At 52.8% G+C, this 137,689-nt stretch overlaps 7 protein-coding genes and 2 long non-coding RNA genes across 11 annotated transcripts; 5 read left to right on the forward strand and 4 right to left on the reverse strand.

Annotated features, from left to right (window-relative positions):
* Positions 1–1,192: 1,192 nt before the first annotated feature.
* Positions 1,193–11,426, reverse strand: RBM42 (RNA binding motif protein 42). Its single transcript, XM_039512266.1, has 11 exons — positions 11,200–11,426; positions 10,340–10,493; positions 9,051–9,138; positions 8,888–8,962; positions 7,403–7,468; positions 5,377–5,540; positions 4,536–4,679; positions 3,537–3,743; positions 2,884–3,004; positions 2,382–2,576; positions 1,193–1,981 (listed from the first exon to the last, which is right to left on the reverse strand). Exons 1-11 carry the CDS (start codon positions 11,340–11,342, stop codon positions 1,869–1,871), a joined length of 1,470 nt encoding a protein of 489 aa, XP_039368200.1. The 5' UTR covers positions 11,343–11,426; the 3' UTR covers positions 1,193–1,868.
* An 11,951-nt stretch (positions 11,427–23,377) lies between these two features.
* LOC120390016 (CD276 antigen-like) lies at positions 23,378–44,609 on the forward strand. Its single transcript, XM_039512220.1, has 6 exons — positions 23,378–23,422; positions 34,322–34,392; positions 37,285–37,632; positions 37,762–38,046; positions 39,571–39,708; positions 44,509–44,609. The coding sequence occupies exons 2-5, from the start codon at positions 34,326–34,328 to the stop codon at positions 39,696–39,698; spliced, it is 828 nt and encodes a 275-aa protein (XP_039368154.1). The 5' UTR covers positions 23,378–23,422; positions 34,322–34,325; the 3' UTR covers positions 39,699–39,708; positions 44,509–44,609.
* Positions 44,570–58,642, reverse strand: LOC120390017. Its single transcript, XR_005591015.1, has 3 exons — positions 58,523–58,642; positions 46,118–46,188; positions 44,570–44,813 (listed from the first exon to the last, which is right to left on the reverse strand). It is a non-coding gene; the product is annotated as an uncharacterized LOC120390017 (long non-coding RNA).
* Positions 58,643–59,030: 388 nt separating this feature from the next.
* Positions 59,031–75,079, forward strand: LOC120389952 (CD276 antigen-like). The gene is made up of 7 exons (XM_039512095.1): positions 59,031–59,046; positions 61,050–61,118; positions 62,162–62,288; positions 69,228–69,423; positions 69,687–70,034; positions 71,984–72,277; positions 72,562–75,079. The coding sequence occupies exons 4-7, from the start codon at positions 69,228–69,230 to the stop codon at positions 72,795–72,797; spliced, it is 1,074 nt and encodes a 357-aa protein (XP_039368029.1). The 5' UTR covers positions 59,031–59,046; positions 61,050–61,118; positions 62,162–62,288; the 3' UTR covers positions 72,798–75,079.
* Positions 75,080–84,740: 9,661 nt separating this feature from the next.
* Positions 84,741–86,355, forward strand: LOC120390580. The gene is made up of 3 exons (XR_005591090.1): positions 84,741–84,914; positions 85,335–85,470; positions 85,718–86,355. It is a non-coding gene; the product is annotated as an uncharacterized LOC120390580 (long non-coding RNA).
* Positions 86,356–95,941: 9,586 nt separating this feature from the next.
* On the forward strand, positions 95,942–103,451 carry LOC120390695 (cytochrome c oxidase subunit 6B1). The gene is made up of 4 exons (XM_039513495.1): positions 95,942–96,097; positions 96,980–97,095; positions 102,287–102,387; positions 103,194–103,451. Exons 2-4 carry the CDS (start codon positions 96,990–96,992, stop codon positions 103,245–103,247), a joined length of 261 nt encoding a protein of 86 aa, XP_039369429.1. The 5' UTR covers positions 95,942–96,097; positions 96,980–96,989; the 3' UTR covers positions 103,248–103,451.
* Positions 103,452–105,706: 2,255 nt separating this feature from the next.
* LOC120390694 (CD276 antigen-like) lies at positions 105,707–107,744 on the forward strand. The gene is made up of 4 exons (XM_039513494.1): positions 105,707–105,787; positions 105,915–105,996; positions 106,712–107,116; positions 107,431–107,744. The coding sequence occupies exons 2-4, from the start codon at positions 105,939–105,941 to the stop codon at positions 107,496–107,498; spliced, it is 531 nt and encodes a 176-aa protein (XP_039369428.1). The 5' UTR covers positions 105,707–105,787; positions 105,915–105,938; the 3' UTR covers positions 107,499–107,744.
* A 2,637-nt stretch (positions 107,745–110,381) lies between these two features.
* LOC120390543 (maestro heat-like repeat family member 5) lies at positions 110,382–112,626 on the reverse strand. 3 transcript variants are annotated; one of them, XM_039513272.1, is made up of 5 exons: positions 112,397–112,626; positions 111,585–111,689; positions 111,056–111,191; positions 110,715–110,808; positions 110,382–110,576 (listed from the first exon to the last, which is right to left on the reverse strand). In XM_039513272.1, the coding sequence occupies exons 1-5, from the start codon at positions 112,601–112,603 to the stop codon at positions 110,507–110,509; spliced, it is 612 nt and encodes a 203-aa protein (XP_039369206.1). In that variant the 5' UTR covers positions 112,604–112,626; the 3' UTR covers positions 110,382–110,506. The 3 variants fall into 3 exon arrangements, 2 of the variants coding, with proteins under 2 accessions (XP_039369206.1, XP_039369207.1); XR_005591089.1 differs by having other exon boundaries at positions 110,715–111,191; XM_039513273.1 differs by lacking the exon at positions 110,715–110,808.
* Positions 112,627–122,963: 10,337 nt separating this feature from the next.
* Positions 122,964–126,007, reverse strand: LOC120390542 (CD276 antigen-like). Its single transcript, XM_039513271.1, has 4 exons — positions 125,953–126,007; positions 125,342–125,689; positions 123,391–123,754; positions 122,964–123,177 (listed from the first exon to the last, which is right to left on the reverse strand). Exons 1-4 carry the CDS (start codon positions 126,005–126,007, stop codon positions 122,964–122,966), a joined length of 981 nt encoding a protein of 326 aa, XP_039369205.1.
* Positions 126,008–137,689: the final 11,682 nt, after the last annotated feature.

Genomic DNA, 137,689 nt, shown 5'->3' on the forward strand with positions numbered 1-137,689 from the left:
CCTCAGCCGATGCAGCCTCAGGGCTTGGAGCGCCGCCAGGCTGGCTCTCTCCAGCAGGGGGCGCTGGCTGCTCCCAGGGGAAGAGGTTACGGCTGGAAAAAAGGGGGGGAGGGGCTAAGTGGGGACACAGACCTCCTCTCCCCCCTACCCTTTCCCCCAAAGGATACAGCTGCCCCTGCGCTGTCTGACCAATCCTGCCCCCCCATGCGTGGGGAGAGGGGGTATCAGCCCTTGCAGCTTCCTGCCCCCCCCAGACCAGGGCCTCCATGCCTGCCGAGGCTGGGTAGGGAGCATGTGCAGGCAGGGTGAATGGGGGCTGAGGCCAGGCCAGGGAGCCAGGACACCTGGGTTCTATCCCCGGCCCTGGGAGGGGAGTGGGGTCGAGTTGTTAGAGCAAGGGAGGGGGGCGGAGATTGGCTCCAGGGAAGAACACAGACAAGCTCCCACGTACAGGGGCCCCCGGCCAGTATCCGCCAGCAGGAGGCGCTACAGCCTGCTGCCACACCAATCTGCACCTACCTTCCAGCTGCACAGTGCTACTGCCCCCTGGTGGGGACACTGCAGAGCTCCCTGCCCGAGGGGTTACACCAGGGATAGGCAAATTGTATGGCAGGCCATGAATGCTCATGAAATTGGGGGCTGGGGTGGGGCCAGAAAAGAGTTCAGGGTGCAGAAGGGGGCTCTGGGCTGGAGGTTGAGATGGGGGGGGGGGGGAAATGGGGGATTTGGGCTGACGGGTTCAGCTTCCAGGGTGGGGCCAGAAATGAGGGGGTCAGGAGGGGGCTCCAGGCTAGGGCTGAGGGGTTGGGAGTGTGGGAAGAACAGAGGGGTTCAGGCAGAGGCAGGGGTTGTGGTGTGGGAGGGGGGACAGGCTGGGGGTGGAGCAGAGGGGTTGGAGTATGGGAGGTGGAGGTGGCGCCGTCCATTGGTTGCAGTTCCCAGCCAATGGGAACTGCAGAGCCAGTGCGGACCCCCCTGGCTGCCCCTACACATAGGAGCCAGAGTGGGGATGTGCCGCTGGCTGGGTGGAGCGGGACAAGCTGCCGACCCCAGTCCCCGGTAGAAGCTCGAGGGCCGGATTAAAGGGTTTGCTAAAACATAGTTTGCCCACCTTTGGACTACACATACCTGGGCTGCCTTACCAGGTCAGAGCCTGAGATCCAGCGCTCAGCCAGCCCCTCACTGGACTCTGGGGTTGGGAGTAGCCCAGGGCTGGCCCAGCAGGGGGCTATTGGGCCAGGCTTAAGGGACACTGGCAGGGCTGGGTTAGCAGGGGCTGTGGCTCAGGCTTATGGGGCACGGGCACAACTTGGGCAGGGAGAGCCCAGGGGGCTGCAGGGGAGGATTGATGGGCACGGACCAGAATTATTCAGCTCCACAGGGGAACAGCTTGGTGCCCGCAGTAACCCCGCCCCCCTCTGCCCCCCAGCCAGAGCACCATCCCGGCCCTGGGCTGGAGGGAAGAGAAGGAGGCTCCAGCCCTGAGCTCCACCCCTCCAGCAGGAGGCAGTAGGGACCTGGGGAGTCCCAGGGAGGAACAGCCAGGAAACCCCAGCCCTTGAGCTTGTAAGTACGAAAGGAAAATGAACATTTATTAGAGTGGAGCCAGCGGCCCTGTGGGGAGCGTTACACATATGCCTGCCCCCCCGGGCACCGGTGCCCCCGGCAGCACGCGAGGGGGCACTGGAGAGTCCACGGAGGAATCTGCCCTGGGTCAGGAGCTATCATACAAGACAGATGGAAGGGGAGCACAGTGGCTGGCCACCCAGCACCGCAGCCCCCAGGGCAGGCAGGGGCCGAGTCTGCCTGGCGTCGGCTGGGGCCCTGGGATGGGGACCCGGGCTGGAAGGAGGCAGCCCCCCCCCCGGCTATCTCAGTCCAAGTTTCTTCTTCTCTTTCTGCTTCTTGCGCACCACGTCGATGTTGCGATCCTTCCACATGCTCTTGCGCAGCTTGATGGGGCGGCTGCCCACGTATTTACCTGCCGGGGGGCACAGACGGGGGCAGGGGGGTCAGTAGATGGGGGGCGGCAGGGGGTCCCAGAACAGGGGGGGAGGGGACACATCTGGCTGCACCTGGCTCCGCAGAGGGGCTCTTCACACACCCTCACGTCCCTCCTCTCACCAGGCCGGGCACTGCCCCCAGGCCAATCCCCAGGGCTCTATGTGGGGCTGAGCTTGCATCGCCCGCCAGGCCCTGCCCCCGCAAGCTGCCTTCGGGCCACCCCCCACCCCCTCCAAGACACACGCTGGGGGCGGCAGCAGGGTCAAAGGGCAGCCAAGCCAATTGGAGCACGACGGGGTAACCTGCCCCCCCGCCCGTCTGTGGCGCGACGGCCAAACCCCTCCCCCCAGGGGGAACCTGTCCCCACCTCCCCTCACCGTTCATCTCGCGCATGGCGCGGACGTAGTCGTTGGGGTCCTTGAAGCTGACGAACCCGTAGCCCTTGGTCTTGCCGGTGCGCTTGTCCCGGATCACCTTGGCCTTGAGGAAGGATGGGTAGCGGCTGAAGGCCCGGGCCAGGATGTCGTCATTCACCTCGTTGCCCAGGTCCCCGCAGAAGATCCGGAAATCATCTGGGATGGGAGGGGTGGGGGGAGGGTGAGAGTGGGGCAGGGCCATAGGAACCAGCTGACTTCCGCCTGTGATCATGGCAATCCTCCGCCACAGAGCTCAGCATCTGCTCCATGGAATGAGCCTGCCTGGTCAACCCCCAGCAATATCCAGTGGCAGGGAGTCCCAGAGGTCAACTCTCAACGTCAGCCCCCTGCAGCAGGGAGTCCCACAAATTAACTCCAATAATATCCTGGGGTTTGCCTGTGCCCTGCTCCGGTTCAATCCCTCCCCTCCCTACCCCAGCCACCTGGGATTCCCCCCACTCACCTGAGTCCCACTCCAGCAGGCTGGAGTCCTCCCAGCAGCTCCCGGCCGCCGTGCGGATGCAGCGCTTCAGCTTTTCCTGCCTTGTTTTCTTCTTGTCCTCGACCACGGGCTCCACCACGGGCTGGGGAGGCCATGGGTCAGCAACATCCCTCAGGGCAGAACCCGGAGCCGCCGTCCCTGTGCTCTCCACTCCCTCCAGGGCGGATCAGTAACACCCCCAACCTTCACAGCCCTCCAGCCCAGGGCTGGCTCCAGACCCCCCCTGCCCCGGTGAGATCCTGACTGAGCCATGGGGAGCCCCCCATCCTCCTTGGGGTCCCCCCCAGCCTGCGGCCTATTGGCAGAGGAGAGACTGTTACACGGTGCAGATCAGGCCCCAGCCATGCAACACCCTCACGGTACAGACCCCCTGTAGGAGCAGCCCCCCACCTTGGCACAGGACCCTCCTTATCACTGGCACCCCTGGTGTCTCTGGAGAGACCCCACCCTCAGCCCTCCCATGGTTCCCCCCACTCCAGCCCAGACTCCCTCCCCATTGGTGTCCCCCCACAACCATCTCATGACATCCCCCACCCCAGGCCTCCTGTTGTCTCCCCATTCCTGCATATACCCCTCCCCCGATCCCCTCCGGCCAGAGAAAGACGTCCCCTTACCTCCATTGGTGCAAATCCAGGTTCGGGGCCCCGGGGCCGCCGCCCCCGTATGGGCCCCAGTTCAGGCCCACGCAGCACAGGCAGCACCCTGGCCTCTGGCATCACAGGCTCCACCTCAGGCATGCTGGGGCCGATCACAGCCTCCTCCAGCCCCCCTGGCTCCTTCTCCTCCACCACGACTGGTGGGGGCTGCTCCCGCAGCTCCTCCTGCAGCAACAGGGAGACTAGCACCAGGGGCCATGCGACTGCAGAGGGATTAGCCTGGGGAACCCCCCACCTCATTAATCCAGCCCAAGGGGAGTGATTGTGTTTTAGCCCATGGGAGGTCAGCCTGAAGCCCTGAGTGAACTGAATATCCAGGCAGGACAGGGTATTATACAGGAATTAACCAATAGGACACCGGAGCTAGCCCATGGGACTTCCTGCCACTGGGTAGTTAATGGGGTTAACACAAAATCACTGGTGTTAACCTGCGGAACTTCCTGCTGTGGGACATGTACTGGGATTTTGCCATGTCCCCCACACTAATCCTCCAAACATCGATGCAGTGGGTGAAATCCGAAGGGTACTATAAGGATGGAATCCTGGGGAACATGGAAGTCCATCCCGCAGGACCCCTCCACCCCTACTGCAGGGGTGTGGCTGGCACCTGCCCCCTCCAAACTCCCTGCATTCCCCCCGAACCTGGCCAGCATCAGAGCCCTTCCAGGATGTCTCCCAGCCACGGGGACATTGCAGCAAGCAGCTTGGTATGTTTTAAAGGGGCAACAGACATTTAACAACCCCATACAAGACTGGGAAGGATCAGAGCTCTTGACCCTCATGCTTCAGGGCAGGAGCAGAGCCACAAACTGGGGGAAGGAAAGAAGGAAGCCCCCCTCCTCCCCCCGGTGGGATGGCCCAGCGAGGTGTGTTGGGGGGGAGGGGGGATTTAATGCCTTCCTTTCAAGCACCAATGGAGGTTGAGTGGCAGAGAGCTCTGCCCCCGCCCCCCCATACCTCCTGCTTTTTCACTGGCGGCGCGGAGTACACCGTGGGGGCTGCCTGGATCACCATGGGGTTTATCTTCGGAGCTGGCACGACGGGGGGGCGGGGAACCGACATCAGAGGAGTGATCGGGCCGATGGGGACCCCAGGTCCCACCTAGACAGCAGCAACAGCGGAGCCATTAAAGGGGCTAATGCAGACAATGGCTCCCCGGCCGGTCTCTGTCCAGCTGCTGGACAGAGCTCAGAATACAGCCCCCCCCCCCCCCCAAGCTCGCGACACCCCCAGTACTGAAATGCAGCTGCCTCTGGGGGACACAGCTGCTGGTGAGGAGCCACACAACAAATGCAGAGTGTCCTGTAACAGGGTCTGCCAGCACTGACTGTGAGGGGAGAGCGCCCCCTCTACTGAGCCCTCCACCCTGCTCCCTGCAGCACAGCACCCTCTAGTGCCATGCTAAGGCATCAGGACCAGCCCTGACTGCCAGGGGAGAGCGTCCCCACCCCACTCCCTGCAGCACAATGACCCCTAGCGCTGCACTCGGGCCAGCCTTGACTGCCAGGGGTGTGCCCCCACCTGGGTCCCTGCAGCACAGCGCCCCCTAGTGCCACGCTGGGACCAGCACCGACTGCAAAAGGAGAGCACCCCACCACAAACACAGCTTCCTGCAGCACCTACCGTTCCCATTTGCCTCTTCTCCAAGTGCTGACCAGCCTCAACCCTGCTTCGCTCCAGATCTGATCCCACGGTACAGCCACAGACGCCCTCCACCCTGGCAGGGGAGAGCCAACCGCCACTCCCCATTGGCTCCTGTCCCTCCCTCACACTCCATTGCTGAAGGAAATGCACTCACCGGTGGGCCAGTTCTCATCGGCCCTATGGGCCCCATGAGCGGGCCAGGAGGCCTCTGCATGGGGGGCCCCATCATCATCTGTGGGCCCTGGGGACCGGGCATGGGGGGCCCCACCATGGCTGGGTGGTGCGGCGGACGCATCGCCAGGGGCCTGGGAGCACCAGCTAAGAGAAAGACAGACAGAAACGGGGTTTCCATTTCTATGTCAACAGGATTTCCCCCATGGCTTCGATTCTGGGACTAGCCCCTGATTCAAGGACGGAGGGAAGTCCAGGAAGTGAAACTTACCCAACAGGAAGTAAAACCGACCACCCCACCCCCAGGCTTTAGGAAGTGCAAAGAAAGGAGCAAGCAAACAGCAAAAGTCACCAAGAAAACTGGCTTCCCCCCAGCTCGGGTTTTAGCATTTCCCCTGGGCGGGGGAGAATCCAGGAAGTGAAACTGGTCTCCCCGTCCCTTGGCAAAGAATAGAGCAAACAAACTGCCAACCTCAGGATTTATAAAAAGGCCTGGTTTATTTCTGCAAGAATCTCACTTATCAGGAAAACTCGGGAGGGAATTTTTATTGAAATACGATTTCAGACTCAGTGTCTCCTGATTGAAAGGGAGAGCAGTCCCTCACCCCAGTCCCTGGAAAAATCATGGAACAGGTCCTCAAGGAATCAATCCTGAACCACTTAAAGGAGGGGAAAGTGATCAGGAACAGTCAGCATGGATTCACCAAAGGCAAGTCATGCCTGACTAACCTAATTGCCTTCTATGATGAGATAACCGGCTCTGTGGATGAGGGGAAAGCAGTGGATGTGCTATTTCTGGACTTTAGCAAAGCTTTTGATACAGTCTCCCACAGTATGCTTGCCAGCAAGTTAAAGAAGTATGGGCTGGATGAATGGACGGTAAGGTGGATAGAAAACTGGCTAGATGGTCGGGCTCAACGGGTAGTGATCAATGGTTCCATGTCTAGTTGGCAGCCGGTATCAAGTGGAGTGCCCCAAGGGTCGGTGCTGCGGCCGGTTTTGTTCAATATCTTCATTAACGATCTGGAGGATGGTGTGGACTGCACCCTTAGCACGTTTGCAGATGACACTAAGCTGGGAGGAGTGGTTGATACGCTGGAGGGTAGCGATAGGATACAGAGGGACCTAGACAAATTAGAGGATTGGGCCAAAAGAAACCTGATGAGGTTCAACAAGGACAAGTGCAGAGTCCTGCACTTAGGATGGAAGAATCCCATGCACTGCTACAGACTAAGGACCGAATGGCTGGGCAGCAGTTCTGCAGAAAAGGACCTAGGGGTTACGGTGGATGAAAAGCTGAATATGAGTCAACAGTGTGCCCTTGTTGCCAAGAAGGCTAATGGCATTTTGGGTTGTATAAGTAGGGGCATTTCCAGCAGATCGAGGGATGTGATCATTCCCCTCTATTCAGCACTGGTGAGGCCTCATTTGAAGTACTGTGTCCAGTTTTGGGCCCCACACTACAAGAAGGATGTGGATAAATTGGAGAGAGTCCAGCGGAGGGCAACAAAAATGATTAGGGGGCTGGAGCACATGACTTATGAGGAGAGGCTGAGGGAACTGAGATTGTTTAGCCTGCAGAAGAGAAGAATGAGGGGGGATTTGATAGCTGCTTTCAACTACCTGAAAGGGGGTTCCAAAGAGGATGGATCTAGACTGTTCTCAGTGGTAGAAGATGACAGAACAAGGAGTAATGGTCTCAAGTTGCAGAGGGGGAGGTTTAGGTTGGACATTAGGAAAAACTTTTTCACTAGTAGGGTGGTGAAGAACTGGAATGAGTTACCTAGGGAGGTGGTGGAATCTCCTTCCTTAGAGGTTTTTAAGGTCAGGCTTGACAAAGCCCTGTCTGGGATGATTTAGTTGGGTTTGGTCCTGCTTTGAGCAGGGGGTTGGACTAGATGACCTCCTGAGGTCCCTTCCAACCCTGAGATTCTATGATTCTATGAGCACTGGTAGGATCCAGGCATGTTAGACTAGGGTAAAGACGGTGCTGGCAGGGGGAAGCTTACCAGATCTCTGCAGGACGTGAGGCACAAAGGCTGGTCGAAGGATCGGAGGCCTCTGTGGAGGGACAACTGCAAAGGGCGAGAAGGACAATTTTATGTTAAGGAGCCAAGCTGGGTCTTACAAGTGCTGGGTTCAATTCCCAGAACTGCCGCATGCGCCCTGCGTGATGGCGGACAAGTTACTTTGACTCTCCGTGTCTCAGTTTCCTCACCTGAAAAACCAGAATGGTCCTTCCTTTGCCTTGTCTAATTATATCAAGAGCTTTTCGGGGCAGGGACTGTCTCTCACTGTGTCTGGGCAGCACCTGGCACAACAGGGCCCTGATCTCAGCTGGGGCAGAGACTGTCTCTTGCTGTGTGTCTGGGCAGCGCCTGGCACATCTCAGCTGGGGGTGCTACTGTATTACAAACAGACCAAGTGTTCTAGCTCTGGGATTGATCATTAGGGGAAAATCCCTTCTGGACTCCAGGCTGTAGGGCAGCAATGCACAGGAATCCCATTACGCTGAGGAAATTGCATCCTGGCTGATTAGACAGCTGCCTGTGGAGGAGGGGCCTTGTTAATATCCATCCACACCCATCCTGATTCTGTACAGCGATCACATGAGTTACGTCAGGCATCTGGGGTGAAGGAAGATGGGAGCCGGAGTCTGCTCCCCCAACCACGACTGGAGAGCAGGTGTCCACACACGTTTCAACATGAGGCAAACTGAGTCACAGCCGACTCCTGGCTCAGCTGGATTCATTCCCACCCCGTCTTGTGATGTCAGCACAGACAACAGAACAAATACAACATCTTCTCTACACCTTTGCAGCTGAAGGATCCCAAAGCCCTTTAGAGGCTGCATATACAGTAATCATTCATTCAGTGATAAGATGCAGCTGCCTCTAGGGTGGGACACAGCAGCTGTATACAGACAGCTGCATCTCACCACTGAGTGAATGATTACTGTGTATGCAGCCTCTAGAGAGCTTTGGGATCCTATATAGCGCAGGGCTAAGATGCAGCTGCCTCTTGCGGTGGCGTACATGCCGTACAGCATTTATAAAGCATGTTAGGAACAAACTTTGCCTGAGAAATTATTCTGTAACTGTCCACTAGGGGGTGTAACTTGCACCATCCTCTTAGCAGCTGTTGTAGGCCACTTGTCAGAGACAGGATACCTCACTAGAAGGACCTGCTGGTTTGATCCAGACAGCAGGGAGGATGCCACATTAGACGAAGCCACGGTTCTGATCCAGGGTGGCAGGATACCGAGTTAGATGGGCCTATTACTATATATGATAAAGCTGCTCCCCAGAAGACGACTCCATGTATGAAATGGAGTTACTTGGTCTCCTGTCAGTTCCTAGCTATGTCAACACCTGCAAACAAACCCAGCAGGCACAAATAGCTCATCGGCAGCCACGGCAGAGGAGCCGAGCCCCCTCCAGGTGGTGAGGTATGGGTGGGTGGGTGGGTGGGGACCTCTTGTCCTATCGCTGTACCTGCCCTGCGGATGAAGAGGGGGCTTCGGTTCTCGGGGCTGTCGATCCGGCACCTCTCGCCAGCGCTGAAGTTCACTCAAAGAGAAAGAACAGACACATTGCTTTGGAATCTCAGACGCACCATGTGCAGTCAGACACTAGGCCACCAAGACACACTACGTACCTGGTCCCACGAATGGTACCGGGGGGGCCACGATAGGGGCCACAACAGTGGCTGCAGCAGCCGCTCGGGCTTCTAAGCTCTGCTGGACCTGGAGCAGAACCGAAACATGAATCAAGAACAGCAGCTGTTAATGCAGACCTCTATAATACCCCTGAGGGAGAGGCACATGGGCCTGTGCAGAAGGAACACCACCCCTCCTCACACCTCCTGCCCTGAAACATCTGTCCAGAAGCAAACAGGCCTCAGGTTAACACAGCCCCCAGGAAACATCTATGCAGCTGCAGAAAGGACCAGCTGGTTAAGGGCATGGCAGGACCAGGAAAGAGGCTGAGCACTGGGATTTGACAGGGCAGCTGAGGGAGTGAGACTCGCAAGCCTGGCATGGGAGTGGAGGGTTAATTTAGCTTTAGTTCAGTCACACCACCGGCCTCTACCACCACCACAGCCATCAGCACAGAGAGGCAGGGGAGACAGAGGATCCCGCACGGAAATTAGAACAAACGGAGAGCCAGAGACCCACTCCAGGAACAGCCCATTAAGGGACTGGGTCCCGGCTACATTCCGTCTGTGACCCGCCAAGTCCCTGCCAACCTGCGATTTAGACCACAGAAGGCCTGGGGAAGGACACGGTAACTGAGGCTCCTGCTTTTCATGCAGAGCAGTTTTCACAGATTCCAAGGCCAGAAGGGAGCACTAGATCATCAAGTCTGACCTCCTGTATAACACAGGTCAGAAAATTTCAGCCAGATCCCACTGCACTGAGCCCAATCACGTGTGTTTGACTAAAGGTTCCTCCAGTAAGGCATCCGGTCTGGACTTGGAGACATCAAGAGATGTACAACCTGCCACTGCCCTGGTGAGTTCATTCCAATGGTTTGTTTGGGTTAAGCTGAACAGGAACAAGACACCCTTAATCTGAATTAACTTCTCAGTGTAGACAAGCCTAGAATAAGGTAGGGCAGTGGCAGTAACCGGAAGGGATGGACAACTCACTCCCTAGTGATGGGTGCCAACACTGTCCCCTAATGACACAGGCAGATGGACACACAGCAAAGATGGCAGGGTGTGTGTGTGTGTGGGGGGGGGAGACGGACACGGAGGAGCACTGTCACAGGAACCCAAGTCAGGGCTGTGGCCAGCACGTGCCCAGGACATCTCTGGTTTTAACCTCCAAGCTGCCAGCAACCTACATTCCTGCATCGCGTTTCCGGGACAACGAACTGCAGCGGCACCCAGCATCACCCCCACATTGCTCGTGCCCCATGGTGAGGGATAAGCCGGTGCCTCACCTGCTGGTAGGTGTTGGTGGCAATGATGGGCCGGATCACTGGGACTGGGGCCACCGTGGGCACAGCCGGCACTGCCAGAGCTACCGGGACGGTCTCCACCACCGGGGCCCCAGAGGACAGGGAGACAGGGGCCCCCAGCACCTCCTGCTCAAACCTATACAGGTTGAGGGATGACAAATGGAACCACATTGAGGTCTCCCCGCTACCATCCAGAGTTTTCCATGCTCTTGCCCTGAGGGCCCCCCCATCCTGCCACAAGGCCCACCCCTTCTTTGATACACTGCTTTGCCCTGGTATCTGCCGAGCCCTGGCTCTCTTCCACCCAGCACCCCATTCCCATCACCTTCAGACACCCCAAGGATTCCAGTTGCTCCCCGCTCCCTCTGAAGGGTTCACATCCCTTTGCCCTTCAATCTCCCTCCAGGACACACCCCTTCCCCGCGTACAGCCCCTTTCTGCTCCAGATCTCCCATCCCTCTGTCCTGGGCTCTGCTCATCACAGGCCCGCCGCGGCCAGCACTAATTCCTCAGCGGAACCCTCCTGCTCCCTCCCCCTGTCACCCTCCCAGATACCCCATCCGCTTCCTGCCGACTCCTTTATCCTCCTCCCACTCACTCCCGGTTACCCACCGCCTCCCGCCGGATTCCGAACCCCCTGCCCGGGGTCTCCCGGGCTTTTGTCCCAGCCCAGCTCCCCATCCCCCAAGTCTCCCCACCCACCGGCCTCGCCCCCTTGTACCCTGGTCTCCCCACAAATCCGCCCCTCCCCACTCGAGCGCACCCCCCAAACCTCCGCCCCACGGTCACCCCAGGGCCCCGAGCTCCCCCACGAACCCGGGGGGCCCCTCCCCCGCGCTCACAGCGCCATCTCCGCCTCCATCTCTTTCAGTCGCTCCTCCCCGCTCTTCGGCCCCCCCGCAGCCGCGGCGCCCCCCGCGGGGCCGGGGCCGGGTCCCGGGGCTGGGGCCCCCCCGGCGGGGGGCGGGGCGGGCGGAGCCGCCATGGCGGGGTCCGGGCTCAGCCTCCGCCGCAGCGCGCTACGGCCCGACACACCCGCTTCCGGCGGGACGCCAATGACGAAAGGCACCTTCCGGCGCGGGCCGCTGAGGGATTAGCCGCGCGCCGCTTCCAGCGCGCTTTTATGACGTAACGGAAGGGCGCGCGGGAACAGTGGGGGGCCGGAGCTGTCTAGGCAGGAAGGGGGCGTGGCTTGAAGGTCCCTCATGGGGCGGGACCAGGAGGCTGGAGCTCCCATTGGCCTTTGCGCGGAGCACGTGATTCCTGTTCCTTGTCAGTCTCCTACGCGGGAGTGGGGCGGAGATTTTCTCGGAGCTCAGGCAGGGCCCAGACCCGACTGTTCCAAGCTGTGCCCCGCCCCTTTCTGGCCCCGCCCACGCAACGTGCCCCGCCCCTCGGCTGGTTAGTTTGCAGGACGCCAAGTAGCGTCTCCTCCAGGCTGGAGCGTGATCCGCGGGTGGGCGGGGCTCGCCCTGACTCCTCCCCAGGGGCCGGGCGCTGGGCGGAGCCAACTTCTCCCCTCGCAGGGGCCCGGCTGGGCGAGCCCCGCGGGGCGTCCCCTAGGCGGGCGCGTGGTAGCGGGGCGCGGAGCTCCCGCCACGTGCTGCAGGGCCGGTGGGATCGCGCCCCTGCCCGGCTCACAGCTGCCCCCTGACCCCAGTGCACGGCAGGCTCCTGCCTCCAGCCCTTGGGGGCCAGCAGCTGTTCCCACCCGCCCTGCACAGCTGGCTCCAGCTTCTTGGTTTGGGTATTAATATAATTAGGGCCCTGCCAAATTCACAGTCCATTTTGGTCAATGTCACGGTAACGGGATTTTTAAAATCGTCAATTTCATGAGTGCCGCTATTTAAATCTGAAATGTCACGGTGTTGTAATTGTAGGAGCCTGACCCAAAAAAGAGTTGTGGCTGGGGGGGTCGGAAGGTTATTGTGTGGGAAGGGGTTTGCAGTACTGCCACCCTTACTTCTGCGCAGCTGCTGGCGGCGGTGCTGCTTTCAGGACTGGGCAGCTGGAGAGAGGTGGCCGCTGGCCAGGAGCACAACTCTGAAAAGCAGAGTTGCTGCCAGCAGCACCGCAGAAGTAAGGATGACATTTCCAGACTACACTGCTTTGAACATCTGAAATGTCTCCGGTTTTGCTGTTGGGAAACACTGGCCCTTCCACTGGAAGGACAGAGGGGCTGACAAAAATGAAAGCGGGGCTGAGGAAGGTGCCGATATAACAACCAACAAACAGTTGTGTGTGGTTCTGAGGTACTTTTGACACAGAAGCGAATTTTATCAGTGTTTGGTGACATGATCACTTTGCCGGGTGGAGGAGACGAATGAATCAGACGTTTGCTGACGTTTCTTAAAACTACTTTGGGACTATTTTTAACGTTGTCATTTGCTGTTTTTTGTTTGAAACATCTGCCACCCCGCGACTGGGATACAAGTACCAGTCAATTTGATAGTCATCTCATAGCTTTGTTGCTAATCTGGATGAACTCTTGCTGTGGCTTGTAGCTTTTTTTTTTTTTATTTTAAATCAAATCTGTGCTAGGTATCTAAGGGAAGCTTTCATTTGTTGTTTGATGTAGAGACCAATGTGTTAATAAGAAAACTTTGTCTCAGTAAATAGATTGGGCTACTTTGGGGCTGTTTTTTAAGTGACTTTGGGCTATTAATGCAGTAGAAATGCTGTGTCAAACCAACCTAATAGCTATCTTTGACAGGATAACAAGCCTTGTGGATAGGGGCATATATTGTATATATTGACTTTAGTAAGGCTTTTGATACAGTCTTGCATGACCAACTCATAAACAAACTAGGACAACGCCTACACTGGCAACTGAACGACAAAACTTTTGTCTTCTAGATGTGTTAAACCCTCCACTCCCGAAAGACAGCGATAAGCACCAGCGTGAACAATGCTTGTTGGCAGGAGCGCTCTCCTGCTGACAGCGCAAACGCTGCTTGTTGGGGGTGCAAGTCTTTTGTCAGCAGGACAGCTGACAGACAGCTGCTACACTGCGTGACTTGTAGCAGCACGGCTGTAGCAACACAGTCATGTTGCTAAAAGATGTATAGCCTAGGGAAATACAACCTAGATGGAACTACTGTAAGGTGGGTGTATAACTGGTTGGAAAGCCATTCCCAGAGAGTAGTTATCAGTGGCTTATAGTCGTGCTGGAAGGACATAACGAGTGGGGTCCTGCAGAAATCAGTTCTGGGTCTGGTTCTTTTCAATATATTCATCAGTGATTTAGATCATGGCATAGAGAGTACACTTATAAAGTTTGCGGACAGTACTAAGATGGGAGGGGTTGCAAGTGCTTTGGAGGATAGAATTAAAATTAAAAATGGTCCAAAGTAAATAGGGTGAAATTAAATAAGGACAAATGCAAAGTACTCCACTTGGGAAGGAACAATCAACTGCACACATACAAAATGGGAAATGACTGCCTAGGAATGAGTACTGCGGAAAGGGATCTGGAGCTCATAATGGATCACAAGCTAAATATGTGTCGTCAATGTAAAAACTCAAACCTGAACATAATTCTGGGATGTATTCGCAGGAGTGTTGTAAGCAAGGCACAAGAAGTAATTCTTCCGCTCTACTCTGCGCTTGTACAGCCTCAACTGGAGTATTGTGTCCAGTTCTGGATGCCACAGAATGTTGGGAATCATCAAGAAAGGGATAGATAATAAGACAGAAAAAATCATATTGCCTCTATATAAATCCTTGGTACACCCACATCTTGAATACTGTGTGCAGATGTGGTCGCCCCATCTCGAAAAAGATATATTGGGATTGGAAAAGGTTCAGAAAAGGGCAACAAAAATGATTATGCATATGGAACAGCTTCCATATGAGGAGAGATTAAAAAGACTGGGACTTTTCAGCTTGGATAAGAAATGACTAAGGGGGGGATATGATTTGTTGATTTGTTTCCTTATTTCCTTGTGCGGGTATCATAGTTTTGAGAATGCTTGGTGAAGATCTTGTAGGTGTCGGTCTCTGTCTGCGGGGTTGGAGCAAATGTCGTTGTACCTCAGCACTTGGCTGTAGATGATGGAACATGTGGTGTGTCTGGGATGGAAGCTGGAGGCATGAAGGTAGGCATAGCGGTCGGTGATTTTCAGTATAGGCTGGTGTTAACGTGACTGTCATTTGTTTGTACCGTGGTGTCTAGGAAGTGGACCTCCTGTGTAGATTGGTCCAGGCTGAGGTTGATGGTGGGGTGGAAGCTGTTGAAATCGTGGTGGAATTCTTCCAGAGTCTCCTTCCCATGGGTCCAGATGATGAAGATGTCATCAATGTAGCATAGGTAGAGAAGGGGCGTGAGTGGATGAGAGCTGAGGAAGTGTTGTTCCAGGTCAGCAATAAAAATGTTGGCATATTGTGGGGCCATGCAGGTGCCCATAGTGGTGCCACTGGTCTGGAGATATATATGTTTTGCTGTTGTCATCATGAACAGGTCTGAATACCAAAAGGAGGCTGTCAGACAGCTCTCCAATACCAAATTCTACAGGCCACTTTCCTCAGCTCCCACTGAGGAATATAGTAAGTAACTGCACCATCTACTCAGGACACTCCCTACACTAACACAGGAACAAATCAACATACACTTAGAGCCCCGACCGGGGTTATTCTATCTATTCTATCGGGGGAGGGATAGCTCAGTGGTTTGAGCATTGGCCTGCTAAATCCAGGGTTGTGAGTTCAATCCTTGAGGGGGCCACTTAGGGATCTGGGGCAAAAATCAGCCAATTACCCCAGCCAAAATCTATCACTTGGGCAACACAGCTGTGTTTGCTGGATACCTAAGTAGATTAGGTATTGTGATGGGGCAAGGCCAGATGGCTACAGGAAAGTAGTAAGGAACAGCTATGTTAGCCCCAGGCTAACCAAATCCCTGGTACCATGGTAACCAAATGGCAGTTGCTCCAGGTTAATCAAGACACCTGGGGCCAATTAAGATCTTTCTAGAAGGCAGTGGAGATAGCTACATTGATTGAGCCACCTGAAGCCGATCAAGGGCTGGCTGGAACTAGTTAAAAGCCTCCCAGCTAGTGAGATTCGGGTGTGAGGAGCTGGGAGCAAGAGGCGCAAGGAGCTGAGATGGAGATGGAGAGGGTGAGGCTATGCTGCTGGAGGACTAAGGTGTACAAGCGTTATAAGACACCAGGAGGAAGGTCCTGTGGTGAGGACAAAGGTGTTTAGAGGAGGCCATGGGGAAGTAGCTCAGGGAGTTGTAGCTGTCATGCAGCTGTTACAGGAGGCACTATAGGCAGCTGCAATCCACAGGGCCCTGGGCTGGAACCCGGAGTAGAGGGTGGGTCCCGGTTCCCCCCAAACCTCCCAACTCAGACACAGGAGGAGTTGACCCAGACTGTGGGGAAGATCACTGAGGTGAGCAAATCTGCCAATAAGCGCAGGACCCACCAAGGTAGAGGAGGAACTTTGTCACAGTATGAATGTAAATACAATCTGGTCCTGAAGCCTTTCCCCCCAGCTCATCACTAGATGTCAGGGAGAGCTCATTTAGACTTTGCTTACGAATCATAATTTGGCCAACATCACCGAAATGAATGCACTGACATCGTCATAAAAACAAAAGCTTTATAAGGCAGCTAGTCTATGTTCATACTTTTCAAATCTATTATACTTTTTCAGATACACGTATTTTATCATACACTTTATATGCTTTTAAAGTGTGTATTAATGTTTCAATTTCAATTCAAATTTCCAATCAATCACTAAACACTGCATGTAACTAATTCACAAAACTAGGGGAGGGGGTGTTGGGGAAATTCAGGGGGGCATAGAGGGGTGTAGGGCAATCCCTGCTCCCACACTCTGCCCCCGCCATCCTCTCTGGATCCCCACCAGCTTCTCCCCACCCTCTTCTTCCTCTCCCCCACCCAGCTCCCTCGCTGGGATTGTAAACCCCATTCCTAGGGTCTCCCGGCCTTTTGCCCCAGCCCAGCTCCCCACAGTCCACCCCCAAGTCTCCCCTTCCACCTCTCCGCACCCACAGGCCTCCCACCTTTTACCTTGGTCTCCGCTCTCCCCTCACCAGCCTATCCCCTCCTGGATCTTCCCAGCCCTGCTTCAACTCACCCCCCCCCACCGCCTTCTCACACCCCTCCCTACAGTCACCCCTCAGGCCCTGCTCGCTGGTCCCCACAACAAACCAGTACTGGGTATGATGTTGCAGTCTATATGATTTTATAAACATTTGATAATGAGTGACTATAATGTAACTGGAATATGCTTCATGCAAAAGGTCTCTTGTAAGGTATCATTACAAAGCTTATAACCTACTGAGTGTGATCATCCTATTTGTATACATGTACCACTCTTGTATCTGAAACTAGAAATATGAAATATAACTCTGAGGGCCGATTGTCATTATGCAAAGTTTGGGCCATTAATGGTGTCCCGATATTTTCTTCCTCTTATCTGGTCACCCTAAGATGGGTGTGTTTTACCTGTAAGTCTTCCTGTATAGGTGTGTGCTGGCAAGTGGGTAATGAAATCTTACAGTGACTTGTGATCATGTCACCTGAACTGGAATCCATCTTTAACCTGGTGTCTTTCCATTGAGAAGGAGGGGGTGGGAACCCAGAGAGGGACAAAGGATTCCCGCCTTATGCAAAAGATATATAAAGGGGTGGAACAGAACAAAGCAGGAGGAGCCATCATGAAGAATCCCCTAGCTACCACCTGAGCTGGAACAAGAGCTGTACCAGGGGAAAGAATTGTGCCCAGGCCTGGAAGGTGTCCAGTCTGAGGAAAAAACTTACTGAAGCATCTCTGAGGGTGAGATTATCTGTATTCAGTTTGATTAGACATAGATTTGCATATTTTCTTTTCTTTTGCTTGGTGACTTACTTTGTTCTGTCTGTTACTACTTGGAACCATTTAAATCCTACTTTCTGTATTTAATAAAATCACTTTTTACTTATTAGTTAACTCAGAGTATGTATTAATACCTGTGGGAGCAAACAGCTGTGCATCTCTCTCTATCAGTGTTATAGAGGGCGAACAATCTATGAGTTTACCCTGTATAAGCTTTATACAGGGTAAAATGGATTTATTGGGGTTTAGACCCCATTGGGAGTTGGGCATCTGAGTGTTAAAGACAAGCACACTTCTGTGAGCTGCTTTCAGGTAAACCTGCAGCTTTGGGGCAAGTAATTCAGACCCTGGGTCTTTGTTGGAGCAGACGGGAGTGTCTGGCTCAGCAAGACAGGGTGCTGGGGTCCTGAGCTGGCAGGGAAAACAGGGGGCAGAAGTAGTCTTGGCACATCAGGTGGCAGCTCCCAAGGAGGGTTCTGTGATCTAACCCGTCACACTGGGACCAGACTCCCATCTCAGGGCCCTCCCTTCCCAGGGTGCCAAAATAAATTAACAGCACTTGCAGCACATTTTGCATGCACCGTAGCACACTGAAAGGCAGGTTCTATACACCTGCTTTTCAGTTGTTAGTGTTGCGGAGGCAGTGAAAAGCCAGGGTTCGTGTGGCATGCTTTGCCCTACACTGAAGTTGTGGTGCATATTGTAACAGATGACAGCTGTGTGACCTTCATCCAAACATCGTGTTTATCAAGCGTGTGTGTCATTCTTTGCAGCTTTGTTTATCAAAATCAATTATGTGACTTCCTCAAAATACTGATTTTAGGATTTCACAAGCATACAATTGGTTTTCTCGCAGCACTCAGCGTCAGATATGGTACGATGAACTCTACCCTGCTATTAATGTCAGCAAAGCACCACTGAAGATACAGCAGCTTTCTGACAGAAGGTGGTTTTCCATTAGTCCCTGTGTGAACAGGGTTCTTGATCAGTTTCAGGTAGCCAAAGATAAAGGAAGAAATGCAATGTTGAACTTCCTTATCCTATGTACAGTGATCCAGTGAACAACATTTTCCTGATTTTCCTACGTCCATCCCTTCAGGAAGCCGGGAGGATAAACCAAATGTTTCAGCTGGAAAGTGCTAATACAGGAAAGCTGCTGCAGGAATTGATGACGTTCTCCCACAGCCTGCTGGTGAGAGCTGAGGAACCGTAACTGGGTGTTTTGGGGAACGGGACTGCTTTGATAAACTACGACATCACCTGGGAGTCAAATTACTTACCGCTTTGTGCAGCCGCTTTGCAGCTGGAACTTTCCAAACCCGCACTAGCTGTTCCCGTTGTCCAAGACATCAGAAGAAGGTGCCGAGATTTCATGTTGGAGTCTGTGAAACAGATGGGACAGAGATTTCCCCCAACTGTCCAGGTGAGTGAGTCACTGGCAGTACTAAGTCCTTCTACAGCCCTGCACACCTAGACTGGCAAAAATGAGTGGACACCTCGGACAGTTGGAGCATCATACTCAGGACAACCAAGTAGAGTAGTTTGGGGCTGAATTTCTTGAACACACGGCTGCCGCTGGGGACAAAGACTTTAGTGAACTTGATGTGTTTGCTCTTTCATTTCTATCGCTGCCTTTTAGCAACGCTGCAGTTGAAAGATTGTTTTCTCAGATAACGATAAAAACCAAACTGTGAAACAAGATGCAAGAGGAACGGTTAGAAATCAGGGCCAGGGCGTATCTGTAACGACACAAAATGTGTTGTGAAAAGTTTGTACAAAGAATTGCTTGCACAGGTCACTGCTGAGATGTCTGACCAGCCACAGGAGCATTCGGCTTCCTATGGACTAATTCAACACAAACTATGGACATTGACTCCCATCGCTGAATGCAGCTAGAAATACATAGATACCAATGGGATTGGTTAGGGTTTTTATTATTGCTTTTAAAACCATCAGTTCTGTACTAGGTATCTAAGGCCTGGTCTACACTAGGACTTTAAATCGAATTTAGCAGCGTTAATTCGAATTAACCGCTCAACCGTCCACACCAGGAAGCCGTTTAATTCGACCTAGAGGGCTCTTTAGTTCGAATTCGGTACTCCACCCCGACGAGGGGAGTAGCGCTAAATTCGACATGGCTATCTCGAATTAGGCTAGGTGTGGATGCAAATCGAACTTAGTAGCTCCGTGAGCTATCCCACACTGCACCACTCTGTTGACGCTCTGGACAGCAGTCCGAGCTTGGATTCTCTGACCAGCCACACAGGAAACAACCCGGGAAAATTTGAATTCCTTTTCCTGTCTGGGCACTTTGAATCTGATGTCCTGGTTGGACATCGGGGCGAGCTCAGCAGCACCTGCAACGATGCAGAGCTCTCCAGCAGAGGAGTCCATGCAATCCCAGAATAGAAAGAGGTCCCCAGCATGGACAGACCGGGAAGTCCTGGATCTGATCGCTGTGTGGGGCGATGAGTCTGTGCTCTCGGAGCTGCGCTCCAACAAACGGAATGCAAAGACCTACGAGAAGGTCTCCAAAGCCGTGGCACTCAGAGGATACAGCCGGGATACAACGCAGTGCCGCGTGAAAATCAAGGACCTGAGACAAGGCTACCAAAAAGTCAGAGCGGCAAACAGACGCTCCGGAGCCCAGCCCCAGACATGCCGCTTCTACGAGGCACTGCATGCCATTCTAGGTGGGTCTGCCACCACTGCCCCACCAGTGACCGTGGACTCTGAGGATGGCATAGTGTCGACGGGCAGTTCCTCGGCGGTGTTCGCCGATGGGGAAGATGAGGAAATCACTTCCTTTTTCCCATCACACAGCTGCGGCTCTTTCATGAACTGCCCCGGCATCCCCCTCACAGAGGCTGGCGCAGATTAGGCGGCGAAAGAAAAAGACTAGGGACGAGATGTTCTCGGAACTGATGGCCTGCTCCAGAGCCGAGGCGGCCGAGCAGAGACAGTGGAGGGAGACCCTATGTCAGCACCAGCGCTCACACAGCGAACGGGAGGACAGGTGGCGGCAGGAAGACCAGCAGGCGACTCAAACGCTGCTTGGGCTAATGAGGGAGCAAACGGACACGCTCCGGCGCCTTGTAGATGTTCTGCAGGACCGCAGGCAGGAGGAGAGAGCCCCCCTGCACTGTATCTGCAACCACCATCCCCCGCCACAAAGTCCTGTCCCCCCCTCACCCAAAATAACAAGAAGGAGGGGCGCTAGGGGCCGTGAAAACTGTCACTGCACCCCAGCAGAGCGCTCATGTACCACACAGCTCTCATGCCATAAATTTTGAGAAGTGCTTCCCTTCCTGGATCACCCAGTCCCAAATCCAAGTTTCATCCCCCCACTGTGTAGTTGAGTATTAAAAGTAGTTTGTTGTTATTCACTGTTTCCGTCACGTTTTTCTTGTCAGAAGACTGTGTGAAGGGGGGGGAGGGGGTTTTTAATTGCATAGGACAGCCTCCATTACCAGGGTACAGACTTGGGGGCAGGATCAACAGCAGGACACACACAGACTGCAGTCACTAGGCACCAGGGTCACTGTGGGAGGTGTATGCTGCCCCGGGTCAGTCTGTGAGGTGTATGCTGCCCCAGGGTCCTAGCGCCTGCCATACACAAATGGCAAGGCAGGCTGCCCTTACCATGCCCTTCCACCCTAGCCACGAGCCTCTCCGATGCCCTGAGCCCCAGCAAGAGCCCTCATCCACGGACACATACTCACCCTTCCCACACACCCCTCACCCCTTCCTACGCCCCAACCCCCAGCCCAGAGCCTGCATCCAAACTCCGTCCCAAAGACGGCACCCCTCACCCCTTCCTGCAAACCCACCCCTTCCTGCACACCCACCCGCAACCGTCCTCCCCCTGTAGGACCACTGTAGGAGCAGGAGCCTGTCATTCCTCTAGTGTAGAAGCGGTCTGTACATCAGTGCACACCGTACCCACCACAGTCTGCATCCATGTTTCAACCCTAGAACAGGAATTCATAATTAAAGAAAACTTTGTTAATAATCAGTGTTCCATTAACTTTATTTTAAAACGTGTGTTGGAAGGGGGGAAACCTGGAGAACGGGGTATGTAACCGCAGATCGAAGTCAACAGTCACTGAAACAGGCTCAGGTTCAGCTTCTCTGTAAATCAAGTGGACAGTCATAGGTTACCCTGCTCTCCGAGGAACCTAGCTTTCAAAGCCTCCCGGATGCACAGCGCTTCCCGCTGGGATCTTCTATCGGCACGGCTGTCTGGCTGAGCGTAATCAGCAGCCAGGCGATTTGCCTCAACCTCCCATCCCGCCATAAAGGTCTCCCCCTTGCTCTCACAGAGATTGTGGAGCATACAGCAAGCAGCAATAACAACGGGGATATTTTTTTCGCTGAGGTCCGAGCAAGTCAGTAAGCTCCGCCATCTCCCCTTGAGACGTCCGAAAGCACACTCCACCACCATTCTGCACTTGCTCAGCCGGTAGTTGAAGAGTTCCTTCTCACTGTCCAAGGCGCCTGTATAGGGCTTCATGAGCCAGGGCATTAGCGGGTAGGCTGGGTCCCCAAGGATCACTGTAGGCATCTGCACATCCCCAACCGTTATTTTGTGTCCGGGAAGAAACTACCTGCCTGGAGGCGTTTAAACAGACCAGAGTTCCTGAACACACGCGCGTCATGAACCTTGCCCACCCACCCGACGTAGATGTTGGTAAAACGTCCCCTGTGGTCCACCAGTGCTTGCAGCACCATAGAAAAGTAGCCCTTTCGGTTAATGTACTGGCTGGCCTGGTGGGCTGGTCCCAGGATAGGGATGTGAGTCCCATCTATAGCCCCACCACAGTTTGGGAATCCCATCGTGGCGAAGCCATCTCTGACGACCTGGACGTTTCCTAGAGTCACTACCTTTGAGAGCAGTTGCTCAACGATTGCGTGGGCTACTTGAATCACAGCAAGCCCTACGGTAGATTTGCCCACGCCAAAGTGGTTCGCTACTGACCGGTAGCTGTCTGGCGTTGCAAGTTTCCAGAGGGCTATGGCCACTCGCTTCTGCACAGTCAGGGCTGCTCGCATCCGGGTGTCCTGGCGCTTCAGGGCAGGGGCCAGCAAGTCACAGAGTTCAAGGAAAGTGCCCTTACGCATCCTGAAGTTTCGCAGCCACTGTGATTCATCCCAGACCTGCGGCACTGTGCGGTCCCACCAGTCCGTGCTTGTTTCCCGGGCCCAGAATCGCCGTTCCACACCATGAACTTGACCCATTGCCACCATGATCTCCACTGCGCGGCGTACCCTGGTTTCTGAGAGGTCTGCGCCACTCTGTGACTTCCTGTCCTCACCGCGCTGACGGATCCTCCTCGCCCAATTTCTCAGCAGCTGACTGTGGAAGAGGTGGACGATAAGGTGCGAGGAGTTGACAACGGCCATAAGTGCAGCGATGATCGCAGTGGGCTCCATGCTCGCAGTGCTGTGGCGTCCGCGCTGTAACCGACCAGAGAAGGGCGCAAACAGATTTCCCGCTGGCGCTTTCAGGGAGGGAGGGCGTGATTGACGGTTCAATGATGACAGTTACCCAAAACCACCCTCGACAAATTTTCCCCCCCAGCAGGCATTGGGGGCTCTACCCAGCATTCCAATGGGCAGCGGGGACTGCGGGAACTGTGGGATAGCTTCCCACAGTGCACCGCTTCCAAAGTCGACGCTGGCCCCGTTACTGTGGACTCAGACAGTCGAATTAGTGTATTTAGTGTGGATACACAAATTCGACTTCATAAGGTCGATTCCACAAGTTCGAGTTAAGTAGATTCAAAATAGTCTTGTAGTGTAGACGTACCCTAAGGGAAGCTTTCATTGGTTACGTGATGTATAAACCAATGTGTTAATATCAATACTTCGCTTCAATAAATTGGTGCGACTACTTTTGGGCTAGTTTTGAAGTGACTTTGGGCTATTAATACAGTACAAATCTGGCAACCCGCCCCTGGCTGGGCAATTGTGGGGCTGGGGGTGCAGAATTCACTGGAATTTGGGGAGCTGAGGGGAGAGCTGGACCCCAAGTGCCCCCTGGCAGCCGGCAGGGCACCCGCAGGACCGGAGTCACCTCGCTCCGATTGGGAGAGAGGCATGATTGCAGCTGCCTGCAGGCTGGGGTGGGGGATGGGGTATAAATAGACTTCACCCACTTTCTGTTTCCTTTCTGTAAGTGGCTCCATGCTGGGGACACGTGTGATTGCGGCTAAGGAGGTACAGTCAGAATCCTTCCTTCCTTGCTTCCTTCTGCTTCTGCTCTGCCCCGACTGCCCCAGGCTGTAACCGCTCCCCTGCTTCCTACCCCGGGGTGAAGTCCAGAGCTGGGGCTTTCCCGGGCTCCCAGGACTGGGGTCACAGCACCCAGGTTGGAGAGGGGCCCAGTGCTGGGCACTAGGGGCTGAGCTGAGGCTCTAAGCAGTGCTGGGGGGGTGGGGGGGTCAGTGGGTTTGGGGGGGGAGTTCAAGCCCCTCTGAGAAGCAGGCGGGGGAGGTTTGGATTTTCATCAGTGAATGTCTGATTTCACCATCCCCGTGTGTGAACTGAGGACAAAATATTTCCGATTCCAGTGATAACCATCAACCTTTACAGAGGGACCAAGTAAGGAAAATGCTGCTTGAGAACTTGCTGCTGGGGTTCCCCTGTCCGGTGTATGAAACACATCGCGGGTGTTAGTGGAGCTAGAGCAAAGGGGCGTTTGTTCCGATCGCTTTAACTCTGAATCGTATGGCTACACTTGCAGCTGTGCAGCGCTGGGAGTTAAAGCTGTCTTCGTACAGCTGAGTGGGGAAAGCGCTGCAGTCTGTCCAAAGGGAGCCCCCCTCCTCTGCTCATTCACAGCAAACAGGGGCTGTGTTTGGTTTTTTGATAAGCGGCTCCAGAGCCCGGAGTTCATAACAAAACAAAGAACAGAACCTTCACTTAAAAGGATTATGGGAAGTTTCCGGAGGTCAGTCACAGCGTACTAAGATTATTCCCCGTTTACACTGGTGCCCCAGCGCTGCAGCACCAGCGCGATTCTCTTTATTCCTCTCGGGGAGGTGGAGTACAAGCAGGGCTGTAGCCACGGAGATACAGCGCTGTATGTGCCTTGCCCGTGTGAACGGGGAGTGAGTTACAGCGCTGTAACTCTCAAGTGTAGCCAAGGCCTCAGCGTCTGCTGTCATGACATGATTCTTGTCGGGCCCCCTCCCCTCAATTTCACACAGCTGTGAGCATCTCCATGGATACAAATCTAAAAAAACTGCTTAAAAATACACCATTATTACTCGTCAAAATTATAAAAACTGCTCCTGCCAAGCCTAGTGAAAAGTAAAACACAAGCAAGCGTGTGTGTGTGTGTGCGCACGTGTAACGCTACATCCACACCGGTGTGCATTTCCCTAGACAATTTCTTTTTATCGTAGCACCTTCCTCTTCTATTCCCCATCAGAACATGCTCCTGGCTGCAGACAGGTCCCCTCTAGCCAGGAAAGGTCACTTCTCTTGTTGAATGAATGAACCAATGATGGTGCTTCCACCTGTATAAACTTCTTACCCTCTGTCACACAGCTCACTCCCACATGGCCAACCATAGTGCAACAGGAGAGTCCTGCCTCAGTTTCCTCTGCTGTTCCCAGGGCTGACTGAGGTGCCCATCCTTTCTACAGCGGCTCAGACCGATGGTCCACTCTGCCCAGAAGAGGACTGTTGTCTCATTCAAGCCTCTTCTGGGCATAATTTACAAATACAATTCCAGGCTTTGGCTGATCCCTTGAAATCAGGCAATTCACAATCCCCAAAGTAAGATGGATGAAAAGGCAGCAGTTCTCCATCCCCGCTCTGGGGACTGTCACACAGGCATTCGACAAGGGTCTTCCCACAGTGCTGCCCTCCCCAGTCACCGGTGAGCCCTACCCCTGTGGAGTGTGGTGTATTTAAAACTGGGATCTATCACTTTAAATTCAATGGCGGTGTTCTTGGCCCTACTGGCAGGCTGGGGGCTCTGTTGGGAAGGGTCTGCTCAGAGTCTGCAGCGAGCCAGCCTAGAACAAGGGGGTGAATTGAGCTCCTGGGGTGGGGGTGCAGCCTGTTTTGTCTGTTGAGAAACAGTCAAATGAAAAAGACCCATTCAATTACAGCACGTAATCGCAGACAGCTAAAAAGGGACAATTTTAAAGTGCTTATATACAAATGCTAGAAATCTAAATAATAGGACAGGTGAATTTGAGTGCCTCTCATTAAATGAGGCTATTGATGTAATAGGCACCACAGAAACTTGGTGGAATGAGGATAATCAATGGGACAGTAATACCAGGGTACAAAATATATTGGAAGGACAGAACAGGTCGTGCTGGTGGGGGAGTGTCACTGTATGTGAAAGAAAGCGTAGAGTGAAATAAAGTAAAAATCTTAAATGAACCAAACTGCACCATAAAATCTCTATGGATAGAAATTCCATGCTTGAATGATAAGGATATAGCAGTAGGGATATACTACCCACCACCTGACCAGGATGGAGACAGTGACTGTGAAATGCTCGGGGAGATTAGAGAGGCTATAAAAATAAAAAATTCAATTATAATGGGGGATTTCAAGTATCCCCATAGTGACTGGGTACATGTCACCTCACGATGGAGTGAAGAGATGAAGTTTCTTGACACCTTAAATGAAGCTTCTTGGAGTAGCTAGTTTGGATCCCACAAGGGTGGTGGCAATTCTTGATTTAGTCCTAAGTGGAGCACAGGATCTGCTCCAAGAGGTGAATAGAGCTGAACTACTTGATAATAATGACAATAACATAATAAAATTCAACATCCAGGTGGGTGGGAGGGGAGGACACAAACCACAGCAGCCCACCATGGTAGCATTTCATTTCAGAAAGTGGAGCTACTCAGAAATGAGGAAGTTAGTTAGAAATTAAAAGGCAAACTGCAGGGAAACGGTTTAAAAACATCATAATACAGGCTCAATTTAAAGGTGTGCCCCAAATAAAAAACATAGTAAGAGGACCAAACAAGTGCCACCGTGGCTAGACAACAAAGTAAAAGAGGGAGTTAGAGGAAAAAAGGCCTTTAAAAAGTGGAAGTTAAATCCTATTGAGGAAAATAGAAAGGAGCATAAACTCTGGCAAGTGAAGTGTAAAAATATCATTAGGAAGGCCAAAAAAGAATTAGGAAGGCCAAAGACTCAAAAAGTAATAGCAAAAAAATTTAGCAGGACGCCTGCTAAACAACCAGTGGAGCCACTGGACCGTCGAGATGATAAGGGAGCACTCAAGGACAGGGGCGGCTCTAGCAATTTCGCCACCCCAAGCACAGCGGCAAGCCGCGGGGGGCGCTCTGCCGGTCGCCGGTCCACCGGAGCCGCCTGCCGCCCTCCCGGCAACCAGCAGAGCACCCCCCGTGGCATGCCGCCCCAAGCACGCACTTGGCGTGCTGGGGCCAGGAGCCGCCCCTGCTCAAGGACGATAAGGCCATTGCGGAGAAACTCAATGAATTCTTTGCATTGGTCTTCATGGCTGAGGATAGGAGGGAAATTCCTAAACCTGAGCCTTTCTTTTTAGGTGACAAATCTGAGGATGTCCCAGATTATCATTAGAAGAGAATTGATAAATTAAACAGTAACAAGTCACCAGGACCAGATGGTATCACCCAAGAGTTCTGAGGGAACACAAATGTGAAATTGCAAAACTACTAACTGCAGTCTGTAACCTATTATTTAAATCAGCTCCTGTACAAGATGACTGGATAATGTGACACCATTTTTTTAAAAGGGCTCCAGAGGTGATCCTGGCAATTACAGGCCGTTAAGCCTGACTTCAGTACTGGACAAATTGGTTGAAACTAACAGAATGATCAAACACATAGATGAACACGATTTATTGGGGCAGAGTCAAAATGGTTTTTCTAAAAAGAAATCATGCCTCACCAATCTACTAGAATTTTTTGAGGGGGGGTCAACAAGCATGTGGACAAGAGTGATCCAGTGGATATAGTGTACTTAGATTTTCAGAAAGCCTTTGACAAGTTCTCTCACCAAAGGCTATTACGCAAAGTAAGCTGTCATGGGATACGAGGGAAGGTCCTCTCATGGACTGGTAACTGGTTAAAAGATAGGAAATGAAGGGTAGGAAAAAATGCTCAGTTTTCAGAATGGAGAGGGGTAAAAAGTGGTGTTCTCCAGAGGTCTGTACTGGATCAGTGCTGTTCAACATAGTAATAAATGATCTGGAAAAAGGGGTAAACAGTGAGGTGGCAAAATTTGCAGATGATACAAAACTACTCAGGATAGTTAAGTCCAAAGCAGAACTACGAAGAGCTACAAAGGGATCTCACAAAACTGGGTAACAGGGCAACAAAATGGCAGATGAAATTCAAAATGGCAGATACAATTAAATGTTGATTAATGCAAAGTCATGCACATTGGAAAACATAATCCCAACTGTACATATAAAATGATGGGGTCTAAATTAGCTGTTACTGCTCAAGAAAGAGATTTTGGCGTTGTGGATAGTTCTCTGAAAATGTCCACTCAATGTGCAACGGCAGCCAAAAAAGCAAACAGAATGGTGGGAATCATAAGGCAGAAAATATCATATTGCCTCTGTAAATCCATAGTACTGCGTGCAGATGTGGTTGCCCATCTCAAAAAAGATCTACTGGAATTGGAAAAGGTTCAGAGAAGGGCAACAAAAATGATTAGGGGTATGGAACAACTTCCATATGAGGAGATTAAAAAGACTGGGACTTTTCAGCTTGGAAAAGACAACCAAGGAGGGATATGATAGAGGTCTATAAGATCATGACTGGTGTGGAGAAAGTAAATCAGGAGGTGTTATTTACTCCTTCCCATAACACAAAAACTAGGGGGCATTAAATGAAATTAATAGGGAGCAGATTTATAATAAAGGGAAGGATTTCTTCCCACAACACACAGTCAACCTATGGAACCCATTGCCAGGGGATGTGCTGAAGGCCAAGACTATAATATGGTTTAAAAAAGAACTAGATAAGTCCATTAGCCAGGCTGGGCAGGGATGGTTCCCTAGCCTCTGTTTGCCAGAAGCTGGGAATGGGCGACAGGACGGATTCCTCAGTAATTGGTCTGTTCTGTTCCTTCCCTCTGGGGCATCTGGTATTGGCCACTGTCGGAAGACAGGATACTGGGCTAGATGGACCCTTTGGTCTGATCCAGTCTGGCCGTTCTTATGTTCTCTCTCCTTGGCTTTGGTTCTTGCATGTTAAAGTTCTGGAGTCTAAGAATTAAACACTGGGATGTTGCAGTCTCCCAGTGAGATCTGACCGGTCTGTGCGTATGCCAGGAATGTAACACTGAGCTCCTGGGGTTTGGCCTGCCCCTGGGCTGAGCCGATTCTTCCCCTTTACCTAGGGCCCCGGCCTGAGTCTTTCCCCGGCGGGGTTCCCTGCCTCTGGCCAGCCCCATCCCATCAACTCTCGCCACTTCGTTCTCTGCCTCTGCTCTTCTCCAAGCAGCTCCCAATTCCTGCCCTTTCTGCAGCCTCATGTGACACCCCCAGGAATGCCCTGGTCCTGCTTCCCATTCCTCGTCCTTCCCAGCTGCTGCCTGGCTCTTGGCAGAGCCCAGGGGCCCGCTCTCAGGCCCCACTGGAGGCAGCTAATGAGTCACAGGGGATCTGGACCCATTCCCCCTTAGTGGGGGCCCCCTGTGACATCCTCCCTCGTGGGAGGCGCTCCCTGTAAAAATCCGCAAGCCTACCTGTACAGGTGTCCACTCACCACAGCAGCGCTTCCTTGCGGCTGGGTCTGGGAACTGGCTTTTGGCCGGCCTCCCTTGTCCATCGATTGCTTGTGCAAGGGCTCCTCTCTCTTCATCACTTTGCCAGCGGCCAGACGGGGAACCCAGGCCCTCCCTCTACACTGCTAGAAGCCCAGGGACCCTGTACCCAGCAGCCAAGGTCAGCACATTTACACCCCTTGCTGCTGTTTCCCTGGGCTACTTCCTACCTACCTAGCAGGCTCTCTTGGGCTTTCTTCTCCATAACGTCTCTGGGCTGACTCTTCTTTCAGGGCTCGGATCCCAGGGCTCATTCTCCCTGGGTTCCCTCCACACGACCTCTCTGCTCCCAGAGCATGGCTGCCCTGCAGCCCTCCTGTTTTTTGATGCAGCAGCCTAATCCCACAAGCTATGACCACCCCTTTCTTCATTCATTTTAGCCAGGAGCTTGGGCGGGGGGGCACGGGGGGGGGTTATATCCTTTCACTCAGCCTAGTAATTTCCCTGACTTTCTTGCCAGTCCTTTTAAGAAAAACCTTCAGCTCTCCGGTGTGACACTCAAGGTAGTATCCTGGCGGGCGGGTTTGAGGGCTCAGTGGTCCCACAGTCCAGGTTGCACCCCAGGAACCCTGTCACACTTGGCCAACTCAATTTTTCACAAAGCCACTTTCTTTCCATCGAATAGGGCCCCCCAATGCCATAGAACGAGATCAGCTGTTTCTTTGGTTCCAGGCACATTACTCAGCCTGTTTTTCTGTCGTTTTCATAAGTTTAGCTTCTCATTTAAGGCACAATGGCCTGTTGATGCCCTAAAAATGGCAACTTCACTTTTTCTGTCAAGACTGCGGTGTGCAGCATTGTCTGCCATTTTTCCTGTGCACCCATCGTAGATCCTGTGGGGCACATTTTCAGGCCTTTCTCCATGACGCTGAGGGCTACAAACTTCCTTTGATTTTTAAACCAAAGCCGAGATTCTCCCATACTCACTTGTTTCTAGGAGCTGGGACTCTGCATAAAACGTCACATATCATCAGAGTTAGTGCTCTGGTGTGCAGGCCATCTGAGGATCAGCTCCTCCCCCGCCCCAGCACCTCCCATCTGCCTGTGATCAGCTGTTTAGCGGTATGCAGAGGGTGCTGGGGGGAGGGGGAGGACGGGGCAAGCTCTGGGGAGGGCCAGATTGGGAAGAGGCGGGCTCTGGGGCAGAGCAGGGGTCGCGCCCCCCCCCCCCCCCCGGGAAATCAGAAAGTCGATGCCTCAGTTAAAGAGACACTCGGTCCAGCTCTGGCAGACTGAGCTTTGCGCTCAGGACTGGGAGGTTAACAGAGAACTGAGTTGTCAGAAGCAGGGTGGCTTTGGGGGTGGAGCACATGACTCAAAGGGTTGCCAGCTAATATTGTATCAATAGCCCAAAGTTACTAGCCCAATCTATTTATGGAACCAGGGTGTTTTTTAGCAACACTTTGGTCTATTTAACGACACCCAGGCTGTTTTGGTTGCCAGTGCTCGTCTCTTTCTTGTTTCCGACAAGTAATATAGGACGGACTAGGAACTGTGCTACAGAGAAAGGAGAGGTGAGTGTAATTGTATGAATTAAGCGGCAAAGCCCAAGGAGATGGTGGAGAGCAGGGCTGGCTCTATGCACCAGCGTTCCAAACGGCACTTTTCAAGGGGTGACATTCCTCTGAGCTCAAGGATGGAGGACTGGGTGCATAGCAGGCCTGGATCCCCTCCACTTGCCACTGGGGAAGTGGATGGACAGTTGGCCATACTACACCCTGAAAGGGGGTGGAACAGGGTGACACAGCCAGAGGGCCGTGACATGAAGAGGACACCACGGTCCCTGGAGTGATGCGGGTCTGGGAGCAGACGTGATGGTGGGTGAAGCACCATTGGGAGAGGGTGCACTGACCTGCGGAGCTAATCCCCAAGATGAATCATAGATTATTAGGGTTGGAAGGGACCTCAAGAGATCATCTAGTCCAACCCCCTGCTCAAAGCAGGACCAATCCCCAAATGGCCCCCTCAAGGATTGAACTTACAACCCCGGGTTTAGCAGGCCAATGCTCAAACCACTGAGCTATCCCTCCCCCCAGCAGGAGGTGCCAGTGGTGAGTCACACCCTGTCACAGACCCTTTGTCCTTTTCTTTCCTTAGTCCATAGTTCTTGCATTTCCTTCACAAGTGCCCTCATGAGCACTTAAGACAGGGGTGGGCAAACTTTTTGGCCTGAGGGCTGTGCCTGGCCCCTGCCCCCTATCTGCGCTCTCTCACTTCCCGCCCCCTGACTGCCCCCCTCAGAACTCCCAACCTATCCAACCCCCCTGCTCCTCATCCCCTGACCGCCCCCTCCTGGGACCCCCCACCCCTAACTGCCCCCCGGGATCCCACCCCCTTATCGAACCCTCCCTATCCCCTGACTTCCCTCCCAACCCCTAGCCACATCCCCGTCCCCTGACAGGCCCCCGATAGGCCCCCTGGGACTCCCACTCCCAACCCTCCCTGTTCCCCATCCCCTCACCACCCCCCAGAACCTCCGCCCCATCCAACCTCCCTCTCCTCCCTGACTGCCCCCCAGGACCTCCTGTTCCCTTACCCAATCCCCCCCAGCTCCGTGCCGCCTTACCAGCAGCAGGAGCTCACAGCCGTGACACCCGGCCAGAGCCAGCTGCGCTTCCCATGCTGCCCAGTGGGAGCGACGTGCCAGAGCTCGGCCCACACGGCGGAGTAGCTGCGGAGGAGGGGCCGGGGACTAGGCTCCCTGGCCAGAGGTGCAGAGGCCAGATGTGGCCCACGGGCCATAGTTTGCCCACATCTGATTTAAGAATATCTTAATATCCCCCTCCTTTGTTTTTTTAGAGCACGTTTTGCTGCTTTGTCACTTCCAGCTATTCAGGGATGCGGGAACGTTATTTCACTTATGTCATTTCTGCTTTCCAGAGTCCCTGTTTCGTTTGTCCTTCTGCCTGACAAGGAATCAGAGCAAATTACAGCTGTAGCCAGCTGCACATTTCTAATCCAGGTTATGCCAACATTATCCCCAGTAGTGCAGCCGCCAGGATGGTCACATGAGTCAATTGCCTTTTAGATTTCTGGACACCAAGGCTAGGAACACAGACGACTGTTCCCGCTCTACCCGTCCTGTTATCTCTGCATCCATCTCTTCAGACGTCAGCCCCTTTCTGCTACAAACTTCCTTTCTTTATACCACCAGCCTGCTCCAGCCCAGCTGGGCTTCAGGATGAATTAAGACAGGGTCTCTTTCCAGGGGCAGCCAGGTGACATAATTAGCCTCCCAGGCCCACATTAACCACTCCAGGGCCTGTGTGGAGCACTCACCCCATCACACCCCCTCATTCTCTTCCTGGAGATCCCCCCGCAGACCTCCCTTTTGCTGTGATACCTGCGGTTTGGCTGCCAGTGCACTGAGCCTGCTGCCGATCACGCTGCCCAATAGTGTCTCCTTATCTGCTATCTCTTGTCTTAGACGTAGGTTGTCAGCTCAGAGTCAGGACGGTCGTTTTGTTCAGTGGGATCCTGGTCCATGACTTCAGCTCCTGAGCACTACTGTAATACACCTAATAGATAATAATTATTATAATGAATAATAATGTAAGCAGAGTCAGAATGAGTTCTACCCCAACATTTGGTGGTGAGCTGTGGAAAAGGACTTCAGGGGCTGATCTTGGTTGCATGCACACTCCAAAATGGTCACTCTGGCTGCTGTGGGACCGTCAGTCTCTTTGTTTTCAGGGCAGGAGTAATAAAGTGTTGTTATCCTGGTTATGTGAATCAAGGACAGTAGAACTGTACTTGGCATTTTATGACAGAGGGACTCACCCTCAACTAAGTAGCTCTCGGTAGGCAAGGGACATGGGTTCCAAGAGCTAGTGAATGGGGAGAGGTATTATGAGTAGTGTTGGTTGGCCATGAAGGTTCTAAATATCACTTTGATCTTTCTTTTCTCAACTGTATAATAGCGGAGCTAATTTTGACTCTCTGTTAGGAGTCTTATTATATGTTGCAGAGCTCAAATCACTGATTATGAGGTGTAAGCATTAGATTTACTTTGGGTGAGTGGTTCTGAGTGCACCAACATTAGGCCCCCCTGCTAACAGCTGAAATCACTAAAGAGCTGACCTTACTAAGAGCTGAAATCACTGAGAGCTGTGTTAAGTGGTGGTGGGGGGGGGCTTGAGACACATTCGTGAGCAGCTAGCAGGACGGCTAGCGGAGAGGCAAGGCTAGCAGGACGGCTGGTGGTGAAGACTGCAGCAGGACCCCGTGGAGAGGCGTGGCAATTGGCTGCTGCCCCCATAAAACTGTAAACTGCCCCCATACCTCCCCCTACTTCTACCCAGGCTAGGAGGTAAACTCTGCAGATGAACTTCTGAACTCTGAGGCTGCACTGACCAAGGACAAACTGTGGGTGGGGGTGACTGTTGGGTTGCTGGACTTGAGACCCTGAGGGGAAAAGGACAATGCCAAACTTTCTTGGGGGTGGGTCTTTCGCTCATGGTTTGTGTTATGAATCCTGTTTGTGGTGTTTCCCCAACATGCCGCATTGTTATTAAAAGGCTTTGTCTATACTCAGACTCTGTGCTTGCGAGAGGGGAAGTATTGCCTCCAGAGGTGCCTGTGGGGGGGTGGGGGGTATGTAATTGTCCCAGGTCACTGTTTGGGGGCTCGAGCCGGTTTTGCATTGTGTTACTGAAATGGAACCCCTGGATACTGCACCCGGCCCTTGTTGCTGCCAACTCTGTCGGGCAGAAGGGTTACAATAATATGCACTCTGCTGTCATGGACACATTGCTGCTGCTCCACCTCAGACAATGAGCCCCAGCAGCCTGAATCGTATCTCTGCACATGCAGTTTTGTTAACAAAGCTTCAGTGCTCTGGTCAGATCCCAGAGGGGGTCAATTGGCCGTAGCTCCAATGGAGTCAATGGAGCCAGATCCCAGCTGGGGTCAATGGGCCGTAGCTCCATTGGGGTCAATGGGGCCAGATCCTAGCTGGGGTCAATTGGCCGTAGCTCCATTGGGGTCAGTGGGGCCAGACCCAGCTGGGGTCAATGGGCCGTAGCTCCATTGGGGGTCAATGGGGAGCTTCCAATCTGAAAGTCAGGAAACAGGTTTCACAGCTTTTAATCTGGCCAGACAACAAGGGGACCCCCAAGGGACATGAATCCTACTGCAGGGCTCACCCCAGGCACAGCAGAGCACCCCACCCACCAGGGAAATCGGGGGGAGATGCGGGAGCCCATCTTCCACCCGCAGATGTTGGGAGTCCTCGGAACGGTTAGGCCAGCTGGTGTCGGTGCACTGGCTAGTTTCATTCATGCCCGGGTCTCGCCCATGAGTCTGGTGTCTGTCTTGCAGATGAATGTCGGTTCGCTCCTCTCCCCAGTCCATGCTGCTTCCCTTCTTGATTCTCCACTTTGCCGTGGCGGGTGAGTGATGTCGGGGCCCCAGTAATGGGGGGGAAGAGTGGGAGTGTTTATACAGAGAGAGATTGTGGAGCTTGGGGAATGGGATGCTCTAGGGGCAGGGACTGGTTCTTGCTGTGTGTCTATGCAGCACCTGGCGCGACGGGGCCCTGATCTCAGCTGGGGCAGGGACTCTCACTCACTGTGTCTGTGCAGTCCCTGGTACGATGGGGCCCTGATGTCACTTGGACTCAAGTTGCTCCTGTGACATAAATAATAAATTACATCCATAATCCTACATTGTTACGTTTGCAAAGTCGCACTCAAGAGGTATGAAATGCCAGCGTTATAGTCACCCCGTGCAGCCGTATCTCTGCCCCTTTGTGCATCTGAATCATGACACAGCCTTTAATGGCAGGAGAAAGCACTGCCACTGGCCCCCTGCCTCATTCCATGCACACGGTGACATGCTCACTTAATGGGCAGCTATTCAATACTTGGTTTAATCTTCCCTGGGCCAGGTGTGGCCCCAGGCGTGTTCCACTGCTGGCTAGTCAAACCCTGCTCTGGAGACAGGATTGTTTACTTCCTCGTGGGCTTTTCTGTGGCATTTCCTCACTGTAGCATCTCATTCCTTCGTTCACTGCATCTTCCCAACACCCCAGCAAGGTGCAGGGGGGGTGGTGGTGGTGGTGTTATCCGCATTATACGGCTGAGGCCCTGGGAGATCAAGGTGCACCACTTTGCGGGCCCTCATGTGAGACGCCTGGGAGCTGAGTTTGCAGAGTACTTAACATTGCCATTTTGGCCTGAGTGTCTCGCCAAGCTCCAGGGCCTGGCAGGGTCGTTCCTGTCAAGGGGAAGTGATAGTGTGAGTGAGCTTTGTTCTCAGTGGACTCTCATTCCTTCCCAGGTTGTGTCCCCCCCCCCCCCCGCCCTGTTTCCCAGAGCACAGAAGGAACAAACAGCAGGAGGCTGTTCCCTGGCTCCGAAATCCCCACACCTGCCCCTCCAGTGAGCCCTGTGCTCACACAGCTCTGTCTCTCTGCTTCCTCCCACGGTCCTGCTGGCAACTCCTGGCTTCTTGCCTGCCATGCACATGGCCATGCACCCAATCTCCTCACCCCTGTGCAGTGATGAGCTGCCAAAATCTTAACAACCGGTTCCCTATAAAAAGTTCTGATTTAAGGGGGGGAGCGAGGGAGGGGCCAGGGGAGAGATCCTCGTGGGGCCGGGGGCCCCTGCAGGGCCTGGGACAATTGCCCCACTTGCCCCTTCCCCTCCCCTCTGGCCAGTCCTGGAGCTTGCAGCAGCCCCCTCTCCCCCCCACACACACCTTGCTGGCCCATTCAAAAAGTGGCAGCAGGACGACTACAGAGCTCAGCTGAGCTGTCCAGCTGGTGCCGGTGGCTGGCCACGCTGCAGCTGGGGGGAAGCGGGGGAAGGGACAGGGGATCCTCAGCCTCCCCAGCTGGGAATCCTGGGAGCAACAGGATGGTCCGGCCCACGGACCAGAGTTCTTTGCCCACCCCCTGGCCCTTTAACAACCGGTTCTCCATGGAGGTCTAATTTTAACAACCGGTTCTTGAGAACCTGTGGGAACCTGCTCCAGCTCACCACTGCCCCTGTGTTTGCACCTAGGGAAACGTCTCAGCCCACACCACTTCGCTCTGAGCCTCCAAGGGCCTTGTGCAGTAACGTCCTTTGCATGCAACTCTCTCTGCATGAAATACTCCTGGAGGAATTCTGCGCCACTGTGCACACGCAGAATTCATGTCTGGCGCAGAATATTTTTTTCATCCAGAAAATACTGGTACATTCTGCTTGAGAAGTGCTGCAGTTCCACCTTTCACCCACCAGAAGCCACTGTGGTGCCAGAACAGCCGGCAGCATGAACGCAGATGGCTGCTCTGGTGCCACAGCAGCTTCTGGTGGGCAAAAGGCAGAACTGCAGCACTTCTCAAGCAGAAGATACTTTGTGTGTGTGTGTGTGGGGGGGGATTCTGTTCATGTGCAGAATTCTCCCAGGAGTAACCATAACAGGGTTTGATTGCTCCCTCAATAGAGCCTGAAGTAGGGAGCTTGGGGCAGCCACTGGCTTTAACCAGTGATTATCTTTGGATCAAATACTCCACTGAGAGCAGCTGTCAGCACGTTCCACATAACAATATGTTCAAAGTACAGGTCCTGTTGACTTCAATTGTCGCTGTGAGCTCTCAGACCTTCTACAGATCAGGCCCCAGGCTCTCAAGCCAGGCACACAGAAAATCAGGAACATGCAGTTACTGTCCAGCTGTGAAAAGTTTGCTATAAGTGACATGCCCAGCATCACAGAGGAAATCAGTGGCAGAGGAGAGCGACACCAGCCTGCGGAGAGACCCCAGCAGGCTCTGTGATGTGAGCAGACGAATCCTCCTGCCCAGGACAGGGAGCAACAACTCCACCTGTGGCCCAGCATGTGATTAAAGATTATCTAATAAAAGGACAGAGTTAAGGTTACACAGGCAACCTTAATACAGGCATTTCCTAAATTCTGAGTGCTGAACTTTGCATCTGTAACATCTTTGAACGTAGCTGTTTTGTGTGTAATAATAGTCACTGGTGAAAAAAGCTCAAGGAGGTTTGGAAGGGGTCTAGTGCTTCAGCTTCACGGCATCTCACCAGCTACTCACAGATTGGGGTCAGAAAGGAAATTCCTCCTCTGAGCAAGTAATAAATTGTCCACTGCAGGGTCTTATGCCTTCCTCTGAAGCATGGGGATGGGATGCCAGTCTATATGGCCCGTGGGTCTTCACCAATCCAGCTTTCTCATAATGCAGCGCCCCCTGCTGGAAGAGGCTAGGATTGGAGTAGCTTGTATTCCTCATACACACACACAAGGAACCCACTGACTCCTGTGCTTTTTGCTCTGCACAGCAACCTCGGCACCAGACGTTGTAGCTCAGTTTGAGGGGGACGTCACTCTGAGCTGCCTCTTCCCATCCCAGCCCGGGATGAACCTCCAGCGTCTGACCCTCACCTGGCAGAAGGAGCGGGCAGGGGCAGAGGCCCTAGTGCTTCATAGTTACTATTACGGGAAGGAGCAGCTGGAGAGACAAGACCAGATTTATAGGAACCGGACCCAGCTGGATCCAGAGGGGCTGGCCCGGGGGAATGCGTCCCTGACACTGAGGGGTGTCCGCACCCAGGACGAGGGCATCTATCTCTGCCACGTCACCTCGGAGCAGGGCAAGATTTCAGTGAGGAGGCAGGTTGCAGTGATGGGTAAGCAGACACCTCCTGGAGAGTGTGAGGCGCCAACCTGGCCCCATTGAAATCAGTGGCCAAACTGCCTGCGATTTCTCTGGGCCCTGGCAGCCAGCACCGCAGACCTTCCATTGCTTTGTGTTCCAGCCCCGTACTCGGAGGTCCGACTGGAGGTTAGCGTGAGCAGCCAGGTGACCCTGACCTGCCGTGCGGAGGGCGGGTACCCCGAGGCCTGCGTGCTGTGGCTGGACGGAGCCGGGAACAACGTGACGGCGGAGAGCGACAGCAGCCTGCAGAGAGACCCCAGCGGGCTCTGTGATGTGAGCAGCCGAATCCTCCTGCCCAGGACAGGGTGTGGCAACTACACCTGCCTCCTGGAGAGCCCCGGACAGCCCCACGTCGTCCGACACCTGAGTGTCTCCTGCAGCCCAGGTACCCGGGCTGGAGAGGGCCCCAGCGCACGCGCTGGCAGCCGACTTAGAGGCTCGCTCAGACCTGCCGACCGCCCGGCCTGTGCTTGTCGCGTGTGGCTTTTTGGCCCCTCCTCCAGGGGATCCTCTCTCCCCTGTGCTCTGTGGTGTCATGGAAAAAGTCACCCACGTATCAATTTTGGTTCAGAGACTCAAGCCTGAGGCTCGTTTATTGAACACACACCAACGCGTTGGGGCTGGCAGCCATTAGGAACTGCCCCCCTGAAGCAGAGTATACCAGAAGCTTTTAAAGTTTAAAACCGCAAACAAATTACACATCGTTAAGTAACGATGGAACATATTAGGAATTAAATTGCACACACTTGAGTAGCAGTAACCTTATTAGGAAAAAGGGAGTCAGGGTCTTTTGGTACTTTTCATTATTCTTTTGCAACTTTGCCCCGGATGGGGGCAATTTGAGTTAAGGGCTTTTTGGTGGTTTCCAACGGTGTTACAATTTTGCCTTTTATGGGGTGCTTGTTACACAATTGCCCCTTACAGGGTACAGTTCCTCAATGGGGGTAGTCATACAAATGGGGTAGGGGGAGGCCTGGTTACACAAATGGGGTAGGGGGAGGCCTGGTTACACAAATGGGGTAGGGGGATTTTAGGTGATTGCTTTACACAAGTCGTTACTATATTTCACAAGCAGTAGGCACATATTGCAAATTATTCTTGTTGCTGGGGCTTTTTCACCCTCCTCCTCTTTAGCCTCCCTTCCTTCCCTGTGTCTCGACCTGTGGCCGCCACTGTCAGGGAGCACAACACTTAGCTTGGTTCAGCTTGTGGCCTGTTAGCCGCAGGGCGGGCCGAGGCCAAGCAGAAAAGCTGCTTAATTTTCCCCCACAGTGGCGAAATCCCCATCTGATTGGTCGCCTTCCTCACTCCTCCCTCCTCTTGGGGGGGAAGGGCAGCCAATCGGAGCTGCCTGATCCCTCCACATATTCTTAGGCCAGAAGGGATCCTGTGAGCACCTAGTGCGACCTCTGCAGTCCCCCAGCAGGAGCAGCGCCAGGGTTTCTGGCGCCCTAGGCAGAATTTGGGGGGGCGGCATTTTGTGCGCTCCCCACGGGGCGCGCGGGAGCTTCCAGTTCCGCTCCCATCGCGCCCCCAAAGAAGGACCCTCCGCCAAAATGCTGCAGGCGACAGCGGCAGTCATTGAGCTGCTCAATTGCCTGCCGCTATTTTCCGCAGCACGTCGGCAGAAGGTCCTTGTTCGGCAGCGTGACTGGAGTGGAACCGGCAGTTCCCGTGCACCCCGTGGGGAGCACACAAAATGCCACTCCCCAAATCCTGGCGACCTAGGCGACTGCCTAGGGTCCCCTAATGGAAGTGCCGGCCCTGGCCATGGGACTGCCCTGAATTAATTCCTGTTTGAACCAGGGCAGCAGGCAGAGGTGGGGAGCAGTGGGTGGGCCCAAGGCAGAGGTGTGGGGGAGCACAACCCACAGATCTCCCAGCTCATCCCCATGTTCTCTTTCTACAGATAACTGTACTAACAACCTGTGCCTGCCTATCACCCTGCCCCTGATGGTGCTGCTGGGTGTTCTTGGAATCGTCTTGTGCTTCCTGAGGCGTCGGTTCTCGTGGTGTTCGGCTGCAAGAGGACTGTGACCCACGTAACGTGAGCTGCTTCTCTGTGTCTCTGTCCCGCCTCTGTCCGGGTGTACGTCCTTGGACTCTTCTGCCCAGTCGCAGCCCTCTCTGTCAGGGTTACAATCCCGCTCCACGTCCGTCCTGCAAGGTCCCTTGGCTGGGGGCATCTCCCTGTGCTGGGCCCCCTGCCCAGGGTCCCGCTCGCTCTCCCCAGCTGCTCACCGCAGCCGGCTCTGGACGGCTCCAGCCCCAGCCCCACTCTGCCTCAGTGCTGCTGCTGCTGCTCTGCCTCCAGCCTGGGTGGCTGGGCTGATCCTCTGCCCCTCTGGCTGCTGCTCTCCTTAGCTCTGCCCCTCTTGTCAGGCACCTCAGGCTGGCCTGGAGCATTGGCTTCTCCCCATTGGCCCCGGGGACTGTCAGTCTCAGGGTCCTCATTTCTCAAAAGAAAGAGTCCCATTCTTTTGGTGCTGGGAGAGGGCCAACCAACCCCGCCCCGAGGGTCCGTGAGGAGCCAGCAGCCCCCTGGCACCTGCAGGATTCTTCAGTTAAAAGCCTCCCAGAATGAACAGGAAACCCGGTGACAGAACCCACCCGCCAGCTAACGAGCTCCCTACATCACCCCCTCCCCCCAGGGGCTGCTTTGGGGTTCATCCCAGCAGCAGCTCAGAACCAGCCCCAGCCTGATGGGACCCCATCCTTCCCCCTCCCCAGGGAGCAGGGCACTCTGTGGGGCAGTGGCTGGGGGTAAAGGAGCAAGTGGGGACGGTGCCTTGGGGGAAGATTTGGAGCAGGGGGCAGGGCCTTGGGAGTCCAGTTGTCAGGAATTACCAAGTTGGCAACCCTAATTCAAACTGGCCCAGGAGGCCAAGGATAAGTTGGTTTTGTTCTCTTTATCCGCTCCCTCTCCACTTGCAGTGCGGCCTCTGCTTAAATGAATCCCACTTTGCCTAGAACACGTTGTGTCTCTGGCTGCTTTCACCAGCTCCCTCCCCGCTTCTGGAGAGGACCCTGGAGCAGGCGCCGAATCCAGCTAGACTTGCTGGAAGTCAATGTGGTAGGGAATGGGGGTGTGCTGTGACCTGGTGATCCGGTCTGCAAGGAGGGTGAACTCCCCTCTGAGAGAAGGGCGGGATTTGCCTATGTTCCAACTCCAGCTGAGCCTGCTCTCCTCCAGGCACGCACTCGCACACACACACATGGAGAAGTTAGATCAAATTTTAAATATGCAGCTGGAAAGTTGCAACATTATATAGCTTGATTTCTTAGACTGCAGAACCTTAGAACATAAGAACAGCCATACTGGGTCAGCCCAATGTCAGGTGTCCCAGAGGGAATGAACAGAACAGGTAATCGTCAAATGATCCATCCCTGTCATCCAGTCCCAGCTTCTGGCAAAGGGAGGCTAGGGACACTCAGATTATGGGGTTGCATCCTTGCCCATCTTGGCTAATAGCCATTGATGAGCTTATCTTCCAGCAACTGATCTAGTTCTCTAGTTCTTTTTTGAACCCAGTTATACATTTGGCCTTCACAACATCACCTGGCAAGGAGTTCCACAGGTTCCACAGTTCCACAAGGATTCCTCCTTGTTTTTGCTGATACAGACTAACATGGCTACCACTCTGAAACAGGTTGACTATGTATTGTTTGAAGAAGTTATTTCCTTTAGTTTGTTTTAAACTTGCTGTCTGTTCATTTCATTGGGTAACCCCTGGTTATTGTGTTATGTGAAGGAGTAAATAACACTTCCTTTTTCACTTTCTCCACTAGTCAAGATTTTATAGACCTCTATCATATCCTTCCTTAGTTGTCTTTTCCAAGCTGAAAAGTCCCAGTCTTTTTAATCTCCTCATATAGAAGCTGTTCCATTCCCCTAATCATTTTTGTTGCCCTTCTCCATACCTTTTCCAATTCTAATATCACTTTTTTGAGATGGGGGCGACCAGGTCTACACACAGTATTCAAGGTGTGGATTTATATAGTAGCATTATGATCTTTTCTGTCTTATTGTCTATCTCTCTCCAAATGGTTCCTAACATTCTGTTGGCTTTTTTGACTGCCGCTGCAAATTGAGAGGATGTTTTTCAGAGACCTATCCACAATGATTCCAAGATCTCTTTCTTGAGTGGTAACAGCTAATTTAGACCCCATCATTTTGTATATATAGTTGGGATTATGTTTTCCAATGTGCATTTCATCTGTCACTTTGTTGCCCAGTCATCCAGTTTTGTGAGATCCCTTTGTAGCTCTTTGCAGTCTGCTTTGGATTTAATTATCTTGAGTAATTTTGTATCATCTGCAAATTTTGCCATCTCACTGTTTACCCCTTTATCTAAATCATTCATGAATATCTTGAACAGCAGTGATCCTAGTACAGATCCCAGGGCGACTCTGCTAATTGCCTCTCTCCATTCTGAAAACTGATAATTTATTCCTACCCTGTCTTTGCATATACGCACAGACTAATGTATAATTGCAATACATCTCTCATGCAATTGTATTTTCCTAATTAAAACAAGTTATTTTTTTATATATTTGAATGATACAAAAGTAGGGTGAAAATCAGAAAAAAAATGAATAATGCTTTTTGTAAAACCTGGGAATTTTTTGGTAAAAATCGGTTTAAACTGAATACAAAGGGGCTTAACTATAGTTTTAACCAATTTGCCCGATACTGAAGTTAGGCTTACTGGCCTGTAATTGCCAGTATCCCCTTTGGAGCCTTTTTTAAAAATAGGTGCCTTATTAGCGCTCCTCCAATCATCTGGTACAGAAGTTGATTTAAATGATAGGTTACAAACCACACTTTGTAGTTCTGCAATTTCACATTTGAGTTCCTTCAGAACTTGGGTGAATACTTCCCCATCTGGTGCTGGTGACTTATTACTGTTTAATTTATCAGTTTGTTCCAGAACCTCTTTTACTGACACCTCAATCTGGGACATTTCCTTTGGTTTGACTCTTAAACAGAATGGCTCAGGTGTGGGAATCTCCCTCACATCCTCTGCAGTGAAGACCGATGCAAAGAATTCATTTAGTTTCTCCTTAATGGCCTTGTCTTTCTTGAGTGCTCCTTTAGCACCTCGATTGTCTGGTGCCCAACTGATGGGTTGACAGGCTTCCTGCTTCTGAGATAGTTGACCAAAAGCTGGGGAGACTCACCTCATCCTTTAGCAGCATCACCAAGGGGTCTCCGACCTCCCCCCCACCTCCATCGTGAGAATCTGGCTCCTTCTGTGGCCCGTTACGTTCCCAGTGAGCGCACACAGATGTTAGATCAAAACAGGAAATCCTCCTGCTGGGAGGCTGCCACATCCCATGACTTTATTGCTTAGACTCCAGGACCCTGACACACAAGAACCCAGCCCAGCGAGAGACAAAGCAGGCTGCTCCCTAATGGAGTGAGGTACAAATCCCCCCACCTTGCTTTAAGCTGACTCAAACTGACTGCAGCAGGACAGGAAACCCCCCTTCCCAGACTGGAATGTGCCAGGTGAGGCCTGCATTTGCCCCACCCCCCCATGTGTCTATGCCACCCGTGACCTGGAACCAGGCCTGCTGGCTCCTGGGCTGCCACTGTATCCACACTCCTACCACTGGTGAAGAAGGGAGCAGCAGCCTGGGAGCCCTGTCTCTTCAAGCACCACTGCACGTCCTGCCCACGGATGTCCTGATTGGTGGAGCCTACTGCCCTCCCCAATGAGCCTTAAATAGCGGCCTAGGCCAAGGTGGAGACTGGCTGTGCCCCTAGGGCCTACGTGATCAACTGGCTTGCTGCTGCAAACAGCCCCTGCTGCCCTATCCTGAGACTGGCGTGCAAGTTAGTTCAAACAGGAAAAAAAAGTGTGGTAAAAAAAGAAGAATTTAGTACCAAATTTTAGATGAGAAGAGCTTTCTTGAGATAAAGCACACTTTCAGAAAGAACACAGACAACACACAGAACATAGAGACACACAGAGGGTGAGCATGCATAGCAGACAGACACATGAAAATGAGATGAGCAGAGTAGAGGAAAAAAAAAAACTTTTTTTTTAATTAAAACTTTTTTTTTTTTTTTCCTAAAAAATTTTTTTTCTAAAAGTTTTTTTAGAGACTCTCTGTTGGTGGTCACTTTTCACCTTTTCATGTTCTCTCTGTATAAATATCTTCTGTCTGTGTGTGTTCCATTCTAATCTCTGTCAAGTGTGTGTTAGCTGCAGCAAAAGCCATGCTGCTAAAAATAATGTTAGTATTGTGGTGTTACAAGTACTCCTGTTTTTTTTTTTTATCCTGAGACTCTCACCCAGCCTTTCTCCGAGTTCCTCCTGGTCCCCTGCGCATTTCCTGAGGCCTCACCCTGCCCCTGCTCCACGGGTCCCCTTCGGCTGCCTCACCTGGCTCTGACCCGGCCCATCAGCGTCAGCTCTGTGCTCCCCCTCTGGCATGACGCTGGTACCGACGGCTGCTCTTGGCCTTGTCCTTCTGCACTGAACTCAACCCCCCTCCAGCCCAGGCACCGGCCTCAACCCACGCCCTGTAGCTTGGGTCCTGATAGGGGGTGCTGAGTGGTCAGGATCCCTTGCAGCTGCCTCTGACCCCATCTCTGTCTCTCACTCTGAGGGTCATTCAAACAGATTGGGCGGGGGGGAAGAGGGGGAGACTTTGGTCGAGGGCTGACATCCCAATGCCTTCAATTCAAGTGTTAGATGCCAATACACGACCCAGAGAGCCCCTGGCAGGACTCCATCAAAACCCGTTCTAACATCTCAGGGAGGGGTGGGTGATCCATTTGCAGGCCTTTCCACATCAGATGGAAGCAAAAAAGATAATTAAAGCAATTAATTTGCAGGTCGTCCTGAGCTGTGCATGAAGCAGGATCACCGTGCTGAGGATCAAAAATACCATTGTTTTAAAATAAATTTATTTTAAATAAATGTATTTTTCATTTAACACAGAATCTTATATTTCTTTGTGTGCAAAAAAACACCCCGAGCCCTAAGGTGAAGGATCCTCCTCATCCTGGAGAAGCGACTCTCTGAGCAGCGTTTGAAGTCCCACAGCTGGGAGGACGAAGGATCCCCGCAGCCACTATCACAGACAGGGTCACGGCGCCCAGACAGGCCACCAGCAGCCAGACGTGGCTGCGTCTCTGCCCTGCAAGAGAGAGCCCAGAGCTTCCTGTGAACAGGGCCTGAGAGCCGGAGTGAACTCCCCAGGCACAGTGTGTCGCCCTCCCACCTGGGCCAATGCGGCGAAGCCCAAACCCGGGGCTGCTGAACAGCAATACCCCACTCTGCCACTGGGGGGTGACAGTGAGTTAAATAATTGTGCTCAGCCACTAATCCCCTCCCCACATCCCGCTGTGGGGCAGAGCCCTGCACCGGCTGGACAATTCCCGTCCCCCTTCCCCACTCAGCGGGCCCTGCTGCCACTGTGATGTGCTGCACGGGGGGGGGAGGGGGTCTCCCGCCCGGGCGCTGTCACCAGGAGCATGGTGAGGTTGGTGCCAGCTCACTGTGCAGGGTGTAAAGGCCCCAAGTGTCCACAGACTCTGACATATTGCTGAGCTCTGTCATGCTTGTCCCTCTCCCATCTTCCCATCCCACGCTCGCCCTGGGGTACCTGTCCACAGAACTGCAGGGTAAGAGGCTGCGGCCCACCAGGGATGAATGGCTGACGGTCAGATGCGGGTTACAGCATGGAGCTGAGCAGCATGAAATTAGTATATATAGTTACATAGCCCAGAGGAATTTCCCACCCCTGTTATTCCCAAAAAGCTCTGCCAATGCCCGTCAGTTCCCACCTGCAGATCTCTGACTAACCCAGCACTGTGCTCCTCAGACACCCCTGCCTCGGCCCAGGCCCCTCATTCTGACTCATAGCTCCTGTTATGCCAGCCGCGGGCTCCCCTTTCCCTCAAACTTGCTGATACACCTTAATGCCCAGAATCCCCTGCCACCTGGACCTGGATCTGGCTGGTTTGATTCACTCTAAGTTGTCTCTTCTGCAAAGTCCTGCCCAGCCCCGAGGTGACGTGGCAGCGATAGACACCCTCATCCTGCATGTGGATGCCCCTCAGAGTCAGGGATGCTGTAACCTGGGTCCCAGTGGGGTCCAGCTGTGGTCACTCAATTAGGGTGAACTGCAAATAATGAGGCAGACAATCCCCCAAAAGCTGGTGGATATTCCAAGACTTAGATTTACCAGGTCAACATAAAACAGCTTCTTTATTACAGCAGCAAAGAATCCTGTGGCACCTTATAGACTAACAGACATTTTGCAGCATGAGCTTTCGTGGGCGAATACCCACTTCTTCTTCTTGCATCTGAAGAAGTGGGTATTCACCCACGAAAGCTCATGCTGCAAAATGTCTGTTAGTCTATAAGGTGCCACAGGATTCTTTGCTGCTTCTACAGAACCAGACTAACACGGCTACCCCTCTGATACTTCTTTATTACCTCACTGGTTATTCCAAAGTCCAAACACAGTTCCCTTGAAGTGACCCAACCTCAGGCCTCCATCCAGGTACCTAAGTCAAATATGGTGATTTCTGAAAATCTTATTTCATCATTTTCATAAACAGACAGTTAAGGGTTAATGTCTCTTTTACCTGTAAAGGGTTAAGAAGCTCAGTAAACCTGGCTGACACCTGACCAGAGGACCAATAGGGGGACAAGATACTTTCAAATCTTGGTGGAGGGAGTTCTTTGTTTGTGTTCTTTGTTTTGTGGGTTGTTCGTTCTCAGGACTGAGAGGGACCAGACATCAATCCAGGCTCTCCAAATGTTTCTGAATCAGTCTTATGTTTCAAACTTGTAAGTAGCACAGGCAAGGCGTGTTAGTCCTATGTTTGTTTTCTCAACCTGTAAATGTTTCTTTTGCTGGAAGGATTTTTACCTCTGTTTGCTGTAACTTTGAACCTGAGGCTAGAAGGGGTTTCCTCTGGGCTATATAAATCTAAGTACCCTGTAAGCATTTTCCATCCTGATTTTACAGAGATGATTTTTACCTCTCTTTTTCTTTAATTAAAAGTTTTATTTTTAAGAACCTGATTGATTTTTCTTTGTTTTAAGATCCAGGGAATTGGGTCTGAACTCACCAGGAGTTGGTGGGGGAAAGGAGGGGGGAATGGTTAATTTCTCCTTGTTTTAAGATCCAAGGGGTTTGGTTCTGTGTTCCCCAGGGAAGGTTTTTGGGGGGACAGAAAGTGTGCCAGACACTGATTTCTGGCTGGTGGCAGTGTTACCAGATCTAAGCTAGGAATTAAGCTTAGAAGGGTCCATGCAGGTCCCCACATCTGTACCCTAAAGTTCAGAGTGGGGGAGGAACCTTGACAATCATATAAAAGAAAAGGTTCTACCAACCCCAAAGGATCGGACACATCACCTCCCAGGTTATTGAATATTCCAGATCTTACCCAAATTCACGCTACAGCCAATTCTTCATAACTAAAGTTTATTAAAAAACAAAAGTGAGAGGGTACAGTTAAAAGATCAGTATACCTACAGACATGAGTTGAATTCATTGAGGTTCAGATTCATAGCAGAGATGCTGAGCTTTGTAGTTTCAAAGAGTTCCTTCAGAAATAGTTCATAGGTTATAGTCCAATGTCACTGCAGGGTGTTCCATTTTAGGACTGGGATTTCAGTCCTTATGGCCTAAGCTTCCCCTGTATGAAGCCTCAAGCACATCTGAGATGAACGGGATCAGGACCCAAGGATCTTTTATACAATTTCCTGTTAGTTGGAGTTCCTCGGGGAACAAAAGGTAATTAGGATGACTTTGAAGGAGGTCCTTGTATTTAGCTATACAAATTAACACAGATGATTTGCTATACATTTCAAAGAGAGATGAATACAGAGGTATCCCGTGTTTACAATTCATTTAAATGCTAGGATGTTCTTTTCATCTCTGAATTATCAGAATAGACAGGGACTGTTGATTACATTGTTGACCATTACCTATATACATGCAAAACCCAAAACCACAACCATTCCCTCCCCACATGTCTTAAAGGGTCAAAATTGAGTCATTTATGTTGCAGGATGTTTAACCCTTTCTAGCCATGCATCACACCCCCAACGTGAGGCTAGCGTGGAAAGGCGAAATTAGAGCTCCTGGAAACACCTTAAGGACCTTCCAACATTGATATGAGCTGTGTTTACACTGAATTCTTTGTAAGACCAAATTACTGATGCATGCTTTGGCCCACGTTATAATCATTGTACACGCTAACAGTTTTTGGTATCAGCAACAAGTTAGTTACAATTCTTAGCAATAACATGAACATCAGTTCTATCACGTGTACATTTACAGTCTGTGTGTCCTGCCAAGCCTTCTGTTCAGACAAACCCTTTGGTAGGTCGGCTTGTTCAATGTCCCTTTTGAACCTTTGTACCTTTTCCTTGACCCCAGGGTCTTCCTTAACGTAGGTTTTTAGTTTAACCTCTTCCTTGGTGGTTTGGTATTTTAGGGTTAACCTGTGGCGGCCATTAGCATAATAATGTTTTCCCCTTTCTCCCTGTTCCGGAGGGTCACACTCTGAGCTCTTTTGCTTAACAGAATCCATTGGCTGGGTGGGTGTGTCCTTTTTGCAAACAGCTGCAGGCAAGTCTTTCTCCCCCCAGTCAGTCAGGTAATTTGCATTAACACAGATACTAGCCCATCAGATCCTCAGCCTTTACCAATTCCAAGGCTGGACTCTGTCACGAAAGAGATACCGTCCTGTAAACGGGTCGGGACTCACCCCTGCGGCGCCTCCTGCTGGTGACTTTGGGAATTAGCTCTGTCCAGTGGAGCGCCCCCTCTTGGTGGTGTCCCGTCTGTCATTCTGTCCTCTGTCATTGTCTCTGGACCCGCGTTGCTGCGTGCTCGATGGCGTCCTCTTCAAAGCCACTGCCCTCCAGCAGTGCCCCTTAGTCCATCTGCGCCCCCTTCCGGGGGTTGGTGATCAGCAGTCCCACACCCCAGTCACTATGTCCAACCGCCCTCTGAGTCCAATCCCTCTTGTCAGGGATCTGGCGTAGCAATATGGCCGCTCCCTAGGGCCAATGGCTGGGTGCACTGCAAGGAGTGAAGGGGGGGGACCCAGGCCCGCCCTCTACTCTGGGTCCCGGCCCAGGGACCCTCTGGCATCAGCCTCGCTGTCCTTCTCTCCCCTTCCGCTGTCTGTTTCGCTAGGCCCTTCCCTTCAGGGCCTGCAGCCTGGCAGGCTACGGGCTCAAGCTCCCTAGCCTCCCTGAGCCTGACCAGCACTGCGCTGTCCATGGTGCTAGTCTCCCTTGGAGACTGACCTTCCCCTGTCGAAGGCCTCGGACAGACTGACTGCTCCAGCTCTGGGCAGGCTTTATATACCTCTGAGCCTAGCCCTGATTGGCTGTCTCTAAACTGGGCCCTAATTGGAGAGATTAACTGCACAAGTGTCCTCCTGCTCTGCAGATTCAGCTGTCCGGTCGTCCCTCTGAATCTGAGATACAGACTGTTTACTCAATCAGCATGGAGACATTCGTGTTCCAACAGCACTGTCTCCCCAACAAGCTGGTCAAGTTTATAGGGCTGTTTAAACTCCCTAATAATTTTTATTCCATCTGAAATCTCCTCAAAAGCTCTCCACACTGGGTCTTTCTGAAGCAAGGCCAGTGGATCCATACACATCTGAAAGACTTTGGCCATTAGGCACCAACATACTTTCCTCAGAAGAGAGACTGTTTACTATCAACAGTGGCCCAGTGGAAACAACTCCCTTCTGCCCCTACTCGGCACAGCTATTGACTTTTTACAGACTTCAAAGGCTTCACGCAGATATCCCTTCCCTTCTGCAACATCATACACTGCAACCGATTCTTTCTGAGCTTTATTCATGTCCAGAACCGACTTTGGCACAACGGACAAATCACCAAACTCCTTCTGAGTTTCACTTACATCCATAATTACCTCTGGCCCGTCAGGAGGATTTTTACACAAGCCCCTTTCAGGTAAACTGCTAGACTTCATAGTCAAATGATTAGAAGCTCTCTTCCTGGTTACGTTTCCACACTGTCAGTGGGTAACAGTCAAATTACCTTTATGCTTTCCGTGTGTCCTGGCTATGATATTACGCTGACCAGACATAGCAGCAAAGAATCCTGTGGCACCTTATAGACTAACAGACATTTTGCAGCATGAGCTTTCATGGGTGAATACCCACTTCGTCGGATGCAAGACCAGACATAGTTGTCATATCTTTACCCAGCAACACACTAGCAACAGAAAAAATTGAACCAGACTCGCTTGGTCCCTGGGATTTATTTATGACATTAACTGGATGCAACCTAGTTACAATGTCATTGTTCCCAGCAGACACCAATTTAGGACCACTTCCTTCCTGGGCTTTAGTTGTATCCAGAATCAACGCTGGGTGACACAGACAAATGATGGGACATATCCTTTCCTTTGTCCCAGCACCCATGGCCGATTTCAGACACATACCTGCAAAGTGAGACAGCTTCTTTAACAGGCAAGTTGCCACTCCCGACAGATAAACTGCAATTCTCCACAGATAGAGTCTCATTACACTGCGCTGCTTTAAACCAATCATTTCCCCCTTACTTTCCCAAACTTCACTTGCTAACAGTCCATCACTTACCAAGACTGAACCCTTTCCTTCCTCGGCTTTAACCGGACCCTCAGCTTTAATCTGCTCTAGTGAAACATTCTCCTGAGCCTTCTCTAATGCCAGATTCACTGCTGAGATACCAGACAGACACTTAGAAATTACATCACGGGAAGAGGCAGCTCAGGGTGATGCCCGCCCCCCAAACCGATTGGTGACGGGCAAGTCAGCTGTGATGAGCCGTGAAAGGAAAACAGAGTTGGGGTACAGATCCTGGCTGCTGCCCAGGCTCTCATCCCTGGCTACCCAGTGACCCCAGAGATCCCAGCTGCAGCCCCAGCCCCTGCTCCTGGCTGCAGACCCCCTTCCCCCGGGACCCCAGAGATCCTAGCTGCGGTTATAAACAAGCATCACAATTTATTTTACAGATGGAAAAAAGGAGGCACAAAAGCTGTGAACTGAGTGACTCAAAGTCACCCCAACAGTCAGTGGCAAAAGGCAGGAAGAGAACCCAGGAGTCCTGGCTTTCAGCCCCACCAGCTCTAACCACTAGACCCCACTCCCGTCCCAGAGCTGGGGATTGAACCCAGGAGTCCTGGCTTTCAGCCCCACCAGCTCTAACCACTAGTATTATCTATGGAGAGACCAACGTCACCTTCTGCACAACCTGCCCCAGTGTGGGGGCTCGAGCTGGCTCTGCCCTGTGCTGTTAAGAGGGACCCCTGGATATGGAACCCGGCCCTTGTTGCTGCTGACTCCATGTGGAGGAAGGGTTCCGTTAACACAGGATATGCTGTGGTCAGGCCGTTTAACCACCATCTTTACCATTGATGGTGTGACAGCTCCATAGGGAGAAGCCAGCAGTTCCCTCACAGGCTGCCTGTGCGTGTGGGTCAAAAGGAGCAACTGATATTCAGAGCAGGCTTCAGGAGGCCACACTGCCTGTGCCGGTCCCCCATTTCCTGACTGTGACTCTCGCTGGGCTCTGTCTGCTGGGTTCTGCTGGGCTGCTCCAGTGAGTATGTCAGTGACTCGGGTTGCTTGTCTCTGACAGCGTCTGCCTGTCTCCACGGTTGGAATGGCCAGGGCCAGCCTTAGGGGGAAAAAGGTGTCCTGGGCGAACTTGTATTTTGGTGCCTTTTCTTTGAGTTTAAGTATTCTGACATTCTGAACCTCGTGGGAACACCCTACCCCCGTGTTCATCATTGTAATATGATTATGTGGTATCTAATGCAAAGTTTGTCAGGTCGGGTGTCTTCAGAAGGCTCATGATGCACTGAGCATTGTTATAGTAATGTTACAGGTTGTAATTTCATGTATATAGTTATGAGGCTGAAAATCATAGATGGAAGGGACCTCAGGAGGTCATCTAGTCCAACCCCCTGCTCAAAGCAGGACCAATCCCCACGCAGATTTTTGCCCCAGATCCCTAAATGGCCCCCTCAAGGGTTGAACTCCTAGGCCTGGGTTTAACAGGCCAATGTTCAAACCACTGAGCTATCCCTCCCCCCATGTGTCCTCATGGCTTAGAGCAAGCCCAGGCAAAAACTCCCTAAGAGCAGAGAGGCAGTTCACACCTCATCAGGGCAGGTATGGGACAAACCCAGCCCAGCCTCACAGGAACAAAGGACACTGGCCTAGGCAGCAACAAAAGAATCTGTTGGACTCTGGCGTGAGTCACCCCCCTTCCTTGGGGCAGTTTGGGACGGCGATGAGGTGATGCTCACCTGACTCTGAGGCGGGGGCAATGCCAAGAGGGGAGAAAGGACATGATAAAAGGGAGAGACGTTTGCCAGGCTCTTCCTCTCTCTTCCACCTCCACCTTACAGACAGCACCACCAAGTGACTGAAGTGCTGATTAAAGGGGAGAGCCTGGCTGCAGAGCAACCAGCCAGCCTGTGGGGAGAAGCATCTAAGTTTGCAAGGGCACTGGAAGTGTTAACATCAGCTTAGAGTGCGTTTTACTTTTATTTCATTTGACCAAATCCAACTTGTTATGCTTTGACTTATAATCATTTTAAAAAAATCTTTTATAGTTATAAATGTGTTTGTTTATTCTACCTGAAGCAGTGCGTTTGGTTTGAAGCATGTCAGAGGCTCCCCTTGGGATAACATACCTGGGACATATCAATTTCTTTGTTAAATTGACAAACTCGTATAAGCTTCCAGTGTCCAGCGGGCATAACTGGATACTGCAAGATGGAGGTTCCTAGGGTTGTGTCTGGGACCGGAGATATTGGCTAGTGTCATTTGGTTGCACACTCCAAGGAGCAGCTGACATGGCAGAGGCTGTGTGTGAACAGCCCAGGTGTGGGGGTTCTCACAGCAGAGCAGGGTAAGGCCGGCTCCCAGAGGCAAGGATTGGAGTGACCTAGCAGATCACCAGTCCAGCTAACACCAGGGGAACGTTACAGGGTGTATGTGCAGCTTGTGTTACTCCAAGTGGAGTTCACGCTTTAAGCACTGATATTTGGGATTTTAAGTGAGTCTTAAGTGCAGCGGCTAAGAACAGGCAGGAGTGGGGGGTCACAGTTTGTTGTTTTCTGTTTGCTTATTTCGGGAAAGGGAAGTAAGAACAGGAAAGCAGGAAAATGAGTGACAGCAGGGAAGAGATTGCGAAGTTGGAGCTTTTTAGGCTGCAGGTTGCAGAAAAGGAGAGAGAGCACCAGAGATCATTGCAACTGAAAGAACTGGAGATAAAGGGAAAAGAGAGAGAAGAGAAAGAGGCAGCCAGAGAGGAGGCTGCACACAGAAGGGCCATGGAAGAAAAAGAGAGAGTGAAAACACCAACTGGACCTGCTAGAAAAGCAGAACCAGAAGCCCCCCACCCCACCCCACCCCAATGACTCCCGTCACTCCAAAACTCCCCAAGTGGGAACACTTATGTCCTGCATACAGTGAGCCTGATGATATTGCTGAATATCTGAAGACCTTCGAAAGGCTGCATGAAATCCCTGATAAGAGAGTTCCTACCCTGATTGTGAAATTAACTGGTAAAGCTCGAAATGTATTCAGTGGAATGCATATTAGACTATTGTAAATTTAAAGATACTGTTTTGCAAAGTTTTCAGATTACCCCTGAAACATACAGAGTGAAATTTAGGACTCTTAAGCGGGATATTGGGAGGAGTAATGGGGAATATGCAAACAAAATGAAAGATTTGTTGGGAAAATGGGTGAGGGGCAAAGAGGTGGCAAGTTTTGAGGGAATGTTGGATCTTGTTGCTCAAGAGCATTTCCTAAGCATGTGTAAGGCTGATGTGAAGCAGTGGCTGTGGGACAAAGATGTAAAGGCTGTTGAGGAGGTGGCTTTTTTAGCTGATGCCTTTGAACAGAATCAGGCGTCTACTGAGGGCAGGCCACAGAAAGAGGGGTTTAAAGGAAAGGGAGGGTCCCATTTTGCCCATGGGAAGAGAGAAGGGGGTTGGGAGCCTAAACAGTCTCTTACCCAAAAACATTCCTCTACTGGTAACTCATCGCAAATCTCCTGTAAAAGCAGAAGAGCCCAAAAGGTGCTACCAGTGTAATTCCACTGATCACCTGAGGCCAGAGGTGAAAGTGAGCCAGTACGCCCCGGTTCAGCGTACCGGCAAGAGCCGGTGTGCTGTACCAGGGTAGCCCGGCTTCCCCAGGGGGCAATTTAAAGCCCCAGGCCCTTTAAATTGCCACCAGAGCCCCACTACTGGAGCCCTGGGGTAGGGCTGCAGGGCTCTGGGGGCTATTTAAAAAGTCCAGGGCTCCTGCTGCTTCTACTGCCCCGGCCCTTTAAATAGCCGCCGGAGCCCCACCACCACTACTTCAGGGCTCCAGCGGCTATTTACAGAGCCGGGGCAATAGAAGCAGGGGAGCCCTGGGCCTTTTAAATAGCCCCCAGAGTCCTGGGGTAGCAGTGGGCTCCAGGGACTATTTAAAGGGCCTGGGGCTCCAGCTGCCTCTGCCATCCCGGTCCTTTAAATAGCCCCCGGAGCCCCAGGCTGCTGCTGCTACCCCGGGGAGTGGGGGCACTTACCTTACCGGGTGGGCTAGAGCTGGCTCTGACTCCCTCATCCACGCCTCTTCCATCCTAGGCCCCGCCCCTTCCGGGGGCCAGAGCTGGCCCCAGCGTACCGGTAAGTCACTGGACTTACTTTCACCTCTGCCTGAGGCATAAATGCCCTGTGCTAGGAGGAAGCAGGCAACCAATTGCTCATGTTAGTTCTGCCGTCCTCAACACACAACCCCCCTCCCCCAACAATTGAAACCTATCACATTGGTTCTGTGAGGCTGTCCTCTGCAGAACCTGACATGGAGCCTGTTACAGCTGTCCAAACTGATGGCAGGGAATGCTTGGGGCAGGGGGATACAGGGGCCCAGATCTCTCTGGTTAAGCAGAGTGTGGTCCCAAAGGCCAGTAGGTTGCTTGGCCAAATGGCAGAGATTGTGGGGGTGGGCGAAAGCAGGTTCCTTGTACCACTAGCTAAGATCCATGTGGTGTGGGAAGGTTTGGAAAGTGATTTAACTGGGGGTGGAGGGATAATGGAGCACCTCCTAGTCAACCTGCTCCTTGGGAATGATTTTTCCCGTGTAGCTCAGGTTAAAGTATTTGCCTACAGCAGGAGGGAGTTTTATGCTGGGACCCCCGAGGGAAAGCAGTGTACTTAGAGAGGGCTCAGCGTACTTAAAGGGGCAATGCGTGTCTCTCTCTCACACACATGGTGTGTGTCTCTGTCTCTCTCTGCCATGCTGTCTCCCCTCCCTCTGTTCCTGCTGCCTTGTAGACTGTGAGGCTACATTAACAAGGTGTTAACCCTTGAGGGCTCAGCTGAGTGCTAGTTCATCAATTAGCACCCTCTGACTCCACCACCTCAACCAAGCTTCATGACCATCATTGCTGTGTACAGTATTAAATTGTTTGTTTAAAACTTACTGTGTGGGGGTGTGGGGGTGTGTGTATATATATATATATATATACACATACACACACATATATATATATATATATATATATATATATATAAACATTAATTCTTATGGGGAAATTGGATTCACTTAACATTGTTTCTCTTAAAGTAGCATTTTTCAGGAACATAACTACAAAGTTAAGCAAGAAGTTACTGTATTTTCTGTCTTATTTTCTATCCCTTTCTTAATGGTTCCTAACATGCTGTTTGCTTTTTTGATGGCCGCTGCACATTGATTGGATGTTTTTCAGAGACCTATCCACAATGACTCCAAGATCTTTCTTGAGTGGCAACAGCTAATTTAGACCTGATCACTCTGTATCTATAGTTGGGATTATGTTTCCAGTGTGCATTACTTTGCATTTATCCAGGGCCGGTTCAAGCTTTTTTGCCACCCCAATCGGCGAAGAAACAAAAAGAAAGAAAAACCCCATTGAGCTGCTGCCAAAGTGCTGCCGAAGAGGAAGAGAGGGAGTGAAGGACCCGCCGCCAAATTGCCGCCGAAGATCCGGATGTGCCGCCCCAATAACGGAGGGAGTGCCCCTTTCTATTGGCTGCCCCAGGCACCTGCTTCCTTTGCTGGTGCCTGGAGCCGGCTCTGCATTTATCAACAAATGAATTTCATCTGTCACTTTGTTGCCGAGTCACCCAGTTATGTGAGATCCCTTTGTAGCTCTTTGCAGTCTGGTTTGAATTTAATTATCTTGAGTAATTTTGTATCATCTGCAAATTTTGCCACCTCACCCTTTTTCCAGATCATTTATGACTACGTTGAATAGCACTGATCCCTACCCTTTGTTTCCTGTCTTTTGACCAGTTACTGATCTTTGAGAGGACCTTCTCTCTTATTCCATGACAGCTATGTTGCATAAGAGCCTTTAGTGAGGGACCTTGTCAAAGTCTTTCTGAAACTCCACGTACATTCTATCAACAGGATCACCCTTGTCCACATGTTTGTTGACCCCCTCAAAGAATTCTAATAGATTGGTGAGGCATGATTTCCTTTTAGAAAAACTATTTTGACTCTTCCCCAATAAATTGTGCCCATCTATGTGTCTGATAATTCTGTTCTTTACTATAGTTAGGGCCCTTCGTTTTCAGTTTTTATTTTATTTATTTTTTCCTGGGAATTTATCAGTGTTTATTACCACAACAGTAAAAGCAGGTGAAAATCAGTGCAAAAATTATTAATAATAGTTAAGCACTGGAATAAATTGCCTAGGGAGGTTGTGGAATCTCCATCACTGGAGATTTTTAAGAACAAGGAAACATCTGTCAGGGATGGTCTAGATAATCCTTAGTCCTGCTAGGAGTGCAGGGGACTGGACTAGATGATCTCTCGAGGTCCCTTCCAGCACTACAAAATCCTCTGAACCAGCAGGGAGGCCTTGTCTGGGTGTGGGACTGAACTAGATGACCTCTCAAGGTCCCTTCTAGTCCTATGATTCTATGATTTTTTGGGGTAAATATTGGGGTTTATTTTGGTGGATGGAAAGACAAGGGGAAAAAGTATTCAGTAAATTAATGCTTTGAATTTAGGGTGACCAGACGTCCCAATAAAATTGAGGAGTTTGTCCTGCATCCTGACTGAAGTACGGCCAGGACGCCATTTGTCCTGATATTTTGTTTCGGGCCTTTTTTTTTTTCACTCACTTGTCCTGGTCTTTGGCGGCATTCAGCAGAGAGTCCTTCAGTTGTTGATGGTCTTTGGCGTCATTTCGGCGGCAGGTGCTTCTGCCTTTGGTGGCAAGGTTTATTACCCGCCGCTGAAATACTGCCGAAGACCGTCAGCAACTGAAAGACTCTGCCGCAGACCTGGACAGGTGAGTGTAAAAAAAAAAACGTCCCCGCCACGGCAGTCCTGATATTTTCCCCTTACCATCTCGTCACTGCAGAATTAGAACAGAACTCCAAACACAAGGCCGCCTCTGAGTTTAAGAAAACAATGCATCTCTAATCCCCAAATAAAACTTTTCATTGGAATAAGCAGTTTACTGTTGTAGACTTAGAACTATGACCCTATAAATATTTACATTTAATAACTGGGCCCCACCATTTGCAGTGCATACGCCTTACTTCATCCTTTTGTCCTGTTTTTGTTTTTTTAAAACTTTTGAATATTTCTTTGTGTTCTGAACCATATTCTGATACAGATTTTCATTTTCTTCCCATTTTGGTGTGTCAGCTCTTTAAACCATTATCTGCTAACAACTTGAAATGTGTACAGTACGTGGTGAGTGTGAGATTCATCGGTACGTTCAGATGCTCATGCACTTCAGAGCTTGTGAATGGCTTTGTCTTTCTTGAATGCTCCTTTAGCACCTCGACTGTCCGGTGCCCAATGGTGGCCGAAGCATGAAGGGGCATACGAATGTTTAGCATATCTGGCATGTAAATACATTGCAACACTGGCTACAAAAGTGCCATGCAAACATCTGTTCTCACTTTCAGGTGACATTTTAAATAAGAAGCAGGCAGCAGTATCTCCCATCAATGTAAACAAACTTGTTTGTCTTAGCGATTGGCAGAATAAGAAGTAGGACTGAGTGGACTTGTAAGCTGTAAAATTTTACACTGTTTTGCTTTTGAGTGCAGTTATGTAACCAAAAAAAAAAAGCTGTATTTGTACGTTACACTTTCACAATAAGCGATTGCACTTCAGTACCTGTAAGAGGTGAATTGAAAAATACTATTTCTTTTGTTTACCATTTTTACAGTGCGTATATTTGTAATAAATAATAATATAAAGTGAGCACTGTGCACTTTGTATTCTGTGTTGTAATTGAAATCAATATTGAAAATATAGAAAAACACCCCAAAATATTTAATAAATTTCCATTGGTATTCGATTGTTATAAGTGCAATTAATCATGATTAATTTTTGTAATCAATATTAATTTTTTTAGTGAATTGCGTGAGTTAACTGCAATTAACTGACAGCCATAATTCTTATTATTCAAGCACTGGATTACTATCCATAGAGATTCTGTGGATAGTTTGGTTCATTTAAGATTTTTACTATATTTGTCTCTGTGCTTTCTTTCACATATAGTGCCACACCCCCACCTGTACAACCTACTTGGTCATTTCTATATATCTTGTACCCTGGTATTACCATTTTGATTATCATCATTCCACCAAGTGTCTGTGATACCTATTGTATCAATAGCCTCTTGTAATACCAGGCACTCAGGTTCACCCATTTCAGTATTTAGACATCTAGCATTTGTATTTAAGCATTTATCAAATGTGTCTCTTTTTAGCTGTCTGCCATTATGTGACGTAACTGAATGGGACTCTTTATCATTTGATTGTTTCTCATCAGATCCTACCTGTATGTTATCCTAGTAAGGAGGAGAGGATGGAAGATGATATAGCGAATCCCCACGAATAGATCCTCCCTTAAGGGATGTCGCTGTCCAAATCGTGTGGTTCTCAGCACCTGTCGGCTTCTCCAGCTCTGAAGCTGTGGCTACACTGCACATCTTAAAACTCCTCTTTTTCACCTGTGGTTTAGGTGGAGCCCTTCCTTCCTGTATAGAACCCGTAAACAATGAGACTGCCTGGTGCTTTTCTAACCCATTGCTCTGGGAAATAGTTCAGGGCGGGTCTCTGGCCTGTGTGATGCAGGTCAGATTGGATGAGCACAATGGTCCCTGCTGGCCTTGGAATCTATTAAAATAACATCCGGAGCGGAGCAGAGCAGCGAGCCGGTCAGGTGTGAAATGCAGTGGGGTGGGGGAGCTGGAGCCTAGCAGATCTGTTTGGACAAAGCAGCTCCGCATCCTTTGTAACCTCACCCCCGGCTCGCTGTCCGGGGGCGAGTCTCTGGCGCAGGGAATCGCCCCAGGAGCAGGTAGGAGAATTAACCCCTTGGCGTCGGGTTAGGGCTCCCCCTCCGCTCCCCCAGCCCGGCCCCTCGTGGAGGGTGGGAAGTTTATTCCCCATCCCTGCGGCGGGGAGAGAAGGAAGGAGCCCAGGAGCTGGTGGGGGAGGGGGGGAGGATACCAGGGCTGGGGGGCTCCTGAGCTGGAAAAGTCCAGGGGCAAATCAGCCCAGGGCTGGATAACAATGTAGCCCCCCGTCCCCACCAGCTCCTCCCCCGCTACCCTCTGCTGTTCATCAGCTGTCGGCTAATTAGAAAACCCCGCCCCCAGACTGACGTCACCGCCAGCTGCTCAGCCCCACCCGGAGTGACTCCGCGCTGCCGCGCAGCCCCCCAGGTGGTGTGAATCGGCCCTTGTGCCGTTGCGGTGGGTACCAGGCTGGGTGGGCCCCAGGTCTGATCGAGGGCAGCTGGGGGGATGGGGAGGGGTAGAGGGCTGGTCCCCGGCCAGATGGGCCCTGGGCTCTGATCTGCTCTGGCAATCCGCCCCCCCGCCTGGATACCGGCAAGCCAGGCTCGAGTCACTGCCTGGGAAGGGGAGCTCTGCTCCCAGCGTTCAGGGCTGCGAGGGGCACATCCTCCCGGGTGGGGCAGGGGGCAAGCCGCGTGTTTTCTCCCTCACTGTGCCCCCCCTCCCCAGCTCCTGTGGGGCTCAGAGCAGTGGGGAGTCACCTAATCCTAGACCCTCACATCCCTGCTCTCTCTGTGCCTGCCCCACTCCGGGATACCTCTGGACTGGGGCATTCTTGGGGGCAGCGCACAGCTGGCAGGGCCGGCCCTGAGCCTGGTGTATACACCCCCCCACATGCAGGTGCAAAGGGGCCACTGGACAGTGCCAGATTCAGCCCCCAGAGCCAGGCACCTTCCCTCACCATTTACATCCATGCAAAGTGAGGGATAGAGAACGCAGGCAGGTTTGCAGCTCTGACCCTGATGGGGGAAGGGATTTGCATCCCGCTTTGCATAGGCGTGACATGCATCTCTGCAGGCTGGCCCTCTATGACAGAGCAGGAATAGAATCCTAGAACCATAGGACAAACCCATGGGACTCCCTGCCACTGGGTGTGAGTGGCCCTAACCTGTGGGACTCCCTGCCACTGGGTGTGAGTGGCCCTAACCTGTGGGATTCCCTGCCACTGGGTGTGAGTGGGATTAAAGGGTTAGAAGGGACCGTAAAGGTCATCTAGTCTAACCCCTGTGAAGCAGGATTAGTTGTGACTAATCCAACCCAGACAGACGCTGTCCAGCCTCCTCTCAAAACCCTCCAGTGAAGGAGCTTCCACGACCTCCCTGGGCGTCTGGTCCATTGCCCGACTGCTCTCACAGTTAGGCAGTTTTTCCTGTGGATTAATCTAAGTCTGCTGTGCTGTAGTTTGACCCCGTTGTCTCTCGTCCTGCCCTCTGTGGCAAGAGAGAACAACTTCCATGTGAGCACCTCTGGGTCTGGGCAGTAAAACACCTCTCAGAGCCCCCGGGAAAAGGCCTGGAAATAACTGGCCCCCAGGATCCAAAGAACACCTCGGGGTAAAGGCCGCGTGGTCCCCCGAAACTCGGGGGACAGCCAGGCCTCCAGGCCAGGGAGGCCATCGCAGTTTGTCAGTGCCGGGCCAGCGCTAACGGGCATGAACCCTTTGGGCACGGGGCCCTCGTGGGCAGGGCTGGTGCAGTGGATCCAGGAGGGGGCAGCACACAGGTGGGGAGATTCTCTCCAGCAGGGGGCAGCCCGGGTGGAAGGCTGGGCAGACGGATTGGGACAGACACACAAAGGGCAGGATTATTTCTCATTGCTGCCTCCTGCTAGAAACAGACATTCTCTGTCTCCTTCGCTTGCGGCTTCTGGAAAATACCAGCCACAATCTCCCTTCTGTTCTCAGAAAAAAGAGCTCATTTCCATGCTCCCCGCACCCCACCCCCCGCCGTTGTCAGCTGTCTGGCCGAGCCCTGCACCACAATCAACTCTGCTTCCCACCCAGGCCCTGGTGCCGGAGAATCGGCAGCTCCCAGACCAGCCCCAGTAGGAAACCTCTGGTGTATTTCTGCAGGTGAGCAGCTTGCCCAGCCGTGTTGGTAGCATTCAGGGTCTGGAACGAATTACTCCTGGGGTAGATTGGCCGGGACTGGAAAGGGTTTTCCCCCTTCCTCTGGGTGTGGCAAAGCAGCCCGTTCCCACCTCTTTTTGTGACCCAGCCCCTGGCAGGTCACGATTTTGTCCCACCCCCTTTAGCCCCCATGGTCTAAGGAAAAGATCTTCAGCCCTGACTCTAGGCCCCATGGTCCTGGCCCTTCTCCGGTTTCACACCACCTCCCCCGTGGCTGGCAGGGGAACCCACTGGCTGCACTGGGCACCAGAGTTCAGTCCACCAGACCTTTTGCTGCCACCTCCCTGGACTTCCTCCCACCCAGCTGCCCTCAGCCCTTCTCCCCACAACCTCGCGAGTCTCCCACTTCTTTCAGGGCCGGGAATCCCCCAGTAAATCTCCACCAACAGGTAACACTCAAATCCAGAGCCAACGCCCTCCCTGCGCTCTAATCCCGGCCAGCGACCACAGAGCCCCTTTGCCATCCTACCTTCCTCGGATTATAATCCTCTCCCCAGCTGGGGCCCATCACCGCGGGGCCCATCATCCAGGTGAGCCCCTCTGTGCCCTGCTCTGTGAAGGGTTGCGTGTTTTAACCCTTCAGGCACTGAGCCGTGCTCCCACCCTTCACTCCAGCTTCACGTAGTTCTTACTCTGGGAATTTCCTAGGGTTTTTTTCTTTTCATTATTAAAAAATCCCACCAAGCGCGAGGCTGCTCCTGGGCGACATGTCGACTGATCTGAAGATCGGCAGGATTAACTTCAAGCTGTTTTTTAAAATGAAACATTTAAAGGGCTGTTCCCCGGTGCCCAAGCACAGCAGAAAGCCACCAGAGCCCCCCGGCCGAATACAGCTGGGTTTATCGCTGCTTGGTGTCTCCAGCTGCCGAATCTGGCCCTCAATGTGCAGTTGACTCTCTGGTTTCGGGGGATGTGTTGCAGAGCGGAGCTCTGTGGAGTGGATGTAGGGAGCTGTCCCTGAGTCACCGTATCGCTTTGTCTTTAAGGGGGGCTCCTGCCTCAGTTTCCCCAGCACGGCTGCCTCGCCGCACAGGGGAGCCCGGATTTCTGAGAGCTGCGACAGATGGGCCAATAGCGTTAGCTCTCAGCCTGAAGAAGCCAGCTGGTGCCCAGGTAACCATGGTTACGATTATGCAGAGTCCATGTCAGGCTTACACGGTTGCTATAGCTGCTTTCTAGTGGCTCCCACATCGAGCGTGAGAGGGGACCGAGGCGCGGCCGAGAGCTGGTAACCAAGGGGACGTTGCCAGGGGAGAAGAATCAGCCCCTGGGAAGGGAGCGTTGCAGTTCAAGGTAACTGCACCTGCCTTTCCCCCTCCGTGGGCCACATCTCTTTCCCGGCTACACAGTTCCCTGGCTACCAGGGCTAAGCCCAGACGGCCTCCCCGGCCCAGCGCCCGGGCTCTGCTTCCTCGCTGGAGGCTGCCGCTGGAGGAATTGCCACAGTGCCAAGTGCCCAGCCAGCTGCTTGTGAGCAAGCCCCGTGCGGAGGTAACCTGACAACCCATAAAATACCCCACGGACCCACCTGCTTGGGAAAAGCTCCCTGGAGCTCAGCCCCACTCCAGCCTGGGGCTCTGGAATTGAAATTGTGGGGCGGGGGGAATTGAAATCAGGAGGGTGTTTGACTATTCTGGGGGAGGGCCGACAAGGGTTGAGACTGTGAGACAAAACTGAAAAACGTTTCCCGACCATTTTATTAGATTGAATTCATGTTTTTAAATCATCACACAAATTACAGGTGGCTACTCAGGCCTACTATGAAGCACGACATCTACTCCTTCTTGGTTTCTTCTTGTAATTTTGCACTCCTTGGTGTCTTCTTGTGCGTCCGTTACTTCCAGTCCTTCGTGACATGCTCATGATCAGGCAGAAGGCGACGTCTTTCAGAACACACAATTCTATTCAAAGTTGAAAAAGACATTCAACTGTGGCTGTGACTGGGAGCAGCAAGAGATGAATTCCTACTTCTTTCATCTCAGGAACCACAGCACAAAGATCGGGTCGAACTCCTAGTGATGGTAAAGAAGAAGTTGAAGTTAAATCTTCATTTGTTTGTCATATGATCTTCCACTCTGTTTTCAAAATGTTCTGTTCTGTCCTGATCACATGGCAGCCCCATTGCTGGCCGTGCCTCACTCCACTCAACTGTCGGTGTTTTATAAACTGGCACCTGTTAAAGCTACGTAGAGGTTGAGTAGAATCCAGAAATCGCGATTGTAGATTTGTAAGAATCGAGTCTGTGTACTTTTTCAGCTGGCTTAACAAACGCTGCTTGTCCTCCTCACTTAAGGAATCAATATAAGTACCTTCATTAGTCAACTTATGGATGAAGTCTTTGCTTCTTCCAGTACTTTTTCAATGGATAGCTCTGATTGATCCAAACGTAGCTTCTCTTGCTGGACAAAGATCTACTACTGTTGTAGCAGTTGCCTGGATGACATTGTTTAACGATCCAAGTGGTTTCAACAGTAGACTTACAAGAGAGAGAATGGCAATAGTCTTCTCTGAACTCAGTAACAAAAGTAATCCACCAGCCTCACTACTTAGGCCTTGGCTACACTGGAGAGTTGCAGCGCTGGTGGTGGGTTTACAGCGCTGCAACTTACTCACCGTCCACACTTGCAAGGCACATACAGCGCTGTATCTCCCTGGCTGCAGCACTGGCTGTACTCCTGCTCTGCCTCGGGTATAACTATGGCAGCGCTGGTGATGCAGCGCTGCTCCGCCAGTGTGGCCACCAAAAGCGCTGTAATTAGCCTCCAGAGGTATTTGGAGGTATCCCAGAATGCCTGTTCAGCCACTCTGCTCATCAGTTCGCACTCTACTGCCCTGGCCTCAGGTGACCCGCCCCTTAAATGCCCCGGGAATTTTAAAAATTCCCTTCCTGTTTGCTCAGCCAGGTGTGGAGTGCAATCAGTGAATCTTTCCAGGTGACCATGGCTCCATGCGCCAAACGAGCCCCAGCATGGAGCAATGGCGAGTTGCTGGACCTCATCAGTGTTTGGGGGGAAGAAGCTGTGCAGTCCCAGCTGCACTCAAGCCGTAGGAATTATGATACCTATGGGCAGATATCAAGGGCCATGCTGGAAAGAGGCCATGACCGGGACGTGGTGCAGTGCAGGGTTAAAGTGAAGGAGCTGCAGAGTGCCTATTGCAAAGCCCGCGAGGGAAACCGCCGCTCCGGCGCTGCCCCCACGACCTGCCATTTTTACAAGGAGCTGGACGCGATACTTGGGGGTGACCCCACTGCCAATCCGACGACCACGATGGACACTTCAGAGTGGAAGGGGGAGGGTGGAGGGAGGGGGAGGGTGAGAGGAAACCGAGAGTGAGGGTACTGGGGTGGGGGGAGACACCCTGGAGTCCCTGGAGGCATGCAGCCAGAAGCTCTTCTCAAGCCAGGAGGAAGGTAGCCAGTTGCAGCAACCGGTACTTGGTGAAGGACAAGCAGAGGAGCGGGTTACCGGTAAGCAGCTTTTATTTTCAGGATGGAAATGTTTCGGGAGAGGAGGGGGGGTTAGGGCTGCATGCATGCATGCCTAGATGTGGAATAGCCCATTGATGCGGTCTATCACATCGCGGTAATCGGCCTCGGTAATCTCTTCAAAAGTTTCAGCCAGAGCGTGGGCAATGTGCTTGCGCAAGTTTATAGGGAGAGCCACTGTGGTCCTTGTCCCAGTCAGGCTAACGCATCCGCGCCACGAGGAGTGGGGGGATCATTGCTGCACACAGGCAAGCTGCATAGGGGCCAGGGCGGAATCCGCATTGCAGTAGAAGACCTTCCCACTCTTCCCAGGTGACCCTCAGCAGCGAGATATCTTCCAGGAGTAACTCCTGTGGAAAATGTTGGGAGAGTGTTCAGTGCAGATGCCCCCTGTAGCTGTTTGCTGTCCCCAACACACAGAAACCCCTGCACAGCCCTGAAGCAATCAGTCCCCCTTACTCACCATTTCGTGGCTCCTGTGGGTTATGTGTGCTCTGTTTGGTATGGGGAAAGTATGCTAAAGTGAAGACTGTCAACTCCTTCACTGTGTGGGAATAACTGTCTGGATGAGATTATAAACAATGCTGTTAACTGTTGCCATTTTTGCCTTTCGAAAAGAATCCTTGAGTACTGGACCGCCCGTATCATCGACTGCTCAGAGGCTACAAAACCTCAGGAAGAAGCCGCGAAAAAGCAAAGATGACGACATGCTGAAAGCAGTTATGGATCAGTCCGCCAGAGAGAGTAAAAAACTGCAGGACTGGAGGGAAGGGGAAAGCAGGATCCGCCAGAGAAACGCAGCAGCTAAGAAGAAAAGCACAAAGCAGCTGATAAGCATCCTGGCGCGCCAAGCGGACTCTATCCAGTCACTCATAGCCATGCAGGCAGAGCACTGCCGTGCCCACCCCCGCAAAGCTCTTTCCCTTGTGCCCCAATGTCAGCTCCAAACCCCCTTCCCCAGCATCCAGGTTCTTACCACCACCAGCTGCCCCCAACCAGCCCTGAGAACTAGGACCCTTACCCTCTGCACTCAACCCCCATCACCATGCAGTATATGCACCCTGAAGTGCAGCAGTCATTGCACAGCATTCCAGACAGGACATATTCAAACCTGTGACTGTACAGTTCCCCACCCCACCCCCCTGCCCTTTTAGGTTCCCAATATGTTGTGTGTCTGTCAAGAAAGTTATTTTCTTTTCAATAAATGATTTCTTGGCTTTGAAAACAGTCTTTATTATTGCAGAAAGTGAAAGATACCTTAGCCCAGGAAAGAAACAGGCACTGCAAATCATTTTAGGGAAAACAGAATCCTACTAACAGTGTAACCACTGCACTTCACTCCCGTGCAAGGCAGCAAACATTACTGTTGGCTTTCAGCCTCAAATTCCTCCCTCAAGGCATCCCTAATCCTTGTAGCCCTGCTCTCTGGCTGTGCAAATTCAGCCTCCAGGACTTGAACCTCGGCAGTCCATGCCTGACTGAATGTTTCACCCTTCCCTTCACAAATATTATGGAGGGTACAGCACGTGGATATATCCGCAGGGATGCTGCTTTCCCCCAAGTCTAGCTTCCCATACAGAGATCTCCAGCACCCTTTTAAACAGCCAAAAGCGCACTCCACAGTCATTCGGCACCGGCTCAGCCTGTAGTTGAACCGGTCTTTGCTCCTGTCAAGCTTCCCTGTATAGAGTTTCATGAGCCAAGGCAGTAACGGGTAAGCGGGGTCTCCAAGGATCACAATGGGCATTTCGACATCCCCTACTGTGATCTTCCTGTCTGGGAAAAAAGTCCCGGCCTGCATCTTCCTGAACAGGCCACTGTTCCGAAAGATGTGTGCATCATGCACCTTGCTAGGCCAGCCTGTGTTAATGTCAGTGAAACGCCCACGGTGATCCACAAGCGCCTGGAGAACCATAGAGAAATACCCCTTCCGATTAACGTACTCGGATGCTAGGTGGGGTGGTGCCAGAATAGGAACATGCGTCCCATCTATTGCCCCTCCACAGTTAGGGAAACCCATTTGCGCAAAGCCATCCACAGTGTCCTGCACGTTCCCCAGAGTCACGGTTCTTCTTAGCAGGATGCGATTAATGGCCCTGCAAACTTGCATCAACACAATTCCAACGGTCGACTTTCCCACTCCAAACTGGTTCCCGACCAATCGGTAGCTGTCTGGAGTTGCCAGCTTCCAGATTGCAATAGCCACCCACTTCTCCACCATCAGGGCAGCTCTCAATCTCGTGTCCTTGCGCTGCAGGGTGGGGGCGAGCTCAGCACACAGTCCCATGAAAGTGGCTTTTCTCATCCGAAAGTTCTGCAGCCACTGCTCGTCATCCCAGACTTCCATGACGATGTGATCCCACCACTCAGTGCTTGTTTCCTGAGCCCAAAAGCGGTGTTCCACGGTGCTGAGTATTTCAGTGAATGCCACAAGCAATTTAGTGTCACACGCGATATCATCATCATCATCATCGGATTCCTCACTGTCACTTTGGAGCTGAAGGAATAGCTCAACTGCCAAACGTGATGTGCTGGCGAGACTCAGCAGCAACTCGGGCTCCATTTCCCACAGAAATCGTGGTGCACAGAAACCGTTGGGAGAGTCACAATGGCGCCAAACGTGGACGGAAAAACAGTGACTGCTGGGATGTGAAGTGATGCATCACGGGGCGTTGGGACAGGAAGCGGAATGACCCGCACCCTTCCGTCCCCTTCCCACAACCCACGGCGCCAAAATGGGATGAGGTGCTCTGTGGGATAGCTGCCCATAATGCACCACTGCTGCAAATGTGGCCACACTGCAGCGCTGGTAGCTGTCAGTGTAGCCACACACCAACGCTTTCCCTACACAGCTGTAACTCCCAGCGCTGCACATCTGCAAGTGTAGCCAAGCCCTGTAGTTGTGACTGGGAGCAGCAAGAGATTAATTCCTACTTCTTTCATTTCAGGAACCACAGCACAAAGATCGGGTCGAACTCCTAGTGATGATAAAGAAGAAGTTGAAGTTAAATCTTCATTTGTTTGTCATATGATCTTCCACTCTGTGTTCAAAATGTTCTGTTCTGTCCTGATCACATGGCAGCCCCATTGCTGGCAGTGCCTCACTCCACTCAACTGTCGGTGTTTTATAAACTGGCACCTCTTAAAGCTACGTAGAGGTTGAGTGGAATCCAGAAATCGTGATTGTAGATTTGTAAGAATCGAGTCTGTGTACTTTTTCAGCTGGCTTAACAAATGCTGCTTGTCCTCCTCACTTAAGGAGTCAATATAAGTACCTTCACAAGTCAACTTCTGGATGAAGTCTTTGCTTCTTCCAGTACTTTTTCAATGGATAGCTCTCTGATTGAACCAAAAGTAGCTTCTGTTGCTGGACAAAGATCTACTACTGTTGTAGCAGATGCCTGGATGACATTGTTTAACGATCCAAGTGGTTTCAACAGTAGACTTACAAGAGAGAGAATGGCAATAGTCTTCTTTGAACTCAGTAACAAAAGTAATCCACCAGCCTCACTACTTAGATCTGTCCTATCTTGGTGGACACTTTCCAAAGCCAGTAATAACGGCTGCAGTAATTTTAAGACAACAGCCAAGGATCACTCATGAGAAAGCCGGCAGATTTTCCCAGGCTGGACTAATTTGAACTTCAGTCTCAGTGTATCTTCTATTTGTTTCCAAGATGTTCAGTCCTTTTGGACTCTTGCTGAAAAATCTCCACCGGAGCCCCCGGCCGCTCCCACTACCTCAGGGCTCTGGCAGTGGGGCTCTGGCGGTGATTTAAAGGGCCTGGGGCTCCCGGCCGCCACTACCATAGCGAAGCCCTGGGCCCTTTAAATCACCGCCTGAGCCCTGGGGCTCCCGGCCACCTCCGCTACCTGGGGGCTCCAGCAGTGGGGCTTTGGCGGTAATTTAAAGGGCCCCGGGTTCCAGCCACTGCCGGGAGCCCCGGGCCCTTTAAATCGCCGGCCTGGGGAAGCTGCTCCTTGATGGCGCACCGGCTCTTGATAGCACTCCGTACCGGCCTGTACCGGCTTGTTTTCACCTCAGGACAGGTCAAATAGTGCTCTGACTCTTGGGCAGAGCCCTCACCACCAAGGAAAAACCCTGTGCCCCACCCTCTCTCTGCACCAGGATCTGGCATCCAAACCTCCTGCGTAGGGAGGGCGGGTCAGCTGCGGGTGACTGGTGCTTAATTTGTAATGAAAGAGGTGCCGGGGCTCAAGCAAGTTTGTTACTTTCATAACTGACATGACAGGCCCAGAGGTCCCAGAGCTACGAACTGCCGAGCCTAGAGGTGCCGGGGCTCAGCCCTGGGGATGCTGGTTAAAGGGGCTGTTTGAAGGCCCAGGCCTGACTCCACGACCCCCTGTAAATTCCCTAATCAATTTTCTGACTTTACAAATGGGGCCCTTTAAGAAATTTTGCCCCTGGCATGAAACAATCTGACAGGAATGACTCTGGGAACGTTCCCGCTGTGGGGGATGCATTGAAATCTCGCGCACTGGGTGGGCCAGTAGGAATCTGGCAGTGACCGAGACGCAGGATGGCTTGGTGTTCCCCTGTTACAGATGGGGAAACTGAGGCACAGAGGTGGACATGCTGCATCCGAGGTGCACAGAGGGTGTGTGGCAGAACAAGGATTCGAACCCAGGACTCCTGAGTCCCAGCCATTAATCACTAGGCACCGTTTCCTGCCGCCCGGGACAGCCACGAAGACTTTCCTCATCCATTGGCTGCACTTTCCCATTCTGTTCATAGGAAAAGGTAACTGGGAATGTCACTCATGGCACCGTACTGGGATAATGGCAAATCCTTGCGCATCACAGCCGGAGTGAGCTCCTCCCCCAGCCGGCATTTCCGCCCCCTTCCCCACAGTGCCCCCCGCAGGGCCAGGCTGGGGCTGGAGGAGTCGGGAGCTCCCGCGAGGCTGACAGTCCCACCCGGCTGCCCACAGCACCCCCTGCTGGGAGAGGCGAGGCTCTCACACCCTAAATCTCACTAACCCCTGTGTTTTTTCCTCCCTGCAGTGCAGTCAGCACCAGACGTGGTAGCTCGTTTCGGGGGGGACGTCACCCTGAGCTGCCTCTTCCCATCCCAGCCTGGGATGAACCTCCAGCATCTGACCCTCACCTGGCAGAAGGGGCGGGTGGGGGCAGAGGACCTGGTGGTTCATAGTTATTATTATGGGAGGGAGCAGCTGGAGAAACAGGACGAGGTTTATAGGAACCGGACCCAGCTGGATCCAGCGGGGCTGGCCTGGGGCGATGCGTCCCTGACGCTGAGGGGCGTCCGCACCCAGGACGAGGGCGTCTACCTCTGCCACGTCACCTCGGAGCTGGGCAAGACGTCTGAACGCACGGAGCTGAGAGTGGGAGGTGAGTGCTGGGGCTGCTGCATCCCAGGATGGGTCTGGCTAATGCACAGTGGGTCCATGTACCTGGTAGTGACTGCAGCCTGGGTGTCCCCCTCTAGTGGCCGCAGCCTGTGTGGCACCGTGTCCCCTCCCCAGTCGCTGCAGCCTGTGTGGCACCGTGTCCCCGCCCCAGTCGCTGCAGCCTGTGTGGCACCGTGTCCCCGCCCCAGTCACTGCCACCTGTGTGGCTCCGTGTCCCCCTCTAGTGGCCACAGCCTGTGTGGCACCGTGTCCCCTCCCCAGTCGCTGCAGCCTGTGCGGCACAGTCGCTGCCACCTGTGTGGCTCCGTGTCCCCCTCTAGTGGCCGTAGCCTGTGTGGCACCGTGTCCCCTCCCCAGTCGCTGCAGCCTGTGTGGCACCGTGTCCCCGCCCCAGTCACTGCCACCTGTGTGGCTCCGTGTCCCCCTCTAGTGGCCGTAGCCTGTGTGGCACCGTGTCCCCTCCCCAGTCACTGCAGCCTGTGTGGCACCATGTCCCCATCTAGTGGCCGCAGGCGGCATGATTCTGTGTCCCTCTTTAGTAGCCTCCTCGCTGTCGGAATTCCCTCCAAGACCTCTTTCCACCTGGCTTCCCGAGAACTCAGTTCCACACCACACTTTCTTGGTCAGGTGTTTTTAGGCCTGCTAAACCCAGGGTTGTGAGTTCAATCCTTGAGGAGGCCACTTAGGGATCTGGGGCAAAAATTGGTCCTGCTAGTGAAGGCAGGGGGCTGGACTCAATGACCTTTCAAGGTCCCTTCCAGTTCTAGGAGATTGGTATATCTCCAATTATTACCTTTATCTGGCTCACAGCAATGCTACGCTGAGCTGAGCTGCTTCAAATGCAGGGGGGTGATGCAGGATTTGTCTCGGCTCCAACGTCCCTAAGAAACTTGTTCTTGTTATAGGCATTTACCGATTGCATCCCATTTACTCTACCCTGCGTCCGACTTTACGATTGGCTGGTTACTTAGCAGAAACCAGTCGCTGAGACGCACGCTCTGTCCATGTTTCGACTTCCTCTTTCCCTCATCTCTCCATTCCTAACATATCCTGTCCCTTGTCAGCTGGTTCACAGTAAATAGGTCCCGGGGTGTTCTCCCTCTTCTCTTAGCTGGCTCAGACATTGAGTCATTTGCCCCCTAATCCTGTCTTCCAAAGGAGGAGGCCTCACGTCGGGTCAGGGCTCAGCTACACTCGCACTGTTGCGTTACTGCGGCTGGTTCTTTAGCTCAGGCGGCTGCCGCTCAGGGGGTTAGACATTGCTTAGGTCATTGGTTCAAGCCCCAGACACAACCTGACGTTGTTCTCTTTAAAATGTCTTCCCTGCAGCTGAGGTCGGCTGCTGTCTTCCCTGCTGCTTGGTGCTAGCCTGTTATTTCCTGCAGCTGACTCTGTCGCAGGGGTTCTCAAACTTCATTGCACTGCGACCCCCTTCCGACAACAAAAATTGCCACATGACCCCTGGAGCGGGGACCGAATCCTGAGCCCACTTGAGCCCCACAGCCCCCCGGTGTGGGGGCCAAAACCGAAGCCCAAGGGCTTCAGCCCCAGGCAAGGGGCCTGTAACCTGATCCCCACCCCCAGGGCTTCAGCTTTGGCCCCAGCAAGTCTAAGCCAGCCCTGGCGACCCCATTAAAACAGGGTCACAACCCACTTTGGGGTCGAGAACCGCTGCGGTGCCGGGTTAATTCCACGTGCTGGGAGGGTGAATCCTGGAGCCGGAGCCCTCAGAGCCTGGCTGGAATCTCTGCGCTGCGGCTGCCCTGCATGTCCCAGCTGCTAATTGCTGAGGGCTCCTTCGGTGACCCCAGTGGAAGCCCTGCTCCAGAGCAGACTCAATCCGGATTCACAACTCAGGGCAGGACCCAGCCCGTGGGGCCCAATTCTGAGCCCCCTCCCTAAATCCGCCCCCACGTTTCTTCCCTCCAGCCCCGTTCAGCGAGCCCCAGCTGACCTTCAGCCTCTCCAGCGCCGGGGTCACGCTGACCGTCCGCACGGGGGGCGGGTACCCCGCGGCCACGGTGCAGTGGCTGGACGAGGCAGGCAGGGACGTCACAGCAGAAGGTGCCACGGAGCAGCAGGTGGATGAACAGGGGCTCTACCACGTCACCAGCTGGGTCACGGTGCCGCCTGCGACCCACAGCGCCAGGCTGACCTTCATGTTAACCCCTCATGTGCTGGGGGCACCAATTACCCGGCCGCTGAGCCTGCAGCTGAGCCCAGGTGAGCCAGGGAGGGGAGATCTGGATTTCAGCCTCCAGGGGCAGCTCAGCCCTGAGAACCCTGAAAAAGAGTGGGGGCAGGAAGCCAATGGGGGTGGGGGCAGGAATCCCAATGGGGATGGGGGATCCCCATCTATCCCCCCCCCCAGTCTGTTCCCCCCAATGGTAAATCCGCCCTGCCGATGCGATTGTGGCCCCGCCCCTTTCTCTGAGCATTCGCCCCAGCTGGCGTCAGGGTGCGACCCCTGCACTGCATCACAGCCCCATCCTCGCTCTCTGTTGTAGGACTCCTGGGTCCCCCGGCCTCCTGCCTTGGGGTCCGCCTGGCTGTCATCTGTGCCGCCTGCCTCTTCGTTGTCCTGCTGGCTGTTGCGTTTCTCTACCGTCTCCGCCAGGGCCCGGCTGGATCCCGCTCCTGGAGGAAGGCGGAGGAGGAGGAGGAGGAGGAGCAGAAAGAGATCTCTTGCCCAATCCCAGCCAGCCCCACCGGCCGCGAGCAGCCAGCCGGGGCCAAGTCCTAGGGCTCGGCTGGGGCAGAGCTAGAGCCACCATGAGCAAGATCTAGCACCACCCAGGCTCCATCATCTCCCGGCAACTGAACCCCAGGGGAGCCAGGACAACCCCACTGCCCCAGCTCTACCATCCGGCCGTGCCCCTCCGCCTGGTGCCCTTGACCTTGGCCAAGAGCTGGGGGACCCACATCATCCTCTAGCAGCATCACCGCAGGGTCTCCGGCCTTCACCCTCCGCCCTAAGAATCACGCTCCATCCAGGGCCTTTGTTTTCCATCCAGGGCCCCCAATGTGACGTGCCCTCCCCCAGCCCCTGGCAACACCCCTCCTGGGGATGGAGAGGGAGCTGCAGCCCCAGGCATGAGATGAGTGAATGAGCCCAGCTGGGCTGCGGCAGAGCTGCCGGACTGGCCAGCCCGCGCGTTGGCGGATGAGCCAGGGTTCTGCGTGTCAGCCCAGCGGCAGGTCCCTGCTGCCCAGTGCTTGTGCCCGCAGCTGTGATCACTCCTCTGCCAGCCTTGGTCCGGCTCCCGCCCTGCTCTCGTGCCCGGCTTCTGGCCCCTGGCTCCGGTGACTCATCACTACAGTAGCTGAGCGTCTGCCAAGTCGGTCACTACACACCACAGTCACAGTTTGTTCTCCCAGCCTCTCCCCAGAAGTGAGTGCACTGGAGGCTCTTGTTTTGGTTGGGTGTCCTTTTTGGTTACTGGAAATAGACCTGTTGGTCTGTGTTTACGTTGGAGAAGGCAGGCCCAAGAGCCTTGGGAGCAGACAGTGGTGAGGTTTCTAATGTGCCTTAGTCACAGTGGCAGGTAGTTCCGCAGTCTCAGACCGCGCCTGGAGAAGGTTCTGGCTCCCGCACAGATGACTCCTCTGGCTGAGAACCGCACCAGCCAGAACAGCAGAGCTGTTGACCACAGGCTGCAGCCCCGAGCTTTACATGGGCTGTCGGATAGGCCTGGGCCTAGGCCAGGAAGTGCTGTGAAGATAACGACCGGTCACTATTCTGCGGGAAGCCAGCGTAGGGAGCAGAGCAGAGGTGGGATGTGCTCGTGGCAGCTTGCGCAGCTGAGGGAACGCGCTGCAGCGTTTGGTACTCGTCGCAGTCCCTGTGTGCTGGAGGCCTCCCGCCCGGGCCCATCGTGCTGCTGTCGTCTAGCCGGGAGGTGCCGAAGGCGTGAAGCACAGGTCGTCACCCGCCAGGACAGACGGAGCCTCCTAGCCAGCCGGAGATGGCAGAAAGCGCCACGCGCGACCCTTGGGATGTGAGAGCCCAGCGTCAGCGAGGAATCCCGGGGCGCTTCTGGAGTATGGGCTGGACTCACCGGTGGGGGACATGAACCTTCCATCAAAGGTGGCTGCTGTGGGCTGCGAATGTCCCTGTGCTCTCCTCCGCCCGCCTTGCTCGGGGGTCAGCGCCAGCCAGCTGCTCCCGTCCCAGAGCTGAGCTCGCCCGGCACGGGGCCATCGGGGGGTGCGGTGAAGGACAGGTCGAGCTGGGTGTCACCTGCTGGTTGCTGACGCGTGAGTCTGTGGTGTCTGACCAGCTCCCCGGGTAGCTGCATGGTGTCGAAACGGACCAGAGAGAGAACTGATCCTGGCGGAGCCGTTCTAGCCAGGGCTGTGGGGCGGAGGAGCCGTTCCCCGTCGCTACTCATTGGGCGTGTCCGTTGAGCAATGGCGCAAGTAGAAATAATTTCTTGCTGGTACGCTGCACTCATGGGAGGGACACAAAGGGGGGGGGGCATGTGACCTCCTCGTGACACCCCACTGTGACTCCTTCCTGCCCCAGCCCCCAGCCCTGGCTCTCTCTCTGTCCCTTCCCCCTGATCCACATCCATCCCACGTTACATGGGGGCGAGGGGACTCTCTTCTCCTCCCGCTGCGCCGGAGGTTTCTGCTGTACCGACCCCAGGCTGGAGGACTCAGGAGACACAGCTGTGTGGACGGGCTGGGGGCGGTACAGCCGCGCCGGAGAAGCTCTGGCGTGGGGCTGCCCTGCCCTTTTGCCACTGTGGTTCCCGGGGGAGCTTTGAACTGCCGGGCTCTCCTGGGAGCCGCAGCGGCGAACGGAGCAGAACGTGGGGCCGCCGGGCTGTACCGCCCCCAGCCCTGCTCAGCCCTGTCCTCCGGCGGGGCTGCTGTACAGACCCCAGGCAGGACTCAGGAGACGCCGCTGAGTGGAAGGGCTGGGGACAGGCTCCTCCTGTGTCTCTGTGGTACGCTGAACCGGCTATAAATATCTCAGTGGTACAGCGGACCGGGCCGGACCGGAGCGCCCCACTCGCACCACGGCCGTTGAGGAAGAAATCCAGCTATGGGCTCCCGGCACCTCTCAGCCGCGTCCCACACTCGACATGGTCGAATGCTGCAAGAGAGCGCCAGGGGATGGAGATCTGCCCTCTTTCCTCCACAGGAGGGGGCCATCCATCGCTGCCACAAAACAATTTCAGCCCGAATCCCGCTTGGGCCGAGTCCCGAGCGTTGGCTGGAGTCGGACAAGCCTGTGGGCGGCTTTGGAGCAAAGCTCAGGAGCGAGGGGGCTGAGACTGGGCAGCAGTTGGCTACACCCGACGGCTGCAGGGCGGGTTTCTGCAGCGCTCTCCTGTGGGGGGGGGGGGGCGTAAGGGACGGTCCCTTCTCTCTATGGCTGTTTCTGCCGGCAGCGGCACCAGGGGTTCACGACCCCCTCACTAGCCTGGGCACTGCTGGCCTGTAGCCAGCTTTGGAATCTGTTGGATGCTTGAGTCTCCATAGCTGAATCGGGCTCTTTGGTCTTTCTTGCTCCTGGGTGACTTCAAGCAAGTCATTCCTGCCAGTGCCTCAGTTTCCCATCTGTATAATGGGGACAACACTACTGCTATTCTTTGTAATACGCCATGAGAGCTGCTGCTGTTCCAAGTGTGTGTTTGTTATTTATTATTTGTGTAGTTAAATCTGTCCGTCTTTGGCCTTGAAATCCATGAACATGTGTCATGCAGGTACTTAAGGAGATTGCGCTTTTTAGCTCAGTGAAGAGGCGACTTGATTCTGGTCTATCAGTATCACCCTGGGAAGGAGATTTCTGAGAGTGGAAACATGCTGGTCTGGCCTAGAGCACGGTAGGGGCTGTGTCAGGATACCGGGCCGGCTGGGCCCATGGTCTGATCTAGGGTGGCAGGGAGGGGACAGGATACCGGGCCGGCTGAGCCCATGGTCTGATCTCGGGTGGCAGGGAGGGGACAGGATACCGGGCCGGCTGGGCCCATGGGTCTGATCTAGGGCAGCAGGGAGGGGACGGGATATCGGGCCGGCTGGGCCCATGGTCTGATCTTGGGTGGCAGGGAGGGGACAGGATACCGGGCAGGCTGAGCCCATGGGTCTGATCTAGGGTGGCAGGGAGGGGACAGGATACCGGGCCGGCTGGGCCCATGGGTCTGATCCAGGGTGGCAGGGAGGGGTTTGGGGGTGGAATGAAAATACCCCAGAATTCCCCGTACTACAGAGGGGGCTCAGCTCCACAACCCCCTCCCCAGCGGCTGGGGGCGCAGAAGAGAGTAGGAGCGGAGCGCCTGCTGTAGTGTCCAGGATCGGGCCGAGGTGCCGTTAGGTACCAGAGTGAGCAAACGGGAAGCACCTTCCTGTCCCATCCCCTCTGCCCTGGACTCGCCCCCATCCCCTTCCTGCCCCTGACACCCCAACTTCCTCCTGCTTCTCCCCACTCCTCGTGGGATGGACAGTGCGATACAATCTCATGGGCCATACAGGAAAAAAACACTACCCCCCACAACACACAACCAGTGAAGTGGAACCCCCAGAAAAAAACAGCCGAAATCCCGACTGGTTTCTCACCACCTCTGTGGCTGTGAAAACTGCCCAGCGTTTATGAGCAGCTAGAAGTGGCCGGCTGTTCTCATGAACAGGGGCAGCTCTACGAATTCCGCCACCCCAAGCAGGGCGGCGCGCTGCAGTGGTCGCGCTGCCGGACGCCGGTCCCGCGCCTTCGCGGGACCTCCCGCAGACGTGCCGCTGGTCCCGCACCTACGGTGGAGCTGTGAGGGAGGTCCACACGAGCCGCGGGACCAGCGCACCCGCCGCAGTCATGCCTGCGGGAGGTCTGGTCGTCCCGCGGCTCCGTTGGACCTCCTGCAGGCATGACTGCGGAAGGTCTGCCGGACCCGCCTGCCACCCTCCCGTTAAAATGCCGCCCCACGCGCACGCTTGGTGCGCTGGGGTCTGGAGCCGGCCCTGCTCATGAACCCCAGTTGTCTCCATTTCCTCCCACAGTAAAACAGCTAGTGCAGAAATATTTAACCAGCCAGACCAACACTGGGGGGTAGACACTACAATTGCGATCACAGGTTAAGACATTTACCACAACCGGCTACAGAACACATACATGATGGCTCTGTGTTGACGAATACATTTATATGCTAGCCAGCCTGTATCGTCTTAGTAGTGTGCGTTAGCTGCACCGTTTCTATCTGTTAGTAAGCATTAAGCACCACTAGCATGAAGCACAAGTTGTGTAACCGTGCTGTAGGCTAGGCTGGTCAGGACCTTATGCCAAGTATCCCAGAACTCCTTGCGTTTGAAGAAATAAGGATTTGGCAGAAGCCAATAGGAAACGTGTCAAAGGCAAGATACAGTTGTTCCATGGCCTAGTACCGGCTGGGAAGGAGCTTTACAGCACAGGCCCTGGAAGGCTGGTCCCAACCCACACGTAAGGGAAGAACAGAACAGGTTAGAGAACTGGGACAAGGCGAGGGGTTGGTTCCAGTGACGTGCGGAGAAATTCGCTACTTGTAAAATCATATCACTGATACCTGCCGAAATGTGTAACTAGGGGATCAAATCTTCTGCATAGGGCGACTGTAAAGGGATTGCACAGGATGGCTCTTCGGCGACTGGTATCCCCTCTTCTGTAGCATATTAATAAACCTGATTGACACTGGTTATTTTGTCTCTTGAGCATATTTCCCAACGAAATAACGAACCAAAGATTGGTCAAGCAATTACTATGCCAGTGGTTTTCAACCTGTGGTCCGTGGGCCCTTGGGGAGCCACAGACTATGTCTAAGATTTCCAAAGGGCTCCCCTCCTCCATTTGAAATTTTTAGGGGTCTGCCAATGAAAAACTTGAAAACCACTGGACTATATGAGTTCGCCTGCTGTTCTTGCAGGGGATAATGTGCATATTATACACAGTATGCAAAGTAGTATTAGATTGTGTCACTCTGCAATTCATAGAGTCTAAGGCAGAAGGGACCGTTGCAAGTGGCAACTCCATGCGTTCTCAAACTATGGGGCAGACCTCTCAACAGAGGTGCAGGAATGTGATAAGGGAGGTATGAGCTAGGTGCTTTTTTTAAAGAGCTCTGGCTGTCAGCCCTGGGTGGCTGGGGCTTGTGCAGAAGGGCCGTGCACACCCCGGAGGTGGGAATGAAGGGGACAGCCAGAGCCCCATGATCCCCAGGGTACAACCTGGAGCTGATAGACCGCTGTGGCCCCCTAACTCTCCAGCCTGGGTTGTCTCTCACACTGCTATGCCAGTGAGAGGCAGCAAACCCCTCCAGATGCTGTGATCACTCAGCCATCAGCATGACTGATCCCTGAGCTGCTCATGAAGCTTACGGAGAGAGACTCCAGAAAGTCACCCCAGCTCCCAGCCTTGCACCCCTGCACTATACCATCTTACCCGGCCCAAGCTTCTCTTGGACAGCATAAACTTGTTAAGTAGTTCGCCACTTTAACAAAGGAAAGTGGACATGCACCAGCCTTTGTAAACTGAGCTGAGATGCCCCAAGCACTTCAACCAAGACAGATTTATTAACTGAGACAGATGTTAAGAGATTATAAGTAGCAGGCACAGAGATCAGAGCTGGTTATGTAGAAAAAAAAATTCACAGTCTAAATTCTACAGATTAAGCACGATTTGAAACAAGCAGCCTGTCTGTCTCATAGATGTTACAGGCAGCTCACACTTCTCAATACACAGGCTGGATTTTTTTCCCAGCTTGGGACCAACCTCTGTCATTCAAAGTCTAAATTAGCTCTTACAACTTAAGAAAGAGATCTTGGAGTCACTGTGGAGAGTTCTCTGAAAATGTCCACTCAGTGTGCAGCGGCTGTCAAAAAAGCGAACAAAATGTTGGGAAGTTGTTAGGAAAGGGATAGACCAGGGGTCGACAACCTTTCAGAAGTGCTGTGCCGAGTCTTCATTCATTCACTCTAATTTAAGGTTTCGCGTGCCAGTAACACATTTTAATGTTTTTAGAAGGTCTCTTTCTATAAGTCTATAATATAGAACTAAACTATTGTTGTATGTAAAGTAAATAAGGTTTTTAAAATGTTTAAGAAGCTTCATTTAAAATTAAATTAAAATGCAGAGCCCCCCGGACCGGCGGCCAGGACCCGGGCAGTGTGAGTGCCACTGAAAATCAGCTTGTGTGCCGCCTTCAGCACCCGTGCCATAGGTTGCCTGCCCCAGGATAGATAGTGGAATAGACCCAGGCCAGTTGGGAACAGCAGAGTAGTAGAAGGCAGATACACTGGCCACTGAAGAAGCAGGCCTCTGTTCCCTGAGTGAGCAGAGCAGGGGATGCTCCAGGCTAATGAGAACACCTGACTCCAATTAACCTGCTAAGAGTCAGGTGAAGCTGTTAAGCACCTGACTCTAATTAAGGCCCCTCTGATGCTATAAAAGGGCTCACTCCAGTCAGGCCAAGGGGGAGTCAGGGGAGAGGGTGTGGGTGTGGGTGTGGGTGTGGGTGTGGGTGTGGGTGTGGGTGCGGGTGCGCGTGCGCAATCAAGCGAGCAAGCGGCGTGCAAGAGGCTGAGAGTGAGTACGCACACTGCTGGAGAACTGAGAAGTACAAGCGTTATCAGACATCAGGAGGAAGGTCCAGTGGTGAGGACAAAGAAGGTGTTAGAAGGAGGCCATGGGGAAGTAACCCAGGGACTTGTAGCTGTCGCACAGCTGTACCAAGAGGCACTCTAGACAGCTGCAATCCACAGGGCCCTGGGCTGGAACCCGGAGTAGAGGGCAGGCCCGGGTTCTCCCCACACCTCCCAACTCCTGATCAAACACAGGAGGAATTGACCTGGACTGTGGCTTCTACCAGAGGGGAAGGTCTCTGGGCTGTTTCCTGACCCACGGGGTGAATCTGTGAGGCGAGCAAATCCGCCAATAAGCACAAGACCCACCAAGGTAGAGGAGGAACTTTGTCACAGTAGCAAGACAGAAATGTAATATTGCCTGTCTATAAATCCATGGTGTGCCCACACCTTGAATACTGGAGCTGGTCCCCCCACCTCAAAAAGATATTTTGGAATTGGAAAAGGTACAGAAAAGGGCAACCAAAATGATTAGGGATATGGAACAGCTTCCGTATGAGGTGAAATTAATAAGACTGAGGGGAATTTCCAGCTTGGAAAAGAGACGACTAAGGGGGGCTAGGATAGAGGTCTATAAAATGATGATGGGTGTGGAGAAAGTAAATCAGGACGTGTTATTTACTGTCTCATAACACAAGAACTAGGGGTCACCAAGTGAAATGAATAGGCAGCAGTTTGAAAACAAACAAAAGGACGTATTTCTTCACACAACACACAGTCAACCTGGGGAAACTCTTTGTGAAGGCCAAGACTGTAACAGGGTCCAAAAAAGAACTAGATAAGTTCAGGGAGGACAGGTCCATCATTGGCTATTAGCCAGGATGGGCAGGGATACAAAATCATCCTCTTGAAGTGTCCCTAGCCTCTGTTTGCCGGAAGCTGGGAATGGGCGACAGGGGATGGATCACTTGATGATTCCCTGTTCTGTCGATTCCCTCCGGGGCACCTGGCATTGGCCAGTGTGGGAGGATAGGAATCTGGGCTGGCTGGACCTTGGTCTGAGCCAGTATGGCTGTTCTTATGACCAATAGAGGGCAGTCGTAACCAGCGATATTTCTACTTGGTGCACTGAAAGGGCTAACTTTCCAAAGCTGACCAAAATGATCAGTGAAAGTGTTTTGGAGAAAACCACTAAACAGAACAATGTGAATGAAAATTGGGAGCTATTGTTTAATGAGCTTGTTAAATGGGGCAGAAACTACATTGCATAATTAGCTGAGCTCGCAATGGCCTTCCACTCAACTGGCTGACATTTCTCCGTCTGCAAATGTGGCACCCATTTCAAAATCTAGAACCAGTCAAATACAACACTTCAGGGAAGATTCTAGGCATCAATGATCCGATCATTGGGTTGATGGTGGTAAACAAGAGATTCCCATAAGGCTCCCTCCCTCTTCCCAAGAGCCACCCTCATCATCTCTCCCCTTTCTGCTCCCACATCCTCTGCAAACTTTCGAAGATGGATGCCTTGTGATGGCCTTCACTCATGGGGATGTTGCCCAGTGGTCAGGGTTTTGGCCCTTTGTGGGGGGAAGGGTGCGGCAGATGGTGGGGGAACCCAGGGCCTCCCATGGGCTCTGACCCAGGCCACTCTGAGGGCAACACAAGGGGGTGACACTCCCTATCACCTCGCTATTGTCCAAAGTTTGCAGTTTATCACAGGAAGCTCTGAAGGGTGTCAACTCACTGCTTGGCACCTCTTCGCAGCTGGGCGTGGCATGGCAGCTCTCTCCGTCTTGAGGTGGCAGCTGCCTCTGTAATGCTGACAGATCCCGGTTGCCGACTCGTCGGTGGGCGGGATTGAACCGGGGACCTCTGGAGCTTAGTGTCTGGGCCGCTACAGCATGAACAAAAAGCCATCTGGCTGTTAGCTAGGGCTATAGAGAAGACTCATTTTAGCTCTCCCTCAAAGTGATCTTGGTGCCACTGGCTGGGACAGACCACCACACCCAGAAGGTGTGTGGGTTACATACTCCCCCTAGCTGAGGAAGCACGTCCTGAATTTCAGAGACTTCCCAGTTGTAATCCCGGATGACCCCTGTGTGACGGGGCGGGACAGCCCCGCACTGGTACAGCAGGGGTTAACCCTTCTTTGCTAGCAGAGGAAGCCACGCCCAGGAAGTTCTGCTGGGCATGCTCCAACTGGCAGACAGGTATAAAAGCCTGCAGGTCTGCTCAGTCTGGGCTGGCCACCGGGGGAGCAGGATGCAGACCGTCAGCTCCTGCAGAAGGAGAGCCAGTGAGCCTGGACTGGGGCGTCAGCCGAGCTGAGGCCGTACCGGAGACCCCGGAGAGGGACGCCTGCCGTGAGGGACCTACGGGGGAACCGCTCCCACAACGCCGACGTCCGGCCAGACAGGGTAGGAAGTGACCCAGGGGACTGTAGAGACTGACAGCCTTAAAGCTGCAGTACCGCTCGGCGTGTTGCGGGCGGATCCCCGCTGAGCGGGTGGCAAGGAGAGCTTGCCACAATCAGGGCCCTGGGTCGGGGCTCGGTGGAAGGCGGGCCCGAGTCCCCTACCCAATACCCGCCCCGTCTATGAACTCGGCCGCTAGCTCGGCCGCGGCGTCTATGGACTCCGGCCGCTGCCCGAAGGCGTCTATGGACTCCGGCCGCTCGCCGGCTGCCAGGGGCAGACCGAAGGACAAGTGAGTGGCGCGGCGCTAGGCCCCCAGCCCACCCCTGCCACAAGGGGGTGCTGGGGTGTCAGACCCGTCACACCCTGTAACAATGCGGCCTCTGGTGGGACATTACTGAGAGTATCAATTCAGGACCAATTGCTTGGAGCAGGGCAGTCACAGCCCAAGGCTGGGTGTCCTTTACTATTAAAGCACATCAAACCAGCCATACAGAGAGGACGTTGGTTTTACTCCACTGGCTAATCGGGAATCATACAAGCAATTCCCTCAGATATTCCAGTTACCTTGTATCACCACCAGCACCATTCCCTATGGGGATGAATGGTTACAAAACCCAATACCCCAGTAGAAGAAAAAAGGTTCTCCCAAAGGACCAAGCCCCACATCCAAGTCAGATTTTACCCACAAATCACACTGTTGCAAATCCTTTAGTATCTAAAATCTAAAGGTTTATTCATAAAAAGAAAGAAATATCGATGAGAGTTAAAATTGTTAAAGGAATCAATTACACACAGTAATGGCAAAGTTCTTAGTTCAGGCTTGTAGCAGTGATGGAATAAACTGCAGGTTCAAATCAAGTCTCTGGAGTCCATCCACAGCTGGGATGGGTCATTCAGTCCTTTGTACAGAGCTTCAGTTTGTAGCAAAGTCCCTCCAGAGGTATGAAGCAGGATTGAAGACAAGATGGAGACAAGGCATCAGCCTTTTATAGTCTCTTGCCATGTGGTCTTTGCTTTCTTTGTCCCAAGGACACTCTATCCAGCACCTGGCATAGAAAAACCTTAGAGTTCTGTCCATAGGCAGGTCCCTGCATACCTTGCTGAGTCACAAGGTGGATCTGCCTTCTCTCAATGGGTCGATTGTATAACCGATGGTCCTTAATGGACCATCAAGCAGGCTAGGCAGAGCTGACACCAACTTGTCTGGGGTGTCCCCGGAAGCAGAGCACAAGTTTGAAATACAGACAGTATAGATCCAATATTCATAACATCAACTACAAAAATGATACACATCTAGAGATAGCATAATTATAATCAGCCAATCAGAACCTCTCCATTGACCCCTTACACGACAACCTTTCTACAATATTGGCTGCAAATATAGAACAGTGGTCGTAATGGTGATCTATATAGTTACAGATTGTCAATAACGTCACAGGAGGTGACACGGCATCAGTGAGACTGATATTGGAACACTGCCTCCAGCTTTGGTGTCCTCATTTGAAAAAGATGTTGTGAAATTGGAGCTGGGGCAGGAAACAGCTACCAAATGTTCTGAGGGCTGGAGAAAAATGCCTCCTGGTGGGCTATTGAAAGAGCTCAACCTGTTTAGCTTGTCAAAAGAAGATTGAAAGGTGACTTCATTGAAGTGTTCAAGTGCCTTAAAGGAGAGAAAATATTGGCTATTAAAGGGCTCTTTAATCTAGCAGAGAAAGGCATAACAAGACCCAGTGGCTGGAAGGTGAAAAGAGACAAATTCATATTACAACTAAGGCACAAATATTCAACAGCGAGGATGGAGAATCCACCACAGGAACAAGCTACCAAGGAAAGTGATGGATTCTCCATCTCTTGATGTCATTTAATTAAGACTAGATGCCTTTCTGGAATGTGTTTGCCCCAAAAGTAGCTATTGTGTCATACAGGAGGCCTGTGATATGCAGGGGGTCATATTAGATGCTCTAAGGGTCTCTTCTGGCCATAATGTCTACTAATTTCTGAAAAACTGAGTGTAGCATTGGGATCAGTCTGATGTTTTACTGTCTAGCTGGCTTGCTTCCTAGAACGAATGCTCCTTAAGTGGGGTGATCCACAGGGAGTAGCTCAAACCTCCAAAGTGCCTGGCCAGCGGCAGGACATTAGCACAGCAAGGGAGGGGTGTGGCAGTGACATCACAAAGGCCTTTTGCAGGACCTCAGACTATTGGTCAAAGGTGGTGGGGAGGTGGTGACCTCACAGAGAGATGCTGATATCAGCCAGGCAGGACAAGGGCGAGGGGCCAGGGAAACCTCAGAGACCCCTGTGGCTTTGCTTCAGCGAGTCTCCTTCTCGAGGTCTCTCTTTGAGGACTGAGAGAGTATTCGGGTTCATGTACGTGAGCGCCAGGAGGAACCTCTTTCCAGTTTTCTGCTTTCCTTTTCCTGATTTTACAAGAAAACAGCCGTCCCTGTTTGGAAGGTAAGAGCCTCCTCGAGGTTTGAAACCTGTTCAGTCTGATCCATCTGGTGACAGTTGAATTCTAGGCATGGAAACCATGAGCTTAAGGAGGCAGAATTTTATTCCGCACCTAGAATTTTGTCCCTTAGAATCACTGGGGACATTAGGGTTTGTCCTTTTTGTTTCACCTTTTCCTCCATCCATCCCTCCCTTCTTTTCTTCTCTTGCTTCTTTTGTTCTTTCTCCTGTTCCACTCCCAACACCAGGAGGGGTGTGTGTGTGTGTGTGTGTTGCGGGGGAGTGCTCTGCAGCTCCCACTGTGGGAGGTCCACCCAAAAATGTGGGGCTGAAATAGCATCCAGGAACTGATCCCCAGGGTGTCACGAGAGAGAGCCAGGGCCATCAGGAGCAGCACGGCCCTCCTGCGATCCATCATCACCCTCCCTGAGTTCCACGTAAGTGGCCTCTGAGCCCAGCTTCCTGGCTCCAGGCGGGGGTGGGCTGGCTCCAACGGGCTGTAGGATCTGCTGCTGCAGGGGCTGTGGGTTAGGAGTGTTCCTCTTGGGGAGGCAGAGTCAGAGCAGAGAATGAGCCTGGCTTGAGTCAAGTTCTTCTTGTCCAGGTTAAGTGGCGACTCTGGCTTTTAAGGGGACCGGGCTCCAGATTCCTGTCATCCTGGAGCAGCTGGGGAAGCAAATCCTCATGGAGAGCCCTGCCCGCATCTCTGTGCTCCAGGCTCCCTTGCGGGCAGAGATAATTATGGATTTAGCTTTAGCTCCTATCCTCTAGCATCTCCTGCAGAGGGGCCGAGGGGAAGGAGAGTCCTGGCCCAGGCAGGGACTGATGGAGTCCCCTCTCCCTCTCCCTTCCATTAGAACTCAGCCGAATTCCCCAGGATGGGTCACCACGTGGCACAGCTGGCTCTGTTCGTCGGTGACCCAGCCAAGGACATCAGCCGGCAGGCCAGGGAGGGGGTTCACCGGCTCTACCAGCTGCTGCTGCACCAGAGGGGTAAGGAACCCAGCTGGGAAATGGCACCCGCTAGACGAGTGAGACTGGGCCCCCAGCCAATTTCTCTCAGACCGACCCGACTGGAGGATGAGTCTCTTTCTCTCTTTCTGTGTTCTACACCAGCCCCTGCCATTCTGTTGGGCCAGGCACACAGCGAGGGCTCTGCCCACTGTGCAGCCACCAGTGGGATTGGAAGGACACAAGCCCTGCAACCAGGATGACAAATGTGTGTGTGTCTCTTTCCCAGACCTGACCATCCACGAGGCCGAAGACCAGCACCTTGGACAGAGCAGTGCTGAGCAGTACTGCACCCGGCCGTGCAGTCGCTGAGACAAATTGCAACCAGCCCTTGAGACGAGGGGCCTGACTTTGGGGTTGTGTTTGGCCACTGAGGCAGGTGCAAGGACTGTTGCTAACACCCCCTCTGACCCGTGGAATGGGGTGAGGCTGGACTAGGGGGAATTCTGCTGGAGGGCAGTGGCCTGAAGAAGGACGTTGTCAAGCGGAGAAAAACGCGGGTCCAGATGCCAACGGAGGACAAGAGAGGGATGGGACACTGCCAGCAGAGGGCACTCCCCATGGACTGATCTAATTCCCGGAGCGACCAGCAGGAGGCACCGCGGTGGTGAGTCCCAACCCCGTCACAATCACCCAGCCCTATTGTGCGCCCCCGGCTACCCTGCAGACTCTGGTCCGGACCAGACTGGGCCAGCCGGAGTGGCCTCCCTCCGAGTGGGAGAGTGAGGGACCCCTACAGGGAGCTAGTGGAAGGGGAAATGGAGCCCCCTGGCACTCACAGAAACTCTCTCCCTCTCTCTGTGGAGCAGGGTCCTTCCCTCTGCCCCCCAAATTCCTTTGTCTGGGGCAGGAGCTCTTTCCCTCACACCCACTCCCCTCCCTCCTTTCTTTGTTCTAGCCCCATCCCATTCCCCCTGCGCCCAGGCAGAGCTCTCCCTGCCCCATATGGTGCAGAAAGGCCCTTGTGTCAGGGCCCCAGCCCCACTGAAGCTCGGAAAACTCCACTTTTGAGGAGGTGGGGGTGGGACAGAGGCTCAGGCCCTTTATTCTCCCCTTGGCCCTTCTAGGGGTCTCTGGGTGTAAAAGGAATAGGAGCCTCCTTCCCAGCTGATTTCCAGGCCCTGGGATCTGGCACAGCCTCCCAGACGGGCGCATCCTGCAGCTGAGCCATGTCAGGGAGCAGTGGGGCCAGGTCACCTCGTCCCATCCAAGCAAGCAACGCTGGCTCTCAAAGAGGCTTAGATGGAAGACCCCGCTCCCTCAGAGAGGTAAGAGCCATTTACTCCTTGGGGCATGTGGGTCTCTTGCGGGAGAAATGGCATCCCTGATGCATAGCTTGGCTGGGAGCTTCCCCTGTCCCTGGCTCCCGCCTCTGGGACAGAGACGTCTCCATCATCGTACCACCCTGGTTTTGTTCCTAGGAAGGGGCTCCCCAGAGACGTCCTCGAACCTGGACTCCTGAGAGCGTTTCTGGCAGGAGGCTCCAGCCCCTCGGGCATGAAGAGAGCATCAGGTAGTCTTGATCACATGGCATCTCCGGTCCCCATCTCCACTTCCCGCAGCAGGGCAAATGAACCCATCAGCTCCCAGAATCCCAACTCTTTGACTTCCTTCCGCTCAGCAGTGAGGTTTCGCCAGCCCCCTCACCGCACCTGTCAGCCTCTGAATGATGAAGGGCCTGAATGTCAGAGTCACCAGAACGAGCAAACTCCAGTTCCGGGCAGTGGGGCCTGTGTATACTCAGCCCCTCTGGAAACCAGGTCTGAAATGGGGAGCAAGGACCCCAGGCCAGTAACAGTGGGAGTGGGCAGAGCAGGCCTGTAACAGGGTGCTTTCCCCTGGGCTGCACATCCTGGGGCCTAGCCAAGCTGATTATAGAATGAGCCCGAACTGAGAGGCAAAAGGAGAGGCCAGCCCCTCCCTCGCCCCTTGGAGCATCAGTTATTGTAAACTTTCAAAAATGAATACAGTGGAGTCACATCTTACGTGGGGGTTAGGTTCTAAGATCAGCGCGTAAGAGGAAAATGGTGTGTAACCCTTCTGCCCATTTGAGTTGGCAGCAACAAGGGCCGGATTCAGTATCTAGGGGCTCCATTTCAATACACAATGCAAAACCGGCTCAAGCCTCCACCCAGTGACCTGGGACAATTACATACCACCCCCCTGGGCATCTCTAAGAGGCAATACTTCCCCTCTCGCAAGCATGGAGTCTGAGTGTAGCAAGATCCTTTTAATAAAAGAGGGAAACAATGTGGCATTATGTTGGAGAAACATCACAAACAGGATTCATAACACAAACCATGAGCAAAAGCCCTAACTTACTTACCCCAAGTAAGTTTGGCAGTGTCCTTTTCCCCTCAGGGTCTTAAGTCCAGCAACCCCAAAAAATCACCCAAAGTCCCAAAAGTCCAACACCCCAAAAGTCTCTGTCCCTGGTCAGTGCAGCTCCAGAGTTCAAAAGTTTATCTGCAGAGTTTTACCTCCCAGCTTGTGGGGGGTGGGGGCATGCAGTGATGTTAAGGGGCACCTTATTTGGTCTGAGGCTGACTGCCCCACCTCTGTATGGGTTCTGCTGCAACCTTCACCGCGAGCCACTCCATCAGCCGCTCTGCTCCACCATTCCACTAGCTGTCCCACAAGCCCCTCCAATCATCCCACAAACTGCTCTGCCAGCTGCTCAACAACATAGCTTCAGGACCCCCCACAGCAGTCAGTGATTTCAGCTCTTAGTAATTTTAACTCTTAGTGATTTCAGCTTGTAGTAGGGGATTCTCAGTGCTGGTGCACCATTGACTCAAAGCAAACTCAACTCAGCAGCTTGTAATTAGACTCCTAATAGAATTAAAACTAGCTCTGATATTCCACAGTAGAGCATGCAATTCATATTTCAGGTTTTCAAGGGGCACCCATACAAACACCTATCCACAGCCTCCTTCAATTCACTGGGTTTTGGAACCCATGTCCCTTGTCTAGCGAGCGTTACTTAGTTGATGGCGAGTCCCTTTGTCATAAAACAGTTCCATTGTCCTTGATTCACATAATCAGGGTTACAACACTTTATTCTTCCTGCCTCAATAACAGAGAAACTGGGGATCCCACTGCAGCCTAAGTGACCATTTGGGCTTCTGTGGGTTCATGCTAAGTGGGGTGGGTGTGCCTATGCAAACAAGATCAGCCCCTGAAGTCCTTTTCCACAACTTGCCACAATTCACCACCAGATGCCAGGGTAGAGCTCATCCTGACTCTGCTTACACACATATAGTGAAAATTACTATAAAGTACAATACGCACCGTATACACTAGAATAGGAGTTCTCAACCTATGGCACGTGTGCCAAAGGTGGCACACGAGCCAATATTTTTTTTTTAATGGCAGGCTGCAGGTCCTGGCTGCCGCTGAGCCCATTGCCAGCCTGAGGTTCCGTTCACCCAGGCCATCAGTTAAAGACATGTTTGGACTTTTCGTTTGGGACGAGCGCGACCCAGGAAGGAGTGTACTAAAAGACAGTCACCCGGCTGAAGGGCTGAGTTCCCAGGCAAAAACCTGCCAGGGTGCCCTAGCGACTCTCGGCGGGGGTGCTAGCCCAGCAAGAAAGCTGTGATCCCAGGCCTTGCCAGGAAGGGGCACCTATCGGTGAGTGAACTCTGTTACAAGCCTGCTTCCATTGTGGAAACAGCCTGGTATTGGAGAGGGATGGGGATGGCCTATGGGAGAGGATGGCTGGAGTGGTCATACAGAAGGGGCAGCAGGGTCCAGTGATGAGAGCAGGGAACAGGTTATCCTGAAGCCCTGCCACTGAGTGGTAACGTGATCCTGGCCAGGTCCCTCTCCCACCTGGTGCCTCACTTTCTCTATCTTTGCAATGGGGATCATCCTGTCGCACACGAAGAAAGTGTTTGATCCTCTGCTTTTGCTTCCCAAATCCCTGCCCTCCTTGCCCCACACAGGCCTCCGCCCTGTTCCTCAAACTTCCGTGCCCAAGTTAGTGCCTGGGTCGCCCCGCAACTGCAAGGTCTCATGTACAGTCTCCTGCCAGCAAACTGAAACCGCCCCTAGATCCAGAGTAGGAATCGCAGTTCCTGTGCGCTGCCCTGAATGGAGTCATGGGCATGGGGAAGGACAACACTCACCTCCAGGTAGATCATCAACCTACTCCTCTGTCCCAGGAGCAGGAAGGCCTCTGGTTCTTGCTCTCTTGGTAGCTGGAGCTGCTGAGTTGGGGGGTGCAGTGGGCCATTGGGCCATCCGTGGTCAGGGCAGTCAGTGCAGAGTGGTGTTTAACCAGTTACCAATCCATGAGAGGACCTAATGATGTACCTGTATGGCACAATAATTCGTCATTGAATCAGTTGATTCAATTGCTTATTCTTTGGGGTTCAGAATCTCTGTTCTCCCCCGGAGGTGAGAGAACCTGATTGTCACATGTGTCCTTCAGGCTCTGTCCCAGCCTCTCACACAGATAGATCCTGCAGCCAGCCCAGCTCAGGGAGCAGTGGGGACAGGTCATTTCATCCTGTCAAACCAAGCAACATGGGTCCCACCGAGGCTCAGATGGAAGATCCCGTGCACCTCCTGGAGGTAAGAACCATCCATTCATCCTGCCACTTGGGGCTCTTGCAACAAACGGGCTCCCGCTACATATCCTGGTTGGGAGCTTTCCCTGTCCCCCATCCCAGCCCTGGTACAGCGACCAACTCATTCCAACTTGAGTCATGACAGTGGTGACCCCTGCCAGCCCCTCTGAGGGGGGTCAGTATTATCCCTGTTCACTGGGGCATAGCGATAGAAAGCAACTGGCTGCAAGGTCACACACAACGTCACTGACAGAGGCAGGAAGGAAGCGTGGTGCTGATCCCAGTCCAGCTCCAATCACTAGACTCCACCCACTTCCAAAGTCAGAGACCCCAGGAGCCCTGACTCTGACAGCTAGGCCTGAAATGACAAGACCAACCTCCCTCCCACTCAGGAAGCCATAGAAGGGACCATCTGCTGAGCTCCCCTTTGCAATGCCGCTGTCCGAGACCGTTGCTAGTGGGTGCCAAGTGACTGAGCAGGGAACTTCTTGAGAGCCTCCTAGAGACTCACAGGTGTTTGACTGTGACCCTCTGGGAGCCGTGGAAAGAGAGCTGCATTGAAGAGACTCTCCTGCTCTAACAAAGGGTTTCTGTTTTCCTAGACAGTCAGCCAGTGAGGCCCGTTTGCAGAATGTGGAAGAGCCCTTTGGTGATGGGTTGGAGGATTCCCCATGTAAGTGGCAGCAGCTGCAGTGTCTGGGTTCCCCATGGGCCAAGCCTCCACTCCTGACACTCCAGGCTAATCTCCCACTGCTCTCAGCGGGGCCTGGCTTTAGCTGCTGGGCCTGCATGCCTAGACAGGGGACTCGGGTATTTCCATCAGGCTGCTCCATGGCAAATGCAGCCACCCAAAGAGGTGAAGAAGAATGGAAGTGAAAGAGCAAAGCTGGACCATCCGCTGAGCTGCTGCAATCAAGTGAGCAGAGCCGGGGAGAGAAGAGGGAGAACTCGAAGGTGGCTGGCTGCAGCAGGGATAGGGTGACCAGACGTCCCGATAAAATTGGGACTGTCTCAATATTGAGTTATTTGTTCTGCGTCCCAACCGATGTTTGGTCGGGAAGCCATTTGTCCCGATATTTTGCACTCCTTCCATTGTATCCCGATATTTTGTGCCTGTCATCTGGTCACCCTAGTCAGCAGTGTAACCCTGCTGCAAAAAAAGCGACATCTTTCTGGGATGTATTAGCAGGAGTGTTGTCAGCAAGACACAAGAAGTAATTCTTCGGCTCTACTCTGGGCTGATTAGGCCTCAGCTGCAGTATTGTGTCCCGTTCTGGGTGCCACATTTCAGGAAGGATGTGCACAAATTGGAGAGAGTCCAGAGAAGAGCAATAAAAATGATTAAAGGTGTAGAAAACATGACCTCTGAGGGAAGATTGAAAAAATTGGGTTTGTTTAGTCTGGAGAAGAGAAGGCTGAGAGGGGACATAACAGTTTTCAAGTACATAAAAGGTTGTTACTAGGAGGAGGGAGAAAAATTGTTCTTAACCTGTGAGGATAGGACAAGAAACAATGGGCTTAAATTGCAGCAAGGGAGGTTTATGTTGGCCATTAGAAAAACTTTCTAATTGTCAGGGTGGTTAAGCACCGGAATAAATTGTGTAGGGAGGTTGTGGAATCTCTGTCACTGGATATTTTTAAGAGCAGGTTACACAAACACCTGCCAGGGATGGTCTAGATAATACTTAGTCCTGCCAGGAGTACAGGGGACTGGACTAGATGATCTCTCGAGGTCCCTTCCAGCACTACGATGCTATGTTGAATCAGGCTTCACTTGTGCGAGGGTAGCAGAACCCCTTATAAAGTGTGACCGAAATTTCTCTCTGAACCAGCAGGGGGCAGAATATCCCTGGGCCACGCAGCCTGGGGGAGAATTTCCAAACTCTCCCAGGCCTTGTCTGGGTGTGGGACAGACTAACCAGTTAAACCAGCATGGTTATACTGGGTGAGTTAGAGGTGTTCTGGGCTAGTTAGTATGTGCTGGTATAACGCCCCCAGGCCGACACCCTCGTTCTGGTACACAGACGGTCTTTTCCCGGGTTGGAGCCAGTTTGCAGCCCTGCAAAGCGCAAGCAGGATTGGCCATTTCCCCACCCCGCCGCCGCTCCCCAGAATCTCTCGCTTCCTGGAATCTCTCTAGTCCCGACCTCAGTCGCGGGATTTCCCCCTCACTCCATGGCTACTGCGTCCTGGCGCCCTCAGTGGGGCTAAGGCCAGGCTGCCCTCAGGGGAAACAGCTGCCAAGCTGGGGGTAGGGGGCTTGACAGGAGGCTGGGAGGAGGTGGAGGTGGGGGGACGTAAGAGCAGGAGAGGGCTGGAGAGAGACAGGGAGAAGATTGAAGGGGAATGGGGGTGCAGGGGATTGTGGGGGGACAGGAGGCAGACTGAGGGGAGCAGAGGGCTGGGGGGAGGAGGCAGACTGAGGAGTGTAGGGGGGCTGGAGAGCAATAGGACAGCAGCTCCCCCACCCCAGGCTTAACAGAAGGACATGACATCCCCCTAAGCTGCCCCCAGAAATCCCCCATGTCTGTGTGCTCGGTTCCAGCTGGCTGCAGCATCCCCGACGTTCATGCATAGGGTGCCAGCAACCTCCCCCAGCGGATCCAAGCGCAGAGTTCATCATCATTCATTTATTATGCTTTAAAATTGCGAGATTTCTGGGACCTGCCTCCTAGGTTTCAGAGGCGCAGGATCGGCTGCGGAGGATGACAGGAGTTTGCAGGATTTGGGTGAGAACCAGGAACTTATTGTGCATAATGTGCAGCTATTGATGCTGCTGATTTCTTTCCGCTGGGGTGGAGTCAGACCATTTTCTTTAAAAGAAACATAGTTTTAAGTCTTTTGTATTTTTAAACTAAATCTATTTTGTGTTATTTAAAAGAGATATGTATTTAGTAAAGCCAGGGCAGTCTTGCTTCTTCATGCACAGTTCAATGTGACCTGTTTGGGTTAAGCTAAACAGGGTCAAGACACTCTTATTCTAGGCTTGTCTACACTGAGAAGTTAATTTGGATTAAGGTAGGGTGTGAATTTAAAGCGCAGAAGCTATGCCTGATTAACTCCCTAGGTGGATGCCCTTATTCCGGTGTGAGTGTCCTCACATGAAGCTATTTAGAAATAGTTCCAGGCATAGACAAGCCATAACGGTAAAATCTCCAGTGGAAGGAATGTATTTGTGTTTGTCAGTACCCAGGGGGGAGTCCTGGTCTGTGAGCAGCTTGGAGAATTCAACTTTTCTTTTTTGATAATTTCAACAGTGAATATCAATGTTTGTTTTTAAGCATTTTTTTTTTCAATTTCTGCCTATTTAAATTTTCTCTGTTGCGGGAAACTATCGGGGGAGGTCAGACCATAATTAATGACAGTAGATGTTGAGATTCAAAAGTTTATAACCGTTAAATCACAAATGGTCAACCTCACATGTCACAAGGTACAAAGCAAACATCCTTAAATCAAACTAAGACGGTGTCGGGCAGCATTTTGCTTACTTTGCCTAGCTGTGAACTTCGATTATCATGGATGGACATTTTTTTTCCTGCGATTTACGAGTGTAGGTGAAATCGACGTTTAACGAAAAAAATTAAACCCTTCCCAGCCCAGCGATGAGCAGGGCCCCAGGAGCTACCCCAACACAAATAAGGGAATGTCACAGTGGAGTGAGGTGTTTTGCATTTAATGACATTTCCACCACCGATAAAGCATCCTACCCATGTACAGCTCCCTAAAAAGCCAATGAGGGAGAGCAGATGGAGAGCCCCTGAGGTCTATTAGGGACCTCACTATGTTGATCTATTAACCTGGGGGCAAAGGTACCTTGGGTGGGAATATAGTAACCCGGGGGGTGGAGGGGAGGGACAACATACACACTCGCTCCCCAGTGATCGGTACCAACACTGTCCCCTAAGTGAGAGAGGCAGATGGACACACGGCGATGGCAGGGTGTGGATGGAGAATGGGGGGTGGGGAGCGCAGTCACAGAGAGCCCAAGTCAGGGCTGTGGCCAGCACGTGCCCAGGGCATCTCTGGTTTTAACCTCCAAGCTGCGAGCAACCTACATTCCCGCATCGCGTTTCTGAGCCAATGAACTGCAGTGGCTCCCAGCCTCACCCCCACGCTGCTCATGCCTAAGGCTAAGATTTTGTCAGGGATATTTTTAATAAAAGTCATGGTCACGTCACAGGCAATAAAGAAAAATTCACAGAAGGCTGTGACGTGTCTCTGACTTTTACTAAAAATATCCCTGACAAAATGGGGAGCCCCACTGCGGGGGCCCCACACTGCCTGCAGAAGTTGGACAGTTGCTGGGGCCTGTGGGGGCTCAGAGTTCCAGGGTCCCCCCTCAAAGTTAAAATTTAACAGCCCCTCCCTTTGCCTGGGTGACCACCTTTGTTGGGTGGAAATAAGGAAAAACCACATGAAAAATAAGGGAAAAATGCTTTATTTTAAGGATCAGAGGGGTAGCCATGTTAGTTTGGATCTGTAAAAGCAGCAAAGAGTCCTGTGGCACCTTATAGACTAACAGACGTTTTGGAGCATGAGCTTTCGTGGGTGAATACCCACTTCTTCGGATGCATGTAGTGGAAATTTCCAGGGGCAGGTATATATATGCAAGCAAGAAGCAAGCTAGAGATAACGAGGTTAGTTCAATCAGGGAGGATGAGGCCCTGTTCTAGCAGTTGAGGTGTGAAAACCAAGGGAGGAGAAACTGGTTCTGTAGTTGGCAAGCCATTCACAGGCTTTGTTTAATCCTGAGCTGATGGTGTCAATTTGCAGATGAACTGAAGCTCAGCAGTTTTTTATTTTAAAGGACATTTAAGGAAACACTATTTCTGTTTGCAGATATTTTTTCTCCAGTCTGCATTTCCACTGCTCTCATGTATTCAGTGCAATGCCAGAAGCTGGGAATGGGCGACAGGGGATGGATCACTCGATGGTTACCCTGTTCATTCCCTCTGGGGCGCCTGGCACTGGCCACTGTCGGAAGACAGGATATTGGGCTAGATGCAGGCCTGGTGCAACCACTTGGTCTAGGGTGCCAAGTGGTTGAGGTTGCCCTGGCTCGGCAGGGAGGAGCCGCCTTCCGGAGGCACCGGAGAGCCAGAGCGTTGGCTTGTGATGACGGCGAGCCCCAGCCATGGAGGAGCCAGCATGGCGCAGGAGGGGCAGCAGCCCTGCAAAGGCAGTGGCGCCGCTAGTGGGGAGCAGCCACGCCCACCGCCCTCATGCATCCACTGCAGGAGCCCCCGGGGGGGGGGGGGTGCCAGGCCGCAGCCCGGGCAGGCGCGCCCCCCCCCCAGATCCCTCCTCACCACACTCGGGTTCAGCGGCTCCCGGGTGTCTGAGCCGCCGCTGCCTCTCTGGGAGCAGGCTCAGGACCCCGCGCCCCGGCTCACATGCCCGGGAGCCACAGAGCGAGGAGGGGAGCCGGGGGGCACACAGAGGCCGGCACTCGCATGCATCTGCTGCAGCCTGCAGGAGCCCCTGGGGGGTTGCTGTGGGGGGGGGCAGACCACAGCCTGGGGCAGAGGGGCGGGGGCACGGCTGCTCCCCCACTAGCGGAACCGCCACCTTTGCAGGGCTGCTGCCCCCCTCGCCGTGCAGCGCCGGCTCCTCCGTGGCTGGGGCTCGCTGCCGCCGCAAGCGGGTCGCTCCGGCTCTCCGGTGCCTCCAGGAGCTGAATCTAGAGTGTCTTCTCCATGTGCCCTATTATTATGAGTATTATGGTATAAGTGTATCTTTTTGTGTGCCCGTTTATTATGTGTATTGTGGTAACAGCGGGAGGTCGCAGCGCCGATGGGACCACCTCTGTCGACGCTCCCCGCCCTCTTCCGGTGCCGCTCTAGCCCACCCCTCTCGATGTTCTTGCGGCGACGCTCTAGCCGCGCTCTGCCCCGCTCTCTTAGCCTGGGCGTCGCGTCCCCTCCATGATAAACCGTCACTTCCGGCGCCTCTCTAGCCCCGCCCGTCTCGGTGGTTCCGCTCTCAGGCCGTCGGGCTCAGGGTGAAAGTCACTTTCAGGAAGAGGCGCCGCGCGGGTGAGGCCGGGACCGGGGGGGTGAAGCCGGGACCGGGGGTGGGGATCCCCCCGGCGCCTCCCTCCGCCCTGGCACCGACTGACCGTGGGGACCCCCCCGCCCCGAGGACTCGAACCCGGGCCCCTCGCGCGGCCACCCCCCTCCCGGGACTCGGCTCAGCCCTGCCCGGGGTCCGCGCCCTTGCTCCGGCCGGCGCCGGGGGGGGGGAACCCGCCGGGAGGATGGGGGGTCGCGCCGGGTTTAAGCCGCCCCCCCCCAAACAGGCTTGGGCGGAGCGGCCCGCGGGGGCGGGGGTCACTCGGCCGCGATCCGAAGGGTTCAGCCGCAGGGACGGCTGGGGCGAGATCGGGGCTGGCTCTTGCGGAATCTGACCAGGGCGATGGGCAGCCCCAGAGCTCACCCCGGTTTCCCGTCAGTGGGGGAAGGTTTCCCTTCCTTGGAGCTGGCTCTGAGAGCCTGTTCTGGCTGCGCTCGCTGAGTTAATTGATGCAGGGGTGTTGCAAACCGGTCGCATTGGTAGCTCGAAGGGGGCTTCACTTGCTGCCTCCCCTGGGCAGAATGTAGCTGTGACTCTGGGGGGAACCAGATCCCAGAGCAGAGGGGTGTGAAGCCCCTGCTCAGAGCACTGTCATGCTTCCTGGGGAGCCCCCACTGCTCAAAGCTCAGAGAATTTGCTGGGATTAAATTGTTAGCTTCTCAAGGCAGAGGCTGACTCTCACTGTGTCTGTGCAGTGCCCGGCACAACGGGACCCCGATCTCAGCTGGGGCCGGGTCTGTCTCTCCCTCTGTGTCTCTGCAGTGCCCAGCGCAATAGGGCCCTGTTTGGGATCTTTAGCCACTGCCACAATACAAATGACATGATTTTTTTTCCCCCCTCCCTAGAACAAGAAAAATGGCTGACAGTATCCAGGCCAAGCTGGACAACTACAAAACCGCCCCCTTCGACAGCAGGTTCCCAAACCAGAACCAGACTCGCAACTGCTGGCAGAACTACCTGGGTGAGATGGGCTGTTAGCAACCAAATGATCTGAACCCTGATGCAGCTTGTTCACTTTGGCTGGTGACATAGGTCTAGTCAGTTTTGCTTCTTGTCTAGTATTTAGATTGCCCGCAGTCCATAAATTGATAGTTAAAAATATCCAGGTAATGATGAAACACATTTGCTTTCCTCTACTGTAACTAACTCTTAAATGTATGCACCGCTAAGGTAGCATCTGACGGCCTCAATCCATGGGGGTCCCATTGTGCTGGGTGCTCTGCACACATGCCATGAAAAGACAGTCCTCGTCTTGAAGAGTTTATGACCTGAAACCCTGATCCGCAAAGACTTAAGGACCTGCGTAACTTTGCACATGGTTAAAGCCCTGGGTGGATACAAAATGTGTATCTGCATCCAATCCGTGGATATAAAGTGAATATCCACAGATTTGCAGGGCTCTACACATGGTGTGTAGACCCCTTGAAGTCCCCGGGTGAGATGAGCCTGTTCTGGCTGCGCTCGCTGAGTTAATTGATGCAGGGGTGTTGCAAACCAGTCGCATTGGTAGCTCGAAGGGGGCTTCACTTGCTGCCTCCCATGGACAGAATGTAGCCGTGAGTCTAAATACCACTGGGGGGAACCAGATCCCAGAGCAGAGGGGTGTGAAGCCCCTGCTCAGAGCGCTGTCGTGCTTCCTCCCATGGACAGAATGTAGCCGTCCTGCTTTGAGCAGGGGGTTGGACTAGATGACCTCCTGAGGTCCCTTCCAACCCTGAGATTCTATGATTCTATTATTCAAAGGCCAGAAGGCCCATTAAATCATCTAGTCTGACCGCCATATAATCCAGGCCAGAGAATTTGACCCGACCACCCCTGTTTTGAGCCCACTACCAATTTGCTTCGCTTTCCATTAAGTGCATGTCAACGGCCTCCAGATTTAGTTAATGCAGAGTTTAAGGCAGCTGGTGCTGCCTCGTGTCCTCCAGAATGTGGGGAATGGCTAAACTGAACCCTCTGAAAACCAGGAAATAGAAAGCTCTGGTACATGCCATCCCAAGCTTGAGGTACCAGTGAGACGATTGATTTGTTAGATGTTGTACAGTGCACAGTACAGAAGTCCTGCCACAAAGATCAATGTAAAGGTGATGGGGGAAGTTTGTTTATTAATCTAACTTAATAAACCCTCATTAGATGCTATGATGGAGTTGCCTGAACTTGAGGACGATGCCTTCCAGTCCTAGGCAATCCATCCTGAATTGCTGCTTCATAATGGCCAATTCAGTTGGCCCAAACAGGCTTCCCTGAATCCAGTATTGCTTTGAACACCTCATTTTTCCCAGGCTCTTGAGTTACTCGGTGTCTCAGCCTGTCACTCCTGCAAGTAGCTCAACAGGATGCATCTGAGTAAAGCTGCAGCAGCTTTCGTTCAATCATCATCTGTAAAAGATGAAAAATTGGAATTACGCTGCTGTATGAAGGACAGAGAGAATCTTCAAAGAATCCCCCCTAGTTTATGGTGTCTGTGTTTGTTTAACCATATCACCGATGTGTCTGGCTTTCAGTGCTGCAAGGAGAGATCTAGCTCTGGGTTTTTTAGCTTTCATTTAATAAAGCCTAAACAATATTCAGCTTAAAAAATATCTCCTCTTAAAGGCTTTGATAGCATATTGTCTCTTGGTAATGAGAGAGGATGGCCACGTGATTAGGGCACTGCTAGCCTGGAACTGCAGAGACCTGGGATTAAATTCCCTGCTCTGCTCCATGTGTGATGTCAGGTAAACTGTTTAGCCTTCTGTACCTCACTTTCCCCATCTGTACAATGGGGTAATAGCACTGCCCTGCTTCACAGAAATGTGGTGAGGATAAATCCATTAAAGCAGAGACGGTTGGAAGCTGGTTTCCCATCCAGTGGGAAATTCTGAACATTTTGGTAGCAAATCAGAACAAAAACTTTCAAAATTCTCAATGGAATGAAAATTCCCTCAGAACTTGGTCCAGAACAATCACAGTGTTTTTGTTTTGACTTTTCATATCATATAAAATATAAATATATAAAAAGTTAACATAATGTACAAATTTAAATGATAAAGTCTCAAAAAAACATTTAGACCTTGATGAAAAGACTCGTTTTGACTCTTTCCCCTTGAAAATTCTTGAAATCAACATGTTCCTGCAAAATCTGCGATTCTGGTGAAACTGCATTTTCCAATGGAAAACTGATCTATGGAAAACTTTTCAAGGTGCTCAGATATGACAATAATGGGGGCCTGATTAGCACCAAGCCTTTAATCTAAGGTGCGTTAGAGCAGGGGAGATGCAAGCGGTGTCCTTGAGCATGTACAGAATAAGGGCTAGCAGCTGGCTGTCAATTTCCATTGACTTCCAGTGCTCAGCGCCTGTTGCTATTAGGCCTTGAAGCTACACGGATGCTATCAGCCATTGGTTTCTTAATCCCTCAGCCTTTCATTTGGGGAACTCTCTCCTGGGAAGCAGTGACTCGGAAACAGATCTGGGGTCGTGGTGTGTAATTGGCCCAATGTGAGCTCCCAGTGCGACGCTGCAGCCAAAAAGGTTAATGCCATCCTGGGATGCGTAAACAGGGGAATCTTGAGTAGGAGCAGGGAGGTTGATTTCCCTTTGAATCAGGACTGGTGTGACCGCAGCTGGAGTCCTGTATCCACAGTTCAGGAAGGATGCTGATAAATTGGCAGGATTCAGAGAAGAGCCAGGAGAAAGATTAAAGGGTTAGAAAAGCTGCCTTATAGCAAGAGACTCCAGGAGCTCAATTTGTTTAGCTTCAGGAGAAGGTTACGGGGTGGCTTGATCCCAGTCTGTAGGTACCTGTGTGGGAGTTGGAGTTGTTATACAGGGTATTCCCATGACACTAATTTAACCATAAATTCCTCTATTAAATCCAAAGGCCAAATGGTATTAATTCAATGACTCTAAACACGCCTAAATAATAAACGGTTTACTACAGTAACAAATCCTTGATGAGCATTTGACCAAGATACTTACAAACATGCTCAACCCTGCAGGTCTAGGCTTAAAATGCTGCAGCGTTTAAGTGAAGACGCTCCGCTACTGATGACAGAGAGCTCTCCCATGGGTGTAGTTAATCCACCCCCTCGAGAGGCGGTAGCTGTGCCGATGGTCAGTGGGAGAAGCCTTCCCTTTGACATCGCACTGTCTACATGCCGGGGGTTAAGGTCGGTATAACTCAGTCGCTCAAGGGCGTGGATCTTTCACACCCTTGAGCAATGGAGTTATGCCAAGATAGGTCTGCAGTGTAGACCTGGCCCCATATTGGTCGCCTCCAACTTGGTCAGGCGGGTATTAGCAGAAAACCCCTTAATACCCTTTAACAAACCTGTGAGGTCATTGCCAATTATCAGACCTTAGCTATGGCTGGATGAAGCAGTTTCTTAAATAGCCAATTATTTATGCCCCTGGTATCCAATTAACCTTGTTTTATTTGTTACTTCAGCTCAAACCTTAGGTAAGATAACGCTGATATCACGATGGGTCACTACAACTACTCCTCTTAGTCCTGATCTCATTCTTTTTGGTCACATGCTTTGGGCTGGTTGCGTGTGCTAATGTTCAAACTCAATTTAAAACCACAGTTCACCCACATGTAACGTGGGCCTATATTCCTGCAGTGGGGAACTAATATTTAATAATGGGCTCTTCAGTCTAGTAGACGAAGGTCCAACACCATCCAGGGGTTGGAAGTTGAAGCTAGACAATTTCAGACTGGAAATGAGGTGTTGTACGTTTTTGAGAGTATTAACCACTGGAACAGTTTCCCAAGGTTTGTGGTGGATTCTCCATCACTGGCAATTTTAAAATCAAGATTGGATCTTTTCCTAAAAGATCTGCTCTGGGAAGGAATTCAGGGAAGTTTTATGGCCTGTTTTGCACAGGAGGTCAGATCAGATGATGGCAGTGGTCCTGTCTGGCCTTGGAATCTAGGAAACTGCTTCTGACGGGTTGGATCACAGAAACCCTCTTGGGAGCTGCCACCTGATGTGTCAAGACTATTTCTCCCCCTGCTTTCCCTGCCAGCTCGGGACCCCAACACCCTGTCTTGCTGAGCCAGACACTCCCGTCTGCTCCAACACAGACCCAGGGTCTGAATTACTTGCCCCAAAGCTGCAGGCTTCACTGAAAGCAGCTCACAGAAGTGTGCTTGTCTTTAACACTCAGATGCCCAACTCCCAATGGGGTCTAAACCCAAATAAATTCGTTTTACCCTGTATAAAGCTTATGCAGGGTAAACTCATAAATTGTTCGCCCGCTATAACACTGACAGAGAGATACGCACAGCTGTTTGCTCCCCCAGGTATTAACACATACTGAGTTAGTTAATAAGTAAAAGGTGATTTTATTAAATACAGAAAATAGGATTTAAGTGGTTCCAAGTAGTAACAGACAGAACAAAGTAAGTCACCGAGCAAAATAAAATAAAACACGCAAATCTATGTCTAATCAAACTGAATACAGATAAATCCTCCCTGGTTCCAGAATGCTCCCTTGTACAGACTAATCTCCTGTTAGTCCGGGTCCAGCAATCACTCACCCCCTTGCAGTTCCTTTCAGGTCTCTTTCGGGGTGGAGAGGCTTTCTCTTTAGCCAGCTGAAGATAAAAATGGAGGAGTTCCCCTGGGCTTAAATAGACTTTCTCTTGTGGGTGGAGACCTCTCCTATGCAAAGTCCAGCTCCAAGATGGAGTTCTGGAGTCACCTGGGCAAGTCACATGTCCATGCATGACTCTCAGTCTTTACAGGCAGAAGCCGTTGTCCACATGCTATCTTGTATGTCTCCAGGAAGGCTTCTTATGTGGACTGGAGCATTCCAAGATGCATTGTTCCCCAAGTGCTTCCCGATTGGGTACTTAACCTTGCGAATTCCTTCCTAAAGCTGACCAAATGTCTCACAAAGCTTACTTAGGAATCAAGCAAGTATACAGCCAATATTCGTAACCTCAAGTACAAAATGATATATGTGTACAAATAGGATGAATAGATATAGTAGACCATAACTTTTACAGAGATATGTTACATGGCACAGACAGCACAAAACATATTCCAGTTATGTCATATTCCCATAAAGCATTATGGGGTACAGCGTCACTGCTCCCCCAGAAGCATCAGCATTGTCCTTTGGGGGTTTTTTCTAGCCTTGAAACTTCTCTCTCTCTCTCGTAGACTTCCATCGCTGCGAGAAAGCCATGGCAGCCAAGGGAGCCGACCCCACGTGCTGCCAGTGGTACCGCCGTGTGTACACGTCCCTCTGTCCCATCTCTTGGGTAAGTCACTGGGGCTGAAAGGTTCTTGGCTGATCGAGAGCCCCAGGAACTGCCTGGGTCCCTGTTGCCTTCACTTGCACCAGCCTCTCCACCTCAAAAATTGCCCAGTGACCCAGCTCCCATAATCCTTTGCGGGTTCAGAGGCTTGTGGGATACAGGGAGTTCCCTTTGGAGAATCCCCAGCCTGTAGCCCCTTGGCTGGAGCACTAATCAAAAGTGCTGCCTTGTTCTCATACAGGCAGTCAACCTACATGTCCTAGCTGTGTCGGATCCCTGTCGGGTGATTCTGATGGAAAATCAGATCCACAACGGAACAATTTTTCATGACGTGTGTCTGCTTCTTGCAGGAAAAAATGCAAATTGTCATCAAATCCAAATGCCTAAAAACCAAAATATTTCCATTTGGTTCCTCTGCTGCAATGTTTCATGGGCACTGTAGTTTATATCTTCCTGGCCCCCTGCCCTTTATGAACTAGGTTCCCTGGCTGCACTACATCTCCCATGATGCACTGTGGTAAGGGGTGAGGAGACCCTTGTGCATCATGGGAGTTGTAGTCCAAGTAGGCTGCTCAGCTGATAGAGAATGTGGGGGTGAGGGCCCTGAAGTACAGCTTCCATGCGGCACTAATCAAAATTCTAGATTTTCAGCCAAAAAATGGTGCAGAAAAGTCCAGCTTTCTGCCAGTGGGAAGTCAAGAAGCCATTGTCCAGCTAGCCTTAGTCCTGGCCGTCCCCTCCCACCCCAAGCTCCTTTCTTCTGATCACGCCGGAATGGGTGATCAATGGAACTTGTTGGTCTCTTTCAGGTCAACGCCTGGGATGAGCGCCGGGCAGAAGGGACTTTTCCTGGCAAGATCTGATTGGCTGGTGTTGGTGCGTCAGCCACTTCTGCCCCCTTGCCCCGGGGCACAGTGGATCTGCTCGGTCCCTTGGTTCGATGTCTTCAGCCGATTCTTTGATTGTCTTTGTCTTCAGTCCCGTCTGATCGAGAGTTCAGTGTCCTCCGATGGGACAGAGTCTGGGCCTTGCAAACTCTGATGATAGAAGTAAAGGGATAAAACCTACATCATCCGTCTCTCTTTCATTGGGACCATAATGGGATATTCTAAGGAGCTATTCCCTCCCAGCCCGCTGGCTCTAACCACTAGACCCCACTTCCCTCTCCCAGCTGGGGAGAGAACCCAGGAGTCCTGACTGCAATTAGAGGGTGATACTGGCCCATCCTCTGTCACCCTTCTAAACCTGCGTTCCGTGCCGAGGAAGCAGCTCCGTTCTCTCTCCCGTCCCCGCAGGAATGAAAGGAAGAGACGTCCTGGCAGGAGGCTGTCTGGCACTTGGGCTGCTTGTGCCTCAGCTTGGCAAGCTTGTTGCAGCGCTCCCTGGTGGCAGCTCGCTGGGGTAGAGAGGCAATGAATAGCAACAGGTGGCACAGCACCAGTAGCCCCTACTCTGAACCAGAGACAGCTGGGCTACTTCTCCACCCTCAACTCGTTCAGACACCCTGACAATCCTGGCCTAGGTCGCTCCACCAGCGAATGCTGACGGCTGGGCACTAGCCTGTCTGTCCTGCCCCAACCCCTCAAGCGTGAATTCCCATCTCCTGCTGTATTTAACTCCTGCTCTCCAGGCTGCTCTCTGCCTCTTTGGCCAATGGTGCTTTCCCCATTACAGCAGCGTTCTGGGTTTGTACAGCACCGAGCACAGCCGGGTCTTGCTCTGTGTCCTTGAGGCACTAGGGCGACACAGCTCATAAATGTATCTTCTCCCTAATGAAACCCAACGCTGTAATTAAGGGGTGAGAGTTAGCTCGGATCTGTGGCTGGCTTTTGTACCGGTCGCCCCAGTTTGCAGAGCAGTGTCATGGGACTGCTGTCATCACACCGGTATGTTCCCTGCTGTTACACTAGGATAAAGGGGCCTTCCTGTAGCGGGTACAAGCTAGACCAGGCCGGTGTAGCTTTCACTAGACTCGTGCTGTCCAAGTGGCACAACAGCTGTGCCCTACTGGGTTAGCAGGAGACTGCTGGCCTAAAGTTCCTGTCCCCCCTGTCCTCCCCCCCAGTAAAGGACCCCTCAATCCAAGGGGAGGAGCCATTGGACTGAGGTTCTGGGGTCAACCAATGAAAAACCAGGGATGAGAGGGAAGGTTAAAATTCAGGGAGCCAGAGGGGACAATAAGTGGAGAGCCCCTGCTAGCACCTCCCACTCATCTAAGGAATCAGTGGACACCAGTGGGAGGTGAGATTGGGGGGTGGAGGGAGATGGCCAGCTTCCATTGCTCCAGATGAACGGCCATTGTGGCGAGCACGGGAGCAGGCTGCCAAGGAGGTCCTGTGACTTTGTGGGGTCAGGGATGGGGTGGTGCATGGATTGGGAGGTGGGGGGATAAGTGCAGCCAGAATCTAGGCAGAAGGTTCTGGAAGGGCTGCAGGCTCATGTGCCCTTCACAGATGTGTGCCGGGGTCTCCCTTGCAGCAGAAGGGGCCGGTGTCAGAGGAGTTTGTGCACCATGCCAGGTACGTGCCTGTGCTCATGGCTCTGTGGATGAGCTGCCAGCTGATACCCCTAGTGGGCTGTGGAACCACTGTGGGGTCCAGGCTGCCCCCTGGGGGTTCTCTGCCCTCTGCAGGTCCCAGTAGGTCCCACCATTTGGTGTGGGGCAGGACATGAGAGCAGGGGAAGCCTGGTGTGAAGCACGGGGGTGTACAGCTGGTTCCCAGGCGTGGTTTGGAGGCAGACCTGCTGGGTGTCGCTCAGGGAGTGGCGGGGGAGGCTTGTGCGGCAGGGGCCTGGTGCTGAGCTCCAGAGGGCTGGGGGTGAGGGGCAGGTGGGGAGCTCACAGCTACCTGCCTTCAGCCCACACCTGAGGGTGGAGCCAGCACAGCCCGTTCACAGGCAGACACCCAGTCACTCCCAGGGCGGGCGGATCCCTCCGGCCCCAGGGGCGGCGGTTCCAAGGGGCAGGTCCCTCCCCTGGGGAAAATCTGCCCCGTGTTTGCAGTCGGGATCGGCCCGGCTCTGGCTGCCGGGTCTCCCTCAGCCCTCGGGTTACGGCGCCCTCGGCTCCCGGGGGCGCTGACAGAGCCCGGGCCCTGGGCTCTGCCCCCACCTGGGACCGCGCTCCGGGCAGGGAGCCCGGCTGTGGGGCGGGGCAGGGCTGGCAGAATGTGTGGGCGGGGCGAACATGAGGGATGGGGGCCTAACCCAATCAAAGGGGGGTAAGGGAGGCAGGGGCGGGGCTATCCGGCTTTGGGGGCGGGGCGACCATGAGGGGTCTAACCCAATCAACGGGAGGCAGGGGCGGGGCTTATGGGAGGAAATTATCCAATAGGATTTTACGCGTCAGATTCGAACCCTCAATCCCGGGCTCTGGCACCGCTACTCGCTCGGAGCCCGGCAGGTGCGTGTGGGGCGGGCGCCCGGCGATGGGGGGATACGATGGGGCAGGCGGGGGGCAGTGGCAGAGCCTCCTTCCGCTGGCAGACGCTGGGCCCGGCCCCTGCTCACCCCCCGCTTGTCTCTTCCAGCTGCTCCGGCCCCGCTGCAGCGCGATGGTCCCGGGCTCCGGCCGCCGCCTGCCCCTGCTGGCCGCGTGGGGGGCGCTGTGGGGTGAGTCCCGCCCCCCGGGCGGTTCAGGGCGGGGAGGGGCCGAGCTCTCCCCGGGCCGGTCCGGGCGGGGCGGCGGGCGGCAGGGGCCGCTGGTCCCTCCCCAGCGCGGGGGCTAAATCCCGCCTGGAGCCGCGGCCCGGCCGGTGCCAGCCAGGGAGACGCGGCCAATTTGACAATGTACCGGGGGGAGGGGGAGCTGCCTTGTGATTGGCCGTCTGCCTCACTGCCCCGCCTATACCGGGGCGGAGCAGCCAATCAGAGCTCAATCTCCCTCTCTCCCCCCTCCTCTCCTGTGTGAGCCCCAGCCTGCTGTGGGGGGCGGGGACCCCTGGAGCTCCCGCTGGGCAGAGACAAGGCTGGGGCCGCTGGGTGAAAGCAGGGGGGGGGGGGCTGGGAGCCGGGACTCCTGGGTTCTAGCCCTGGCTCTGGGAGGGGGGTGGGGTCTAGTGGTTAGAGCAGGTTGGGGGCTGGGACCCAGGACTCCTGGGTTCTCTTCCTGCCTTTGCCTCTGGGTGACTTGAGTCAGTCAGTTCACTGCCTTTGTGCCTCCATTCTTCCATCTGCAAACTAAATTGTGATGCTTGTGCATAACTGCAGCTGTGATTTGTGGAGTCACTCGGGGAGGGGCTGCATCTGAGGTCGCTGGGCAGTGGGGGTTGGAGGGTGGGTCAGGGCTGCAGCCCCATCTCTACCCCTGACTCTGTTTCCCTTTCAGGGCTCATTGCAGCCAAGTTGCCCGTCACTGCTCCGTTGGGAGGAGACGTCACCCTGAGCTGCCTCTTCCCGTCTCAGCCTGGGATGAACCTCCAGCACCTGATCCTCACCTGGCAGAAGGAACAGGTGGGGGCAGAGGCCCTGGTGGTTCATAGTTACTATTATGGGAAGGATCAGCTGGCGAGACAGGATGAGGCTTATAGAAACCGGACCCAGTTGGATCCAGAGGGGCTGGCCTGGGGGAACGCGTCCGTGCTGCTGAGGGGTGTCCGCATGCAGGACGAGGGCGTCTATTCCTGCCATGTTCATTCTGAGCTGGGCGCGACTTTGGAGACGAGACAACTTAGAGTGACTCAAACGGACCACTTCCTGGCCAAGCTGACCAGGCTTGCAGGAAATGCTGCAGGTGAGAATTATGGTGTACCGGTGGCGGGTGGAGCCCAGGGTTGGGACAGAGGGGGCTACAGATCAGGATTGAGAGGTGCTGACAGAGCCGTGGGGGATAGCCCCAGGCTGGGACAGTCAATCACTTTCTTCTTCACTGAACCCCACTACTGGCTGTCCTGGTTCTAGTTGTGGTGGGTCTGGGATTCTCATATGATCTGTGTTTCTCTGGAGTCAGGACCTTGACCAAGAAATTTGGACCTTGACAAAAAATAAACGACTACCCCTGCTGTAACTCATTGCCAGCTCCCCCCCGGCTTCCCTCTCTTGCTGCAGGGCTGAGTGACTGCTGGGTCCCTTTGCTGAATCTCTGCCTGGTGCTGATCGTACCTGTTCTCAGATGAGATCACTAAAACACCCCCTGCAGACAAGTCCTGGCCGCCAGCGACACCCGGGTACTGGCCTCGCCAAAGAAACTGCTGTGCAGGAAGCCAGATCCTGTAGAGGGCTTCTACATCCATAGCGGCCAGGAGGGTGTTTTCCAGTGCTGCTATGGGTACCTGCATGGCCCCACAGTATGCCAACATTTTTATGTCTGACTTAGAACAACACTTCCTCAGCTCTCGTCCCCTAATGCCCCAATTCTACTTGCGCTACATTGATGACATCTTCATGTGAACCCATGGAAAAGAAGCCCTTGAGCATTCCACCATGATTTCAACAATTTCCATCCCACCATCAACCTCAGCCTGGACCAATCTACATAAGAGGTCTATTTCCTGGAAACTACTGTGCTAATGAGTGATGGTCACATAAACACCACCCTATACCAGAAACCTACTGGCCACTATACTTATCTACATGCCTCCAGCTTCCATCCAGGACACACCACACGATCCATTGTCTACAGCCAAGCTCTAAGATACAAGCGCATTTGGTCCAATCCCTCAGAAAGAGACAAACACCTACAAGATCTCTATCAAGCATTCTTAAAACTACAATACCCACTGCTGAAGTGAAGAAATGGATTGACAGAGCCAGAAGAGTACCCAGAAGTCAGCTGCTGCAAGACAGGGCCCAACAAAGAAAATAACAGAATGCCACTAGCTGTCACCTTCAGCCCCCGACTAAAACCTCTCCAGGGCATCATGAAAGATCTACAACCTATCCTGAAAGATGATCCCTCACTCTCACAGATCTTGGGAGACAGACCAGTCCTCACTTACAGACAACCCCCCAACCTGAAGCAAATACTCACCAGCAACCACACAACAAAAACACTAACCCAGGAACGTATCCTTCCAACAGCCCCCGGTGCCAACTCTGTCCACATATCTAGTCAAGTGACACCATGATAGGACCTAATCACATCAGCCATGCCATTAGGGGTTCGTTCACCTGCACATCTACCAGTGTGATATGTGCCAGCAATGCCCCACTGCCATGTACCTTGGCCAAACCGGACAGTCTCTACGCAAAAGAATAAATGGACACAAATCTGACATCAGGAATCATAACATTCAAAAACCAGTAGGAGAACACTTCAACCTCTCCGGTCACTCAGTAACAGAGTTAAAGATGGCAATTTTGCAACAGAAAAGCTTAAAAAACAGACTCCAAAGAGAAACGGCTGAACTGGAATTAATTTGCAAACTAGATACCATTAACTTGGGCTTGACTAGAGACTGGGAGTGGCTGGGTCATTACACAAATTGAATCTCTTTCCCCATGTTAAGTATCCTCACACCTTCTTGTAAACTGTCTTAAATGAGCCATCTTGATTATCACTACAAAAGTTTTTTTTCTCCTGCTGATAATAGCTCATCTTAATTAATTAACCTCTTAAAGTTGTTATGGCAACTTCCACCTTTTCATGTTGTGTGTGTGTGTGTGTATATAATAATCTTCTTACTGTATGTTCCATTCTATGCATCTGATGAAGTGGGCAGTAGCCCATGAAAGCTTATGCTCAGATAAACTTGTTAGCCTCTAAGGTGCCACAAGTACTCCTGTTCTTTTTGCAGATAGAGACTAACACGGCTGCTACTCTGAAACCTGTTACTTTGTTCTGTCTGTTATTGCTTGAAACCACTTAAATCTTACTTTTTATACTTAATAAAAATTATTTTTGCTTATTAATTAATCCAGAGTAAGTGATTAATACCTGGGGGAGCAAACAGCTGTGCACATCTCTCTATCAATGTTATAGAGGACAGAGAATTTATGAGTTTACCCTGTATAAGCTTTATACAGAGTAAAACAGATTTATTTGGGGATTGGATCCCAGTGGGAGCTGGGTGTCTGGGTGCTGGAGATAGGTAGCTTGCTAAGCAGTTTTTGGTTAAAGTCTGCAGCTTTGGGGGCGTAAACCAGCCCTGGGTCTGTGTTGCAGGAGGCTTGCATGTCTGGCTCAACATGGCAGGGTTCTGGAGTCCCAAACTGGCAGGGAAAAAGGGGTCAGAAGTAAATTCACCACATCAGGTGACAGTACCAAGCGGGGGTCTCTGTGACCGAACCTGTCACACACAGAATCTCAGCTCAGCTTTCAAAGGCTGGTGCATGTCCACTTTCCTTTGATAAAGTGGTGAACTGCTAAATGAGTTTGCGCTGTCCCAGGGAGTCTTGGGCAGTAAGATGGTATATAGGTGGGGTGCATTGCTGGGAGCTGGGGTGATTGGCTTGTGTGGCTCAGGGATCAGTCATGCTGATGGCTGAGTGATCACAGCACCTGGAGGGGTTTGCTGCTTGTCGCTGACATAGCAGTGTGAGAGAGACAGCCCAGGCTGGAGAGTTAAATGCGCATATTGGTCTATCAGTTGCAGCTTGTACCCTAGGGACCAGGAGACTCCATCTGTTCCCTTTAGCCCCACCTCTGGCATGTGCACGGCCCTTCTGCACAAGCCCCTGCCACCCAATAGTGACAGCCAGAGCTCTTAACAAAAAAAGCACCTAGCTCACACCTCCCTTGACACATTCCTGCGCCTCTGTTGAGAGGCCTGCCCCACAGATTGAGAACAGATGGAATAGCCACTTGCAATGGTCCCTTCTGCCTTTCTACACTACGAAATTAGGTTGAATTTGTAGAAGTTGGTTTTTCAAAACTCGTTTTTATACAGTTGACTGTGTGTGTCCCCACAAAAAATGCTCTAAGTGCATTAAGTCGGCGGACTGCGTCCACAGTACCGAGGCTAGCGTCGACTTTAGGTTGGATATTAGGAATAACTTTTTCACTAGTTGGGTGGTGAAGCACTGGAATGGGTTCCCTAGGGAGGTGATGGAATCTTCTTCCTCAGAGGTTTTTAAGGTCAGGCTTGACAAAGCCCTGGCTGGGCTGATTTAGTTGGGGATTGGTCCTGCTTTGAGCAGGGAGTTGGACTAGATACCTCCTGAGGTCCCTTCTAACCCTATTATTCTATGATGGCCAGCACTGCCGTCCGCAGGAAGAATCTTCTCTGCCCCTCCGAGAAGAACTTTCCGAACACCTGAAACCAACCGGATGTGAGGCTTCAGCGGATTGCCCAGAACCAGGCTCCAAATCCTGGACTAGAACGGCTACTCCGTCCAGTGGCTCCAGGAGGCAGCCACCCGAGCTGTGCCATGACCTGGCAGAGTGGCCTTACCTCCCCCACCCTGACTGTGGTCTTGTGACCCAGGAGCCTGCTGTCTGGTGCCAGTCCCAGGCCCAGAGGTCTTCAGCCTCATGGATAGTCAGGCCTGGGAAAGAGACACACACATTTGTCATCCTGGTTGCAGGTCTTGTGTCCTTCCAATCCCACTGGTGGTTGCACAGTGGGCAGAGCCCTCGCTGTGTGCCCAGCCCAACAGAATGGCAGGGGGTGGTGTAGAACACAGAAAGAGAGAGAGAGAGACTCATCCTCCAGCTGGGTCGGTCTGAGAGAAATTGGCTGGGGTCCCAGTCTCACTCGTCTATTGGGTGCCATTTCCCAGCTGGGTTCCTTACCCCTCTGGTGCAGCAGCAGCTGGTAGAGCCGGTGAACCCCCTCCCTGGCCTGCTGGCTGATGTCCTTGGCTGGGTCACCAATGAACAGAGCCAGCTGTGCCACGTGGTGACCCATCCTGGGGAATTCGGCTGAGTTCTAATGGAAGGGAGAGGGGACTCCATCAGTCCCTGCCTCGGCCAGGACTCTCCTTCCCCTCGACCCCTCTGCAGGAGATGCTAGAGGATAGGAGCTAGAGCTAGATCCATAATTATCTCTGCCCGCAAGGGAGCCTGGAGCACAGGGGTGCGGGCAGGGCCCTCCATGAGGATTTGCTTCCCCAGCTGTTCCAGGATGACAGGAATCTGGAGCACGGTCCCCTTAAAAGCCAGAGTCGCCACTTAACCTGGACAAGAAGAACTTGACTCAAGCCAGGCTCATTCTCTGCTCTGACTCTGCCTCCCCAAGAGGAACACTCCTAACCCACAGCCCCTGCAGCTGCAGATCCTACAGCCCGTTGAAGCTAGGAAGCTGGGCTCAGAGGCCACTTACGTTGAACTCAGGGAGGGCGATGATGGATCTGAGCAGGGCCGTGCTGCTCCTGATGGCTCTGGCTCTCTCGTGCGACACCCTGGACACGATCCAGTAGTTAATGTGCTGTGGGAAAGGAGGCAGTTCAGGATCAATGGGTGGGTGCATGTGTTGTGGTAATGAGCCCCTCCCCATCCCCGGGGGCTGAGACATTGTATGCGGGGTGGAATATCTGATTCATCGATTGCAGAGCTTTAGAAGGGGATTGTTGCCCCAGGACGATGCTTATATCCTGCAGGTCACAACTTGTCATTGTCTCTCTAGATTGGGACAATGCTCGGTGTTGGGGCTGGTCCCATCCTCCCTGAACTCCTGATTCCTGAACAGCTCACCAGGAAGGAGACAGACCCCTCAGCCCTCCCTGGCTCTCAAGTCCTCGGTTGAGTGAAGGGACTGAGTGTGAGCACAATCCCCCCAGGAATCTCAGGGCCTGTCAGAAACAAGGGTTGATTCTCTGGGGCCCTCCTGTTTCTCTAGGAACGAGCCTGTGACTCTTCTCTGAGAACCATCTTCTGGATCTCCCAGGAGGGGCTCAGACTCTCACTCCCCAAGCCAGCCAGGGGCCCCATGGCTAGTGCTCAACAGAACCAGGCAGAGCTCTGGCTTGAAGTCCCAGCTCCTTCCTCTGTCCTTCAAGGAGGAAGGGCCTGACAGTGCACTGCACTGACTGCCCTGACCAAGGACGCCCACTGTGGGTGCAGCTAAGAGGACAGACTCGAAAATGGATCTAAGAGTTAAGGTAAAATTGCCCCCACCCCTCTCATCGGGCTCACCTCCAAGATGTAGTGGAGCTTGGTGGTGTCTGAGGAGTCTGCCAGCAGGTTCCCCAGCATGGCGTCCAGGAGGTCTGGCAAGACCCTATGCAGATCCTGCAAAGCAAGGGAGAGCCATGGGTCAGACTTAGGGAAACTGGGGCTACACCTGCCCCAGGATGGGAAGCACCGGTGAGACCCCCAAACACAGATCCTGGCCTTTCTCATTCACATCCCACTGCAGGCAATTAGCAAGGATTTGTGGCAGGATGAGAGCTGGCTCTTCAATCCAGGATTTAGCACGATCTACCTGGACTTGGGTGGTGTCTGTCTGCGTGCCCAGGGTAAAGGTGGTGTGCAGTGCAGCTCACACACACCCCTCCTGGTGTTGGGAGGGGAACAGGAGAAAGGACAAAAGAAACAAGAGAAGAAGAGAAAAGAGGGAGAGATGGAGGAAAAGGTGAAACAAAAAGGACAAACCCTAATGTCCCCAGTGATTCTAAGAGACAAAATTCTAGGTGTGGAATAAAATTCTGCCTCCTTAAGCTCATGTTTTCCATGCCTAGAATTCAACTGTCACCAGATGGATCAGACTGAACAGGTTTCAAACCTCGAGGAGGTTCTTACCTTCCAAACAGGGACGGCTGTTTTCTTGTAAAATCAGGAAAAGGGAAGGAGAAAACTTGAGAGAGGTTCCTCCTTGCGCTCACGTACGTGAACCTGAATACTCTTTCAGTCCTCAAAGAGAGACCTTGAGAAGGAGACTCGCTGAAGCAAAGCCACAGGGGGCTCTGAGGTTTCCCTGGCCCCTCACCCCTGTCCTGCCTGGCTGATGTCAGCATCTCTCTGTGAGGTCACCACCTCCCCACCACCTTTGACCAATAGTCTGAGGTCCTGCAAAAGGCCTTTCTGATGTCACTGCCACACCCCTCCCTCACTGGGCTAATGTCCTGCCCCTGGCCAGGCACTTTGGACATTTGAGCTACTCTGTGGATCACCCCACTCAAGGAGTGGTCATTCTAGGAAGCAAGCCAGCTAGACAGTAAAACATCAGACACTGATCCCAATGCTACACTCAGTTTTTCAGAAATTAGTAGACTTTATGGCCAGAAGAGACCCTTAGAGCATCTAATCTGACCCGCTGCATATCACAGGCCTACTCTATGACACAATAGCTACTTTTGGGGCAAACACATTACAGAAAGGCATCTAGTCTTCATTAAATGACATCAAGAGATGGAGAATCCACCACTTTCCTTGGTAGCTTGTTCCTGTGGTGGATTCTCCATCCTTGCTGTTGAATATTTCTGCCTTAGTTGTAATATGAATTTGTCTCTTTTCACCTTCCAGCCACTGGGTCTTGTTATGCCTTTCTCTGCTAGATTAAAGAGCCGTTTAATAGCCAATATTTTCTCTCCATTAAGGCACTTCAACACTTCAATGAAGTCACCTTTCAATCTTCTTTTGATAAGCTGAACAGGTTGAGCTCTTTCAATAGCTCACTAGGAGGCATTTTTCTCCAGCCCTCAGAACATTTGGTGGCTCTTTGCTGCCCCAGCTCCAATTTCACAACATCTTTTTGAAATGAGGACACCAAAACTGGAGGCAGTATTCCAGTATCAGTCTCACTGATGCTGTGTCACCTCCTGTGACGTTCTTGACAATCTGTAACTGTATCGATCACCGTTGCGACCACTGTTCTATATTTGCAGCCAATATTGTAAAAAGGTTGTCGTGTAAGGGGTCGATGGAGAGGTTCTGATTGGCTGATTATAATTATGCTATCTCTAGATGTGTATCATTTTTGTAGTTGATGTTATGAATATTGGCTCTGTACTGTCTGTATTTCAAACTTGTGCTCTGCTTCCGGGGACACCCCAGACAAGTTGGTGTCAGCTCTGCCTAGCCTGGTTGATGGCCCATTAAAGACCATCAGCTGTACAATCGACCCATTGAGAGAAGGCAGATCCACCTTGTGACTCAGCAAGGTATGCAGGGACCTGCCTATGGACAGAACTCTAAGGTTTTTCTATGTCGTGTGCTGGATAGAGTGTCCTTGGGACAAAGAAAGCAAAGACCACATGGCAAGAGACTATAAAAGGCTGATGCCTTGTCTCCATCTTGTCTTCAATCCTGCTTCATACCCCTGGAGGGACTTTGCTACAAACTGAAGCTCTGTACAAAGGATTGAATGACCCATCCCAGCTGTGGATGGACTCCAGAGACTTGATTTGAACCTGCAGTTTATTCCATCACTGCTACAAGCCTGAACTAAGAACTTTGCCATTACTGTATGTAATTGATTCCTTTAACAATTTTAACTCTCATCTATATTTCTTTCTTTTTATGAATAAACCTTTAGATTTTAGATGCTAAAGGATTTGCAACAGTGTGATTTGTGGGTAAAATCTGACTGGGATGTGGGGCTTGGTCCTTTGGGAGAACCTTTTTTCTTCTACTGGGGTATTGGGTTTTGTAACCATTCATCCCCATAAGGAGTGGTGCTGGTGGTGATACAAGGGAACTGGAATATCTGAGGGAATTGCTTGTATGACTCCCGATTAGCCGGTGGAGTAAAACCAACGTCCTCTCTGTATGGCTGGTTTGATGTGCTTTAATAGTAAAGGACACCCAGCCTTGGGCTGTGACTGCCCTGCTCCAAGCAATTGGTCCTGAATTGATACTCTCAGTAGTGTCCCGCCAGAGGCCGCATTGTTACAGGGGTCGTCCGGGATTACAACTGGGAAGTCTCTGAAACTCAGGACGTGCTTCCTCAGCTAGGGGGAGTATGTAACTCACACACCTTCTGGGTGTGGTGGTCTGTCCCAGCCAGTGGCACCAAGATCACTTTGAGGGAGAGCTAAAATGAGTCTTCTCTATAGCCTTAGCTAACAGCCAGATGGCTTTTAGTTCATGCTGTAGCAGCCCACACACTAAGCTCCAGAGGTCCCCGGTTCGATCCCGCCCACCGATGAGTCGGCGACCGGGATCTGTTAGCATTACAGAGGCAGCTGCCACTCCAAGACGGAGAGAGCTGCCATGCCACGCCCAGCTGCAAAGATGTGCCAAGCATGAGTTGACACCCTTCAGAGCTTCCTGTGATAAACTGCAAACTTTGGACAATAGCGGGGTGGTAGGGAGTGTCACCCCCTTGTGTTGCCCTCAGAGTGGCCTGGGTCAGAGCCCATGGGAGGCCCTGGGTTCCCCCACCATCTGCCGCACCCTTCCCCCCACAAAGGGCCGAAACCCTGATCACTGGGCAACATCCCCATGAGTGAAGGCCATCACGAGGCATCCATCTTCGAAAGTTTGCAGAGGATGTGGGAGCAGAAAGGGGAGAGACGATGAGGGTGGCTCTTGGGAAGAGGGAGGGAGCCTTATGGGAATCTCTTGTTTACCACCATCAACCCAATGATCGGATCATTGATGCCTAGAATCTTCCCTGAAATGTTGTATTTGACTGGATCTAGATTTTGAAATGGGTACCACATTTGCAGATGGAGAAATGTCAGCCAGTTGAGTGGAAGGCCATTGCGAGCTCAGCTAATTATGCAATGTGGTTTCTGCCCGATTTAACAAGCTCATTAAACAATAGCTCCCAATTTTCATTCACATTGTTCTGTTTAGTGGTTTTCTCCAAAACACTTTCACTGATCATTTTGGTCAGCTGTGGAAAGTTAGCACATTCAGTGCACCAAGTATAAATATCGCTGGTTACAACTGCCCTCTATTGGTCATAAGAACAGCCATACTGGCTCAGACCAAGGTCCAGCCAGCCCAGAATCCTATCCTCCCACAGTGGCCAATGCCAGGTGCCCCGGAGGGAATCGACAGAACAGGGAATCATCAAGTGATCCATCCCCTGTCGCCCATTCCCAGCTTCAGGCAAACAGAGGCTAGGGACACTTCAAGAGGATGGTTTTGTATCCCTGCCCATCCTGGCTAATAGCCAATGATGGACCTGTCCTCCCTGAACTTATCTAGTTCTTTTTTGGACCCTGTTACAGTCTTGGCCTTCACAAAGAGTTTCCCCAGGTTGACTGTGCGCTGTGTGAAGAAATACGTCCTTTTGTTTGTTTTCAAACTGCTGCCTATTCATTTCACTTGGTGACCCCTAGTTCTTGTGTTATGAGACAGTAAATAACACGTCCTGATTTGCTTTCTCCACACCCATCACAATTTTATAGACCTCTATCCTAGCCCCCCTTAGTCGTCTCTTTTCCAAGCTGGAAACTCCCCTCAGTATTATTAATTTCACCTCATATGGAAGCTGTTCCATACCCCTAATCATTTTGGTTGCCCTTTTCTGTACCTTTTCCAATTCCAAAATATCTTTTTGAGGTGGGGGGACCAGCTCCAGTATTCAAGGTGTGGGCACACCATGGATTTATAGAGAGGCAATATTACATTTCTGTCTTGCTATTGTGACAAAGTTCCTCCTCTACCTTGGTGGGTCCTGTGCTTATTGGCAGATTTGCTTGCCTCACAGATTCACCCTGTGGGTCGGGAAACAGCCCAGAGACCTTCCCCTCTGGTAGAAGCCACAGTCCAGTTCAATTCCTCCTGTCTTTGATCAGGAGTTGGGAGGTTTGGGGGGAACCCAGGCCTGCCCTCTACTCTGGGTTCCAGCCCAGGGCCCTGTGGACTGCAGCTGTCTAGAGTGGTACAGCTGTGCGACAGCTGCAAGTCCCTGGGCTACTTCCCCATGGCCTCCTCCCAACACCTTCTTTGTCCTCACCACCAGACTTTCCTCTTGATGTCTGATAACGCTTGTACTCCTCAGTCCTCCAGCAGTGTGCGTACTCACTCTAGCCTCTTGCACGCCGCTTGCTTGCTTGCTCACCCACACCCTCTCCCCTGACTCCTCCTTGGCCTGACTGGAGTGAGCCCTTTTATAGCATCAGAGGGGCCTTAATTAGAGTCAGGTGCTTAACAGCCTCACCTGACTCCAATTAACCTGCTAAGAGTTTTGACAGCCACTGCACACTGAGTGGACATTTTCAGAGAACTATCCACAATGACTCCAAGATCTCTTTCTTAAATTGTAAGAGCTAATTTAGACTTTGAATGACAGAGATTGGTCCCAAGCTGGGAAAAAAAATCCAGCCTGTGTACTGAGAAGTGAGAGTTGCCTGTAACATCTATGAGAGACAGACAGGCTGCTTGTTTCAAATCGTGCTTAATCTGTAGAATTTAGACTGTGAATTTTTTTTTCTACATAACCAGCTCTGATCTCTGTGCCTGCTACTTATAATCTCTTAACATCTGTCTCAGTTAATAAATCTGTCTTGGTTGAAGTGCTTGGGGCATCTCAGCTCAGTTTACAAAGGCTGGTGCATGTCCACTTTCCTTTGTTAAAGTGGCGAACTACTTAACAAGTTTGTGCTGTTCAAGAGAAGCTTGGGCCGTGTAAGATGGTATAGTGCATGGGTGCAAGACTGGGAGCTGGGGTGACTTTCTGGAGTCTCTCTCCGTAAGCTTTATGAGTGGCTCAGGGATCAGTCATGCTGATGGCTGAGTGATCACAGCATCTGGAGGGGTTTGCTGCTTCTCACGGGCATAGCAGTGTGAGAGACAACCCAGGCTGGAGAGTTAGGGGGGCACAGAGGTCTATCAGTTCCAGGTTGTACCCTGGGGATCATGGGGCTCTGGCTGTCCCCTTCATCCCCACCTCCGGGGTGTGCACGGCCCTTCTGCACAAGCCCCAGCCACCCAGGGCTGACAGCCAGAGCTCTTAAAAAAAAAGCACCTAGCTCACACCTCCCTTGACACATTCCTGCACCTCTGTTGAGAGGCCTGCCCCACAGTTTAAGAACGCATGGAGTTGCCACTTGCAATGGTCCCTTCTGCCTTAGACTCTATGAATTGCAGAGTGACACAATCTAATACTACTTTGCATACTGTGTGTAATATGCACATTATCCCCTGCAAGAACAGCAGGCGAAATCGTATAGTCCAGTGGTTTTCAAGTTTTTCATTGGCAGACCCCTAAAAATTTCAAATGGAGGAGGGGAGCCCTTTGGAAATCTTAGACATAGTCTGTGGCTCCCCAAGGGCCCACGGACCACAGGTTGAAAACCACTGGTATAGTAATTGCTTGACCGCACTTTGGTTCGTTATTTCCTTGTGAAATATGCTCAAGGGCTAGTCTACACTTACCTGCCGGGTCGACGCGGTGAGTTCGAATTCTCGGAGTTCGAACTATCGCATCTAATCTGGACGCGATAGTTCGAACTCCCTGCGCGCTCTGGTCGACTCCGGTACTCCACCACTGCAAACGGCGGTGGTGGAGTCGACCTTGGAGCCGCGGACTTCGATTCCGCGGCGTCTGGACGGGTGAGTAGTTTGAACTAGGGTACTTCGAATTCAGCTACGCTATTCACGTAGCTGAATTTGCATACCCTAGTTCGACCCCCCTTCTTAATGTGGACCTACCCCAAGAGACAAAATAACCAGTGTCACTCAGGTTTATTAATATGCTACAGAAGAGGGGATACCAGTCGCCGAAGAGCCATCCTGTGCAATCCCTTTACAGTCGCTCTATGCAGAAGATTTGATCCCCTAGTTACACATTTCGGCGGGTATCAGTGTGGGAAGGAATTTTCCTCCAGGGTAGATTGGCAGTGGCCCTGGAGGTTTTTCGCCTTCCTCCGAAGCATGGGGCAGGGGTCGCTTGCTGGTGGATTATCTGCTACTTGAAGTCTTTAAATCATGATTTGGAGCATTCAACAGCAGAGTCAAGGGAGAGAATTAGTTCAGGAGTGGGTGGATCGGCTTATGTGGCCTGCATCTTGCAGGAGGTCAGACTAGATGATCATAATGGTCCCTTCTGATCTTGAATTCTATGATTCTATATGATTTTACAAGTTGCGAATTTCTTCGCATGTCACTGGAACCAACCCCTCGCTTTGTCCCAGTTCTCTAACCTGTTCTGTTCCTCCCTTACGTGTGGGTTGGGACCAGCCTTCCAGGGCCTGTGCTGTAAAGCTCCTTCCTAGCCTGTACTAGGCCATGGAACAACTGTATCTTGCCTTTGACACGTTTCCTATTGGCTTCTGCCAAATCCTTATTTCTTCAAACGCAAGGAGTTCTGGGATACTTGGCATAAGGGAACAGGGTTCTGGTCCTGACCAGCCTAGCCTACAGCACGGTTACACAACTTGTGCTTCATGCTAGTGGTGCTTAATGCTTACTAACAGATAGAAACAGTGCAGCTAACGCACACTATTAAGACGATACGGGCTGGCTAGCATATAAATGTATTAGTCAACACAGAGCCATCGTGTATGTGTTCGGTAGCCGGTTGTGGTAAATGTCTTAACCTGTGTTCACAACTGTAGTGTCCACCCCACACCCCACTACAATTGTAGTGTACATCCAGGGCCAGAGTGTTGGTCCGGCGGGTCAAATATTTCTGCACTAGCTGTTTTACTGTGGGAGGAAATGGAGACAACTGGGGTTCATGAGAACAGCCGGCCACTTCTAGCTGCTCATAAACGCTGGGCGGTTTTCACAGCCACAGAGGTGGTGAGAAAACAGTCGGGATTTCGGCTGTTTTTTTCTGGGGGTTCCACTTCACTGGTTGTGTGTTGTGGGGGGTGGTTGTTTTTTCCTGTATGGCCCATGAGATTGTATCGCACTGTCCATCCCACGAGGAGTGGGGAGAAGCAGGAGGAAGTTGGGGTGTCAGGGGCAGGAAGGGGATGGGGGCGAGTCCAGGGCAGAGGGGATGGGACAGGAAGGTGCTTCCCGTTTGCTCACTCTGGTACCTAATGGCACCTCGGCCCGATCCTGGACACTACGGCAGGCGCTCTGCTCCTACTCTCTTCTGCGCCCCCAGCAGCTGGGGAGGGGGTTGTGGAGCTGAACCCCCTCTGTAGTACGGGGAATTCTTGGGTATTTTCATTCCATCCCCAAACCCCTCCCTGCCACCCTGGATCAGACCCATGGGCCCAGCCGGCCCGGTATCCTGTCCCCTCCCTGCCGCCCTGCATCAGACCCATGGGCCCAGCCGGCCCGGTATCCCGTCCTCTCCCTGCCGCCCTGCATCACACCCATGGGCCCAGCCGGCCCGGTATCCTGGCACAGCCCCTACCGTGCTCTAGGCCAGACCAGCATGTTTCCACTCTCAGAAATCTCCTTCCCAGGGCGATACTGATAGACCAGAATCAGCCTCTTCGCTGAGCTAAAAAGCACAATCTCCTTAAGTCCCTGCGTGACACATGTTCATGGATTTCAAGGCCAAAGACGGACAGATTTTTACTTAAATAACAAATAACAAACACTTACTTGGAACAGCAGCAGCTCTCATGGCGTATTACAAAGAATAGTAGTAGTGTTGTCCCCATTATACAGATGGGAAACTGAGGCACTGGCAGGGATGACTTGCTTGAAGTCACCCAGGAGCAAGAAAGACCAATGAGCCCGATTCAGCTATGGAGACTCAAGCATCCAACAGATTCCAAAGCTGGCTACAGGCCAGCAGTGCCCAGGCTAGTGAGAGGGTCGTGAACCCCTGGTGCCGCTGCCGGCAGAAACAGCCATAGAGAGAAGGGACCGTCCCTTCTGCCCCCCACCCACAGGAGAGCGCTGCAGAAACCCGCCCTGCAGCCGTCGGGTGTAGCCAACTGCTGCCAGTCTCAGCCCCCTCGCTCCTGAGCTTTGCTCCACAGCCGCCCACAGGCTTGTCCGACTCCAGCCAACGCTCGGGTCTCGGCCCAAGCGGGATTCGGGCTGAAATTGTTTTGTGGCAGCGATGGATGGCCCCCTCCTGTGGAGGAAAGAGGGCAGATCTCCACCCCCATCCCCCGGCGCTCTCTGCAGCGTTCGACCCTGTCGAGTGTGGGACGCGGCTGAGAGGTGCCGGGAGCCCAGAGTTGGATTCCTTCCTCAACGGCCGTGGTGCGAGTGGGGCGCTCCGGTCCGGTCTGGTCCGCTGTACCACTGAGATATTTATAGCCGGTTCAGCGTACCACAGAGACACAGGAGGAGCCTGTCCCCAGCCCTTCCTCTCAGCTGCGTCTCCTGAGTCCTGCGCCGCCGGAGGACAGGGCTGAGCAGGGCTGGGGGCGGTACAGCCCGGCGGCTCCACGTTCTGCTCCGTTCGCCGCTGCGGCTCCCAGGAGAGCCCGGCAGTTCAAGGCTCCCCTGGGAACCACAGTGACAAAAGGGCAGGGCAGCCCCACGCCAGAGCTTCTCCGGCGCAGCTGTACCGCCCCCAGCCCGTCCACACAGCTGGGTCTCCTGAGTCCTCCGGCCTGGGGTCAGTCCAGCAGAAACCTCTGTCGCAGCGGGAGGAGAAGAGAGTCCCCTCCCCGCCATGTCACGTGGGATGGATGTGGATCAGGGGGAAGGGACAGAGAGAGCCAGGGCTGGGGGCGGGGCAGGAAGGAGTCACGGGGGGGTGTCACAAGGAGGTCACATGCCCCCCCCCTTTGTGTCCCTCCCATGAGTGCAGCGTACCAGCAAGAAATTATTTCTACTTGTGCCATTGCTCAACGGACACGCCCAATGAGTAGCGACGGGGAACGGCTCCTCCGCCCCAGAGCCTTGGCTAGAGCGGCTCCACCAGGATCAGTTCTCTCTCTGGTCCGTTTCGACACCATGCAGCTACCCGGGGAGCTGGTCAGACACCACAGACTCAAGTGCCAGCAACCAGCGGGTGACACCCAGCTCGACCTGTCCTTCACCGCACCCCCCGATGGCCCCGTGCCAGGCGAGCTCAGCTCTGGGAAGGGAGCAGCTGGCTGGCACTGACCCCCGAGCAAGGCGGGCGGAGGAGAGCACTCAGGGACACTCGCAGCCCGCAGCAGCCGCCTTTGATGGAAGGTTCATGTCCCCCACCGGCGATTCCAGCCCATACTCCAGGAGCGCCCCGGGATTCCTCGCTGACGCTGGGCTTTCACATCCCAAGGGCCGCACGTGGCGCTTTCTGCCATCTCCGGCTGGCTAGGAGGCTCCGTCTGTCCTGGCAGGTGACAACCTGTGCTTCGCGCCTTCGGCACCTCCCGGCTAGACAACATAAGAACATAAGAACGGCCGTACTGGGTCAGATCAAAGCTCCATCTAGCCCAGGACCAAGGCAGGCAGAGGAGTGATCACAGCTGCAGGCACAAGCACTGGGCAGCAGGGACCTGCCGCTGGGCTGACACGCAGAACCCTGGCTCATCCGCCAACCCGCGAGCTGGCCAGTCCGGCAGCTCTGCCGCAGCCCAGCTGGGCTCATTCACTCATCTCATGCCTGGGGCTGCAGCTCCCTCTCCATCCCCAGGAGGGGTGTTGCCAGGGGCGGGGGGAGGGCACGTCACATTGGGGGCCCTGGATGGAAAACAAAGGCCCTGGATGGAGCGTGATTCTTAGGGCGGAGGGTGAAGGCCGGAGACCCTGCGGTGATGCTGCTAGAGGATGATGTGGGTCCCCCAGCTCTTGGCCAAGGTCAAGGGCACCAGGCGGAGGGGCATGGCCGGATGGTAGAGCTGGGGCAGTGGGGTTGTCCTGGCTCCCCTGGGGTTCAGTTGCCGGGAGATGATGGAGCCTGGGTGGTGCTAGATCTTGCTCATGGTGGCTCTAGCTCTGCCCCAGCCGAGCCCTAGGACTTGGCCCTGGCTGGCTGCTCGTGGCCGGTGGGGCTGGCTGGGATTGGGCAAGAGATCTCTTTCTGCTCCTCCTCCTCCTCCGCCTTCCCCCAGGAGCGGGATCCAGCCGGGCCCTGGCGGAGACGGTAGAGAAATGCAACAGCCAGCTGGACAACGAAGAGGCAGGTAGCACAGATGACAGCCAGAAGGCCGGGGGACCCAGGAGTCCTACAACAGAGAGCGAGGATGGGGCTGTGATGCAGTGCAGGAGTCGCACCCTGATGCCAGCTGGGGCGAATGCTCAGAGAAAGGGGCGGGGCCACAATCGCATCGGCAGGGCGGATTTACCATTGGGGGGAACAGACTGGGGGGGGAATAGATGGGGATCCCCCATCCCCATTGGGATTCCTGCCCCCACCTCCATTGGCTTCCTGCCCCCACTCTTTTTCAGGGTTCCCAGGGCTGAGCTGCCCCTGGAGGCTGAAATCCAGATCTCCCCTCCCTGGCTCACCTGGGCTCAGCTGCAGGCTCAGCGGCCGGGTAATTGGTGCCCCCAGCACATGAGGGGTTAACATGAAGGTCAGCCTGGCGCTGTGGGTCGCAGGCGGCACCGTGACCCAGCTGGTGACGTGGTAGAGCCCCTGTTCATCCACCTGCTGCTCCGTGGCACCTTCTGCTGTGACGTCCCTGCCTGCCTCGTCCAGCCACTGCACCGTGGCCGCGGGGTACCCGCCCCCCGTGCGGACGGTCAGCGTGACCCCGGCGCTGGAGAGGCTGAAGGTCAGCTGGGGCTCGCTGAACGGGGCTGGAGGGAAGAAATGTGGGGGCGGATTTAGGGAGGGGGCTCAGAATTGGGCCCCACGGGCTGGGTCCTGCCCTGAAATCCGGATTGAGTCCGCTCTGGCACAGGGCTCACACTGGGGTCACCGAAGGAGCCCTCAGCGATTCGCAGTTGGGACATGCAGGGCAGCCGCAGCGCAGAGATTCCAGCCAGGCTCTGAGGGCTCCGGCTCCAGGATTCACCCTCCCAGCACGTGGGATTAACCCGGCACCGCAGCAGTTCTCGACCCCAAAGTGGGTTGTGACCCTGTTTTAATGGGGTCGCCAGGGCTGGCTTAGACTTGCTGGGGCCAAAGCTGAAGCCCTGGGGGTGGGGATCAGGTTACAGGCCCCTTGCCTGGGGCTGAACCCTTGGGCTTCAGTTTTGGCCCCCACACCGGGGGCAGTGGGGCTCGAGCGGGCTCAGGATTTGGTCCCCGCTCCTGGGGTCATGTGGCAACTTTTGTTGTCGGAAGGGGGTCGCAGTGCAATGAAGTTTGAGAACCCCTGCGACAGAGTCAGCTGCAGGATATAACAGGTTATCACCAAGCAGCAGGGAAGACAGCAGCCGACCTCGGCTGCAGGGAAGACATTTTAAAGAGAACAAGGTCAGGTTGTCTCTGAGGCTTGAACCAATGACCTAAGCAATGTCTAACCCCCTGAGCGGCAGCCGCCTGAGCTAAAGAACCAGCCGCAGTAACGCAACAGTGCGAGTGTAGCTGAGCCCTGACCCAACATGAGGCCTCCTCCTTTGGAAGACAGGATTAGGGGGCAAATGACTCATCAAGCTGGAAACACGACATTTGTGCTAAAGAAGATGAGTGAAGAGATCAGCAGGCTGAAAAGACAGAATGTCTGAGCCAGCTAAGAGAAGAGGGAGAACACCCCGGGACCTATTTACTGTGAACCAGCTGACAAGGGACAGGATACGTTAGGAATGGAGAGATGAGGGAAAGAGGAAGTCGAAACGTGGACAGAGCGTGCGGCTCAGTGACCGGTTCCTGCTAAGTAACCAGCCAATCGTAAAGTCGGACGCAGTGTAGAGTAAATGGGATGCAATTGGTAAATACCTATAACAAGAACAAGTTTCTTAGGGACGTTGGAGCCGAGACAAATCCTGCATCACCCCCCTGCATTTGAAGCAGCTCAGCGTAGCGTTGCTGTGAGCCAGATAAAAACACTTGACCAAGAAAGTGTGGAGTGGAACTGAGTTCTCGGGAAGCCGGGTGGAACGAGGTCTCGGAGGGAATTCCGACAGCGAGGAGGGTAATACAGTGCCATGTAGCCTGCAACCACTAAAGAGGGACACAGAATCATGCAGCCTGCGGCCACTAGATGGGGACATGGTGCCACACAGGCTACGGCCACTAGAGGGGGACACGGAGTGACTCAGGCTGCAGCGACCAGGGAGGGGACATGGTGCCACACATGCTGCGGCCACTAGAGGGGGACATGGTGCCACCCAGCCTGCAGTCACTAGAGGGGGACACCCAGGCTGCAGTCACTACCAGGTACATGGACCCACTGTGCGTTAGCCAGACCCATCCTGGGATGCAGCAGCCCCAGCACTCACCTCCCACTCTCAGCTCCGTGCGTTCAGACGTCTTGCCCAGCTCCGAGGTGACGTGGCAGAGGTAGACGCCCTCATCCTGGGTGCGGACGCCCCTCAGCGTCAGGGACGCATCGCCCCAAGCCAGCCACTCTGGATCCAGCCGGGTCCGGTTCCTATAAACCTCGTCCTGTTTCTCCAGCTGCTCCCTCCCGTAATAATAACTATGAACCACCAGGTCCTCTGCCCCCGCCCGCCCCTTCTGCCAGGTGAGGATCAGGCTCTGGAGGCTCATCCCAGGCTGGGATGGGAAGAGGCAGCTGAGGGTGACGTCTCCCCCGAAACGAGCTACCACGTCTGGTGCTGACTGCACTGCAGGGAGGAAAAAACACAGGGGTTAGTGAGATTTAGGGTGTGAGAGCCTCGCCTCTCCCAGCAGGGGGCGCTGTGGGCAGCCAGGTGGGACTGTCACCCTCACGGGAGCTCCCGACTCCTCCAGCCCCAGCCTGGCCCTGCGGGGGGCACTGTGGGGAAGGGGGCGGGAATGCCGGCTGGGGGAGGAGCTCACTCCAGCTGTGATGCGCAAGGATTTGCCATTATCCCAGTACGGTGCCATGAGTGACATTCCCAGTTACCTTTTCCTATGAACAGAATGGGAAAGTGCAGCCAATGGATGAAGAAAGTCTTCATGGCTGTCCCGGGCGGCAGGGAACGGTGCCTAGTGATTAATGGCTGGGACTCAGGAGTCCTGGGTTCGAATCCTTGTTCTGCCACACACCCTCTGTGCACCTCGGATGCAGCATGTCCACCTCTGTGCCTCAGTTTCCCCATCTGTAACAGGGGAACACCAAGCCATCCTGCGTCTCGGTCACTGCCAAATTCCTACTGGCCCACCCAGTGCGCGAGATTTCAATGCATCCCCCACAGCGGGAACGTTCCCAGAGTCATTCCTGTCAGATTGTTTCATGCCAGGGGCAAAATTTCTTAAAGGGCCCCATTTGTAAAGTCATTTTAACTCAGAAAACTGATTAGTGGGGTTACGGGGGGTCACGGAGTCAGGCCTGGGCCTTCACACAGCCCCTTTCACCAGTATCCCCATTACTGTGCCAGCCCCAGAGATTCTTCCTCTCACATCCCCCCCGCCCTGCTGACTCAGTGCCTCCAGGACTAGGTCTTCGGGCCCCGGACCCTGTTTCCCGCCGTTAGCTCCTTGAGTGAGACCCCTTAGACCGGATGCCTGGAGAGCTGTCCGGGAGCGATGCAAACGGGGAGGTTCTGTCGGGAATCGGGGCAGCCTCTTCCAATCACCACAGTGATTATTATTCGACTGGAATCCAGCATCTCCAGAATTCGATCCTGTGGAGAGGGGCCCGGGTGGCTGCTGACCTGCTCTGGAGACGGGTGAGACCAGGCCCAGCCTGGCTTCTGGTTCTGAGCCAGGAGCCACGGGGAAAACCCAGCGGTGGGGTTGGAAGAATTGACCCTGACCAGAGCCCCAGGCTGGAGTGGGGCTGAGCTCCAGGGAGCTTTTCCCAAGCATGTGGGTCCGTGGGGTATTTTTATTTTGTTGTTATTGGGGCAGGAACAATAAAATGTTGTCATCCCGATTAAGTAAATGAGGAACTACAAAACTGTCTTATGATTGAGGGTTTCATTGTCAACTAAATAGCACTTGCTAGACAAGGGACATGGGTTCCAAAACCCAGTCAAGAGAGAGAGAGGTTGGGGACAGATATTAGAGCTAAGATCTTTGAGCTCAGATGGGGTTAGTAGTTTCTTGGTCTATCCAAGGCTGTGATCAAGTGTTTTGGTCTTTTGGCCTCAAGATGAAAACCTTGTCTGTGTCTTGGGAACCTTGAGGTAAAAAATTATCTAAGTTGTATCTGTACTTGGTGGTGCAGGCTCCTTGTGTGAGCCAGAAGCATCAGTTTCACCTACGCCTCTCTCCACTGTGGAATGTCAGAGTTGATTTTTGATTCCCTTAAGAGTCTAGATACAGGTTACTGAGCTGAACTCACTGGCACTGGGGCTCCCCTGCTATGAGTTGGACTCACTAAGAGCTGAAATCACTGAAGAGCTGGACTTGCTGAGCTGAGAGCACTGAGTACTGTGCTAATGCGTGGGGGAGCCTGAAGCAATACCATGGAGCAGAGCAGCTGGCAGAGCAGAGTGGAGCAGTTTGTGTAGCCACTGGGTGAGTGGAGCTGAGCAGCTCGTGAGGACGGCTGGAGTGGCTCACAGGACAGCTGGTGGACCAGAGCAGCTGGCAGAGCGGAGCAGCCCACAGAGCAAGCGGAGCTGAGCTGTTTGCGGGGATGACTAGTGGAAGCAGAACCCCATGAAGAGGCAGAGCAGTTGGCCCTGAAACCATGTAAGGTGCCCCTTTCTACCCAGGCTGGGGAGGGGGACCTCTGCAGAGAGACTCTTGAGCTCTGGGGCTGCACTGACCCGGGACTGAGACTTTTGGATTGTGGGACTTTTGGGACTGTGGGTGATTTGGGGGTTACTGGACTCAAGGGCCCCGAGAGAAGGACACAGCCCAATTTGCTGGGGTGGGTCTTTGCTCACGGTTTGACCTATGAACTCTAGCTGAGGTATTTTCCCAATTTAATGCTTGTTGCTTATCATGTACTTAAACCTTTCCTGCTACACCAAGACTCTGTGCTTGTGAGAGGGGAAGTATTGCCTCCTCGAGGCGCCCAGGGGTGTGTGTAAGATTTTCCCAGGTCACTGGGTGGGGGCTCGAGCTGGTTTTGCATTATGTTGTGGGGAAGGGACCCCTATGTATTGAACCCGGCCCTTGCTGCTATCGTTTCGGCCTGGCAGAAGGGTTACATAAATGTATATTAGTCAATACTGGACCATCGTGTATGTGTTCTGTAGCCGGTTGTGGTAAATGTCTTAACCTGTGTTCACAATTATAGTGGCCACCCCTCTCCCAGGTCTGGGAGAGATTGTTGGTCAAATGTTTAGACACGACCCCTTTTATTGTAGGAGGAAATTGAGACAACGGTGACTCCGTGGGCAGAGGGTATCACAGACCAGGGGAGGATGAGCCTCCCCAAACAGCCCGGCATGGCCCTGCCCATGCTCTTTCCCCGTGGCCCAGGCTGGGTCCAGGACGGGCCAGCCGGGGCCGGTGCTTGGGACGCCTGCCCAGCAGTACAGGGCTGGAGGCACTCGGGTGGCCTGGGGCTGGCAGGGGGCTCAGATGGGGAATGGAAAGGGCGGGGCTGGGGGGCACTAGCCTCCCCCAGTGGGTGGTTCACGCACCACCCATGTGTGATTCATCAGAACAGCCGCCCACTTCTTGCTGCTTATAAACTCCGGGCGGTTTTCAAATCCACACCAAGTTGAGAAACCAGTCAGGGTTTTGGCAGCTTTTTTCTGGGGGTTCCACTTCACGTTTTGGGGGGTGTAGCAGGGTGGACCCCTGATCCTGCCCTGAGGGGTTTAAAAGCGGCCTGGCAGGGCTTGAGAGCTGCTGCTCTAAAAGCTGGGCTGACTGGGGAAGTGGCTGCAGCTGGGCCACACCCTGATCAGGCCACAGCTGGCCCCTATACAAGGCCAGGGAAGCCAGAAGCCCAGTCAGTCTCTCTCTAGCTGTAGAGGGAGATGGGCCTGGCTGCAGGGAACTGGATGCAAAGTACCTGAGTAGAGCAGGGCTGGGGGAAGGCAGAGGAGCTGGGGAGCTCCAGCCTGGAAAGCCCCAGGCAGTGTTGGGCTAACAGGTACTGGGGGTTGCAGAGGGCAGCCCAGGGGGAGGCCAAGGCAGCAGGTCCAGACTCTCCTTGTCAGTGATGAGTGGCTAATACTGCAGCCTGCCCCAGGGCGCGGGGCTAGACAAGGACTGGCAGTAGCCATATACTGAGGCAAGGTGGAGATAGAGGGTGGGGGTTCCCTGGGGAGGGGAGACCCAGAGAGAAAGGGGTTACTGCCAGGGGACAGCACCCCATGTAAAGGGGGACCAGGTCCAGGGAGGGACACGGGGGCCAGAGGACAGGCGGATCACTGGCCTGCAGAGGGCGCTCCAGGGCTGGAACGAGCTAATTCCCTGAGTCACCAGCAGGAGGCGCCGCAGGGGTGAGTCTGCCCATCTACAGGGGGGTGCCCTGTGCAGCAGGGGTTCTCACCGTTTTTATAGTTGAAGCTCCCCCGACATGGTATAAAAATGTCAGGGCCCAGTTGTGGGGGCACTTGGGGCTTCAGCCGACGGAGAAAGGGGCTGGGGGCTCCAGGCTCCCAGCTTTAGCCTTGCAGGGCGGGAGAGCTCAGGTTTCTGCCCCATGCGGTGCCAGGGCTCAAAGCCCCATGGAGTGGGGGGCTCGCAGCCCCCCCGGTTCAGAACCGCATCTGCACAGACATGAGATGGTGTCGTGCTGCCCATCACACCGGGAGCAGGAGGAAGTTGTAGTGTCGGAGGGTGGGGGGTGAGTCTAGGGTGGAGGGGATAGGACAGGAAGGTGCTCCCCACCTGAGCACCCCGGTTCCCATTGGCTGCCGCTCCAGTCCCGCCCTCTCCTCCGCCCCCACCAGCTCAGTGCTGAGCTCCCACCATGTAGTAGGGGGAATTTTTCTGGGGTATTTTCATAGAATCATAGAATTCAAGATCAGAAGGGACCATTATGATCATCTAGTCTGACCTCCTGCAAGATGCAGGCCACATAAGCCGATCCACCCACTCCTTTAGCAAGCGACCCCTGCCCCATGCTTCGGAGGAAGGCGAAAAACCTCCAGGGCCACTGGCAATCTTCCCTGGAGGAAAATTCCTTCCCGACCCCAAATATGGCGGTCAGCTGAACCCCGAGCATGCGGGCAAGACTCTCCAGCCATACTCTCTGGAAAAAGGTTATATCATATCATTGACCCATTTTACTATTTACCAGTGTGGCACTTAATTGACCTATTGACTAAGCCCGTTATCCTATCATACCATCTCCTCCATAAACTTATCTAGCTTAATCTTAAAGTCATGGAGGTCCTTCGCCCCCACTGTTTCCCTCGGTAGGCTGTTCCAGTATTGCACTCCCCTGATGGTTAGAAACCTTCGTCTAATTTCAAGCCTGAATTTCCTGACTGACAATTTATATCCGTTTGTCCTCGTGTCCACATTAGCACTGAGCTGAAATAATTCCTCTCCTTCCCTGGTATTTATCCCTCTGATATATTTAAAGAGTGCAATCATATCTCCTCTTATCCTTCTTTTGGTTAAGGAAAACAAACCGAGCTCCTCAAGTCTCCTTTCATACGACAGGCCTTCCATTCCTCGGATCATTCTAGTGGCCCTTCTTTGTACCCGTTCCAGTTTGAATTCATCCTTCTTAAACATGGGAGACCAAAACTGCACACAGTACTCCAAATGAGGTCTCACCAACGCCTTATATAACGGGACTAGCACCTCCTTATCCCTACTAGAAATACCTCGCCTAATGCAACCCAAGACCGCATTAGCTTTTTTAACGGCCACATCACATTGCCTACTCATAGTCATCCTACGATCAACCAGGACTCCTAGGTCCTTCTCCTCCTCCGTTACTTCCAACTGGTGCGTCCCCAGCTTATAACTAAAATTCTTGTTAGTCATCCCTAAATGCATAACCTTACACTTCTCACTATTGAATTTCATCCTGTTACTAATACTCCAGTTTACAAGGTCATCCAAATCTCCCTGGAGGATATCCCGATCCTTTTCCGAATTGGCAATACCTCCCAACTTGGTGTCATCCACAAACTTTATCAGCCCACTCCTACTCTTGGTTCCCAGGTCAGCAATAAATAGATTGAATAAAATTGGACCCAAAACCGAACCTTGAGGAACTCCACTGGTAACCCCCCTCCAACCTGACAGTTCCCCCTTCAATACTACCCTCTGAAGTCTCCCCTTTAACCAGCTCCTTATCCACCTCTGGATTTTCATTTCGATCCCCATCTTTTCCAATTTAACCAGTAATTCTTCATGCGGTACCGTATCAAACGCCTTACTGAAATCCAGATATATTAGATCCACCGCATTTCCCTTGTCTAAAAAATCTGTTACTTTCTCAAAGAAGGAGATCAGGTTGGTTTGGCACGATCTACCTTTCGTAAATCCATGCTGTAATCTATCCCAGTTGCCATCGGCCTCATGCTCCGGAACCACTCTCTCTTTTAAGATTTTTTCCATGACTTTGCATACTACAGATGTTAAACTAACAGGCCTGTAGTTACCGGTCACTTTTTTCCCCTTCTTGAATATAGGAACTACATTAGCTAATCTCCAGTCAAACGGTACAATACCCGAATATATAGATATATTAAAAATAAACGCTAACGGGCTAGCAATATCACTCGCCAATTCCCTTAATATTCTAGGATGAAGATTATCTGGGCCCCCCGATTTACTTCCGTTAAGCTGTTCAAGTTTGGCTTCTACCTCAGATACCGTAATGTCTACCCCCATATCTTCATTCCCATCGGTCCCTCTATCATTATTCCTTATCCCTTCATTAGCCTCATTAAAGACCGAGGCAAAATATTCGTTCAGATATTGTGCCATACCAAGATTATCCCTAATCTCCACTCCGTTTAAAGTTTTAAGCGGTCCCACTTCTTCTCTCTTGGTTTTCTTCCTATTTATATGGCTAAAAAACCATTTGCTATTGGTTTTAATCCCCTTCGCTAGGTCCATCTCCACCTGTCGCTTTGCCTTTCTCACTGCTTCCCTACACCCTCTGACTTCAATAAGGTAGGTTTCTTTGCTGATCCCTCCCATTTTCCACTCCTGGTACGCTTTCTGTTTTTTCTTAATGACCCCTCTAAGATGCTTGCTCATCCAGCTCGGTCTAAAACTGCTACCTACGAGCCGTTTTCCCCTTCTCGGGATACATGCCTCTGACAACTCCTGCAACTTCAACCTGAAGTAACCCCAGGCGTCATCTGCCTTTAGATCCCTAAATATGTTAGTCCAGTCCACTTCCCTAACTAGTCGCCTTAATTCAGTAAAGTTAGCCCTTTTGAAATCGTAAACCCTAGTCTCAGATACACTATTGATTATCCTCCCATTTATTTTGAAACAAATTAGCTCATGATCACTCGAGCCAAGGTTGTCCCCTACAACAATTTCCTCAACAAGGTCCTCGTTACTCACCAAAATCAAATCTAAAATGGCATCCCCCCTCGTCGGTTCAGCAACCACTTGATGAAGGAATTCATTAGCTATCACGTCTAGGAAAAGCTGAGCCCTATTATTATTACTAGCATTTGTTTCCCAATCTATATCCGGGAAGTTAAAGTCCCCCATGATCAAGCAGTTCCTATTAGTATTTACCTCCTTAAAAACATTAAAGAGCTCTCTGTCCGTCTCCAAGCTAGATCCTGGCGGTCTATAGCACACCCCAATCACTATCCCGGGTGAGGCTCTGGTAGTTTTCTTCCCCAATGTGACCATTGCCCAGACAGACTCTGTATTATCCATTGCACTGCTAGTTATTTCATTACATTTCACCTCATTATTGATATACAATGCTACTCCCCCTGCCTGCCCCCCTCCCCCCAGTCCCAGGCTTTCCACACTAGATCATCCCCATGGGCACATCTGCCCCGGTAGCCTGCACCCTGCCTGCTGCCTCGCATCCTCCCCATGGGCCCATCTAGCCTGGTATCCCGCCACAGCCCCTGCAGTGCCCTAGATCAGACCAGCGTATCTCTGCTCTCAGAAATCTCCTCCCCAGGGCGGTGTTGATAGACCAGGATTAAGTTGCCTCTTTGCTGAGCTAAAAAGCTCAAACTCCTTAAGTCCCTGCATGACACACGTGTGGCGCAGGGGTGCCTGGGGCAGCCCTCACTGAAAATACCAAGGTCAGGGCAGGCTGAAAAAGGAGAGCAGATACTCCCCACACTGAAGTTAGACTCCCCAGACAATCACAGACTGTGCTCCTGATCCCCCACACTGGTTATCAAGAACCTAAAAAAGAAATCACCCAGCCCCCTTCATTGCATTCCAGTTCTCTGGCTCCCAGTCAGCACCTAGGTCCAGGACAGTGAGAAGTTATTTAAAAACTCTGCTCACTATATAAAATGTTCTTCTGAACCATATTGTCTGGTCAACATTAGGTTGAATCTTACCCAAAATACCACTCTGCCAGGCAACCCTTTAGTGCCTAAAGCTAAAGGTTTATTATAAAGAAAAAAGGATGAATCATAGACTTTTAGGTCAGAAGGGACCATTATGATCATGTACTCTGACCTACACAACACAGGCCACAGAATCTCACCCACCCACTCCTGTATCAAACCCCTAACCTATGTCTGAGGCATTGAAGCCCTCCAATCATGGTTTAAAGACTTCAAGCTGCAGAGAATCCTCCAGCAAGTGACCTGTGCCCCATGTTGCAGAGGAAGGCAAAAACGCCCCAGGGCCTCTGCCAATCTGCCCTGGAGGAAAATTCCTTCCCGACCCCAAATATGGCGATCAGCTAAACCCTGAGCATGTGGGCAAGACTCACCAGCCAGCACCCAGGAAAGAATTCTCTGTAGTAACTCAGATCCCACCCCATCTAACATCCCATCACAAGCCATTGGGCACATTTACCAGTAGTAGTCAAAGATCAATTAATTGCCAAAATTAGGCTATCCCATCATACCATCCCCTCCATAAACTTATCAAGCTTAGTCTTGAAGCCAGATATGTCTTTTGCCCCCACTACTCCCCTTGGAAGGCTGTTCCAGAACTTCACTCCTCTAATGGTTACAAACCTTCATCTAATTTCAAGACTAAACTTCCTGATAGCCAGTTTATATCCATTTGTTCTTGTGTCCACATTGATACTGAGCTTAAATAATTCCACTCCCTGCCTGGTATTTATTCCTCTGATATATTTATAGAGAACAATCATATTAAATGGTAAAGTGCTCAGATACATATATAAAACTTCAAAATCCATATATCAGGTTCTTAACAGTATTGGTGAGTTGCTGACTTGGAAGTCCCTCAGGAACACATCCACTGCTTGGATGGGTCATTCAGTCCTTTGTTCAGAGCTTTGTTCCTAGAAAAGTTATGCCGGAGCTAAGAAGCAAAATGGAGAAGATGCAGCTGCCTTTCTTTTGCCATGTGACTTGTACACTTCCTTTGTCCCAAACACAAGCTTCACAGCCCATGGCATGGAAAAGCCTTAGAGATCTCTGTCCACAGGCCTGCCCCTACATGCCTTGCTGCCTCGTAAGTGTCTCCCCTGGCTCCTTTCAATGGGTTCATTGTACAGCTGATGACCTTTGAGGGGCCATTGACCAGGCTAGGCAGTGCTGATGCCAATCTGTCTGGGGCATCACCCAGAAACACAGCACAAGTTTGGAAATACAGATATACCCTACATATCTATTAATACAAAGGTGATCCAAATATATAAACAAGATTCTCATACTTGGCAGATCATAACATTTCCACAGATACCTTACACGGCATCTGTGGCACGATTCATTGCAATTTTATAATATTAGTGTCAATAATATCACAAAGTGTTCCGCATATTTCACACAGCATCGCAACATGTTCATGGATTTTAAGGCCACAGGTGGACAGATTTAATACTACAAATAATAAATAACAGCTTGCTTTAAACAGCTGCTCTCACGGCACTTGACAAAGGACAGCGGTAGTGTTATCCCCATGTTCCAGATGCGGAAACTGAGGCACAGTTGGGGCGGTGATTTGCTCCAAGTCACCCAGGAGCAAGAAAGACCAATGAACCTGATTCAGCCAAGGAGACTCATCCACTCCAACAGATTGCAAAGCTGGCTACAGGCCAACTGCACCCACCCTCAGGCCGAGGATTCAAGGACCTTTTTGTGCTGGCCTCGGCCATTGACGCTGTGACACTCTGTACCTCAGTGCAGCACCTAGAACCCCCATATTCACCACTGTGATATAATTATGTCTTGTGTACAAAGTCTGCCCTGTGAGGTATCATTTTGTAAGGCCTGTTCTGTTGAACAATAATATCCTGTTGGATTGTATGTGCTGTCATTGTATGTGGAGTTATGAGGTATTGCTACATGTGCTATTGAAATATGTTGTGAGGTTGGGGACACCCACAACCAGCCTTTCAGTTACAACAGAGAAGTGCCAGATGGCATTAATGGCCCATCAGGAAGAGAATCCACTATCCCAGAAGCTCCTTAGAGAAGGAATTTATACAATGGAGACTGCTTGACCTGTGGGGCTGCCTGACCCCACATCACAGCAAAGATCTTTCTAACAGCTGGAAGAAAGTATAAAAGAGAGACCACTTGGCCTCTCACACATCTCAACACCTGGAAGCACATCTGGAAGACAAAGACTTTGAACCGGCGAAGTTTGGTCCCAGGCTGGAACGGGGTCCCAGCCTGTGTACTGAGGAATTAGCACCTGCTTGTACCAGCTGTCAGCGTGAGATGTGGTTTGATTCAAATCCTGCTTGGTTTGTAGAACTTAGACTGTGAATTAATTTTTTTCTTAGGTAACCAGCTTTGATCACTAGGCCTATTTACAATCACTTACAATCTCTCTCGCTGTAATTAATACATTTGTCTTATATTTTACCTAAAATAGTGAGTTTTGGTTCAAGTGCCTGGGAAATCTCAGATCAGGTTGCAAAGGCTGATGCACGTCCACTTTCCTTTGACCAGGTGGCAAACTGGGTATTGAGCTTATCCTGGCCAGGCTTCTGAGCAGGGCAAGATGGTACCATCCTGGGGTGCAGGGCTGGAGTGGGGGGAATTGGCTGGAGCCTCCCTATTGGTGGTTCATGAGGGGCTGGGAGACTACGCCTGTGGCAGGTCCACCGGAGCCCCGGGAACAGCGGACCCTCCGCAGGAACGCCCGCAGCAGGTCCACCAAAGCCGCGGGACGAGCGGCGAAATGGGTAGAGCCGGCCCTGCGCCTAGGGTGCCAAAAACCCTGGCGCTGCTCCTGGCTGAGGGCGCGTGACGTCAGGGGCCCTGGACGGAAAACAAAGGCCCTGAATGGAGCCTGATTCTCAGGGCGAAGGCCGGAGACCTCACGGAGATGCTGCTAGAGGATGATGTGGGTCCCCCAGCTCTTGGCCAAGGTCAAGGGCACCAGGGGGAGGGGCATGGCAGGTTAGAAGGGCTGGGGCAGCAGGGGTTGTCCTGAGTCCTCTGGAGCTCGGTTGCTGGAAGATGACAGAGCCTGAGTGGTGCTAGATTTTGCTGCTGGTGGCTCCAGCTCTGCCCCAGCTGATCCCTAGGACTTGGCCTTGGCTGGCTGCTCATGGCAGGTGGGGCTGGCTGGGATTGGGCAAGAGATCTCTTTCTGCTCCTCCTCCGCCTCCTCCTCAGCCTTCCTCCAGGAGTGGGATCCAGCCGGGTCCTGGCGGAGACGGTAGAGAAACGCAACAGCCAGCAGGACAATGAAGAGGCAGGCGGCACAGATGACAGCCAGGCGGACCCCAAGGCAGGAGGCCGGGGGACCCAGGAGTCCTACAACAGAGAGCGAGGATGGGGCTGTGATGCAGTGCAGGGGTCGCACCCTGACGCTAGCTGGGGCGAATGCTCAGAGAAAGGGGTGAATTTACCATTGGGGGGAACAGACTGGGAATAGAGGGGGCTCCCCCATCCTCATTGGCTTCCTGCCCCCACTCTTTTTCAGGGTTCTCAGGGCTGAGCTGCCCCTGGGGGCTGAAATCCAGATCTCCCCTCCCTGGCTCACCTGGGCTCAGCTGCAGGCTCAGGGGCCGGGTGATTGGTGCCCCCAGCACACGAGGGGTTAACATGAAGGTCAGCCTGGCGCTGTGGGTCGCAGGCGGCACCGTGACCCAGCTGGTGACGTGGTAGAGCCCCTGTTCATCCACCTGCTGCTCCGTGGCACCTTCTGCTGTGATGTCCCTGCCTGCCTCGTCCAGCCACTGCACCGTGGCCGTGGGGTACCCGCCCCCCGTGTGGACGGTCAGCGTGACCCCGGTGCTGGAGAGGCTGAAGGTCAGCTGGGGCTCGCTGAACGGGGCTGGAGGGAAGAAACGTGGGGGTGGATTTAGGGAGAGGGCTCAGAATTGGGCCCCACAGGCTGGGTTCTGCCCTGAGTTGTGAATCCGGATTGAGTCCGCTCTGGAGCAGGGCTCCCACTGGGGTCACCGAAGGAGCCCTCAGCAATTCGCAGCTGGGACATGCAGGGCAGCCGCAGCGCAGAGATTCCAGCCAGGCTCTGAGGGCTCCGGCTCCAGGATTCACCCTCCCAGCACGTGGGATTAACCCGATAGAGCCAGCTGCAGGATATACCAGGTTAGCAACGAGCCTTTGCTCGCCAGCCGGGAAGGCATTTTAACAACCGTGGCAGGTTCTTTCTGGGGCTTGAAGCCATGGCCTGTGGGCCTAACCTTCTGAGCTGCAGCCGGCTGA

Source organism: Mauremys reevesii, linkage group 24, assembly GCF_016161935.1.
Source record: "Mauremys reevesii isolate NIE-2019 linkage group 24, ASM1616193v1, whole genome shotgun sequence".
In the NCBI taxonomy this organism is placed as follows: domain Eukaryota; kingdom Metazoa; phylum Chordata; order Testudines; family Geoemydidae; genus Mauremys; species Mauremys reevesii.

What these genes read in the sequence shown, in the direction of transcription:
- LOC120390016 (XM_039512220.1), top strand. Translation starts at nt 34,326, where the DNA reads ATGTCGGTTCGCTCCTCTCCCCAGTCCATGCTGCTTCCCTTCTTGATT. An exon ending in TCTCCACTTTGCCGTGGCGG is followed by an intron (nt 34,393 to 37,284) that starts GTGAGTGATGTC and finishes TGCTCTGCACAG; the next exon opens with CAACCTCGGCACCAGACGTT. An exon ending in GAGGCAGGTTGCAGTGATGG is followed by an intron (nt 37,633 to 37,761) that starts GTAAGCAGACAC and finishes TTTGTGTTCCAG; the next exon opens with CCCCGTACTCGGAGGTCCGA.
- RBM42 (XM_039512266.1), bottom strand. Translation starts at nt 11,342, where the DNA reads ATGGCGGCTCCGCCCGCCCCGCCCCCCGCCGGGGGGGCCCCAGCCCCG. An exon ending in ATGGAGGCGGAGATGGCGCT is followed by an intron (nt 10,494 to 11,199) that starts GTGAGCGCGGGG and finishes CAACCTGTATAG; the next exon opens with GTTTGAGCAGGAGGTGCTGG. An exon ending in CCACCAACACCTACCAGCAG is followed by an intron (nt 9,139 to 10,339) that starts GTGAGGCACCGG and finishes GTTCTGCTCCAG; the next exon opens with GTCCAGCAGAGCTTAGAAGC.
- LOC120390542 (XM_039513271.1), bottom strand. Translation starts at nt 126,007, where the DNA reads ATGAAGACTTTCTTCATCCATTGGCTGCACTTTCCCATTCTGTTCATA. An exon ending in CATTCTGTTCATAGGAAAAG is followed by an intron (nt 125,690 to 125,952) that starts GTAACTGGGAAT and finishes TCCTCCCTGCAG; the next exon opens with TGCAGTCAGCACCAGACGTG. An exon ending in CACGGAGCTGAGAGTGGGAG is followed by an intron (nt 123,755 to 125,341) that starts GTGAGTGCTGGG and finishes TCTTCCCTCCAG; the next exon opens with CCCCGTTCAGCGAGCCCCAG.
- LOC120390694 (XM_039513494.1), top strand. Translation starts at nt 105,939, where the DNA reads ATGGTCCCGGGCTCCGGCCGCCGCCTGCCCCTGCTGGCCGCGTGGGGG. An exon ending in CGCGTGGGGGGCGCTGTGGG is followed by an intron (nt 105,997 to 106,711) that starts GTGAGTCCCGCC and finishes TTTCCCTTTCAG; the next exon opens with GGCTCATTGCAGCCAAGTTG. An exon ending in GCTTGCAGGAAATGCTGCAG is followed by an intron (nt 107,117 to 107,430) that starts GTGAGAATTATG and finishes CTCTTGCTGCAG; the next exon opens with GGCTGAGTGACTGCTGGGTC.
- LOC120390695 (XM_039513495.1), top strand. Translation starts at nt 96,990, where the DNA reads ATGGCTGACAGTATCCAGGCCAAGCTGGACAACTACAAAACCGCCCCC. An exon ending in CTGCTGGCAGAACTACCTGG is followed by an intron (nt 97,096 to 102,286) that starts GTGAGATGGGCT and finishes TCTCTCTCGTAG; the next exon opens with ACTTCCATCGCTGCGAGAAA. An exon ending in CCCTCTGTCCCATCTCTTGG is followed by an intron (nt 102,388 to 103,193) that starts GTAAGTCACTGG and finishes GGTCTCTTTCAG; the next exon opens with GTCAACGCCTGGGATGAGCG.
- LOC120390543 (XM_039513272.1), bottom strand. Translation starts at nt 112,603, where the DNA reads ATGAGAAAGGCCAGGATCTGTGTTTGGGGGTCTCACCGGTGCTTCCCA. An exon ending in TCGCCCTCCCTGAGTTCAAC is followed by an intron (nt 111,192 to 111,584) that starts GTAAGTGGCCTC and finishes CCCTTCCATTAG; the next exon opens with AACTCAGCCGAATTCCCCAG. An exon ending in GCTGCTGCTGCACCAGAGGG is followed by an intron (nt 110,809 to 111,055) that starts GTAAGGAACCCA and finishes TCTCTTTCCCAG; the next exon opens with GCCTGACTATCCATGAGGCT.
- LOC120389952 (XM_039512095.1), top strand. Translation starts at nt 69,228, where the DNA reads ATGGGGAAACTGAGGCACAGAGGTGGACATGCTGCATCCGAGGTGCAC. An exon ending in CACGGAGCTGAGAGTGGGAG is followed by an intron (nt 70,035 to 71,983) that starts GTGAGTGCTGGG and finishes TCTTCCCTCCAG; the next exon opens with CCCCGTTCAGCGAGCCCCAG. An exon ending in GAGCCTGCAGCTGAGCCCAG is followed by an intron (nt 72,278 to 72,561) that starts GTGAGCCAGGGA and finishes TCTCTGTTGTAG; the next exon opens with GACTCCTGGGTCCCCCGGCC.